This window comes from Vidua macroura, chromosome 3 (genome assembly GCF_024509145.1).
Source record: "Vidua macroura isolate BioBank_ID:100142 chromosome 3, ASM2450914v1, whole genome shotgun sequence".
Classification (NCBI taxonomy): domain Eukaryota; kingdom Metazoa; phylum Chordata; class Aves; order Passeriformes; family Viduidae; genus Vidua; species Vidua macroura.
The window spans coordinates 42719380-42862890 of NC_071573.1; the positions used below are offsets into that span (position 1 = coordinate 42719380).

Here is a 143511-nt window from a genome sequence, read left to right on the forward strand (position 1 = left end):
AGCATATTTAAAAAACATAGTGGTAGTCATTGTTATCCTTGTGGGTAGGACACTGTATTCAAGCACAACATTTTACAGAGACAGCATTTGTAGTAACATACCCAAAATGAAGGTGGCCATGACCCATTAATAACAGCCTGCAATAAATAGTAACTGCAAAGCCTTCCTCTCTGGATAAAAGAGATCCTAGTCTTAGAATACTTCCTTGTAAAAGCACATGTCAGAGGTGTTATTTTTCCATAGCTAATCCAGAATTGCTCAATTGTTTGGACAATGATCTATTTTGGGACATGTATATGAGGGACAGACTTGCCTACAGCTTAAATTCTCCCCTCTCTCAACAGGCTACACTATTCACTAAATTCTTAATTTGTTTTCTGTTTGTCATTCAAATTCAGAAGTAAAATAAGACATTAGGAAAAATCCCCACATTTAACAATACCCAAAATCCTTCTTTACTCACATCTGTCACAGTAGGAAGGACAAATGAGGAAACTGCAGAGAGCAATTTTAATGGAAATATCTCAAAAATGCTTCATGATGTGAGAGATGCTTTGTGGTGCACCTCTCACCCTCATCTTAAAAACTAAGATAATACAAATATTTCTTGGTAGTCCTGTCCTTGAAAATGTCAAGTATCACTGGAAACACTGATAGATGGCTGCAGCTTTAAGAAGGAAGTATGGAAAATTAACATGGCAAAGCAAGTTTTACTATCAGTATTCATAAAATTTTTCACAGAAGTGCAACAATAGTGAAACTTTTAAAAATAGGATGGAGAAAGAAGCAGTTAATGCAATCTATATTCACCAGCACCTGTTTTTACAGAGAACTTTAAGAAGGAAAAGTGTTAATACAGAAAGGCTCTAATAAACAAGACTTATATACAGGTGAACCCACTGGTAAGTGGCACAAAATGGCCAGGCTTAGTGGAAATTCAAACTTCGGTAGCAATTTATTCAGCGTATGCAAGAACAAAGTAATTTACATTAAACTTAGTAAACTTAGTAAACTTACTCAATATTTTTAAAACTTAGTGTCAATATTTTTAAAAATATGAAGCATTTAAAATTAGTTAAGAGAGCAGCAGCCATTTAAAATTCCAGTAACAAGAGATAAAACAATTTTGCTTAAAAGTTATTTATATAAAACAATTTTTATGTTTAAGCAAACATACAATCAGTTTTACTGATTGTAAGGGATCACACTGTTTTAATGCCTAACCCATTAAGTACCTTAGTGCAGCAAGAGAATGTTTCAGGAAGCTCACAAAGAAAACATATGTGCCTGGCACAATTGCTTTAGTACTCAACTGACTGTCTTGCTAACCACAAAGATAGCTGCCTTCCAGAAGAAGTGAAACAAAGACTGGCAGGTAATGTCACTTTAGTCCTAATTTGTCCTGTCTAGCACTTGAAAAAAGTTTAACTGGGAAATCGTGACAGCTTTTATGTCCAGGAACAGTCTTTACCAGTATTCCTAGCAGCATTGCACACAATTTTTACTTACCAGTGTGAGGATATGGAGGTCAGCTACATTTTAAATTCCATTTCAGAACAGGCACACGGAGTTTAACCACAGCTAAGCAAACCCTGAGCAAAAATTACCTTTCAAACAATATTTCCAGTCCTGGTTTATCTTTTTAAGAAGCTTTCTGCTGTTCTATGAAAGACAAAAATCAAGATGTTCATTTATTTTAGATTCCAAAACATCAGTCTCACAGACAGGACAAGTGACTCTTCTCTCCTGCCTCACAGGATTGCTAGGACTTGCAGAGGACTGTGTAAATTCAACTCTGTTTTTTGTAGTTGTAGTGACATCAGTACCCCCCTTTTTGTTGAAATACTTTTCAAAGGCAGTTTTGTCTTCCTTTTTTGGCCATTGCTGCAGTGTATTAACACATTCTAAGTTTTTTTTCTCAGATGCACCCTGAGCTCTTGTAGTCTGCTCCAAACAAATTCGTTTTGGTGACCAGTTAGAAGATGGCATAGCCCTCTTGCCAACTGGTGAGCCTTGGCTTGATGTTTCTTCAGCAACATGAGCCATCCTAGCAGGCAATCCACAATTGTTCTCATCATCTTCTATGTGAGCAGCAGATAGTTTTGGAAACTCACGCTTTAAAGCTAAGCTGCTCTTCTCACTGGCACCATTGGTATGAAGTGGAAAGATGCTGCCATGGGGCAGTTTTTCCAGTTTTATCTCATTTTTAGGGATTGGTGGTGTCCTTACTGCTGAATGATGCAGTGAGCCATGTGCTTCACTGTTTGCAGTGGAGCTGCTGGCGTTTGTGTTTTTCTCTAAAAGTACATCGTCTCCTCCTCCAAGCTGATATCCTGTTCCACTAAAAGGAGTCAGATCTTTGCTATTACCATGCATCTGTGTCTTGCCTGCAAAATCAGATTAAAAAATAAATTAATAATTTTTTCATTAAAAAATCATGGGCTTATTATTTGAGGTGCTTCACACAAAAAAATCTGCTGCTTGAAAATAATGCATCAAACTAAACGTTTTGTAGACAATTCAGTTGAGGAGCAGCCTAGAAGTGCACAAACAAACAGGCCCTGTTCTTTGGCTATGTAACAGTAACATCTAAACCAAGCTTATGTAGTGTTTGGTGTATATTCTTTCAAGAAAAAGTCTGGACAAAAATCAGTTCAGAAAAGAAAAAAAAATCATAAAATACCTTTGTTAGTTGACTTGAAATGTGAAGGTTTTGCTGTCTGAATTTCCTGCTTAGACTTCTCTGAGAATTTCTCTGGCTCTTTCACTTTTGTGAACGTGCCCCCACACGTCCTTTGATGTTCATCCCACCAGAAGTCATGTGCAGAGGGTGCTCTGTTCATTGAGCGCTTCACATATCCAAAGTAAGGTGCTCTGTTTTGGCAGGGGCCATTGCATCGCCACCAGTGCTGGCGGTACAAATTAATCTCATCATAAAAATCGTGATAGATCTACGTTTAAAAAAACAACAAAAAAAAATATCCACAAAAAAACAGTCATTCGGGAATTTACAAATTTTATATCACTAGCTCTAAAATGCTTTTTAAAAAATCTATTTCCATTCAATTCCTTCCACTACTGCTGTGATTTTTTATTAGCAGTTAAAAGAGCTAGATCTGAGTAAAATTTGATCAACATTTAGCTACTGTTAAAACAAAGCTTAAAAAAAAAAGATAGGAAGTGTAGGAATATGTCCTGGTTATCTTGTTGGAACTGCAAAAAGATCATTTTGGAAATCTATCTACAATTTCACCTAGAAGATGTACTGTTTAGAATGGATTTCAAACAATACCAGTATTGTATTCTCCTTTCAGTTATTACCTTAACTGACCTTATTAGACACATTATTTTTAAATATTGACATAAATATCATTACCCTCTATTGACATAAATCTTGACTGCTCTTCACATGGAGCACTTCTGTCCCTGCTACCATTTAAGCCCTTTCTAGTTTACCACAAAAGCTTAAAGAAAAATTCTTACAGAGAACATACCTGAAAATTACATGACTAACAGCTCACCACATCTTCCTCAACCTGTTCCCACCACCATCCCCAACAAATAACTATGGAACTAGCATACACTTGGATGCAAACTTGTACTGGTACCAACTGTGGAGTGTCTAACAAGAATATTACTTAATCTGCACCGGTCAACTAAAACAGCAAATTAGGAATAAAGCTCTATTAAAGAAGGTAAAGAGGATTATTCTTACTGTGACATTGGCTCCAGTCAAGAGATTAATGCGACGCATGTGCTTGCAGAACTCAGGTCCATGAGACTCACGATCTTTGTAGTTATGAGTAACAAAGAGCAGGGCATGGATCATTTCATGCAACAGTGTCTGAAATGATGCAACCATTAGATATTCACTGAAAAGCATTGCACTTTCAGTTTCATTATTAAGCTGCAAGTATTTTACTCTTCTACATTGATTGTGGTTACTATTCTTATCTTTGATTAACCATATACTCAGTCTGGGTCATAAAAACAATACTTTGATCTATCAGACCAAATTACCCCTATTTTCACTTCACTAAAATATGCTGCATATTATCACTCCAATAAGCACCATTCCAAAAAGGAGAAATAATCCTCAAACTTAAATCATATCTTTAAAGACATCATCCCCTACACAACCCCCAAAAAGAGCCTCTTTTGAGCAAGCTGAAACTCTACAGCATTTCTGTTCTTAAGCAAATCTGAATGTTCAGCCAGCTCAAAGCAGCAGCTCTGGCAGAGGCCCGAAAAGCAATAAAATGTCATGTTAAGTCATATCCTATATCCTTATTTTCTGCTGTTGGCTCTTTCAAAACTCCAGTCCATGTTTGGTTTGAATACTAGAGGAAAATTTAGGAGTTAAAAACTTGGGGTGTTTTTTTCTCTATATAAAGTCAATAAAATAAATGAGTGACTTTAGACTTCTACTTGGAGTTGCCCACTTAGAAACATAAAACTAAAGATTACCATGGTACTGCAACACAAGCCACATGAACTTAATAGTAAAGCCACCACTATTTTATGACCTCTAAGTTACTGCATAAAAGAATCCCACTATGAAACCTAAAATGTTTGTATGAAGTGGGGGTGGACACAATACACTTTATGTATTACTTTATGAATCTGTATGCAGATTCATAAGCCATGTTCAAATACCTCCACAAGATCCTTCCTTGGCCGTAACTTTAGAAGTGGCTCACTGAGACGAATGGAACACAACCCACTTCTTTCGTGATATGAACAGATACCCGCAGAGCTGAAAGGAAAAGAAGAAAGAAAATATGAAAATGCATTTGTTTCTGTAGCACATGAAGAAAATAGAGAATTAAGTTAAAATGCCATCCCCTCTAAACACATGCTAGGTCACTCAGAACATGGAATAAAATCACTTTGAGTAGTTACCTGAAAAACTCAGCATCATTAAGCAAAGAAAAAAAAAATCCACAAGTTCCTTAGGGTAGAAAAACCTCTTTTGAAGGCAGAAGAATGTTTCCTTTAGAACTTGTGGTGAACTAAAATACACTGCACGGAGGCTGGAGATTCACAGCAGCAAACACAGACTTAATTGCCAGTTGTTTCAATTTCATTCCCCACCCTTCATCAACTTTTGGCTCATACCGAACCTACATATACCTCCACTTCTGTGCACTAATCCAACAAACACCACTTTTTTTGTCTGTGTTAGTCCTACTGAATTAGCCCTCTATCAGTGCAACATCCAACTATTTCCAAATGTCTAAAGAATACCGCAGCCAACAGAGGATAAGAGGTGGCGGGACTCCAGCCACCAGCAACTGCATCTGCTGCAGAACTGCAGCCTTGCACTTCAAAGATTCCTGGGTTTGTTTAACCTCAGATTTCTTCTACATTCCCCTTCATAGCCCATTCTAAATTTTTCTAATATACTATTATTGGTTCATATTTGCCTTTCTGCTGTGCAGTAAAGACTGAGAACCAGAGCAGCAACACGAGTACGTGAGGTTTCCACACACGTCATCTAAGACCGAGTAATTTCTTCCATCTTAACATCCCTCCGGCTTGCCTCCACCGCCTTGATGGCTGCTAAGGACGACAGATGCAAGGCAAGGGAGACAACGACAGCGACCGACTCATGTCCCGCCGTAGGGGCTCTGCCAGAGATGCGGAACATCCAAGTGCCCGGGAAGAAAAGCCATGGCACCAGCACGGTGCTAGCGAGGAACAGCGAGGAGCAGCATAGAGCGACAAGCGACAGCTCCTCCCCGACACTCACAGCCACACGCTGTGGCTCCATAGGTGCCGGCCCCTCCCGCCGCCCCGACACTGGGCACGCTGCCGGTGCCGGCGGAGGCACGGCGGGCAGCTCCCGAAACACACGGATCGGCCTGCCCGCCGCCTGCCCGGCCCTGGCGACCGCCCCACGCACCCCCGGCCCCCGGGACAGGGCAGCCCCGGGAGCTTGGCTGCGCTCGGCCCCACACCCCGGTGCCGCACCTGGTCATGCGGGGGCTCCAGGACACCGTGACAGCCTCCAGTTTGCCCCAGAAGAGCGTCTGGTTGAAGTGCACGAACAGGCCATGCACGTCGGGGCTGGGGTCCAGGAGCTCCCACGCCTCGTCCACCACCGACAGTGGGCAGAGGGACGAGCGGTACGGAGAGACATCAGGGCGCTTTGCTGCTGGTGCCGCCGCTGCTGCTGCTGCCTTGTCCTGCTCTTCCCATTCCCTCTGCAGCCTGAGGGCCAACAAGAAATCCTCGTCCTCCATCTCCCGAGCGCGGCTCGCGTCGGGCGGCAGAGCCGCAACCGGAAACCGCAGCCGCCGCGGCGCACGCGCAGCACCTACCGCGGGCTGCCGCCGCCGCGTCCTTCCGAGTGCGCGGGCCGGCAGCGTCCCCTCCGCCCCTTCCCTTCCCTTCCCTTCCCTTCCCTTCCCTTCCCTTCCCTTCCCTTCCCTTCCCTTCCCTCCCCTCCGCTCCGCTCCGCCCTGCGCGGCCCTATCGCGTCACCGCAGGCAGTCTCTCCTGCCGCCGAGCCGCAGGGCGCAGGCGCGGCGCCGTGTGGTGTCGCCGGGGCGGGTACCAGGCGGCGGCGGCGGCGGCGGCGGCGGCGCGGACATGGCGCTGTCGCTGGGCGAGAGCGGTGGCGGGAGCCGGCTGCGGCGGCAGCTGGAGTCGGGCGGCTTCGCGGCGGGGGAGTACGTGAAGCAGCTGTCGCAGCAGTCGGACGGGGACCGGGACCTGCAGGAGCATCGGCAGCGCATCCAGGCGCTGAGCGAGGAGACGGCGCAGAGCCTGAAGCGCAATGTCTACCAAAACTACCGGCAGTTCATCGAGACGGCGCGGGAGATCAGCTACCTGGAGAGCGAGATGTACCAGCTCAGCCACATCCTCACCGAGCAGAAGGGCATCATGGAGGCCGTCACCCAGGCCCTGCTCTTCCAGGCCGACCGCGACGACCCCGCGCTGGGCGCCCGCCGCGCCGCCGCCGCCGACCCCTTCCTGCCGCTGTCGGCCAAGGATGCGGCGATCAACGAGGAGGGGCGGCAGCGCACTCTCACCACCCTCCTGGAGAAGGTGGAGGGCTGCCGCGACCTCCTGCCCGAGAGCCCTGGCAAGTACCTGGTCTACAACGGGGACCTGGTGGAGTACGACGCCGACCACATGGCGCAGATCCAGCGGGTGCACGCCTTCCTCATGAACGACTGCCTGCTCGTGGCCACCGCCCTGCCCAACCGCCGCGGCGCCTACCGCTACGACGCCCTGTACCCCCTCGACGGGCTGGCCGTGGTCAATGTCAAGGACAACCCGCCTATGAAGGACATGTTCAAACTGCTCATGTTCCCCGAGAGCCGCATCTTCCAGGCTGAGAACGCCAAGATCAAGAAGGAGTGGCTGGAGGTGCTGGAGGAGACCAAGCGCAACCGTGCCCTCAGCGAGAAGCGGCGCCTGGAGCAGGAGGCCCTGCCCCGGCCCGCCCCCACGCCCCCCGAATCCACCAACCCCTTCGACGAGGATGAGGAGGAGGAGGATGAGCCCCCCGCTGAGGAGGAGGTTGTTGACCTCTCACTTGAGTGGATCCAGGAGCTGCCCGAGGACCTGGACGTCTGCATTGCTCAGCGGGACTTCGAGGGGGCGGTGGACCTCTTGGATAAACTGAACGAGTACCTGGCGGACAAGCCTGTGAGCCAGCCCGTGAAGGAGCTGCGGGCCAAGGTGGATGAGCGCGTCCGGCAGCTCACAGATGTGCTGGTGTTCGAGCTGTCTCCAGACCGCTCTCTGCGAGGAGGGCCGCGGGCCACCCGCCGAGCCGTGTCCCAGCTCATTCGCCTGGGCCAGTCCACCAAGGCCTGCGAGCTGTTCCTGAAGAACCGGGCAGCCGCGGTGCAGACGGCCATCCGGCAGCTGCGCATCGAGGGCGCCACGCTGCTCTACATCCACAAGCTCTGCCATGTCTTCTTCACCAGCCTCCTGGAGACGGCCAGGGAGTTTGAGACGGACTTCACCGGCAACAACGGCTGCTATTCGGCCTTTGTTGTCTGGGCCCGCTCGTCCATGAGGATATTTGTAGATGCCTTCAGTAAGCAAGTATTTGATAGCAAAGAGAGTTTGTCAACTGCGGCAGAGTGTGTCAAGGTAAGAGAGCCCAAAGAAGGGGGGTGGTGGGGCACAGCAGCTGAAACAAAGGCTTCAAAGCTTTAAAGTCGCTTTTCTAGCTCTAGTTTGGTTGTTGACTCTTGTGTGGGTCTCCAGAGAGGTTTCCTGAGTTGAAAGATTAATATTCATTCGAAATTTGTTTGTTTTTTTTTTCAGTTTCACAGCGGAAAGCCTTAAGGTTATAGTACAGGTCAAGGAAAACCCTGCCTTTATCAGGAATGCAAAATGTGTTGATTCTTAATTTGCCTGTAACTAGTAGGAGGTCCTAAAATTTACATAAGCTACACCTGAATTATAAGTACTTCAAGACTTTCTCTTTGTTTTCCAAGGCTGTCCTTAGGTACATTTTCATACTTTTTTTGTAAGACTAACTTTCTCAGGTTATGCTTTCTTTCCACTGTTAATTGGGGGGGGGGGGAAGCTTATGTGTGTGGATTACATAGTGTAATTGTCCAGAGTATTCTTGACAGCCAGGGTGTATCTTTCAGTTATTAATTTCTCATTAATGAGATTCTTAAAGCGTGAGAAATAAGTATGAGTAACCCTTCTCAGTTTTCTGAGATAAATTTGATAAATGTATAAGATGTAAAGGGAGCCTGCACAGTAATAACATCCTTGGCTTTTCTGTGTTATCCCAGGTGGCTAAAGAGCACTGCAAGCAGCTGAGTGAGATTGGACTGGATCTCACCTTCATTATTCACGCCCTCCTGGTAAAGGATATCAAAGGTGCTTTGCAGAGCTACAAGGATATCATCATCGAGGCCACCAAGCACCGCAACTCTGAGGAGATGTGGAGAAAGATGAACCTGATGACTCCAGAGGCACTGGGGAAGCTCAAGGAGGAGATGAGGAGCTGTGGGGTGGGCAATTTTGACCAATACACGGGTGATGACTGCTGGGTCAACCTCAGTTACACTGTAGTAGCTTTCACTAAGCAGACTATGGCCTTCTTGGAGGAAGCGTTAAAGCTTTACTTTCCAGAGCTGCATATGGTTCTCCTGGAGAGTCTCGTGGAAATCATCCTGGTGGCTGTCCAGCATGTCGATTACAGTTTACGGTGTGAACAGGACCCAGAGAAAAAAGCATTCATTAGGCAGAATGCCTCTTTCCTCTATGAAACTGTCCTTCCTGTTGTGGAAAAAAGGTTTGAGGAAGGAGTTGGAAAGCCAGCCAAGCAGCTACAGGATCTGAGAAATGCCTCAAGATTGATGCGTGTAAATCCGGAAAGTACCACCTCTGTGGTGTGAAGTGAACCTAACTGTTCCTCGGAACAAGGTGGCAGCACTTACTGAAGATGTTGTACATTGAGCAGATGAACTGAACAGGGTTTTTTTGAGTCCCTGAAAGATGCAGAACTCTTATCTGCTGCATTCCAGAAGCTGAAGACTTTGAATCAGTGCCTGCAAGCATGCACTGCTTTACTTGGTGGATGGGGTGTAGGGAAGTGAGAAGGTGGAGGTCACATGTCCTTTGACAGCATATCCTGTATGAAGGGCTTGTGTAGTATTTGTGACTTGGGAAATAACTGTAATACACAAATTTTGGCCAATTGTTTGTGAAAGTCTTACATACATATACAGCAGATGGCAGGAAAAGATCAATTCTCATCATGTCACTGTAGCAGGTCTTTTTTTAAGGCAGTGTTCTGGTAGGAGGGGAAGTGCTGAAGCATTCCCAGGGTGTGGTATTTCAGTAAGGCACATCCACCATCCACATGTGACTCAGCACTGCAGATAAATGACATGGATTTGCACAGTGTGATTTTTGTGGTAGCAATGCAGTCTTTTCTTTAACATTGAAATTATCTTCATCCATTTCAGAGGCAGATTGGAATAAAAATATTTTTAATACAGGTTCTGGTGTTTGTGTGAAGGGGCTTCTTCTGTTAAATAAGCTGGCCTGTCAGCCTAAGTTATAGTTGTCTGAAAACAAACCTGCTGTCAACCATTTGTTCACTTCAAGAGAAGTGAGAATAAATTGCTTCCCTTTCTCTTTGTGTTCCTCTTCCATGTTTTCTCATGGATCTAATTGGGGTCACATCCATTTAATGAAGTGTGCACTGTTGCTTGAGGAGCTGTCACAAATGCATTATGAGCTGTTGTCTCCTGGTTGGAACCATAGTGAAGAGGCATAAATGCTCTTGACGCATGCAGGGCACGGAGAGGGACTGAAGGGACTGTTTCATTTGGAAGAAATGGAAAGCTAGTTTTGCTGTACAGAACAGAAACAGCACCTAGTGAAGAGACTCAGAGGCTTTTTGTACGAGATGTGAACTTTGAAATATACACTGTCTCCTGCAAGAACTAGCATAATTTTCTGTAATACAGCAGTAAGCCAGAAAAATACGTTTTTTGCAGAAATCACAAGGATTTGGTTGGCAATTTTAATGTTGATGAGGAAAGTTTATACAAATGCTCTTATGTTTGGATTGAATGTGTTGGCTGTCTCATGCAGTGTATGTCTCTGAAAATAAAATAAGCCAAGTCTTGTGTCAACGGTGGCTTTGGAAAGCTGTCATCTTCAACTTCTAAGCTGTGCAAACTTCTTCTGCTTCTGTGCAAACTTTCTTAATTGTGAGAAAATCATGTTACAGCTAAGGGACCTTGTGATCAGTCCCTCAAAAAGTGTCCTTAATGGGAATAACTAAATATCCTATTCCTGTAACGCTTTCAAATTAAAACTTTGGCAGTTTGTATCATGGTAATGAATGCCTTGTGACTGCCTGAACAAACAAAAGGTATCACTAGTAAAACATTCTGTGTAACTATTATACTGAATCTTCTTAATTTCTCTCTATTTTCATAGTGCTAGTTCAGTGCAGTTTCCACAGTGGCTGGGTTTTGTTCTCTTGCTCTTTGAATGCCTTTTGAGCTGTCAGATTTTGCAAAGCATCCTGTTGTCTCTGCTCACTTGCTTTGCAGTGTTTGGGCCTTTTGCTAGCAATTCACAAAAAAAGTCATACAAAATGTTTTTAAAGGGTAACTTATTGCTCCCAGCTTGCATTGATTGAAAACCAGTGAACTAGCTCTACTTTTATTTTAAGGGACAGGGACAGTGAGTTAGAACTTGTGTAATAAATTCTGTCAAAGAGAGAGAGAGTCCTATTGGTGTTATTTCAGTAGTGAACTGGTTTTGGTATCAGAACCTAGTGAAGTATAGCAAAGTAATATAACCTCTGTCACCTGTTTAAAGTGGGAAACCTAATCTGAGAAATGCGTTCAAGTGAATTATAAATGAGAGCTGTCTGTGGTGATGGGTATTTTGAAGGAGAGGGAGAAGAGATGCCTTTTTTTTCCTGTGAACATGGGTATATTTCTTTTTATTTAACAGCAGAAGAAATCAGAATAAATACAGATGAGCCTTATCTTTAGGTGTGTGTTTGCAAGAGAAGGGTTAGATCTAGAACTCTAGACTGATTATTGTGATGCTTGGGGATTTTATGCAATAAGCTGAATTGCAGTTTCCCCACTCCCAAGCATTAACATGAGAATGAAAAGGAGGAGAGTCCTGTTCATGCTTCTATTGTGAGCTGGTGTAGCACAGCTTACTCTTCTCGGAGGATGATATGTAGAATGTAATTCTGCCACATGCTCTGTTATGCCTCTGTCACTAAGCCCTTCTTCAATCTATTTATGGCTCAATGAGCCTACTGATTTTGTCTCTGCTGTCATCCATGGAGCAGTGGGCTTATGTTGATGTTGGTTTTAAGGCATCAGGGAATCTTTTCATTTGGGTCATCAAACATCATGTTCTTGTGCCTGTCACAATTCAAACAGGTGTGGGTTGTGTAAACTGCTATAAGTGGCATTGATATTTTGTAACTTGTGACTCTAAATAAGTTGTCATAGAAGAAAAACACTAACATAAAGAAAATGGTGTGGAATTAAAGTTATGTTAACTTGGTTAACAGAGAAAAATTGGTGTATGCTGAGTCATAGTTTAATAAATTTCAGTTTTGGAATGGCACTTTCCTTTTCCTGAGCTGTACACTTGTGGCGATAGTGTTGTTCAAGTTGCAATTTGCAGTAACTACTGAATAAACTACAGTTCTGCTAATTTGAGAAAGAACTAATATTGGGGTTTTTGAGACAACTGCAAATAAAATCTGGTTTCCTTTAGCTGCTGTGACAAAATTATATATTTTTTTTATTCAGATAAATTTATGTATTAAAATTTAATGCAATAACTTTTCTGAACAGTGAAGACCATGTATTAAAACTTTTGGACATACAGCACTAGTGGTGTATTTGTTTTGATCATCAGAAAGAGGATGTTGGTTTGAAGTTGGAGTTCCAGTGAAGTCAGAGAGCTTCAGGTCAGTCCCTTGTGAGGGAGAGGTGAGCAGCAGCCAGCTGATGAAAGCCAAGTGATGTCACTTCTGTTACACTTTTACAAAGTCGCTTCAGCGAGGTGACACTGGAAGAAAATGTTTCTGGACATAGAGAGGCTGTACTCTGGTCTGATGGGACTTTGAGTTTGTGTGTGATGGGTTATCAACACCGAGGCAGCGTAATGCTAAAGGGTTTGTTACCTTCCAGATATTTTTGTGTCGAGTGAGTCCATACTTACCTTGGGTGCTGAATGTGTAGTACAGCCTGTCCCCTCACTAGGTGGAGCTTTGTGCATTGAAACCTCAGCAGGCTGCGAGCAGGCACAGGCATGGAAGCTGTGCTGCCCTGCAGTGTGGCTTGGCAGGTTTTGGGTAGCATACTGGGGGAAGAAGATGCTGCAGAGAATGATCCAGATATTATTTTCAGGTCTTTTTCATTCCGTGGTAGTGATTGTGTTCTGCATTTTCTAATTCTTGTAGTGTTTATTTTTTAGTTCTTCGTGTTTTCCTGAGGTGTTTCTGTACTGTTGTCAGGTGTCCTCTAGAGTATCTCACCTTTCTGCTTTTTTTTAAGGTATGTACCAACATGTGACTTGTGTTCTGCCTAAAAAATATTGCTACCCTTCAAGCCCCTGCAAAAGTGTGAAAGTTGCTTGTCCCAGCTGCAGTTTTATGTCTCATGTAAAATGTTCAGATTAGTGACTTCTCAAAGTCAAGTTTGTGTGACCTCTGGTCATTTTATTTCAATATTGGACTGAAATTCCTGTGTAACTTCATGCTCACAGTGCAAATTTGTACTCCAGCATGGTAACAGAGAAGGTCCCCACCACCTGTCAGTATAACTTACACACTCTTTGTATTCCCTTTGCTGCCCAACTGCTTCAATTTAACTGGGTAACCTTTAACTTAAAATTATTAGTAGTTTTACAGACTCTTCAGTGTATTTTCTCTGATGAAAATCAAATCTGGCATGGGGCTTTTCTGTCAAGCAGCTCTGTGATTATAGATGTCTTTTTCCTCACAGCTTCAGGAGCTGTGATACAACTTCAATCCCTGCAAAGTATGAGGGGTAGTGGAGAGAGAAACATCTCAGACTGTGGGAATTTATGTCATTTACCACTTCAAGGGATGTTTACTGGAGTAATAGATCAGAATTTGATTGAGCCACCTTGGACACAGAGTTGTGGGTATTACAAGAGGTAATACACCTCTTGTGTATTTAGGAAACTGCTTATACAGCTTCAGCAGCCTCAACATGCCCTGTAATACAGTTGTCAATTTCAGGGTTACAAGCTGAACTAGATTATCTGCTACAGATGTGCCCAGTTTGACACAGCAGAGATAAAGTACTGGCAAGGGACCTGGCCTCTGCTGACCACTGAGCAGTAGTACCCTTCCTGGGGCTTTACATGGTTGATCGGGGCAGTTTTAAGGCAGTTTTAGATCACCCGTCTGAGGCCCTGTGCTATTTTTTCTCTCTCCCTCCCCATGCAGTAGCCACATTCCTTTTGATAGGCAGAGCATCTCATTTCCCACCTAAGTGGAAGATGCTGTGGGAGGATGGAGAGGAGCTGCTTCCCAAATTTCTTGAAGCGAGCTGCGGTGGTGCAGGACCTGAAGCGGGGGTCCCACAGGAGCGGTGCATTGGGGAGCATCCCCTCGGCGCAGGGAACGCGGGCACCCACTGCAAGACACCATTGATCTGTTCTCACCATCCACTGCAAGAGCAAAGCTGGTACAAAAGCTGAGAGATTGATCTCTTCGTGTCAAGGCAGCAGCTGGACCCTGAGGCATCATCTTAGATTGCACAAAATATAATGTGGCCCTCCAGCTGTTGGGAATCTTGTTCGGATGTGCTAAAAATATCTTGGCCACGTGATTAGTGAATGCAATGCACCAGAAAGGTGGACCAGGAAGAAGAGTGGGTAGTGTTAACTTCAGTGCTGCTTGGCAAAATCTTGGAGATGCTCGGATTGATTATGTTTTCAAGTTATTTAAAAAAATTAATTAAAAGTAGACAGCTCTTCATCCAACTGCACCAAGACACACAATTCTTCCTCTGTCCTCCCAGAAACTGATCCAAACAAAATCAAGAATCTCATGAAGGTAAGGGAGACTTAGTCTAATCCACTGTGATACAAGGCATGTGAATCTAAACACTGCAAACTTCGGCAAAATTAAGATCTGAGCTTCAGACATTCTCCAGACTGACTGGGATGAGGGAAAACTTTGCCTCAGACCCTTCCAGACTTCTGGACTTTGAGTTCTCTGGGCTTTGAGTCATTCCTGCTGTTACTAAAAATCACAATTCACAGACAACAATCTGTGCCAGTCAGACTAATGTGTTTTGCTTTGTTTTGTTTTAATTATAGCTTCACAGCTATACTGCTGCAGTCTGGGGATTCCTCTTATGTTAATTTTCCAAACCCAGTATTTGCTGTAGGAAGGAGCTCAGCTCCTAGCCCCAGCTCTGGCAGGATGGGATTGTCAGGAGAGTACTTGAAGCTCTGCAGAGAATCTTTCCTTCCTCAGGATTCAGTGAATTTTTCTCTCAAAATGCAGATCTCTGATAAGCAGCTTCTGCTCTGCTTTATTTCCCCCTCACAACAATTGGCAGGATTGTTTGTTTTCCCACTCCACAATACAACCTCTCCAGCAGAGGTGCCAGACTCACTTTGTGGAAGGAGGATGTCAAACTGAATGTTGAGTTACAGTCTGTCCTAGCACAATTCAAGCTATATAACTCCCTGCCTGCTCTTACCATTGACAAAGTTGGTGGGAAGAAGGGGGACTGGGAGACTTGCAAAGAAATATCTGTAATCTTTGTCCCTCTGACTTCCACCCAGCAAGGTGCTTAAATAAACACTGAAGATGCCTTCCTGAATTTGGCAAGCCCATTCCTATAGTCAGAGGCAATTAGATCCTAAAGTGCTTTTCACGAGTGGAGGATCAGTAAATTTCTTTTGAAATTTGCAAAAACAATTGGCAAAGAAGGGATGGGAGAGTAGTACCAGAGCAACAGCACCACGTAAGCAAACAAAATGTGTATTCCTAGGAAATCTCAGCTCTAGTGTGACAAATGGTAGTCCCAAACAAAGCCTGCCCCCTCTTAGGTGGGAGCAGTAGGCTCCATAAATCATTAGTGCTGCAACTTTCCAGGAGGCAGCAATAACAGTGTTGGACAGACTAAAATAAAGTCACTTCATCTGACCAGCTGTAATAGGTGACACCACATCAGGGTGGAGGAAATGCCCTCGGGAAAACAACGACACTTAAGGAAGGGTGCACATGGAGGCTGGATCATCTGCTGTTCTGAGACGTGGCTCCACCTGAGCCTGACACAAGTGCTGGCTGGCATTGTCCCAGCCTCCTGACGCACACCACCCTCCCTCATTTTGCCCAACTCCAGAACCTCCCATGGTGAGCATTTTCCTCCTGTTGTCCGCTAGCCTGAAATAAGCCTCCTCCCTCCCGGCAGGATTAACCCCATCTTGTTTGCTTGGTGACAAGAGATGTGTGCAAGACCAGAAGACCCCGAAGGAGCCACCGCCCGCAGCTTCACACCAGATAACCCCTCTCCTGGTGTGCCTCTAATCAGTCACTAGTTTTTGTCTTCCACTGAAGTTTATTACCATTTAAATAGCCTTTCAGCCTGAGATGTCCTGTGGGGTTTCTGCCTCTGCTGCCTCATGCCCTGTGAAATTAATTCCTGTAAGAGCATGTCCTCTCAGGAAAATGGTAAGAGCTCAACTAAGCTGGTTTAGAAACTGTTTTAAATCCCCACATGTCCTTCTATGGCCCTTTAGTTTGGACTGGGGCACTTTCTAAGTACTCAGCATGGGGTAAAATATGCTTAGACTGGAAAGTGTGTATTTCCAACCAAAATTATCACACTGAATTACCACACTGAATCCTGTCTGGGGCAATGTTTTTGAGTACTGTGAGCAAATTCCATATTTAACTCAGTGTGTGTTTTTAGGCCTTGAAGACTTAAGGGCCAGACTGCAAATGCCTTTAATCAGGAAGCAATTAATTGTGCAGATTTCCTCCTTGCAGCCAGTGTAGCACTCAACCAGGTAATACACCCTGTGAGGCAATGGCTCATGCCTGCACACTACTTTTATTACTGTGTATCTCTGCTAATTCGTGTGGTAGGCCAGGTTGCTACAGGGGGTTCAGATAAAAGGTACGGTCAGTTAAGACAATTTAAAGATAGCTTTAAGAAGAAAAAAATGCACATGGTTTGCATTCCCGATGAGCTTTTTAAAAAAATATTGTTACTATTATTATTATTTTTCCTGAAGAAAACTTGCAAGAAGGATTGATAGTTTTGATGGAAGTCAAGGACCTGGTTTTGACTTAAAGGGCTGTTCCAAGTAATTTGTAGTTGAGCACACTCAACTGGAGCTCTTTCCAGAGCACTGTGATGCACACCCAAGACCAACCCCAAGGAGAAAATACCTGGTTTGTATCTCTTGCACTCACCTTCATGCAAAGGATCACAGTCCTGGTTCTCCATCAGAAATGATGCTCAGCTTCACTTGGAGAGAAGAGTATGGGGAGCTGGGGGACATGTTTAGCCCTCACTGACAGTCCCTGGGGCAGGACACACACAATGTCTCACAAAACAGGAGGGTAAGGCTTAGATGACCCTCTGCCCCACATGCAGGCCAGGGCCGTTGCTCCACCTGCTAATCCTGACACAGCCTTATTCACTCTCTCAAACACAAGTCTCACATCCTTCCTGTCCTACATACTGGCATAAAGAACAAATTCCTTCATTTTTCTATTATTATAATTTACTAGCAGAAACCTTCCTCTCTACACAAACAGCTCTTCATGTTTGACTACTATAATTGCATTTTCAAAGTTATAAATAACACGTTAGACTGTGCATGTGTTCATGCAAGTCAGGCTATAAACTGGCAGATGAATGAAATTAACTGTCTCCAGAATTCACATTCCTGTCACTGATTGAATTATTTGATCAACGTAATTGCTCAGAGCAAGAGCTAATTGGAAAATGACATGCATTTACCCTCTCTATAGAGGAAGAGAGGCTTATCAGGTATTTTACTGCAGGCACTTTCATTGCTTCCAATATTCTGGAAGAAACAAGGGTTTTAAATGAACCAGGCCCAAACACACAAGGCTTTTTTTTTTTTTTTAGCCAGATGCTTCCCCATCCTTAAAATAGCTCTAGTACTTTGCAGTGCAAGGGTTTGAACATGCCTATACTGCAGCATACACAGGTATCTTGGCACGCGTGTATGCGAGCTGCAAGCCAAGCCTCCAGGGGTCTGCAGCACAAAATGCGTTCTTGCTTTGTGTATCTGTATTCATGCTGGTGCTGCAGATGTATGTGTTTGGTTCTTTCTGTGACAGACTCCCATCCCTGGGTGCTTATGCAGAGAATATTGGTTGGCTAAGGCTTGGCTGTCAGGAGGAGGAAAGGCAGAGAGTGATGTTTTCTGTGCTGCTGGTGTAGAAAAACTGTAAATTCCCAACTTGCCAGCTCAAACCCTACATCAAGGTTGCAGCTTGAAACACCAATACCTTTCAAATTATTTTTCTGTCCCTCACCTCGCCCAGATATCCTGGTTAAGATTCTGAGTTTGTTATTAAATTTTCTTATTAATTAAAATCTAAGAAAAGGGTGCTAGAGCAGAGAGGGGAGGGATAGAAAGAATCAGGAGGTAGGAGACTCAAATCCTAAACTGATCCCTCTTTCCCTTACTAGCTCTAGCATTGTCTGGAGTTGGAATATTTCATTTGTTTAAATAAGAGACAGGCAAGCACTTTTCCAAGCTGTATGGAAAGGGAGGAAGCTTATCTATCAATGCCAAGAGTTTGCAGCCTATTGTCTCCAGGCCCTGATGGTTATCTGTTGGGGAAAGGGAGCTAAGAAAATTAACCCTGTTGCCAGTCGCCTTAAATTTGCAATAGATGGTCTGCACCTCTGTTGGAAAATATTGGGCTCTGCAAATTAAAAACTGGGTAAAAACCAGTGTGTTTCCGCCTGCTATTCATAAGCAGTTCAAGCATCAAGATTTTGCGTGCTTGGAGAGAAAGCTCCAGAAGTGGTCCATGGAGCACGTGAATGAGAAGCACTGTGCCAGGTGTCACTCCCTGAGATGTAGCAGTGCTGCTAACACTGCACAAGTGGTACGGGACAGCTCTGGGAAACTCACTGTACTGCGTGCCGTGTCCAAGGGGCTGGCACTGCCTACCTTTGATGAGAAGTGAACAAGGTGGGCAATTATTTAGTTCATCCAAGAGGAGATGAAGAAACTAGTGCAGCAAAACCTATTTGTACTTGCAGCAGGACATGCCTGACATTAGAGGTTTTTTAGAGTAGGAAGCAAAAGTATCCAATAAGGAAATAAAAATACCCTCACCATGCAGTGCTTGTGTACGTGTCCCAGTTGTCCCTGGGAGAAGGAGAGTTAGATTCATTAAGTACCTGTAAGAAGAATTTTATTGTGGTTCTTAGGATTGCTGTGTAGTTTGGACAAGAGGGATGTTGAGAGCATCAGGTGCCATTCCTGCTCACAGCTCTGCAACACACACGGCCACAGTAAGCTGCAAACAAGGACGATTCCAAGGTTTGGTGTCCTGTCAGTGACTCCAGCCAGTAGAAAATTGGTCTCAGAGTGCAAAACTGTGATCTCTAAGCTCTGGCTAAGGGAATAAATCAGTAACCTGATGGCGGCACAGGACACCGCACATGGGGCATGCAGGCTCCTGTTGCCAGTTCTAGGCACAAAGGGGAAAAAACTCCACCAAGATGTTGTGGGTATCTCTGTAAATTCACGGCTAAAGCAGGGCACGCGCGTGCAGGGAAGTGGCCACTCCAGGGCGACAAGGCAGCAGGGCCAGCAGAGGGAGCCCGCCGCTGCCGCATCCCGGGATCGCCGTAAGCCGCGCCCAGCCCAGCCCAGCAGCTCCTCATCTCTCCCGCCCCGCACCTTTCCCAGCCCCGCATGCAGCCTCGCAGCCCCGCAGGGCCCCTGCACGCCGCTCTGCAGTCCTTCAGCCCCTCCACTCAGCAGCTCTGCGGCCTTGGATGCCACAGCCCTTCAGCCCAACATTTCCCTGTGCTCAGCACCGAGAAGCCTCATGCTTCCCCAGCTCGGCGTCCCGCCAGTCCCACGACCGAGCACGCCGGAAGACCTGCATCTATTTCTGTAGCCCTGCAAACCCGCGGCCTAGCACCAAGCCCCAAATTTCCAAATGCCCGAATTTCAGCACCCCCACATCCCAGCAGCCCTGCTGTGCCTACCACCAGTGCCCACAGCACATCATCCAGCACAACGCCCAAGCTGTAAAGCAGCCCCAGAGCTGCATACCTCCATGTGCCGGCAGCCCCAGAGCCCGCAGCTCTGCCCCAGCAGCTCAGCATCCCAGCCCAGGATACACAGCAAGCAGAGCCGGCACAGAGCTGCTGCTCCTGGGTGGCTTTATTGTGGCTTCTGCCCTCAGGTGCAGTGACAACTGTGACTGGAGGTGGCTGTAGTTATATATTGGGGTTTTTGCCAGAGGCCCTGCTATGAACTATATTGACAGAGGTGCTATTTCTTTATTTCTTTTTTCAATCTTTTGCTATTTTCTATTCTTGCTGGATAAATATTTCTAATATTATCTTGCCACTGCCTGAGCCTGAGAAGGCAGCTTTACACATGTGTAGATGCAGCCAGCACTACTGATGCACTCCTGGTCCCATCACTCTGCAGGGCTGGAGGCAGGCAGGCAACACGGGAAAAGCAGGCAGCAGCTGCCTCTGCCACTTCTTGTCTCCAATACTACAGCTGGTACTTCACTGTGAGCTTTGCCTCCACCAGGAACAGTCCCTCCACAGGAACAGATTTTTCAGCAGGATTTTAGCCCTGGATATGAACACTGAAAAACCTGTTGCTTTTGTTACACTGAGACATTCATCCTGCCAGCTGTGAATCAACATGATTGTACTTCTGCAATGGAAAAATTCAAGAAATGTACGCAGAAGAATTATTCTCCCCCAGTTTTTGTCTAGTCCTGTCCAGTTTGTGGTCCTGCTGAACCTCATGCCAGTAGCTCTGTACAGGAGGGTGGTAGCATGATCAGTCTGGTGGAGCACTCCTCAACTGGCTGACTTACAGCAAAGCCTTGCTATTATATCCAAAGCCATAGCACAGGTGTGCTGCTCCTCTGTGAACATATTCCAGAGGGACATGTGGGCTGTCTTAGCTGGAATTTCATCCTATTTTTTATTTAGGCACAAAATATCTGGCTACCATTTTTAGCCAAGAGAAGGTGCTTGAAATGGAAAAAGTCACAAATTGGGATGAAAACAAGGCTGTGGAAAATATTTGCAGGCAAACAATAAAAATGTAGTTTGAGTCAATGGTGATATCAAATTTCAGTGCTTTCAAGATTTTTTTATTATTTTATAAAAATAAAGTAAAATTATTTAAATTGTAGATTTAATTATTTAAATTAAAAAGTAAAATTATTTAAATTGTAGAAGACATTTGAATAAAGAAAACATTATTCTAAATGTCAACAATGGAAAAAGTGATACTTTGATAGTCATAATTTTTTCCTTATTACTTTTGTTGGAGGAGATGTATTGGGCATGTTTTCTTTTGGTGGTCTCATAAGAAAAACAACAGTTTTAAGGAAACAGAATTTTTCAATTAGACAACATTTTGCTGAAAACCCCTATCTGGAAGAAAGCTGGAAATAGTTAGTGTGAGAAGTCTAGAGAAATCTTTTTGTTCCAGATGTGTTATTCTGCTTCCCCTGGTATGACAGAGGTACTTAAAGTTAAAAGATGCAGCACCAGTGTAACTAACTACATATTTCCTGACATTTGTGTCTGTCAGCACAGGGATGGTTAGACTGCAATTTATAAACCTGAGCTTAATTCATTCTCATACCACAGGGGGCAATCAAGACCCCAGTGATTCCCAGTGAGAAATCAGGGCCAATGTACAAGAGGCTTTTTCCTAATTTCTGTCTGTGTCATGTTCGGAAGAAAGATATGCATAGCAAACATAGTCCAATCCCAGCCCTTCTCTGCTGAGTCAGAGTCAACTTCTTACGTCTTATGGATCTCCAGTCAGGAAGGCAGGATGGTCTTGTGGCTTAGGATATGGTCTGTGAGTCTGAATAGTTTATTAATGAAAAAAAATTGTTCAATTCATTTATTAGCAGATCATTCTCTGACCAGAAAAATTGCCTTTAGAAAATTTCAACTGCAGGCAGTTTAAAGACAAAAGGGCTAAAAAAAGGAAGTCCAATTGACATTTGATCATTTCTGCATCAACATTATATTTATCCTTAACCAGCTGTTTTGGAAGGAAAAGGACAAGCACCAGGGTATATACTAGACATATCCTGATTTGCATTTTAGGCTTGCCAAACTCCCGTTGATTAAGCTGGTAATGTTGATTAAGGACCTCAAGCTGTGACCCTCAACAATTCAGTCAGATTACTCCTGCTGCTTAGCAAGGCTTGAGTTAAATTGGAAAGCAGGATAGAGTGTCAGTGAGTTTATCAGCTCTGAGCAGTGTGTTTCTAAGCAGACAACCTGCAATACCTCCCTGCTCAGCCCAAGTCTTACAGGGAATACAATAGGTTGTCTGTCTGCTGGTAAGAAATATTAAAGTCCTTCAGGAAAAAAAAACCCAACTAAAAACCAATCCTTCTTTGGACCGATCCTCTGGAAATCAGTCATTCAGTCAGTAGAGTTAATGATCAGTTGGTGGGTGTCGTGGTTTGACATGGAAGTGAATTTTTTTTCCAGGAAGTTGGGTCAAACCAATCAGTGGTCAGGTTTGGATATTGGCACCTGGAGTGACCACTGAAAGTATGGACACGCCTCTGAGAACACAGGGGGTTAAAAGCAAGAACTCCCAGGGGAACTGTCTCTTTGGTTCCGGTCGTCAGAGAGTGCAGACTCTCCCCTGCCCAGCGATGGGCTGGGTGGGGGAGGGGAAGCCACGCGGCCTTGTCCAGGTAGGCCGAGGGGCTGAAGGTCTGGAACCGAGCCAGCTCCTGTGGACGGAAGGGTGGAGAGAAGCAGAGATGCCTTTGTTCCCCCCCCACAGAGGGAAAGTGACAGAGAGCCTGACGGCACCTGGAGATTTGCCGGCAGAGGAGAAGGAGAAAGGGGGGGGGGGGGGATGGTGCCCAGCATGGGAGATGGAACGCTGGACCAAGATATCAGCCATCCAGGGAGTCTGAACTTTTAACCCTTTCCAGGAAATGAGGGCTTTGTAAAATATTACTCCTCCTTGATTTGTAGTGGAAGAGAGACAGTCCGGGACCTGACATGTTAGAAGAAGAAATATTTAGGTGGGAGGAGATGATGAAGTAGCTTTTGGCTGGACTTTTCTTGTTAGCCATGGACTGAACCAAAATCTCCTGCAATAGAGACTGCATTTTAGGGGGATGCAGTGGTGACCCAAGGAGACCTACTTCAGCTTCTAACAGCACAGGAATGGCAAGAACAGAAGAAAGCTGAGGAGGGAATGGTGATGCCCTCTGTCTTCGGGAAGAAGATGATCTCTGTTCTTGGACCCTTGGCCCCAGGGGAAAATGGGGGGGACTGTAGTCCCAAGATGAGAAGCTGAACTGTTGTATCTTTGGGTCTGTGGCAAAGCATCCTTAAAGGAGCCCTATGAGCAGTCTGTCCATGCACGGTGGTGAGAGCACTGTGACGTGGAAAGGAGAGTGTCACACTGGCAGATTTTCTCTGGGCGGTTGCCATGTGTGACAGGGAAACACAGGAGGTGGCAACTGTGTTTCCTGGGGGGTCTGTGGTGCAAGAGAGACTTCTCTCTCCCTTGATAGCTTGAGTATTGATTATCTGAAGGGTGGTAATTTGATCAGGAATCCCGGATGATGTTTCATGGTGGGTGTTTTAGGAATTGGGAGGAGGAGGGGTGTTTTAAAAGGTCTTCATCCTGGATTTAGTTTATGTGTTTTCAGTAGTACTAGTAGTTTAATAAAGTTTTTTTCCCCTTTGTTATTAAGCTTGGGCCTGCTCTGCTCTGTTCCTGATAAAATCTCACAGCATTTATTTAGGGAAGGTGCATTTTCATGGGGGCGCTGGCATTGCGCCAGTGTCAAACCATGACAGTGGGTTAATAGCCAAACCTGAAGTCAAAGATTATTAAAGCTTAAAAAAAAATTAACCACTCAGTGACTGTAGTCAAAGACAGTATTCAGGTTTTTTTTTTATGGTTCCTTCTCTGTCTAGGCTCCCACAGAGGCTGACAAGTGATATTTTAACTTGTCAAGACCACAGCACCATAGCAACAAAACCCTAAGAAGCCCATCAGTTTGCTGCACAGGACCTGTTTTTCATACCAGGCCTTTGATCTTTAAGTGTATTTAGCACTGCCATTTTTTAATGAGTGTGGTGAGGAGGTGAAATAGGTCCCTTGCTTAAGTAGGACAATTTATTATTGTCACTTGGCCTGTGAAGGACAAGCCATGCAGAAGAGCTCCAGTCAGGGGAGAGAGGCCTTGAACGCATTCAGAACATTTACGCTTCAGTTAACAGGGAAGCAAGCTGCATAGGGGTTTGCAGAATCCAGTTCCCACTGCTTTGGGGGAAAAAAAAAATGTTTTTATTTCTTCATCTTCAATTCATGCTTCCTCAATTTACTGACAAAAGAAATTTTAATTATTTACTAACAAAGATAGGGCTTTTTCCTTCTGCTTCATGCTATGGCAATAAGATTGTTGGGTTAATGTTGACTGAATAATCCATGGTGCCATTAGCTGTTGTACAAAGTCAAAAGAATTTACACCAATTTCGAGGGTACCAGCTGAGCCTGTCAATCCAGAAGGGAAGGAAAGAGGAACCACTGCAAACCAAATGGAGATTTTTCCAGTGATACTATAAAAAGATGGTGTGATACAGGTAAGTGATATAACATAGCTAAGAACAACTTCTTCTTTCAAACACAAGACTGAAAGAAACAACTGTCATTTCTTGTTTCTGTGATCTTTCTCTGCTGGAGAGCAATCTAAAATCCAGGACAGACAGCACTTAACAGCACCTAGCATCTGACAGGTCTTGATTATGTCTTCTCGCAGGCAGTGGCGGCAGCACAAGACAGGCAGGGCTTTGCTCAGAACCTAACATCCATGTGTGTCTCACCACAGAGACAAGTGATCCCCTGGGTCAGTGCCTGGCACTGGTCAGCTGGGCACACACAAGGAAGGGACCCAAAAGGGCTCCCATGAGGATATCTGCTCCTGTGGTTTTCAGGCTGCCCTTCAGGGACACACAGGCAATCCACAGGACAAAAGGAGCTGATCAGTGAAGTGAATGGAGAAAAAGTGAATGGAACAGGTGCATCTACTTCCACATACAGAAACAAATGTTACAGTGAGGGTGCAAGAGCACTGAAATATACCCTAGGCTTTGTTTGGTTTTCTTTCTGTTGTCAGTGAAAATCACATGGAACCATAGCATTTGACAGTCTTTGGATTCTTTTACAAAGGTATGGTTGGAAGAGCAATTGTCAGGAAACACCACTGCATCCCAGCTACCTAGAAACAAAATGAGCTGTCCCTAACCTGACAGCCCTGGGTCTTTCACCTTACTGGAGATGCCTCAGTCCTTGGAGGCAACTGCAATATGCAATTGTCCACACCTCTGGAAAGTACGGTCTACCATCTGTATTGATCTTTCCATGCTGCAGTTTGAGCTCTTTACTTGCTTCACATACTGTGGAGAACAGATTATTTCCTTTCCCTGTGCTGTGGCAAAAGTGAAGAGTGTTCAGCTCCCCGTTGTTCAGAAGGCCGTATTGCAGGGACAGCCCACACTTCCCTCACCTCAGTGCTGGCCAGTGAGCCAACAACAACCAGTGTACCCCAGAGCAGCCGAGGAGCAGCACTCTCCACAGCTTTCCTTTTCTGTTGCATTGCTTTTATTCAGCACTGTCTTCCCAACCCTAAACACCTGCTGGATTTGCCTCTAGTTTTGAGTGCATTTCCAGTGCTAATTCCTACCTTTACTTGTATTTCCTTAGAAGCAGCCAAAGCACATTCCTGTATCCTGAGGCCACTTTGCTCCTTTTTTGCCCTTCAGGAGGGCTTCCCTTTCTTTGCAAAAGGCAGCTTTCAAACCCATGGGAACTGCACCACACACACACACACACACGCAACCAGCTCTGCATTAACCAAGACCCAAGACAACCCAAAGCATGGGAACAACAAAAAAAGAGCCCTGTACAGTAGTCAGTACCTGGAGCTAAACAGAGATATTCTACCCCTCATATACTTTTTTGTTAATTGTTGCTCTGGACATTTTTGTTTTATCAGATGGGGAAGGACACTCGAGACCCAGCTAATTTGTGTCTCTTGTCAATGGCTCTTTGTTTTCTTTTAGCTTTTTTTTCCCCTTATTTTTCCCCTGGCCCTATAATCATTTCTTTGTTCTCTTTGGTAAGCTGGCCACTCAGAGCATTACATCCCTGTCTTAAACCTAGCTGCAGCATGTTCATAACAGCTGCAGCAGTAACTGCTGGGGTGGTAGTGACGCGTGGCCACCGAGGCTCCCTCTGGCAGGCACTGCACAAAACATCACACTACCTGCATTGACCAAACCCAGCTTTGCAGTGACCAAAGAGACTGAATTGCAGAGGAAAATGCACCTTTTTCTTACAAAACAAATATAATGCCTTGAACTTTCCCCTCACAGGCACTTTATTGTCCTTTTTCATGGCAAGCTCTCTGTCTGTACAAGTGTAGGCTAGCAGCAAGGTACTAATAAATTAATAAAGAGGAAGCAAGGCACAGGCCCAGGCAGTTGCCTATACAGTTAAATGGTTGGCATTGTCCTTGCAGGAGTTTGTCCCAGACCAAGGAAATACTCCAGGCATGTTTCAGGAGCCGGGGTGGTTCTCAGCAGGTGGCTTGGGCACAGCTCTCCTGCTCTGGGGGACAGGAGCTTGTCTCCCTGGGGATGGCTGGGAATGCCAGTGGGTCTTGGGAGTGGAAAACACTCCCTGGACTGTTTTATTATTCTATGTAGCTGTAGGCTTGGTGTCTCAGCAGTGTGCAGCTTTTAATGGATTGACTCACCCTGGCATCCCTGTGGAGCAGGGAAGTACTGTTAAGCCCCCGGGTCTGAGGGCAGAAGCAGACTCACAGAAACACTAAAAGGGGTACATGACTCCAGAGAAGCCCTCAAGTCCCACAGCCCTCTTGTTTCTCGAACTCCTGCCCCAGCCCCAGGGCTTGAAGCTGGTGAGGGTGGGCCAGCCATGGAGATGTGCCCCTGGTCTGGTGGGGATGCTGAGCTGCCCAGGACCCCATGGAGCAAAACAGGGGCCACCTCCTTTTGAGCTCTGCAGCTGAGATGAAACCAAACCTGGTGAGGCTGGGCAGATTAAAGTGTGCATCAGGCAAGCCTGATTCAGAGAACAGGATCAGGCTTGCACTTAACTTGACCCTGAGGGACTTGGAGAAGCTTAGGCAGGGACATGGCTTCTCTGCCCCATGCGTTTTGACTTACTGAGACATATGAGGCCTCAGGGCCTCTCAGAGGCCACATGTCAAATCCATATGGATAGTTTGTGCAGAGGAAATTGGTGGGGTCAGGAAGAGTAGAAGCTGCTCAGTGCTTTACAGACACATTGCCTGAAGTTCCTCTCCTGAGAAAAACAGAAAGCAGTTCAGCACCATGGATTTTCCATTTTCTCCATTCCAATTTTTCCATTCATTTTCTCCATGCGTATGATAAGAGGGAGTTGCTCAGGCACTCAGCTACTGGGTCATCTGTATCTGTTCCTGAATGATGTCCATCACTATGGTGTCAGGGACTGCAAATACAGAGAATCTGTGTTCATTAATTATGGCATTATAGGAAAATGCACTGTTGTGCCAACAATACTATTTTGAGATTATTTTTATGAGTGATATCTTTACTTTGATACCTGAACAACTGGACCTTTTGACAGAGCACCTTCATGTTTCCAGAGCCAGCTCCCAGGCACTCAGCTAAAGTCCCTGCAGAGCCCTGTGCAGCTGGAGTGGCGATTTGCAGCTCCCCACTGGTGTGCAGTGGGTGGCCCTGCCCTAAGACACCCAGCTGCAGTGAGCCCAGCCCTACCAATAACACAGCAATGAGCTTTGCTCAGGCCAGCGGCCAGCCCGAGGCTCTGCAAGGCAGGGATGGATCCAGGGGCCATATGGATCCAGGTTGTGAGACTTCAGCTGTGTTTATCCCAGCCTGTTTTTTCTCCCAGCTCACCTCCCACTGACACCTGCACACCTGTGTGGAGGGAATATTTGTGCCTTTCCCTGCTCCAGGGCACTGACAGCAGAGTTGCAGTCAGGGCCCATTACCTACTCAGGGTGGGGTTGCAAAACTGAGGGAGGAGGAGGAAAAACCATGGCTTTACCTTAATTGTTATTCTCCTTGCTGAGTCTTCTTCTTTCAGTATTGCCTCTGGTAGGAAAGATTATTTTCTAACATACAATTGCTTAAAAGCAAAAGGAAAACTCAGCAAAATGAAAAGTACCACCACTACAAAAAAAAAAAAAAAATCCACACAAGAAATCTGGGACTCATCCACTCCTCTATTAATTAGTCTTAACAAAAACAATAAAACCAGAAAGCAAAGAAAAGGCCAGTGAAGGTAATTGGGCTAGGCTGCTGTAAAAGTGTAAAAGCAGGAGCTGTGGGAAACAGGGACATGGCTGCAGACAACATCACCTTGTAGAAAACCCAGACCTCTGAGGTCTGCCACTCCCCTGAGTCCTATTTTGTGGCAAATCATAGTAGATGGTGTAATTATCACAGCTGTGCTTTAGACTGGTTTAAGAGGTCATACTTTCCTGACCGCCTTTGGAGCACAACAGCAGTGGCAGGCATATTCCTGCCAGCACAGCTCAGCTAAATCCACCAAAACAAGCAAACAAGCATTCTGGAAGAACTTGCTGGGTGTTTTTGCTGGATGCTTGTTTTCAATGACAAGTTTCCGAGGAAAACAGTAGCAGTTTAAAACCTACATGTTGTTTTTTTTTACATACCAAGAAAGCTTGTGGACTTTTCCCTTCTCCTCTCCAGCAAATACTTTGCTGCCTCTTTTACAATGCCATTTCTATTGACGTAAAGCAAAGATAAGGAATGTTTGCCCATGCTGCCTTGCTCAGTTTTTCATGTGTGGCTTCTGGCTGATTTGCCATGTGCCCCTGCCAAGGTCTCAATCCATTTTCGACCAAAAGAGTCTGGGTTCTTGCTTGGCTTATCATGCCAACACAGCTGGCAACCCATTAATCTCCTGCTCCCAATGTCTTTACTTCAGTGGGAAAGTTCTGGTGCTTTTCAGTGGTTTGTATTTACGGCTAACAGAGGCTGGTGCTCAAAGTCCCTAGGTCACTTCTCCACAACTACCAGAGCTGGGAGAGGTTCAGCATTTTCGTCCTTGCTCTAACTCTCTCTGTTAAAGATATGGAGACCTGTAAAGCAGCAGAAGAAGCAGGTTTGAAGCAAGGATCACATTATCTACCAGTAGTGCCCTGCCCTCATTCACATCTTTAGTCTGAGGACTTCAAGACATCTACAAAGTACATTCTCAAACACTGACAAACTGAGACTCAGTTTGCACTCAACAGAAGTTTTCCTGTAGAGTTTTGGGTTTTGGCATGTGAATTCTGTCTGCTCCCTCCCTACTAAGAAAGGACACTAATCTGCCAAGGTTATCTAGCAAAGGAGTCCTTGGAATTTCATTATGTTCAGAAAACTGTTTAAAACCAGACTGGTGAAAACACTATTTTGTGAAAGTAAAGTAAATTCTGGAAGGGTTTGCCTTGTAGAGCAATGCTGGTAGTACTGTTTCGGCAACTCTTTGTTTCAAAATCCAGCTCCAATGGACTAGACTTGCAATTTCTGAGGCCCAGCCTTGTATGCTAGTGAGGGAGTCCCAGGAAGAGATGGGATGCTTGAAAGGGAAAGAAAACCTTATACTGTGCCTGGCTTCTATGTCTATGTATACCTATTATGGTTGAAAAGTGCTGTCCTAAAGACTTGGGAATTTGAAGTTTTCATTCTGTCCCTGAAAAAATAAATATAATGCCTGTATAACTGCTTTCCAGTATACCAAATCTGCTCACAGTTCTCTCCCAAAGCAGACTGTGGGGTGGAGCATGGTGTGTTGAGAAGTGCCTGCTCCTCCCCAGCTGTGGCTGCCAGCAGCAGGGATGTGGGATGGGCACAGCTGGCTCAGCTAAGCTGGAGACCAGGGAGGCACCTGGGAGCCTCCACATACATCCACCTGAGCCAGGACAGTGCTGTTTTGGATGGCAGGCTTTGCTCCACACCAGGTGAATCCTATTCTTTGGTTTCCTGCCTTTGTATTACCATGCAGCACAGAAAAAGCCATTATTTTCCTCCTCTGCTAAGCTGCCCTGGAGCTGTGGTTGCTTTCCTGTGATCCTGGCCCTCAAAGCCAGGCAGCTATCAGGGAAGAACATCCTGCTCATTTTCAATAAAACTAACACTTGCATTGGCTTGTTCCAAGCCTTTCAATCCCCACCAAGGACATCCTAGCAACCGCTTTTGGAAAAGACCTTTAAATGTGGAAAGGGAAAAAACTTTTCAGCAGTGGCTATGGGGTTCTTCCAAGTTTGATACCACAAGGAAGTGGCTGTCTCCAAAAGAGATAACACTAAGACCAGTTTTTCCTGTTTTTCAGACTTTCAGAGTAACCAGCTAAAAATGCATGGGACAAACTGTCTGCAAAGGCAGATCAGCACAGATGTATTGGCTGGGCCAAGCTTTCAGGAGTGGGAGGGTGCAGAAGCAGGCATGGGAGCATCCCTGTGGAGCAGACAGATCTCTCTGCTCTCCTCACATTCCAGCATTGTTAACAAAAGTGAAGGGCACCATTAGGAAGCTGGTTTGACCCCTCATACAAGGATGTGTATGGCCCAGCGAGAGGTGACCCTGGGGACACCCCACAGTGGTGGGGAGGTGGTGGATTTCCCCTGGGAGTATTGATGTACTGAGCTCTGATCACTCTGGCTGGTGACCATTTCAGACAGATCTGAGTGTATTTTACAAGTACCATATCACTCAGCATTATAAGACTGTTTAGTGTCCTGGTTCTCTATGCCTAGGGAACACATGGACTGATCACTTTCTTGCATTCCCATTCCTCTCACAGTGTTTGCATTTGGGTTTAAGATGTCAAAAAACCTCTCTCCTGCCTCACTGCTTACTCCCTCTGCACTTCCTGCTCTACACCAGCCTGGGTTGTAGCTGCCTCTTCCTGGTCCTCCAGCCAGGTCTGATTACATGATCCTCTGTCACATTCATTTGCAAACAGGGACCTTATTCTTACACACAGCCCTGCACCTGAAATGCAAAGAGATATTCCTGCACTTACTTTATCAATGTAAAAGTGTCAGCATTTTTAGGCCTGGCCACTGAAGACTCCCTGGTCCAGAAACAAGCTCTGAATCTCCTATGGTGTAGCTGGAGTCTCCCTGGCACCTCCCAACTCTTTCTCAGCAGGCCTGGGAGACCAGACCCCTTATATCTGTTGTGCCATAAGGGGGGACATTTTGGGAAAGAAACCCCAGGTCTGGCAAGCTGCTCTGGATCTTGACTCCCCTCTGAAGCAGTCCTGAAACTCTGGCAAGGTGAGGCGTTTGGGTATGGTGTGTGGATGGGGTGCACAGAGTAGGCTGATGAATTTTGGTCCACATGGACTGCTGGGGTTCATCCCCATTCAAGGAGACTTTGGATATTTAATCAGTGTGAAAACAAAACTGATGTCTCACGTAACCCTGTAAAGAAAACTGATGAAGGCTTTTTAGCCTGTCTAAAAAAGAAAATGTCTGCTGTACAGAAAATACCTCTGAGATAGACAACTTCAGGAATACAAGTTACGTCGCTGAAGACGGGGTAGAAGCGTACATGGGAGATGTTGGATTTCAGTCCACTTGGGCATGAAGGCCATGGAGATCTATCTGCCTGTGCGGTTGCATGAAGATGCCCATGAATGCAGGTCACCTCAGTTCCAGCATGGATTGAAGAGAGTAGTCACATCAGGGATGAGAGCAGGGCTGGAGCAGGAACCAGCAGAGGCAGCCAGTAGGGTTTCTTCCCAGGAGTGTCACAACTGTCAGGAAGGCTATGGCAGAAAAGTTACTCACTAGTCTTCTCTAACAGGGAAGGGAATGCATAGGAGAAAGGAGAGTTTTCCCAGCTGCTGGAAAGAACCCCTAAAGAACAGAAGCATGGCAAACTAGATTTTTGACAGCTGTATCAGGAGTCCACCTGGGGAACTAGTGGGGTTGTGCCAGCTAAGAAAAACTAATAAGGGGATTCACCTGTTGGCTGACAAGCAGTCTGGTCAAGAGTACCTGTGCTGCAGACATCACACCCTTTTCCAATGCAGGCAGCTCTGCTCTGGCTCCTCAGAGATGTGTCCAAACTGAGCTGTCTTTTCTCTGCTCAGCTCTCTCCTCCATCACTCCCACCAGTGTGTAGCACATTATCTAAGCATGTTTTCTTCTCCTCCAGCTTAGTTCTTGGACCTCCACCATCTCCAGGTTGTCTCTGTAAACAGGGGTCCTGTGGAAGAAATAGAAGAATAGTTATAAATCCCAGTGAGCAGAAGAGCAGTGAAATGCAATATACTCCAGGGCAGGGGCAGTTCCACCACTCAGATGTTTGGCAAAGCTGGTATCTTTGTTATTTTTCTTACCAAGACATTTATCTGCCACCACCTAGGTCTTATCCAGTGTGTCCCCAGCAGTGCCCAAGTGACCTGCTGGGTCAACTGCTTTATCCCTGCTCTGAGCCAGCAGGGAGAGTCCTGGGAAGAGCTCCCAGCTCTGGTGCACCCAGAGGGTGTGGGGCAGCCCCAAAGCAGTGAGTGGCTTACACAACAAGCTGGCAAATTGGTGACTATCACACAAAATCAGGACATGCAGTGCTTTTTAGCAACTGTGACCCCAGATCAGCTGAAAAGGATTTTGAAAGTGAGATAAAGGGCTCACCTCCCACCGTGGTTCTCCTGCAGAGGGACTGCAGATAGGAGGCTAGGGTTAATTTGTTTTCTGAATGAACTAGGAATTTGGGAGCCTTGAAGCATTGTGCTTTGTTCTGGTTTTGTTTTGGTTTTTTTCCCAGGTTTATCTTAACAATGGGTTTTGTCTGTGAGTTTTTGGTACCCTGTCCTAAATTCAATCAGAACTTAGCTGGCAGGGTGGTGAGAGTTTATTGTGTTAATAATGTGTGCTACTTACTGATACCATTCCCCAGGTAGTGAAAACTACCCTGAAATCCATACATAGGGCATGAAAATGTTACTAAAAAAATCTCTGGCAAATACATATTTTTTAAAACTACAAATCAAATGTATAAGTAGCAGTATTTTGTACTTCTCTAGCCCTTTCTACTCACAGTTCTCATAGAACAGCCTCAAAGGCACTTCTCTAGAGTCAGAGCAGGTCAGAGCAGTCCTTTATAAAAGTTGCCTTTTCTTTCCTGGCTTGCTGTTCTTTCCTTGCTCTCTCCCTCCCTTCCTATTCTTCCCCTTTCTTTTCTCACCAATTCACCTGCCAATGATTGGCTCAGTTGAGTCACTGGGATCCAACTCTGAAAAATGGATGGAGGCATCACAGATGGATATTTTTCCAGATCTTAGGGTCTGTCTTCTTGACAAAGATCACTATCTTGGTGACAGTCCTGCAGAGCAGGCCATACCCTTCCCCTGAATAAGCTGCAGTCCATCACGTCATGTTCAGAGTGTGCTGCCTCACTCCCTCACCTCTCTCCCTCTCAAGCTTTTCAAGTTTCTGCAAAAAAAGAAAAAAAGAAAGCTTTCATTCTCCAAGGCCAGCATCCAGTTCATATTTTTTCTATCACAGGGAAAATGATAAGCCAGTGTATAATAATGACCTACTTCACGTTCTGATAAAATAATTTCCTCTCTCTGTCATTTTTCTTGAAGAATGACATTTGACTAACACGAGCATGTAGGATAGAGCAAAAGCTTTTCTGTGAACCGGCTGATAATGCGTCAGATTCAGCCCTGAGACAGACAACTGCCACCCTGTTGACTTATGGGGTGTTAAGCCTGTTTATCCCTCAGCTTAGAGCTCTAAAAACATTTGGGTTCAAACCTGTAAGATGTGTGCATGTGATAGGATTGAGGCCAAAAGCTCAGAAACAGGGGCTATCTGTTACAGCATCCCTCCATCAATGCCCCCTCAACCCACTGCCACCACGGCTGCCTGGGAGCTGCTCGGACTTGCTGCTGTGGTGCAAACGGGCCCCCCATCTGCAAAACAACCGGTTAGCTCATCCTCTTACACAAAAGACTACTGTATTGAGCAGGGTACATTACAGTATAGGGCAACCATGCAGCTCTGAATCCACTCACATCCCCCTCCCTGAGCACAGAAACAATGCAGACTCTTATAGCTATCCCACTGCAACCTACTTAGCTCAATGCATCAGCTGTACTTGTCTGCTGAAGGTGTTTAAAAATGTTCATGTGGCATTTTTTTGCTTGCAGCATTGCATGAGGAGATTTCTCACATCATCTTTCAATGCTGTTCAAATGGGTTGTCACCCAGTGCATATTGCCCAACCTCTCATCTCCCACCTACAGGAGTTTTCCTTGTGGTTGTGCATCTTTTGTCTTAATGAGTTCTCCTCATGGCATTGATCCAGGACATGAATTTGCCATTTGCCATTGCTGGTAAGGGGTGATGTGGCTTGCACATCCTTGTGCCCTTGGTTGGGCCACATCCTGGTGTGGTATCAGAGACTGCAGTACATCTGCTCACCTTCTCTTTGCCAAAACCAGACAAAATGGACAGAAATTTGTCTGCTGTCATGACTTCATCATGTCAGGACACACTGCCCAAGATGGCCAAAGCCATCCAGCTTACAGTCTTTACTGTATTTACTGTGAGCATACTTACTATATGCTGACATCCAGCATCATATGCCATTCCACAGTACTAACAAGTTACCTGATTTATGGGATGCTGCTGAGAGTAAAATGTAGTTAAAATATAATTATAGTGCTCCTTTTATTTCTTTCCTTGCATAAATGTGGTATGAAACTAGTCTCGTCTATTGACTTTTCTCCAATTTCTTGTTCCCTGAGGTGGAAAGTTCCTCTGGATTTCAGGAGATGGAAAACTACCAGCTGCTGAGCTCTGGCAGAAGGGTAACACAAATCTTGGCTTGGAGATGGATACTCCTCTTGACAGCTCTGCTCCTCAGGCATAACAGGCCTTTCTATCAAAGCTCATGTGTCCAGGAGACAACTTTCTTGGGTGCTGCTCAGAGCCTGAAGAATAAACTCTGAAGGAACTAGACCCTGAAAAGCTGTACCTCTTCCCAATGTGCATGCCTCTCACCAGCAATGCCTTCCCTTGTGCAGAGACAAGAAGGGGAAGCTGGGCATACACTGGGAACCATGCAGAATAAAATGTGACACTGGGCTGCAAATGTGGCTCTGCCCCCTGCACCAGGAATAACAGTATCCAGTCTCCATACTCCATGCAGTTCACCAGAAATGACTGAAGATACTAATTCTTTTAAGCAGATCCTGACTACCTTCAGAGTTTCACTGAAAAGCAACTTGTTTTCAATTCAGAAGGGACACAAGCCTCTGTGCAATAAATCAATTCTCCTTTTGTCTCACTTTAAGGAAAAGGATAACCTATGGCGATTTTTGTTGGTTCCTGACTTTGATCAGGGATGTGATTTGTCACCTGCATCACTCTAATACTGAGCTTATACTGTTGCAATAGCATCACCATTCAAGATATTACCACACCCAGGTAGCTCTGAGCTCCCTCACCATTACAGCACAGCAGCCACACAGTAATCTCAGGCCTTTCAGTAGAATACCTGCTGGGCTGAAGGCACTCAATACTGAATAAACGCTGTGATTTTGCAGCCAGGTGGCTGTGGAGCACGCTTGCTGTATGGCTCTGTTATGGAGGCAGCAAACCCAAGAAGAAGTGTGGCAAGAAGCTGCCATGGTGGTAACCTTTCAAACAGCTGCAGCTGTTTGCAAAGCGAGCCTGCAATGCACACGTAATGTTTTTCCCTTTTCTGACAAGAATAACCCAAATTAGCATTATCCTGGCACAACTCCATCCATACTCTAGGGAATTAGCTGCAGTAGTATTGCTAAAGCAATTCAGCTTTTCTAGGTAGACAGGCTATAATTACACTAAATTAAAATAGAATGCTTTTGTTCTAACTTTGGCTTCTCCACAAGGACTTGTACCAAAATAACTAAAGGTATGAATTAAGCCATTTCAGTTATTTTAGTATAAGCCTGAGTGCAGGCAGGCTCCTGCTCCAGTCCTTCTACCTTGGCAGAGCTCAGCTGTCTGGGTGATCTCTCACAGGCTTCATCACAGAGGGATAAATATATGAAAGCACCCAATGCGAAGCCGGGTTTGGTTGTAGCTGGGTGCCCTGTGATGGTTCTCTCTGGGGTTAATGCCATATGTGACAGCACCATCTTTATTCATTTACAGAAAGGTAATTCTGCAGGACTGTGATGTCCCACAGGAGGGTCAATGGCCCCTCAGGGTCACACTGAGCCTTTATGCTCTGCTGGCTGCTGTGCTCCATCCCTGCCTCCCTGCAGGGAGTGGGAGCTGCTGAGCTGGCATGGGCTCCAGGGAGATGCTTTTTTCCTACACCTTCAGTTGCACATAGAGAGTATCCAACCTGGGGCGTTTGCAAGCTGCTTTCAGCCAGAGAGGACCTTGGCTTTGGCCAAGAAATGTTCAAAATGTCTATGTGCAAAACAGCCATGGCTTCATGGAGAGCCACAGTGACTCTTCCCATGGGAGTGGCCAGGGCACTTAGGAAAAGATCAGCTGTACAGGGTGCTTTTTTCCATGAGACATGAGCCTTTGCAGGGCCTTTGGTGGTTAGACCACACCACTCCAGGGTTTAAAGGATCAGGAAGATGTCAGCTCCAGTGACCATGGGAAATACAGATGGGGCATGATGGGCAGATATAGCACGTGCTGCTTCACATGGGTTTCCACTTCACTGAGGGAAATGGGGAAGCAGCAGTTCAGGACTCACTGGCAACTCGGTGATGCTAAAAATGGTAAACTGAAATCACAACTCTGCCATAGACTCATCAACACTGATTTGGGTAAGTTCAAATATATGGACTTGCTGCCTGTCAAATGAGGCACCGCCAGGTGCTGTGGTCCATATTTGTATGGTGCTTTTAAGGTTCCCGTAGGAAATGCGTTAATAATGTTACCAAATGAGAACAGAACCAGGCTATTCATCAGCCTTTCATTTTCAGTGTTTTATTGCAAAATTTTCCATGGCCTACTTATTTCAAAGGTGCTAAAGATGAGGTGCCCCTTTTTCTACGGCACACGGCCCAGCTTACCCCTCCCCAAGTGTGCAGGTGGGAGCTCACTCAGCGGCTTCCACGGCAAACACGCCGAGAGCACTCGTCGAAACTTGAGGGCTCTCCTGCCCTGCTAAGCGCGACGCGCTCCCCACAGCGAGCCGAGAACTATCCGGCTGACTCGGACGGGCCCTCACAACGGCTCTGCGGTCGGGGGCGGGCCTCGAGCCCCGACGAGCCGGACGGCACCGCCCCCTCCGTCGATCCCAGCCAATGGCGCCGCGCGGCGGGGCCCGCCCCCTCTGCCCGCCCGCGGCCGTCGGTGAGTGCGGGCGGGGCGCTGCGGCGCCGCCTGGCGGCCGCGGCGCGCGGGACCGCGCGGCGCCGGCTCCTCCCCGCGCCGGCGATGTCACGCGGCGTTTCGGGGCCGGCGACCGGGACTCTGACGCGCGGGGCGCGGCGGTAGCAGAGCCGGCGGGAGCCGCCGCCGCGCCGGGAGTCGCCTCCACCGCCCACGCCCGGGAACCGCCAGTGCCGCTGGGGCTGGCTTCGCGGCGGTCGCGCCGCTCCTGCCGGCCCGCCGGGGCCCTGCACCGCTCGCCCGCCGCCGCGCCCCGCCGCCCCCCAGTCGGCGGCCCCGGGCAGCGCGCCGCCCCCCGGGCCGCGGGGATCTGCGTGGCCGCGCGGATGCCGCCGCAGCAGGAGGGCGAGGCGGGATACATCAGCAAGCCGGTGCCGCCGGGCGGCTGCGAGGTGCCGCCGGTGCCCCCGCGCAGGGTGCGCAGCGGGCGGGCGGCGGCGGCGCTGGGAGCGGCGCTGGGCGGCCGCTGCCGGGCGGCGGGGTCCGGGGCCGTGGCCGGAGCCGGGGCCGGAGTGGGGTCCGAGCCGCGGCGCAGCATCAAGTGCGTTCTGGTGGGCGACGGCGCGGTGGGGAAGACCAGCCTAGTGGTGAGCTACACCACGAACGGGTACCCCACCGAGTACATCCCCACCGCCTTCGACAACTTCTCCGGTAAGTGACCGGGGCGGCCGCGGGCACCGGGGCGGCGGGAGGAGGTTCTGCCGTCCTCGGGAGCGACGCGTCCCGCCGGTGCCGTTCCCGCGACCGTGGCTGCGCTGCGCGGTGGGGGTGCGATGTCCAGGTTCGGTGATTTCATTATGTATTTATGGGGAGCAGGACTCTACGAAGCAGCACCGAGCTTCTCAGGCTGCCATCGTAGCCAGCAGCACCGGCTGCTCTCCGGTGTAACGGAGCCAGGCTGGCAGCGGGTGTCATGCCCGGCCGCACGTCCAGAGCTGGGCTTTAATTGGAAACCCTCCGGTGGAGAGCTCAGCGCTGTCGGGGGCATCGGAAGCTCCTAAAGGGCAGGTTTAAATACTCGCCTTGTCTCGCCCTTACAAAGCGAGAAGTCCAGGGGTTTCTCTGCGGTTCAGCGGGGGCTTGTCGTGTCTCGGGCGTGCTGAATGTGTACGAGGAAATAAAGCTAAACCCCTCTAGCAGAAGAATATCCCAGACTGCCGGGCTCGCTCTCTGCGCTGCCTGCGGAGGACTTGTGCCGTCCCTGTCTAACTCATCTCTTATAGTAACATGAATCAGAAAGCCCTGAAGGGTTTACTTGTGTGCGCCCTTGTGTTAGCAACCGACTCCCTTCCAGCTCTGCTAAGTTGTTAAATCTAAAATAATTGAAGAAAAGGCTATTAGAGCTGAGGGATGGTAAATCTTCCTTTTTAAATTTTTTTTTTTAACGGAAAACATGTAAAGTTGAATTCACCGTAGTCCCCCCCCCCCCCCCTTTCTCTCCGAAAGCTGTTGTGTCTGTCGATGGGAAGCCGGTGAGACTTCAGCTCTGTGACACAGCTGGTCAGGTCAGTGGAGCCACTTACTTGATTTAAGTGACAGCGGGAGGGGAGAAGTCGTTGCTGTTGCGCAAAGTAGTCCTGCAAATGACTTCATGGATTTTAAAGTATTCCCAGTGTTTGATCATGTTATTATCTGCTGTCATTTTCACTGCTGCTTAACTCACTGCTTTGTGTGTCTGTTGAAGGGTGGGGGACGTACTGTTTCTCCATATAGGGGCTGGGTACAGGCTGCTGCTCTGCTGGGTACAGGCTGCAGCTCTGTTTAGCCTGCCTAGAAGGGCTGAACATATTGGGGATTCAACGGCCACCTGGTTTTCTCTTCGAGTGGTTGTCGCTGTCTTTATTTTTGCTTAATAACTGCAAGTTTAAGAATTTGGGTGTTTGGCCTATACACACGCAAAGCAACCACAGCTGTAGGTGTCCAGAGATAGAGACTGTGTTTTTCAAGGGACAGAAGCTGGAGGGAGAAAAAAGTACTATTGGGTGTTGTCCATGGAGGCTTCATATTCGCCATTCCCACCCATTTAGAAAGTGCTGCTTCTGCAAAGCTGAGGTTTGCAACCTGAAGAGATGAGGGTGGCTGATGCCTTTCATCTCCTACTTTGCCTGATACATAAAAAAAGCCCATGTCTTACTGCCTCAGATTTTCTGGAAGACCCAGGCTTGTACCACCCTGAGCAGTGTGCAACATTGCTTGGCAGGAGTCGAGGCTGGATAACCAAAAGTAGACAAAAATATTTTGCTGTCTTGCTGCATTTGAAGGCAGTGGGAGTTAGGGTCTTGTGCAGCTTTGTGGATCTAGGTCTATGCCTTCACCAAAACCACGCTGAAAAATCTCAGTGGTTTTAACATACAAACCTATTTAGATGAGTAATAACTGGGTGCCCTACTTAGGAATGGGGTTTTAAGGGCTACGCAGTAGTAGACAGCAGTGTGCCCTACAAATCAGAGCTAAAATCCTACAAACAGCTTTCTGCAGGTAGTGATATAAAGTCAAACAGCAGAACTGTCCCATGATTTTGTATGCTACTGAAGAGTTGGGGTGGTACTGCAACAATCTTGGCTATATGCATGTTCATATGCAGAGCATGACAGGTAAAATTGCCATTGGGTGACAGCCTATGGACATGCAGTGCCTGTGGAAATGCAGCTGCAAGCTGCAGGAGGGATGAACAGGTCCTGTCACCTCTTGCCTTCCCTGCCCTTAATGGTTAAGGTGTTTGCTCTGGTGGCCCAAGTGCGGCTGGAATGAGTAAAGTTACTGCCTTTAAAATGAAGGGGTTCTCTAAACTGACAAAAATTGTCCTGAGTAAAAGATTCCTGGCTGGATACTTTGATAAAACTGCTGCTGGGAGATGGCTGCTGAAATCTGGAGCTAAAAAAAGCACTCCAGGCAGCAGGGAAATTATGTTTCAGCATCACTAGTCCGAAGAGGTGTAGAATCCCTCCATGCCATGTACCTATCATTGAAATGGCAGGAGTTTACTTAGGATATAAAGGGAACTGTTTCATTTTAGTAAAAATCCTTCAGATCTACAGTTTGCTTCCAAACCTATTGAATTGAGCCCTTTTGAGGTTTCAAATGTAGCAAGGAGAGGCAATTACATGGCAGGGTGCCTTTCTGCAAACAGCCCTGTTGTTCAGAGCAGCATCTCTCAGTGAATGTGGAGTTTTTCTTGAGCTGAGTGGTGAGAGCCTGGTTTCTTCTGAGGCTCAATCTGAGAATCAAGAGACCTAATGAATCTTACTGTTTTGACTGGTGTTTTATAAATGTCTGTCTCTCTCAGAGATACTGCTGCAAACAATTCATCTGAGCAGAACAAGATTTCTGAGGCTTCCAGGGGGCTTTAAACTGCATATCCTGGGCTTCCAGAGGCTTTAAAGCAAAATTTCATTTCTCAAAAATTAACATGCAACTTGCAATTCATCAGTAAACTAAGAGATCTATTCAGCTTTATGTTTCTGTGCCTTTTCAATTCCAAGTATTTGATAACATGGTCCACTTTAATTAAATGTCACTGCCACTGAGGCAAATCCTACCAGTTCAGGCTGCTAGTGCTACCCTGGTTTTATCCTGCTGTCAGCATAAAAGCAGCCTGCCTGGAGTAGCCCTTGCTTCTAGCTGCATTATTCCCTGAGGATCAGCACACCTTTGTTACCATGAGGTGTTTGACTTTCTTGTGGCTGCATCCTGAAGCTGAAAAAGGGCCTTGCTTCACTAGAGCTTACACTAAAAGGGAAAAAAAAAAAAAAACAAACCCAGACGGGTATTGCTGGGAGGCCTGGGTATTGCTAGGAGGCCCGAGTGCAGTTTGTTTGATGTGGCATGGGTGGGAGGGAAAGGTAAAGCTCTTACTCTATGCCAATTGCATGTTAAGCCTGAACATTTTAAGTCATTATTGCTCCCATCAGATTTAAATCCCTGCACAATGGTAGGGAAATTATTCCCATATCCTGTAGGATGTTGCTAAGTAGTTACCAGTTTAAAAGCAGACTCCAGGAAAGGTATCCAGAAAGGTACACATGCTGCTGCATATCTGCTTTGCCCTTGCCCAGGTCTGTCAGCAGAACAGCTTTGAGGTACAGGTACTCACCTCAGAGCTGCTCACTGACTCACCCTGGAAGAGGTGGGTCTGGAGAAAGTGCTCTCTTCCTCTTCACTTCGTGCCTCTGTGTGCTGTAACCCGCTTCCCGCAGCTTTGCTTCTTTGCTGAAGTAGGGCAGAGGGCCTGTGTGCAAAGAGCAGAGGAAATATTTAAGCACTTGAAATAACCTGCAGCATTACTTGGAAAATCTCAGGTACACAGGGAAGCCACCACCTTTGTCCTGTGTGCCCGATGGTGGCAAGGTGCCCGCTGGCTGGCAGCCACGAGACCTCAGGCTGGGTACAGGTGGCTTCTGCTTGTGTCACACCTTGCTGAGTGGTCTGGGTGCTCATTTTGGGGTGTCTGTCAAGATGGCAGTGGCAGGTGGTCCTCAGCTTCCCCAAGGCTCAGGACAGGCTAGAGCTGCTTTTTCTGTGGAGTGCTAACACAGTTTTGTTCTGTGCAGGATGAATTTGACAAGCTCAGGCCTCTGTGCTACACCAACACCGACATCTTCTTGCTGTGCTTCAGTGTGGTGAGCCCTTCATCCTTCCAGAATGTGAGTGAGAAGTGGGTTCCTGAAATTCGCTGCCACTGCCCCAAGGCACCCATTATCCTGGTTGGGACACAGTCAGACCTCCGGGAGGATGTCAAAGTCCTCATCGAGCTGGACAAGTGCAAAGAAAAGCCAGTCTCAGAGGAGGCTGCAAAGCTCTGTGCTGAGGAAATAAAAGCCGCGTCCTACATCGAGTGCTCTGCTTTGACTCAGAAAAACCTCAAGGAGGTCTTTGATGCAGCCATCATGGCTGGTATTCAGTACTCAGATACCCAGCAGCAACCAAAGAAATCCAAATGTAGGACTCCAGACAAGGTGAAAAAACTCTCCAAATCCTGGTGGAAAAAATACTGCTGTTTTGTATAGGGGTTGCAAGGACCTGACTGGTGCTCTGAGGAAATCAATAGAGGCTATATTAGCTGAAATCTCAATTTGTGTCGTCTTGAGTGTATAGTGTAGATCTGTATGTATGTGTATATGTTGCTACTGGATAACTCAGTTGCCCTTTCGAGGATTGCAGAAGGATTCTTAGTTAAATAATTGCTGTATATCAGGTCTGGCACCCGGTTTTGTGACCAGAACTTCTCATTAAGGAAAAAAAGCACCATGTGTCTATGAGCATAGAAAGATTTGCCCAAAGGATTCAATTTCTTCTGTTGTAAGGTGTATGTGATGGGGCAGAGCACAACAGAGGCCTTCACTGCCAGGGCTTTGCAGGAGGAACACACAAGCAGCGGTGGAAGTGTAGAGCTCTGTACATGGACGATCAAAGGGAAAAATAACATTGTGCCTCCTAACTGACATTTGTAGCTTTAAAACCCCGCTCCTGCTCTCTTTGTGTCTTCCCAAGCCAGTGCTCTTAATGATCACTTTTAAAGGGCATGTAAGAGGTATAATATATAAGCAAATGCCATGGTTAAAAAGGTCATGGGTATACCTTCAGCTTGTGGTGAGGGAACCTAATCCCTTATGGAGTTGACATCTCATTTGTTACCTCCTGACTTTCAGAAAGTCCTTTTTGTCCTCCTTCCCCTGCCTTTCCCAGGAAGCCGAGTGGAAGCCCAAGAACCAAGCTTTTAACTCGCTACCTCGAGCAGTGGCGATTTCCTCTGTGTTTCTGCAGACATGACGACAGTTCATCTATTTCAGCTCAAAGGAATGTAAATACTGTTGTGTTGGGGTTTTAAATTTTTTTTTCTAAGCGATGTAACAAATACTGTTCAGCACCAAATACTGTGCAGCACCATATGAACCGCATCTGGTTTTAAATCTACAGCCAAGAATTTCAGGATGCCCACTTTACTTTTTAAGGCTGCTAAACAAATAACAAATCAGGCAAACTGAGATTTATAACAAACTGGATTCTAGAAACTGAGGCTGCTGCATCCTCTTCATGATGCTGTTTCCAACAAAGTTAATGTCTCCCTTTTAAGGCAACAGTCACTTGTGGTTGAATCTTGTCCAAGCTCATAGTTGTGAAATTGTCTGAGGCCATCCTCAAAATATAACCAATAATTCTTTTTTTTCCAGATCAGTCCAACAGATTAATTGAAATGTGCCTAAAATGTAGCTGAGGGATCAACATAGAGCTGAGTGTGACCTGTTCTCTGACTGAATCTGGTTCCTACTGAGTTCTAAGCCTAATTGCAGTTCTAGTGTGTTCAAGAGACACGAATGATAATGTGACTCTCTGCAAGGATCAGTATTTAAACCTGTTCTGCAGAGGACATTTAGTTTGTGCTGTCTGTCTGCCTTTTTATGGCCACAATTACTTTTTTTCCCTCCCCTAGATAGTTCAAGATCAAATTATACTTCTTTTTTTTTTCCTTTTGGCCCTAGCCTTGAAGTGACCTTTTCCTTATTCTTAAACTAAACTATAGTGACAGAAGGCCAGAACCTTTTCTCATCAGAAATGAATCAATGTCTGATACAAAGAACGGTGGGGGCTGTTTGAGTTGATAAAGCTGACCACAGTTTACCTCCTGGCCCATTAAGGAAAACGACACTATGTAAATGGATTCTGGGCTATTGGCATAGGCTCCACAGAACAGTATTTTTTCCTTCTCTGCAGAAGAATGAGTGCAGAATGGGTAATGTTCCATCACTGAAAACTTGAAAATGGGATGGAAATCTTTACCTAGGACCTAATTCAATAAAAATATGTTGGATTCTGCACTGGAAGAGCCTGGAAAAACAGTTTCCATAGCACAGAAGCTGGATGCATTTGACTTGGTTTCATCTGGTTAGTAATGGTTTAATATTTACTGGTCCTGAAGTTAACATCTGAGCCTTTATATTTCTTACTCAAATGCTTTGATGGGATTTCAGATATGCAGTCACGCCAACATCTTGGAGAAAAACAAAGGTAGATTTCTCCTAGGTGCTTTGCTTCTCTGTAAAAAGCAGTCTTGGTCGCTCAAAAATGTGGGTTTGAGGAGGAGACAGGCTTGAATCTGAGCAGCTTCCATTTACAAAAATAACAAAATTTCCTCTGCAAGATTATACTGCTTGGTATCATACTGAACTGGAAGCAGTAGGTTATACTTTATAAGCAGCCTGTTTCATATTCTGGAGTAGCATTACTTTTGAATGTAGCCAGCTGTGATTGTTTCTGAAGATGTGATTTATATACAACTTGTTATAGCCCTTTACTAGCTGTGTGTAAACTGAGGTCTAATAACTCTATAGATACTGCTCTACATGGAGCTACACAAGGTCTAGGTTTTAGAAATCTTACTTTTAAAATTACCAGTATTTTATGAGCGTAAATGAGGGGGAGATGCCTCTATGTAGTCTATAATCTGATGTGCCTTATTAAAAAAACTGTCTTCTGTTTTCTAGGTGTAGGCTATATTCCAAAAGAAATATTTCATGTGAGGATGATATAAATGAGGTATTTGGAAATAAATTTTGACCTGTGTATGTGTCTGCCTCTGCTGCCTGCTCGAGGAGGCTGGAGGGCAGTCCCTTGGCCATGCACTGTGCTAATATCCAACAAAATACTGAGATTGTGCTCCCAGCGCCCCAGCAAAAGACCTCTTCCCAGAAAATACAGCCTTTTCCCTGCACTGCCCCAGCTCCAGGGGGCTGGGCTGGGTGGGAAGGGTACAATGGCCAGCTTTCTGTCTCCCTGCCAGCACAGCATCTTGCTGTGGCCCTGTGAAGCATGGACAAGCTCATTGTGCCTGGCCCTGAAAGTGGGGTGAGTGGCAGGGAGCACAGCATAACTGGAGTGTTTTGCCTGCTGCATGTTGTGCCATATGTGTCCTGGGGGAGCCAGAGAGGATTTTTGGAAAAGCAGAGCCTGCTCCCTTTTGACACCATAGGTCTTGCCACTCCTTTCTGGGTCCTGTCCCTCATGCCAGGGCTGAGGCAAGTGAGGTTTGAGGTTGTTTGTGCCCAGAAGTTGGATGGCTGTGGCACAGAAGCCTTCCACTCTTCAGGGCCATTGTGTTAGCCAAGTGGGGAGCAGCATCTAGAGCTCCAGGCATTCCCACGGATCCAGTGTCCTGCTCCAAAACTGCTCCAGAGAGGGAGCTTTGCTCTGGACCAACCAAGGTTTGTAAACTGTCCCCATTGTGTGTGTTTTTCTGGGAGCAGGCATGCTGGGGGTGGCATACCAGGTTGCCCTCCCGTGCCACCTGTCCTTTGGGTTATAAGGCCAAGGCATTTTCAACTATGGGTATGCATACAACCTGCACGAAGTAGAGAAAGGAGATCAATGCACAGTTTCTCTTTCTCATGGTTGATTCCTCAGTGGAGCAAAGCCTTGGCTTCTCCTCTTTGTTAAGTGCCAGGCTGGGTACTGCTGGGAGGCTGGTTCACCTGGTCGTGCTTGCAGCACAGTGGCTGTGCCTGAGAGCCCAGCCTGCCAGCAGGCTCCTTTCTGGTGATATCTGGTGTTGAGTCACCAATGCCCTTGCTGGTGCCTTTAGAGAATCACTTCCATGGGGTTCCTGTGCTGCAGGGAGGGGAGTGAGGATGTGCTGGCTAGAGACCAAGTCACCCCACCTTTGCATGCTGACTTTGCAGGAAAAAGGGCTGTGCTAGCTTAGAGTCCAGAACATGCTGTTGCTAAATCCTGGCACAAAAATCCCTCTGCTACCTGTGGAGCATTGATTTTCTGCTGAAGTGGGCTGCTGTCTTGTGCATCCTGGCATCTAGACAAAGCTAAGGCAGTTCAGAAACTTTGTGCCTGGGTGTGCTGCTGTGATCAAAAGGCTCCCTCAGCTGCCCTTCAGTTATTGGATGGGCGAGCAGCTGAGGCTGATAAAGGCATACTGAAGTAAGCCCACTGTACTTAAGGCTTCCCAGAAATGCTGAAATAGCTGATGGTTTGTGATGGATGGAAGTTCCCAAGAGAGGACTTTGTTTTCTTTCATACAAAATTAAGCTGCTAGGAAAAATACAAATATTTTTTTGTTAATGGAGAAAAAAGTCACTTTTACCATTTCCCCCTCTGTGTTTAGTGGATTGGAGATACTTCTAGGGTATTACTGAAGGTTGACTAGAGCTGAGACACTGATAAATGTGACAGTTTGTCTTTACAAGGTGTCTGTAAGGACAAACTGTCACACCACACTTAATTTGCTTTTGATTTTCTTTCTGGACACCAGTTACTGACCACAAGGAGGGGTGCACTGCTGCAGGAAATGGGTTTTTTGTATGACCATATGACAGCAGGAGCTGATCTAATGTTGTCATATGTATTATGCTTAAACACTGAACCTTGCTGAAGCATGTGAATGCCCCTACAATTGAGCGACCTTTCTGAGCTCTAGTAATTGATGTGCTCAGGGGTTTGTACAGAAGAGATCTCAACTTCTGCCTTTAGTGTACCCTGGCATGCAGCAAGGTGAGGAGAGAGGAAAAACAACTACTTAGGAAAGAGTGAGACATTATAAACCTCAGGAGAACTGGCAAAGGGACTCTGGGGCAATGGGGAGTAATAGACACTACTTTTACCTACTTTAGTCATAAGCAGATTAAAAGCGCAATTAGAGTAATGCATGAGGAAATGAACAGCCCCAGGGAGGGCTGTTAGGTATTAAAATACAGCCCTTTCTTTGAGAAGTCCCAGAGATGGAAGCTGGAAGGAAAAATCACTGTACACAATAGGGAAAAATCACTCAGGATTTGCTTGGTTCTTACATTCTCTCATTAAGTATCTGTGCTGACTAGAGACAGGATGTGGGATGAGGTGGACCTCTGGCATCAATCAGCCTGACTGTCCCAGTCTATTTAATATTTTTGAAAGAGCAGGATGGGTTTCAGGCCAACAACAGGGCCCCAAGATCCACTAAGACCTCCTGAAGCCTTAGCTTCCCACATTGTGGCAGCCAGCATAAAGATATAATGGTTGAGGCTTGTTCATTACCCAGTTAGTGCAGTCCTCTATGTATAACCTGGGGAGCAAGCAGTTGTGTAATCCAATGAATTTTACCATCTGAGGCAGAGTATTCTTCAGCACTGCCAATTTATTTCTCCACAGTTTTAACAGGATGAATAGATCGGTGATGTGTACAAAAAAAGGCATAAAACCTCAGCTTGGAGCAGCTTTTTATTCAGCAAGGGAAATGTGTCTAGAGAAGGAAGCGTGAGGAGCAGCCCTGCTGATCTGCAAGGGACCATACCAATCTGAGGAGCTCTCCTGGCTGAAGGAGACCTGTGTTAGACTCTGATTCAGACTCTAGTGCTGAAGAGTGTCTCCAGGTATCCCTTGTTCCCTAGGTTTGTGCATTTTGGTTGGATCCTGATATTATTTGGAGGCAAAGGAGGAATCATTTCACCCAGGTCAGCAGAGTAGCAGACCTGTAAAACTTTACATAGCCTGAAAAAGACTCAGGCAGGGATCCCTGTTGAGCTTCTGCCACTGCAGGTACACTTATAACGACATTTCATCTCTGTGGCACTTTCCCCCTGGCTTCACTGGGAGGGAGGAATATTGATCCTCTCTCGCTGCTCAGACTTTTGCTGGTCTCTGTGTTCCCCTGGGATGAATCTCCCACATACCTATCTGATGTTTCTCACTCCTCATCCACAACTCATTCAGTTAACTCCAATTTTCTAAAGCCCTTCTCTCTGGGAGGGTAATTTTTGCAGCAGTGGCCAATTTGGGTTAATATAGATGGGATAAATATGACATGGAATAAAGCATGGTCCTTGTCCAGACAGCTGCTACTTTTCCTATCATGATGGAACATCCCTGGCCATGTGTGTGCCCCTGGGCTCTCTGTGGCCACCTGGCCTGTGTGCCTGGTCATAGAATCACTTAGACTGGAAAAGACCTTTAAGATCAAGTCTAACCATTAACCCAGCACTGCCACATCCACCACTAAACCATGTCCCTAAGTGCCACGTCTGCAAGTATTTTACATCACTCCGGGGATTGTGACTTCGCTACTTCCCTGGGCAGCCTGTTCCAGTGATGCCAACCCCTGAGATGCTTGTTAACAGTAGCAGAAAACAAGTTCCAAGTGAAAATCTGACTTTTATATTTGGTGTTTCCATTTTCAAGTTGCTGATGGAGTGAGAACTGCATGCATGGTGTCCTGCCATTTGTCCTGGCAGGCACTTGGTCTTCTGTGATTCAGCAGGGATAATAGCACCATAAAACAGCTGTACCATTTTCCTCTGCCACACTACACTTCCTAGTCTTACAGTAGAGGAACAAGATTTATCTGAGGGCAGTGATTGGACCATAGCCCCTCTCCATCACCCTTTCTTTCCACAGCCGCCCCTCCCCTGCATTCCCCTAGGCAGTTTTCTTTTTTATTTTTAAATCAAAATGTCATGTTGCCCAAATCCTGGTGCTCAGCATTTTTCTGCTGCCTGTGTCCCATTCTTCCATCTTTTGAGCTATGTCATGGCCTTTCCACAATTTAATTACAAGCTCAGCAGGTTAAGACTTCCCTGTTCCTCAGGGCTGAGAAAAACTTCTCCTTTTATTTTCTGCTCATTTTTACATAATCTTCTACAACCCACCTGGGTGAATCTGGGGATTTGCCTGGCAGCATGTTGTAGAGCAAAGACTGAAGAAAATTGGGTTGTGATAGTGAGGGGTAAAGTCCCTAAGTCTCTCCTGCTGCTCACTGTTGTGCTGGTGATAAGGCTGCTCCGAATGCAGGGGCAGCTATTGACTTCTTAGGGTGAGGGCGCCTGTATCTGCTGGGCTACAGGCAGAGCCCTGGCCATTTTCAAAGGGCTTTGAAGTACCCTCTGACAATCTCCTCTGGTAGATAAGAGACTGCAGGGAGAGGAAGGCATTCCTGGAAACAGCTTTAACAGCTCATATGTTTATCTAGGCTGGGTAACTCAGGAGCCCAAAACCTGGGCTGCAGACACCTCAGAAGATATGCAGGGATTTAAGCAGAAAATGCAAAGTGATGCCAAACCTCAGCGTTCCAAAGTTTAAATCAATCAATTTTTCTAGCATCTGACTCAAGCCTGCAATTGAATTAAGTATTCATGGGTACACATTTCCCTCATCTTTTCAGTATCTGCATGGAGCTGTTACTCATGGATTTGCCTTCTCCCTCACAGATGTGGCTGTTGCTGCTCATGTGGTTGCCCAGGACAGCCAGCCCCAGAGGTCCCACACCTCTGGGTGCAGAGAAGTATTATGTAAAAATGTATTTGCTTTTATTTGTTTTAAACAGAGCTCCCGTTCATTCCATCACCTCATCTCTAGCTCCAGCATTGTAGGAGGTGGTGAAGAGCAGTTTATAAGTAAACAGGTGGCCAGATCACCAGGAAAATCTCACAGTGACTTGAAAGACTGCTTTCTCTGTTTTGTAAACCACCACTGTGTTTGCTTTTTTCCTCCTCAGCTGAAGAGTCACAGTTTCTATATAATGTCCCCTCATAGAAGAGTTTCTCCATCCTCTCAATCATTTTGTCTGCTGTCTCTTTGGGTCTACCCTAGCCCCACCATCCAAATCCTGAAGGGCAGAGAGCAGAGCTGCAGGCAAAGTCTATAATCCCATGTTTCGTTCTTCAGCACTCTTCCTGGTACTTCCCAATATTTTACTGGTGGTGTTTCAACAAGTTTTGGTGTTGAACCTTATCCAAAATTTTCTGGAAATCAAGCCATCCTCTCCCTGAGACCCCCCCTTATCCCCAAAAATGCCTTTATCCCATAGAATAGGAGCAGCTTTTCAGAAGCATTTCCCTTCAGAGAAGACAGACTGGCACTTTCCCAACAGACCATATTGTCCATGTGGTCCATTATGTTACTCTTTATTGTAGTATCTACCCTCTGTGTGAACATATGGGAAATAGTCTGTTGTGAGAGTGCTACCAGCAAGGAGAAATTGCCCAGGGGTGCTTCTGATCCAGAATTTTAATGTATCTGTGATCTTGACAAATATGAAAGTCAAATGACTGCTTTCTGCATCATCCCCTCCATCAAGAGGACACAGATATTGAAAATTTCGTACTGCACCACAGTACTATGAGGCTCCAGTACCCTTGGCCAAGATTTTCAGGTATGACAAAAGTCTTTGCCACTTTGATGGGTAGCTCACCAGGGATTGTTCAATAGTTTCACTGATCACTGATCACTGACCCTGTGGAAATCAAGTCTCTTTATCATTATTTCAAGTCTGATTGCATTAATCTCCAGTTGCATTTTGCCTCTAAGAGGCCACAATTTTTTTGTGGTGCCTGAGGTGGGAGGCAGAGCAGCAGTGCAAAATAATGTTCTCCTGCTGAAGTTCTTTAAGAAAGCGGTCTTCATGTCCTTCTTCAAAGTATAAATTAAAGTTGTTTTGACTCATTGGACAAATATTTTGTGCAGGATGTGTCATTTGACCAGTTAAAATGGATGTTCATTACATTTTGTAAAAGTTACATTGAAAATGTTCCCATCATCAATTTGGCACTTGTGCAAATACGACATTTGTGTTGGGAAGCCAGAGAGCAGATTTGGCCTAGTAATTTCAAAAAATTCCCAATTTTCTGGGAGATTGTGATCTCAGATTTTCAGCAATACACAACTGCTGTTGCTTGACTTCAGGCAATGGGGACAGTTGATATACTGTTGCTCTAGGCCAGGAAACAATGGAGAATGATATTATAGCTGCTGCCTTTAGCAGGAAAATGCAAAAGAAGCAAGTTGGATTCTAACCTGATTTTTAAAGAGGTCTTCCCCTTTTTGCACTGGGAGCTTAGTGTCAGGACACAGACAGCAGCCTAGGAATGTTATCAGGCATTTTACCTTTGTGAATCTAGAGAAGCAACTGTTACATTCAACACTTTTGGGAGCAAAACCATCAAAATACTGATGAGAAATAACAGACAGGAGGCAGTTGGCAAGTCTGATGATCGAAGGATGCCTTGATAAGCACCGTTATTGTTAGGGATCCTAGGCCAGGATTTCTGCTCTAGGCCAGATTTTTGGAGTTCTTCATCTGAAGGGTCAGCTATAGCAGTCACTAAACCCCTTTAAAGTGCCACAAATCCATCCTATTTGAAACCAGGTGGTTCTGACTGGAGGCCGCATTTGCTGGTAAAGTTATGTGGCGTGAGCCAGGAATGGCTGACCAGAAAGCAGCCCCAGATCCTCATTGATCTACTACAGTTCAAAGTGAATCCACCCAGCAGCTTTCTTTTGGGTCCTTTGTGTCACTTTTCTGTACAGCTGGGGTCTTTACATTCATGAGGCTTGAAATGTTGACCTATGCTTTGGATGTACCACAGAGGAGAGAGTGGTGGAAGAAATGGAAGTGGCACTGAGCATGGTCTGGGCTGCAACCAAGCAGTGCCCTGGGACTGCTGGGGCTCTTCACAGTCCTGACATTTCTGTAATGAACAGGATAAAAAGGTGTTTGAGGCTAGGAAGTGCTAGATCCTAGGGTCCTGGTTTAATACTAGCCTCATTTGCTCTGTAGTCCAACCTATTGGTGTCAGAGGTGTGTTTCCACTGTAGAACAGCAGTTGCTGCACAGGTTCCTATTCATTTTTCCCTAACATTCTGTATTTCTCATGCAGGCACTTCTGTTTCTGATGATTAGGAATAAAGGTGACAAAAATATAACACATTCTGGTGTTTACAAACATCTTTGTCTCCCTAGGTTGACCAGAATGGAGATACTCGGGACATATTATCCATAATGGAAAGGCTTGGCATTGCTCCTTTCCCCCCCATTTCTCTTTTCCTATTCTGGATGGTGGTTTCATTCCCAAAAGCAATAATCCAGACTGATAATTTCTCTGGATGCTGCAACTAGGCTGGAACTTCTGTTTCAAAGACTGTTCCATTGCCTCCCGCAGGTCTCCATAGCTGAAACAGTCGCCTCTCAAAAGTGAACACTTGAGTGGGAAAATGTATGATAAATGGAATGGCTCATTTAGAAAAGGAGATAATCTCCTTTGTTTGCACTACCACATGTTAACGGGTGAAGCATCTGCGAGGTTTGCTCAATAAAGCTGGTGCTGAATTTGTCTCCATTGTGTTGCATCCCGGAGTTTGGGTTTAGATTAGGGTTTTTAATTTATGTTAAAGTAAGTCAAGTTCTGTAATCCCGCGTTTCCCCCGCGTTGTTCCCGCCCGCGGTTTCTGGCCCCCTGCTGCCGGATCTTACCCCTATGCCGCTCCTGTAACCACCCTGCCGTCCGGCCCCGGGACGGCAGTGCTGGCTGCCCCGAGCCACACGGTCCCGCTCAGCCCGTGGCTCGGCGCCCGCCCCTGCGGGGTTCTCTGGTTGGTCACGGTTGCTGGCGTCACCGCCACGGCAGCCGCCCCTATTGGGCGGCAGGCCGTGGATCCTCTCGCCCCGCCCCTCCATAAAGCCCTATCCCGCCGGCAGTTAGGCGCCATTTTCTCCCATGCGAGTGCCGGGAGCGGTCGCGTCTTTCCATCGAACCGCGCCACATGACCAATAAACCGTTCCTGCCAAGCACGGAGTAAATGGACAAATTCCTTCCTCTTTGCCGGGTCCCTAGCGCACAGTAACAGCGGTTGGCCAGCCCACGCACCCGAGACACGGAGCCCTGTCCGGGAACCCGCGGCAGCAAACCCCGGTAGCACGTGGAAGCTACGCCACAGCCGGGCTCCCAAGAGCCGCGTGCAGCCGGGGAGAGCAAAAACCCACGCCGCACATTGCCTAGAAAATCCTCTTTAATCTTGTGAAATGCTATCTCTGTAATAAGATGTATATCATGACCTGCATCATTTTGCTTTTCCCCCTCTTTTGTCTTGATCCGATGTGGTGCCAATTTGCAAATATTTATCAGGATTAAAGCTGCAATACACAGCTTTAATCACAGGGAAAATATTATTATTGTGTGAGGGGGAGAAGTATCATGTAATGTAAAGAGAAAAAGAAGAGACAGAATTCATTGAATAAATATGCTTCCAGATACTTTTTACTCAACACTTAAAGTCTTTTGGTTTTACTTCTCCTGCAGCAAGCTTTGCACCCAGGCAATTCATGCCTCCACCTTTTTATAACTGTTAATAAAAATTAGATGTTGTTTGGTCCTTTTGGGCTGCATTTTGACACAAATAAAGACCTGATTTATCTCTGATCCATTTGGCTGTGCTTAGAGGTGGGATTTCTAAGCTCTTTCTGGATAGCTTAGAAAGGCCTTAGCTTTGTGTGCTTTTCTGAGCAGGCAGATGAGGCTGCTTATGTGAAGAGGAGAGTTTAGGTGAAACGAAGAGGGAGAGAGATGGGATTTTCCCTTTGTAGTTTGGTGCTTTGGCCTGCCGACTCAGGTCCCAGATCTGCTCCTGGTTACGCACTGTGTAACTCTAAAATAACTTGATTTACAACAGTCCGCTCTGGATTTAACTTAGTGTAATTGATGGCAGAGTCTGGTCCTTATTATTCATTCTGCACCCAGACAGTTTAAAGGGTCAGGGAAAATATCTGAGGAACAGAACTGCCTTTGATCTTTGGTTTAATATTTCTGCTATGTTTTACATATACAAGGAGCTATCATGGTCTTTTGATAAGAATTGTTCAGCAAGGAGAGATGTGAAGTAGACCTGTGGTTGTGAGGAAGCTCTGGAGTGACTGAAGTGTAAGTAGAAATAGGTGAAAGAAGAAGATGGATTTCTCCTGCTGTTATTCCCACTAATAAGGCTATGTACAGGTAAAGGAAAGAAAAAAGGTTAGTGAGTACACAACCTCTTTTTTAGATATTTTCATTTGAAATTGTTGGTCTGCAGTGACACAGAAAATGACATTGTGAACATCAAAACTGTCACTGTAATACATAGTGGGGTGGTTGCACCCAAGAATTCACATTTGCCAGCATATACCTACACCTGCAATATACAGTCATTATTCTAAGTACAGTGGAGGGGGGGAAAAAAAGACATTTCAGTTTACTGTTTGCACATGCTAACTTTTGTGACATCGGTGGTAATATTTAATTTCCTCACTGTCCCAGAATGTAACAGGAAGTGTCAAGAAGGTTACAGAAAGGTGATACACATATCTGCAACATCTGTTCCAGATATTCACCAGGGCCCAGCTAATAAGTTGTATTTGAAGCTATCTGAGCATAACTAGCTTTTCTTCTTTGCTTTGCAACTCACCTGTAGCAAAACAATGGGTGGAGACTCAAGAGGTGTTTTTCAACACCTCATGAGAAGCTATGCAGCATGGCTTCCCCGAGGTGCCAGCAGCTCAAGTTTTCCTTTGGATCCTCTTCAAATCAAGTTATCAGCCAAGCAGACCAACCAGTGGTCAGAGGGTCAAGATTAACCCTTAGGGACTGTTTTAACAGGCTTCAAGATATTCCCATTATCCAGCAAGCCTCCAGGCCAGGAAGACTGTGGTGGCCACTATGTGTTTTGAGGCATCAAAGAGGAATGAAAACCTCTGTTAGGATTTCATTCTTCAACTCTGTTACACTTGTGTGCAGATTTTGCAAATAACTTTGTAATGGTCCAAGGTCTCAGCTCTTGACCAGCAAGGTGGGAGCAAACATGAGGTGGGAAGGAAAACAGCACATAAGCACAGAGCCTGCTATAGGGAGAGAAAGCCTTAGGCAGTGAAAGGGGTGGGCTTGGGCTTCAGAAGTGTTTTACTTTTAAATCCCTATCCCTGGTTAGAGAAAACTCATTACCACTTTATGTTGAGATATCTGTGAGGGACCTGCCTGCAAAATTATAGTGTCTAGGAAAAACAATGACATGAGCATACATTTTCAGCTAATTCCTTATATTGATCAGAAAAGGAGGCTGTCTTTAAAAGCTCTTCCACTCTTTCAGCTGAATACATACCAGGAATGAAGAGCTCTTCAGTTGTGTATTGACATTTTTATCCGTATAAAGCACTGCTGCTCCATAAAAAAATCCATGTATCTGGTGTGTGTGTGCAAATTTTATCTGCTTCTTTTGCATATTATTTCCATGACTTATTGATATTTGGAAATTTGGCTATTTTTGGCTTCACACAGGGAATGAATTATACTTTTGCCATTCTGACTTGCAAAATTCTTGCCAGATAATTTTCGTGTAAGATTATGGGACTAAGCAAACCTATGAAAAGCCAAACACTGCTTACCACCTCCCCCCCCCCCATAATGAGGGACAGGCAATCAGAGGACAATTAATGTCCTCAAGAAGGTTTATGCATTTTGGCTTGCATCCAAGCACAAACATGATAATGGCTGGAAAAAAAACACATTTGTCCACAGCCTGTGCCAACTTGTAGCTTGAAGTCCATGAATTGTTCCATATGTGACAAACTGATAGGACAACCCCACAGACAGACCCATGGGTCTCTGCTCAGGGAGTGCTGGGTGAGCAGCAGCAGTCCCTCTGGGTGAGTGAGATGCCTGCAGCCCTGCTTGTCCTGCAAAAAGACCCCCATCCTGCTCCATCCTATTCAGGAGAGGCTATCAGCAACATGTCCCAAGCCCAAAATTGCCTGGATCCCTGGGTTACAGCTGCACAGAGGACACCTACGAGTTCTAAGCTCCCTGCTCCAGGTGCTGCCCCAGCTACACCCAGGCCCTGCAGCACTAAGTGGTCCAGGAATCCCCAGGGTGTGCTGCACACACCCTGCCCACACAGGCCAGGAGAAAAGGAGGGCATTGCCTCACCTGAAAATACCTGAAATACCTGTAGACCACAGGTGCTCCCTCACTACAGGCTTACCCAGCACCCCCAAGGACCTTCCTTCCCTATACTCCAGCTTTTCCTCTCTGCCTCCTCACTCCTGGTCCTGCCTAACCTTGGCAGGGCAAGGGTTCACCCTGTCCTTCCCTCCCAGGGAATGCATGTTCTCTCTTGGACTGTGCAAGGGTTTGGGTTTGGATTGAAACTTTGCCTTGTGGGGCCATTCCTACAGTTTTGGAGTGGGTTTTCCTTTCCAAGAATATGCTCTCCAGTACAAGCACAGTGAAGAAACTTCCTCTTGTAACTAGTCCTTGAGTTTTAGAAAAAAAATACAGCTTTTCTTTGAAAAAGGCTGGTTTCATTTGATAAGTTTTTAGTTTTAAACACAAAGGCCAATGTGGGTTTTATGTCAGCTCTAAGAAACCTTCATTTACCCTTTAAAGAGCTTTCATTTACCTTCTAAAAACCTGCCCTGTAGTTGAACCTGGAGGGCTGAGCAGGATTCCTCTCTCAGAATTCCAAAAAACATTCTTCCATGTTTCTCACAGGGATTTTGAAAACCACCTGAAGAAGGATCACAGGCTCCAATAAATGCATTTATATAGAATACCATGGCCTGACACTCTGCCCACAACACAGACGTGGCCTGTAATACCAAAGTTTCCATTTCCCTTTGTGTAATCTCAATGTCTGCCTGCTTGGGGCACACCAGTTTCCTGGCTAGCAATACCACGTGGCCAGACCATGAGCTCAGAGATTTTACGGCAATTTTTTCTTTGCAGATAAGTGTCTGTGTGACCATCCATTCCCTCCATCACCTGCACAGCATTCACAGTCCTTGCAGAGCCAAGCATGCAAACATCAAGCAGACATCCCCAGGCATTATTTATTCACCCAGCCTGAACACACATGAGTGAGCACGCACACACGAGTCACAAGTGAGTGACCTGTAGGAAAGTCTCTCCCAGGCCTCAGGGACAGAAGTGCCTGTCAGTGATTTAAAGCTGCTGTCGGCAGAAAACAAGGGGACGATGGCTCCATTGCTCTGCACACAGCAGGGAGCAAGGGAGCAGATATCAGGCTCAAGCAGGCCTCGCATTGTGTCAGCAATAACCACAGGGTCACAGGAGGATTCTGTTATTAAAGAAAATAAATTTGGGTAAATTGGGCAGTTATCCTCCAGCGAGCTGTTTGAGACTGATTGATTGGCCCACAACTGGTACCAGGAACATGAGGGCTCTCTGACCAACTGCTGCTTTTACAGCCCTACTTCTCCTTCTCCCTCATCTCCACTTTGTTTTCTTTAATAGATGAGCAGAATAAAATGCAGGTGAACTCTGTGAACTGCAAACAATGGGAGCTCAAAGCTTCTTGAATTGAGACATTCAGGGGCAGCACAGTATGTACTTTGTGCTGGGGCAGGGCTTTGGTGCCTCTGGAGGAAAGTAAGCTACTCCTTTGGAGCACGCACAGCATCAAAGAGAATAAAATGATTGCGTTTGAGAAAAGGGAAGGAAAAAGGAAAGGAAAAAGGAAAAAGGAAAGGAAAAAAGGAAAGGAAAACAAAGGAAAGGAAAAAGGAAAGGGAAAAAAGGAGAAAGAGAAAAAAGGAGAGAGGAAAGAGGGGAGGGGAGGGGAGGGGAAGGGAAGGGAAGGGAAAGGGAAAGGGAAAGGGAAAGGGAAAGGGAAAGGGAAAGGGAAAGGGAAAGGGAAAGGGAAAGGGAAAGGGAAAGGGAAAGGGAAAGGGAAAGGGAAAGGGAAAGGGAAAGGGAAAGGGAAAGGGAAAGGGAAAGGGAAAGGGAAAGGGAAAGGGAAAGGGAAAGGGAAAGGGAAAGGGAAAGGGAAAGGGAAAGGAAAGGAAAGGAAAGGAAAGGAAAGGAAAGGAAAGGAAAGGAAAGGAAAGGAAAGGAAAGGAAAGGAAAGGAAAGGAAAGGAAAGGAAAGTGTGAGCTCTGGCCCATGATCATGGAAGGGAAATCAGACCCTCCAGACTCTGCTCAGTGACTGCAGCATGGCACAGCTTGGAAGGAGATAGCAGCTGAGGATTTGAGAGGAGGCAGGCATGAGAGTGCTGAGAAGAGAATTAGTATGTGAATGCACAAAAAGGAAAAATCAGGATGATAGGGGAGGTTTCTTCAAGAATTTTTGTAGAGAAAGGGATGTGATTAAGAGGACAAAAGAGAGGAAGACCTCTAGAGGAAGTAAGCACATATTTTCTAGGCCTTTCAGTGTAAACAAGAGCAAAAAACATGCCAGTGTTAAACTGGGTAACTGGGAACTGATGGGTTTCTGGATATAGACCACAGTCTAATATACCTTAAAAAGAAACTCAGTAGTGTATGTAAATGGGGAGGTAGACTATATTGCCCGTGAAATAACTTGGAGAGTCTGGAAAGACCAAGAGATGTAGCAGCAAAGTACTGCATCAGGAAAAAAAACCAAGTAAAATGAAGGATAGTACTTATAAATTTGTGTCCTATCTGACTGAGAGAGCAAGACGGATGCAAAACAATCAAGGACAAATGCAGGTGGGAGAGATGAGATTAAAGGCACTTTTGTCATACAGGATGCCTCCTCCTGCTCAGTGTGAACCTGGCCTGGGGCATAAGGGTGAACATTTAACAGGATAGAGCCTGTATTAATAGCAGGGACTGTTTGGACTCCAGTGTCCAGGTACAAAGCACAGCAATCCCGTGTGAAGAGCAGCCTACATGCCACCTGCTGAGGACTGAGAAGAGCATCCCTATGACAAAACACCAAGGAGGAAAAGGAAATATCCATTGTTTTCTTGACACAGGAATGGTATGTTTATGGAACTGGACATTGCCTAGAGTCTGTAGAAACTTGGGGAAAAGCATTATCACTTCCATCTCATCTGGACAAGGGGAGAATTTGTCGCTGGGAAGGGTCTGCCCTCCCCGGGCATAGGGCTGCAGAGGGAATTGATTCCCACAGCACTGGCCCCTTAACATCAGCAGTACCAAGGCAAAGTGTATGATCTTTGAATTGGTAAAAACCTATTTTATCATTGCATTCCCCAAAATGTATTTCAGGGAAAGACTTAGGTATTTCCTGCTGCCTTGAGTATCACGACAAGATGGGCCATTTTGTTGATGTGCAGGGAGTATTTCTTCATGCTGGACAATGGGCTGCTCTCCAGACAACAGGGAGGCTGCCTGGGTTGTGCTCAGCAAGCAACATTTGTCATCTTCCATGGGAATGGTGGTATGGTGAACAAACAGTGTCCAGCAGAAATATGATAGTGAGGTGGAAGAAAAAATGTCCCCAGTGACACAGCAGATGTGATAGACAGCTGTCACTGCAAAGTCACACTGTTTATGACTTGAGTGAAAGACAAAAATGGAAAGCAAGAGAACAACGATTCATTTTAGGCAAACAAGATGGAACTAATACTGGTAAAATCTAGTAGTGCTCATCACCTAGGAAAAAGTTAATTCCTGTACGAGGTTCTCCCAGCACGGAAGCTGGGAAGACTGACATCTCCCTCAGGCAATGATCAGCCATTGAGATTTTTTCCCGATGATATAACAGTTGTAACATGACATCTTGCACACCTTTCCTGGTTGGGGTGGTTATCTACAGAACAGAAATGATACCCCTACACATTGCTCTGGCAGTTGCATGATGCCATGAAACTCAGATGATTTTTTTTTCCTTATAATAAAGTCAAATTATCTTTTTAATAAAATAAATATTTTTTTATTAATCATTTGTTGTGTAGCACTGTGGGCCTCATTCTTGCATTTCAGCTATTCCAGCATGGACCAATTATATCAACATTTAGTATATAAACGAGGGGGTGCAATGGAGGGAAATTAATCCAGTACTCCAAAAGTAGTGACCCTCATTGCATTGGTAACAGGACGGCGAATCCTTTCCCTGGTGTTCAGCAGACATGCTGGAAAGGCATTTGTCTCCTACAGGCTCCTGCACCTATATGTATATACTTGCCTGCCTGTGTAAATGTCTAAAGTAAGGTGGAGCAGCTCAAAAAGCACCAGGCAATGAAATCCTCCAACACAAGTCAGGGGCTGGGCTGCTTTTCCAGAATAAATTTATAGTTTGTGGAGGGAAGCAATCATGTTGTGATTGCTGTGGGCTATTTTAGGTATCTACCACAGGAGAAGATGAATTGTTTCCTGTAAATGCCTGTTTATCTCTTTTAACTGAACCCAGGGTGTCTGGCTCACGTGTAGATGTCACTCGTGTAAAGATATTTCAGACAATTCTGCTGCAAAGTCTGGAAAGAGACCACAGGCAAATTTCCCAAGAGAACTCAAGCCCCATTTAACAAGAGCTAAATGAACAGGTTCTTAGATCCCCAGGAAACAACTGAAAACATGGCTCCTACTGCTCCTGAAATGCTTCTTCTATGTTAACTACATCGTCATGGAAGTCTTTGTTCCATCTTCCCTTCAGAAATGAAGTGCTGGTAGCTGAGCTTGAAGGGCAGTTCTGGCAGCACAAGCACTTCAGAGGGTGTTGGCTGTAGCACAGCCCCAGCCTGTCTGTGGGGCATCTACTCTGGAGCTTCACTGGCTTTTTCAAACAGAATCACAGAATATGCTGAGTTGAAAAAGACCCACAGGAGAATCAAGTCCAGTTTCCAGCCCTACACAGAACTGTAGCAGTCAGAGGCCCTGCAAGGCCTCCATGACGGTCGCTAGCCTAAGATAAGAAATGCAGATTGGTCATGATGAGTGGAACAGAGCTGCCCGTCTTCCGCACATCACACCCCTGTTATCTCTCTATAAGGCTATAGGTCGTATTCTCCTCGACCTCAGCCATAGGACAAATCCTGATCCCTCAACAGCCTATATAAACCCATACCATTGCCCAGTTCAGACGGAAGAGCTGTCACTGGAACCCTTTGCAGAAGCTGCCAATAAAGACATCTCCGCAGAACTCCACACAGCCTTCACCTCTCTCCTTCCCTGCGTCTGCTGAGGCACTTTGCGAGCACAGAGCTGAAATCACTAAGGGCTGAAATCACTAAGAGCTGAAATCACTCCACAAGTGCTCGCTAAAGTAGGCAGTGGCTCGGAGCTAGCCCAGGGGCCCAGACAGGTTGCGCCTCATCAGCACAGTGCTATCCGGAACACCTACGGCGGCAGCTGCCCTGAGGGCCAGACAGACCCTCGGGGACCACCAAGCCAAAATACATGGCAGCCCGAACAGGAGAACGGACATCCTGGTACTCCTGAGAGCAGCATTCCTTGTGGATCGTTACTGCCTCGGCCCGCCACGACCCTCTGAGTGTAACTTCTCCATTACAGAAGAAGCTATCTAGAAGAGGCGTCCAATGAACCTGAACATCACCATCTGGGATGAAAGTCTTCAGGAGTTGGACAGAGCAGATTACCCACCCAGCAGTTTCTGACCCAGTTTCGGCTGAAAAAAGTGTAAGTTTAAAACAGCCTTTCTGTGTGCATTAATCTTGGGTCCGCTTTTTGGTTCTTTTTCTTTTTTTTTCTCTTTTTTACTGCTGGCAGGGGGGCAAGGGAACTTACAGCAATGGGATCAAGCTCTAGTAAATTAAAACGGTTCCAGAATGAGAGATATATATATATTTACAAATCCTAGAAATCCTAAATGCTAACAACTTTTCTTTCTCTAAAGGCAATCTTTCAAAAACTAACTTGAAAAACTTTATAACATGGATCCTTTCTCAGTTTCCAGATGCTAACATAAGCATGATTAATTCAGACTCCTTTTGGGATTCATTAGGGACAAAAATATATATTTTCCAAACCAAAGAAGACTTTTCTGTTACTAAATTTCTGCCTCTTTTTCTCTACATTGCAAAAGCGGTGGAAAAAGCTAACACAAGCAGCTTAACAGCAGCTGAGGAAATTCCAAACTTATCTCCTATAGCAGATCCTCCAAATGCTAATCTCTCAGATAACAGTCCTCTCTCTGTCGGCTCCCTCCTTCCTGGTATGGGGAACAGGGGAACCGCACCGCCCCCACCTACCCTTCCTGCACCCGCGGGGTCCACGGAGCCTGCCCATCCCTCCACTTCCCCCCATCCCTCCGCCCCCATTCCAGACGTGGCAAGCCAGAACTCAGCTCCTTCAGTTACACAATGCACAGCACAGTGCTGGCACTGCACCCCCGCCTCACGCTCGGGTACAATCGCGTTGGTTTCAATCGGGTCTGCCCCGCCCTGCCCCAACCCTGCCCTGCAGCCTGCCGCGCAGCCCGCCGCGTCCCCTACTCTCCCCCCAGCCGCCGCAACTCTCACCACCCTCATTACCACCCCTACCTGCCTGTCTGCCGTGGTGCCAGCAGCAGCAGCACCCTCCAACCCTCCAACCCCACCGCCTCCTCTCCCCACCTTCTCCCCTGCCTGCATTCCGAAACGATGCATCCACCTACCCACCTTCAATGCCCACCTAACGACAACCCCCCACACTCTGTCTAGTCTCCCACACCCCTGCAAAAGGTCACTCCAACACACCCAAAAAAGCATAGAGCACCTCCTGACCACACCTCAGGTGTGGTCACCACATATCAGAGGACAGTGAGTCTGAATCTGACACAGACGAAATAGATCCATGGGCTTTAATTAAATGGAAGCGACTCAGGCAGGAAATTGGGAACTAGCTCAGAGAATTACTGCCTTCCCAGTAAATTATATAAAGGGGAAAGGAGGGGGGGCTACTACTAGAACAACGTGGGAACCTAACACAAATAAAGAATTGATACAACTACGAAATATAGCCAAAGAACATGGTAGAAGTTCATATATTTTCAGAAACTTCCTTGAAGCACTTTTTTTCGGTGCATATTCTGGTCCCTCATGACCTTAAAAACATTGCCAACTGCCTTCTTTCCCCGGCAGAATATATGCTATGGGAAAGACAGTGGAAAAGGCAATTAAAAACATTATCAGACACCTATGCTCAAGATGCAAATAAGCCAGATTTTACAGTCCAACAGCTGGCCAGAGAAGGGGATTTACAGAAACCCTCTGACCAAGCTAACACCTTACCTATACCTAAGGCAGCACTACAAGATTTGGCTATTGCAGCAAAAACCTCATTGCTTCTTACCCCAGATGACTCTATTCCTACCCAACACTTCTCTAGTGTTCACCTCTCTCCTTCCCTGCGTCTGCTGAGGCACTTTGCAAGCACAGAGCTGAAATCACTAAGGGCTGAAATCACTAAGAGCTGAAATCACTCCACAAGTGCTCGCTAAAGTAGGCAGTGGCTCGGAGCTAGCCCAGGGGCCCAGACAGGTTGCGCCTCATCAGCACAGTGATCCGGAACACCTACGGCGGCAGCTGCCCTGAGGGCCAGACAGACCCTCGGGGACCACCAAGGTCATCTATTCAAGGAATAGATGAAAGTTTTATCAAGTTTGTAGACAGAATTAAAGATACTCTGGAAAAACAGATAGAGAGCACAGAAGCAAGAAAAGAACTGTTGTGCAAGCTTGCTTTGTCAAATGCAAATGAACAATGTAAAACAATTCTGAGCGCCTTACCCTTGGATACAGAACCCACTATAGAGCAAATGGTGGAAAGCTGCACATGTCATCTGTCCACTGAAAACACAGTGGCCCAAGCAGTCTCTAAGGGAATTGCAGAAGGAGTTTCTGCTTTGTATGCAGTAGTAACTTCCAAAGACCAGGACTGCTGCTATTACTGTGGGGAATTTGGACATTTTATGAAGGACTGTCCAGACAAGTCACCTACCCAAAACCCTTGTAACACCTACCAAAGACCCCAGAACCAGCAGCGATACCAACAGCGTTCGGGAAACTTCCAGCGGAGCGTGGCCAGGCCCCGTGCAAAGACAACAAATCAAAAGCCACCCAGATTCAGTCATGCATCATCCCAGCAGATTCCAGGACACATAGAGAGGATCCAACCCACAGAGAGATACTGATGGGAACACGGTGCCAGTTGGTAACTGCTTTATCCATTGACTTTAATAATAAGGATGTCTATCATGTTCCCACAGGCAAGCATGGGCCAAAATGTGATCCTTTTAACATCTTAATTATAGGGGACACTCTCCATGGCCCAGAGGAAATCTTTGTCATTCCAGAGGTACAAACAGTGCACCCGGGACAAGAAATCTCTGTTCAGCTGTGTTGCACGGACTTACCATTTTTTCTTTCAAAGGGAACTTCTATTGCACAAGCCTTTCTACTCCCAAAGAATCACAGGGAACAGCTTCCTCTCAATTCGACAGTAATGTGGGCACAAGTTGTGGGATCAAGTAAGCCTACCATCGAGTGCAGTCTATCCTACAGAGGAGAAAAGTTCCACCTGCCAGGGATGCTGGACACTGGTGCGGACGTGACCATCATCGCTCGCTCGGAATGGCCAGCACACTGGGGACTATAACCAGTAGCAGGAATGATTTCAGGGATTGGTGGAGCCACAGTGTCCATGTGAAGCAAGCACAACACCCTCGTCAAAGGGCTGGAAGGCAAGCTGGCAACCATCCGCCCATTCGTGGTAAGAGCCCCCATCACCCTTTGGGGAAGGGATGTTCTATCCCAGTGGGGGGCCTCCCTACGTATTCCCAGTCAGGATTTCTGACTGGGGCCACTGAGGACCGTGCACTACCAGATACACCTCGACTCACCTGGAAATGCCAAGACCCAATCTGGACTGACCAGTGGCCCCTCTCTAAAGTAAAACTGCGTGCACTACAAACCCTTGTGGAAGAACAGCTCACCAAAGGTCACATCGTCGAGACCACCAGCCCTTGGAATTCTCCAGTCTTTGTACTGCAAAAACCTGGGACGGACAGGTGGAGGCTCCTCCATGACCTTTGCAAAATTAATGCAGTACTCAAGGATATGGGTGCCCTCCAGCCTAGACTGCCTTCACCATCGATGCTGCCCCGAGACTGGACACTTACCATCATAGACATTAAGGACTGCTTCTTCAGCATTCCGCTGCACCCCCAGGATGCTCCACGGTTCGCTTTTTCTGTCCCCTCTCTTAACAGAGAGGCTCCACTCAAAAGATACCATTGGTTGTATCTCCCCCAAGGACTAAAAGTCTCACCCACCATATGCCAGGGGTAGGTCGCTCACATCCTGTTCGGAACCTATTTCCAGATGCAATCATCTACCACTATATGGATGATATCCTGGTCTGTGCATCAGAAAAAACTTACTTAGAAAAAGCAGTTAAAGGGACAATCGAAACCATAGAAAAATCAGGGTTCGAGATCTGTGAGGACAAAATACAATACACCAACCCATGGACTTATCTTGGATTCCTGATCCGAGAAAGGACAACCGCACCCCAGCAGCTTGCTATCCGAGACAACCCAAAAACCTTGACTTACACAGTCTGTGCGGATCCATCAACTGGGTACGCCCCTTGCTAGGAATTACAACAGAGGACCTCGCTTCCCTGTTCAAACTTCTTTGTGGCAACGAAGACCTAGACTTTCCACGCACACTCACAACAGAAGCCCGAGACACCATCGCCAAGGTCCAAGAAGCCCTGTCTTCACGCCAAGCCCATCGCTTCGAGCCCAAGCTGCCTTTCCAGTTCGTCATCCTCGGAAAAGCACCTCGGTTCTATGGACTGATCTTCCAATGGGATCTTCAACTCCGAGACCCTTTATTGGTACTGGAATGGATCTTTACAAATAACCAACCTTCAAAGACAATTACCACCTTCCAGGAAATAATGGGACATTTAATAAAAAAGGCCAGAACTCACCTCTGCTCCCTTTCTGGGTGTGAGTTCACATGCATATATTTGCCACTAACCACTGGGGATCTGGAACATTTGCTCCAGACCAATGAAAACCTCCAATTTGCCCTAGACAGCTATACAGGCCAAATTTCCATTCATATCCCAAAACACAAACTTTTTAATGCAGTCTTTAATCTGACCCCAAAATTAGTCCAAAGTAAAACGCCTCTCAAAGCTCTAACAATCTTTACAGATGGCTCAGGGTCATCCCATAAATCTGTAATGACTTGGAAGGACCCTAAGACTCAAAATTGGGAGTCTGATATCCAAATAGTGGAGGGATCTCCACAGATTGCAGAATTAGCAGCTGTTGTCAGAGCCTTTGAGAAATTCAAAGACGAACCCTTTAATCTGGTCACAGATTCTGCATATGTTGCAGGCATAGCTATGAGAGCAGAACACACTCTTCTCAAAGAGGTTTCCAATCCAAAGTTACATCAATTGATTTCGGCATTAACACATTTAATTTCTCACAGAAAGAAACCTTACCATATAATGCATGTGAGGTCGCACACTGATCTCCCAGGTTTCATCACAGAAGGGAATAGGAAAGCGGACACATTGGCCATGGCAATAGAAACTGCTAACGTTCCTGACATCTTTGCCCAGGCAAAGTCGTCACACACATTCTACCATCAAAATGTACCTGCCCTTATTAGAATGTTCAAACTTTCAAAAGATCAAGCAAAAGCTATTGTCACCACATGCCCGAACTGTCAAAATTACCAGATACCCTTGATGGGGACAGGAGTCAACCCCTGAGGACTGAACAGCTGCCAGCTGTGGCAGACAGACGTCACTCACTTCACACCTTTTGGAAGGTCAAAATACATGCATGTATCGGTCGACATGTTTTCGGGAGCATTATTTGCATCAGCTCATCCAGGAGAAAACACACAGCACACCATAAAGCACTTCCTCCTTGCATTTGCCACCCTGGGAGTACCGAAACAAATCAAAACAGACAATGGACCTGCCTATACTTCTCGAAAATTAAGAGAGTTCTTCAGTGCATGGGGAATAGAACACAAGAGAGGTATACCAGCAAATCCCACAGGACAATCAATCGTGGAAAGGACACATCAAACCCTCAAAAGAGTCCTCAATCAGCAGCGAAGAGAGACAAAAATCATATCTCCAGTTGAGAGACTTTGTAAGGCTCTCTACATCATCAATTTCCTAAATGGTACAACATCAGAGCCTGACCCGCCAATACTTCGCCACTTTGCAAATACCACCGAAGCAAAGCTCACTGAGAAACCACCAGTGCTAGTGAAGGACCTGGAAACACATCACATTTCTGGGCCTTTCCAGTTGATTACTTGGGGTAGAGGGTATGCATGTGTTCTACTACCATCAGGTCCAAGATGGTACCCAGGAAAAAACATAAAACCATACCTAGCCACTGCAAACACTACTCCCACAAACAGTGACAAGAATTCTCCGGAGTCAAATACAAGACCTCCTCAAAATCAGACAAGCTCTGCCTGGAGACAAAGACATCACCGAATGTCCACATACAGAAGAAAAGACCATTCTATTACGCGACAGCAGGCAAAACAGAAAGTGGAAAAACATTCTGCTGTAGCAGTTAAGCCATAAGCTAGAAACAGCCTGAACACAAATTGCTCTCTGAATGATATGTTATTAAGTTTGTTTACCCTAAAAAAACCCTATTGCTTTCCCTTCCTAACTTGTTAATTCTTACCAAAAACCTCTAACCATACACCCATTCCCCCATCCTTAGCTTATAGAAGAAAAAGAAAAAAAAAAAAAGAAAAAAAAAAAAAAGGGGGAGGGAAGGAAAGGATGAAAGGAACAAGGGAGAAAACCCTCTCCTACCACCATAAAGATAACAAATGTTGCTTATATTCCCTATCAGAAGCCCCATCCTTATCCAAAGATGAAAATTATCTCCATCGGTGCTGTCCTCACCACTGCCTGGATGTTCTTCAACACACCGTATGCCTACGGCTGAATTAGCCCACAGCCTAGCCACAATGTTTGGGTAACCTTAGCGAAAACATTAAAACAGGATAACATGTGCTTATCCATGGGAAGTATTGATAACCCACTTTCCACATGTTTAGTAGGGATTCCATTCGTAGCAGACTATTGGCCCGCCTACAATTCAGAGCTACTCTGCACCACAGGTAAGAGACCCAACAGGGTAGATACTTGGGACGAGTGGAGAAAAATGTTGCCCAATGCTCAAGAGGAACCCCAAGAATTGTACCTGTTGGGGTCCTCCAAGGCAACATACTGCATCAAATTTTACTTTAGACGTCCAAAGAGCAATTGGCCAGAAATTGACAAGACAAAAAACACATACAGAAAGGACGTATCACCCATTAACAAAGCCTATAACTATCCAGATTGGTGCAATTACACCGCTCGGGTGATCTCTGTATCCTCTCTCCACCCCAAAGTATTACCCAAGGGAACGTTTTTCATCTGTGGTGATAGAGTATGGGCTGGGATTCCCTCCCGCCTTTAGGGAGGTCCCTGTAGCCTTGGAAAACTTTCCACCCTCACTCCAAATATTACCTTGTTACATAATTGGAAAAAAGAAAGCAAATTAAAATGCCACAAAAGAGCCTACACAGAATTTGATGAAAATTGCAATCCAAAATTATACAATTGGAATAAAACAAAAAAGATTGCAGTCTCCCTATTCCTACCCTGGGTAGCTGCAGCTAAAGCTCTTGGGGAAATAAATCACTTAGGGTGCTGGCTCAGCAAGCAAGCCAATGCTACCTCTGCCACCCTAAGCGATCTTTTAAAAGAAGAAGAAACCACAAGACATGCATCACTTCAAAATCGAGCAGCGATTGATCTCCTACTGCTAGCCCACGGACATGGCTGCGAAGACTTTGAAGGGATGTGTTGTTTCAACCTCTCTTCACGCTCGGAATCCATCCACGCAAACATCCAGAAACCGAAGGAACTTGTGAAGGACTTAAAAGTAGAAAACAAACCAGACTGGGTCAATGACCTTTTCGGTCAATAGGGATTAACGGGATGGGTTGCATCTTTGGTTAAGGGAATTTTGTGGCTTTTCATTGTAATTGTCATTGTGTTAACTATGTTCTCATGCCTTGTCCACTGTTTCAAAAGAACTATAGGACATGCATTTTTACAAAAATCAGAAAGTGGAGTTGTAGCAGTCAGAGGCCCTGCAAGGCCTCCATGGCGGTCGCTAGCCTAAGATAAGAAATGCAGATTGGTCATGATGAGTGGAACAGAGCTGCCCGTCTTCCGCACATCACACCCCTGTTATCTCTCTATAAGGCTATAGGTCGTATTCTCCTCGACCTCAGCCATAGGACAAATCCTGATCCCTCAACAGCCTATATAAACCCATACCATTGCCCAGTTCAGACGGAAGAGCTGTCACTGGAACCCTTTGCAGAAGCTGCCAATAAAGACATCTCCGCAGAACTCCACACAGCCTTCACCTCTCTCCTTCCCTGCGTCTGCTGAGGCACTTTGCAAGCACAGAGCTGAAATCACTAAGAGCTGAAATCACTCCACAAGTGCTCGCTAAAGTAGGCAGTGGCTCGGAGCTAGCCCAGGGGCCCAGACAGGTTGCGCCTCATCAGCACAGTGCTATCCGGAACACCTACGGCGGCAGCTGCCCTGAGGGCCAGACGGACCCCCGGGGACCACCAAGCCAAAATACAGAACAACCCCCAGGAGTCACACCATGTGCCAGAGATCACTGTCCAAATGCTTCTTGAACTCTGTCAGGCTTGGTGCTGTGACCACTTCCCTGGAGAGCCTGTTCCAGTGCCCAACCCCACACTGGGCATCCAAAGACAGAAAGACCAGAACACTAAGGCAGTTAAATGCTAAGTATTTGCCAAAGTTTCTGAAAGAGGACCTAGTGAAAAAAGTACAGGTTAGCAAGGTGCAGTACCTGGCTTGGGGCGGTTGCTTTTGGAGTAGGTGTGCAGCTCTGACTGCTACAGAAAGGAGCCAGGTGGAGTAGAAAAACTCCAACAGAACATAACCAGAGTTCTGCAGGGAATGCAGGAAAGGCAGGAAGTTTAACAATCCTGGAGTTGTCCTCTCAGAGGAGATAAGGAGATGAGTCTGTTATAATAAAGAGTGCTTTGCTTTTCTCTTGTACTTTCCAGCTAAGGGCATGAGATGTTCACATCCTCATGTCACTGTGGGGTTGCTACTTGTTTCCACCTTTTACAGAGGGAAGCAAAGAGAAGGACTGTTGTAAGTGTGCCCACACAAAGCCAGGCAATGGCAACACTGGGAAGAGGGCTATAGCTTCCAAGCCCTCATCCTCTACTTCATTGGCATGTGGTGCCACATATACTGAAAGACTGAGGCTCTCAGACAACCTGTACAACATCATGCGCAGCAAGATAGATACTACTTGAGGAACAGAAAAGGGTCAGAAAATTGAAAGAAATACTTTATAACTTTGCTTGCCTAGGGCAGCAGGAAGTTTGCTGAGGTGATCAGCGATTACGAAGACAAATGGGGTGTGCACCAGGATTTGTGGTCACAATCTGAAAGTGTCCTTTTGAACAAGGATCCCTGTTCAATTTCAAGTAAGATAGGGCAAGGGCCACCCACAGTACTGTTCAGACTAGACAGAATCATCTTAAGTCTTGCAATGATCCATTGACTTTGACTTTTTTTACTTCCTCAGTGAATGTCATCTTATGACACCTGAGTGTGCGTCAGTTTCCATTCTAGGGTGGAGAGATCAGTACTCCCTGCCTGGGAAAGTGAAGGGAGGAAAAATGTCTCTGACATAGTTACCTTTTTAGTTTCTGATACTGAGGTAGAAAATGCCTGGAGTACAAAGCCTAGTAGTTGTTGCTGGTACAGAGATGAATAGAGCCCTTCAAGAAGTTATGAAGGGCATCTCTGGGCCAGGATCACAGAATAATTCTAGTTGGGACACCTGTGGACTCTTTAGACCAAGCTCTGCTCAAAGCCAGGCCAGCTTTGAGGTCAGGCCAGGTTGCTCAGTGCTTGATGCAGCTGGGGCTTGAAAGCCCCAGGGATGGAGGCAGCACAGTCTCTGCTTGTCTGAGTTGACTGGTGGGTGAACATGGAGGCAAGAGAGACAGACCTGCCAGATGTGGTTCCATTTCAGGAAGACATTAATGAGACATAAGGTTGAAGTATTTCCTGTAGTCAAAATTCCATGCCTGCTTCCAAGCCTGCTTGTCCCCAGTTTTGCTGCAAGGCCCATGGTGCAGTGTGGTGTGGCACTAGTGTGACTGTCTTGGTGCAGAGCAGTGGCTGGAATATATTCCCAGTAGATGAGGCAGGCTATCCTGACCTCACACTATTAGACCTTGGTTTTATTAGCCTACTATTAAAGTCTGGGAGTGTTAAATGTATTAAATCAAAAGTGAGGCTGGTATTTCTACTGCACAAATCAGCAGGGTGACATGCAGACCTGTTTTTAGAAAGAGAGTAGGTAAATATTTAGAGAACATATATCCCTGACTTCTGAGAGAAAATAAATTATATGTAGTGGTATATGATGAAAGCAATGAAATCAGATATTCCTTTTGGCTTCTTCTCTACTTAGACCTTTTTTTTCCTCTTCCTAAATGAAAGCCAAAAATATTAAGGATTTATTCTTCAGGAGACTGACATTCTCTTCCTAAAGCCCTGAAGGCTTAAAAAAGTTCAAACCCAGACATTTGTCAAATGAAACATTATGTTCCGTTTCAAACTCAGCTTAAGCGCTGTCTGTGTTTTCCCATTACTGAAGCTTCCCTAAATCCCATTTGCACATCAGAGCTGCCTATTGCCTTACAGATTATTATGGTTACTTACAGTGGTCTCTGACAACACTCCTACTTTAACAGTTGCAAAAGGGATACTTTCAGACAGGATTGAGGGAAGGAAAAAGAAGACTAGGAGCAGCATCACATTTTGGGCACATCTTCTCTATCTTTGGCAGAGACCAACACCTTCATTTGGGGCCAAAAGTAAGCCTGAAGACCATCATCCACAGGAGCTGTCCCAGAGTGCCAGCCTCCCACTGCCCAACCCCTGCCAGTTCCTGCCTTCTCCACTATGATTTCTCATCTCTCCCTAACTGTGACCTAAAATTGTCACTAGGTACAGATTTGATCCTATGAGCTGTGACCAAAGAATCTCAGGCTTTTGAAGTGTCAGTCTCCAGGAAGACAGAAATCTTTGCAGTTTGCTGCCTGCTCTCCATAGAAAGTCGGGATGAGGCCACCTTGCATGCTCCCAGTATGTCCCAGAGCCAGCAGAACAAGCAATCTCCAATCACAGCTTGGATTGATTCTGTAATAGTGCAGCATGGTTTTGGGCATGTGCAGCTCCACATGTGATGCTTTCAGTGATGGGAAAAGAGAGCAACTCTTCCCATCACTCAAAGTAGCTTAGCAGGGATATGGGGAGGACCACCCTGTCCCTGTTGGTGATGATGAGGAGCACAACAAATGTTCTGGCTTTCTGAGCAACATGGGGCCAGGAGCACTTGCAGTTGCAGACAGCCTGCCAGGGTGGGGTTTTTCACTGCCCTGATATTCTCCTGTCATATTCAAATTGTCACTGTTCAGCCCCATTCCCAACTGGGGATGGAATAGACCTCAACCAGACTTTTAACAGTCTTCAGGGTTTTGAGGTAGGAAGGTACAAAGGAGGAAAGGCTTCAAACTTCTCTTTTTGGCTCAGACAGCTTTTTTTTCCATTTTGTCTTTGCACCTGAAAGGCACTGGTCTGACCTCTTTGCAGTATACACATCCACATCCACCTAGTTATTCCCTGTGGCAAACCCACCATCATGTGCACACAGGCTTTCCTAAAGCTCTCCTTCTTTGTGAAGTCAAAGCAATGATCTTTTCAAAGTCTTTCAAGGTCCTCATTGAACAGCAAGGCAATTATAGCCAAATACTTGTATATATACTTGCCAATGTACTTCAAAATTTCCACACAGTGGATCTCAATTACAATTGTCTTTCTTGGATGTGAGTTGCAATAATAACCACAGAAAATATGTGCATCTTGGATCAGTCCTTGGTTAAGGTGGGAGTAGAGAGCGGAGGCATCATGTTCTTCATGAGCTGTAATACCTCTAGACTCACACTGAGAATGAAAGCAGAGTTTGGGCTAAGGGTCCAAATTTCGGCTAAGCCATTCTGACCTACTGTTCCTCCTGGCTGAGCATATAAGTAGTAGCATTTAGGATCATACTTCTTGTCTAGCTTTGTCTCTCCACTGGATAGATGCTTGAAGGAGGACCAGGAGACTGTCAGAGGGACCAGGGCAGGAAATGGTTTCATGAGCTGAAGAGAAATTGGAGAAGGTTAAAAATTAGCTGTGTGAATTCTCTGCTGATATCAGTTGGCCTAACATAATGAAGCTGCATTAATTTACTCTAGGAAGCCATCTGACACTACTCTTTGTGTAGGACTGTGTTGACAGAGTAGCAGCCTCTCTGGGAGAGACAAGGAAGGTGTCTGTGTCCTATTCAGCACTGACCCTTTGCTGTGGACTTTGCATGCACATTTATTCCTGCACAGCCTCCACAGCAAGAGACAGAGAGTTTTGCATATGTGAAAAATAATGAGTCTGGATGCAGAAAAGCCTTTGGAAGCCCTAAATTTCACCAAGCTTTCTGTAAGTCTCCCCTAAATATGGACCAGTGTTCCTCAGTAACTTGTTCTGTAGATTTACAGTGTTTACTGAAGAGTTTGTATGAAGCCTGACCAGCTGAAATAGAGTCTGAGAATATCCCCAGCTCGCAGTGCTGTCATCAAACATTAACAGTGAGCAGCTGGGCCTTCCATGGGCTGCACAGACTTGTGCTCCTGTCACTGCTAGTGGAAGCAAGCTTCATAAGGAGAGGGAAGAAAACACACCCTGGTATGCACAGCCCAAACCATGAGTCAGAGGAACAGAGGAGCAATGGGTTTACAGTGGGACTGCCTATCTTTGCCTTTGAGGATGAAGTGGGAGGCATGTGTCCCTAAGATTAGAGGCTGGGTTAAGCAGGGATGGAGCTGTCTCAGGCAGCCATTCATATTGCTTTGGGGTTCACATCACTTTCCATCCAGCTCAGCACTGCAGCATGGTTAGGCAGAGAGGACATTTCACAGAGGCTCAGGTTCAACATCAGACAACAGAAAGAAAAATTAAAAAGAGAGGTTTCATTGATGATGTTTGAGATGGGAACTTTGTGGTGTCCCTGTGCTGTGCTAGCTACTCCAAGCAGATTTGGGATGGTGCAGATGACTTCCCATGGCAGGGCCAACGCAGGAGCTGGCCACTGCTAGCCTGGGCACCTTCCAGGCTACAATTCACAGCTGGTAACATTGATTTTTCCCTGTAGACCTCATTGCTCTGCTGCAGACAGGTAATGGCATTTGCTTCTACTCATACAGGACCGAGTGTCTCTCCTGATGCCAGTCTAGATACAATTCAGCAGACAGCTGTGCTAACTCCCTGCAAATCCTTCAGAAGACAGTTAGTGGGGAAAGGAGATGAAGATAGGGAAAAGCTTAGGGGCTGAGAACTTGAGCGTCCCAAGCTGGACTTACCATCCTGTGCGTTGTTCTGTGGTGAATGCCCATGAGCATCCATTTGCTGTTAGGGCAAGTAGCTCAGCCAGCTAAGGAGCCTCCCATCACCTATGCCATGATCTAACCCATGAGCACAGCAGCTACTGCAGGTAGCCATGGAACTATGCCCATGGGTTTCACCTTCCCTTGGCTGCATGACCATACCTCTGGGCTTGCCTTTGAAGGTCCCTTTGCAATCCTCTCAGGGATGGAAATATGGGGCAGTGACCCTGCAGACCACCACACTAACCTGTCCAGAGCCCTGACCAAATCCTCCTGCTGGCTTCTGCTTTGCAGCTCTGCACAAGCGTGGGTTATACAGACTGGGGCTGAGGGCTGGTGGCTGCAGTTCGTGTGGTTTCACCCATGTTGGTTATTGTGGGGACCTTGCCCCAAGGCTCAAAAAGACACACAACCCAGCCAGTGAGGCCACTTGCAGTTAGGTAACCAGTCTAAGTATCTCCTGATGATTGCAGGTTTAATGCCTCTCTTAAATGAGGTAGAGCTTGTTGATCCTGTATAGACTGCCTGGTGACTGATTTTCTATGGCTCAGTCAAAGAAAATAAACTCCTGGGTCTGGATTAGTAGATTGATTTAATCTGGACTCTTCTCTCAAAGCGAGAACTGTTAGATACTGGCATCACATCCTTAATCACGCACAATTTGCCTTGTGTACATGCAGGAGTCACTTGCATGGTAGTACCACTCAACTCCACCAAATCAAAATGAGTAGGGCTCAGGATGAGTGAGCTTTGTATCAATCCCAGCCCCTGTCTACACAGGAACTTGACTCTGCTTCCAAAAGAAGGCAGAATCCACTCTTTCTTGGAGTGCATTTTCAGAATGTGATGCCACAGCTGCATACATGGACAGATGATTTCAGCAGAAGTTAATGAGAGACATGAAACTAAGAACTGCCAACCCCACAACTCAGAACACTAAGGTTTTGAAAATGTATCCCTTAACATTTTATTTTCCTTTTTTCCTCTCTTTTTTTTTTTTTAAGTTACTAGAGGTTTCTTGGAAAGGTGACACATTTTTTATAGACTAGTATGTGCTTCATGGATAGCAAAGGTGGTGTTTTTCCAGCCTAGACTCAATTCATGTTAGAGCACAGGGGAAGACAATACAGAGGAAGTCTTTAAAATACAGGACAAGAGCATATGAGTTGATGAAATAATAATTGGAAGCTCTATACATCAGAGTATTTAAGCATCTGACTGTTTCTGACCAGAAAGAGTTCCACTCACTTCACTGGGATTAATCACAAGACTACAAAGGAATACTTTAAAGTATCCTGCAGAATCATGGCCTGAGCAAACAAAGCTCATTAATTTGATTTTTTTTCTTACATGTATGTGTTTCAGGACCCACACTTTACTTGCTGGAGACTCTTGCAAGAGGTTGTTTCGCTGGGAAACCTGGAGTACATTTTTAAATCCTGTGTGAGGAGTCATGGAAAACAGAATTTAAATGCCCGTCCTTGAGCAGCTGTGCCAGGAGATCTTGTGCCAGCAGGGGAAGAGTCCCAGTGTCAAGTGATTTATTTGTTTGAACAACATAGCTTGGATTTCATGAATTTGAAATCCAATATTTAATGAAATAAATATCCAAACTGAGTTCTGTTTTAGATACCTGATACATAGTAGATGCTTAGATAATTAGTAAATCTGAAGAAATCCCTGTATTATCCCAGCTATTCCACCCATGGGGAAAAAGAACTTAAATGCTTCCCTATCCTGAGAGCAGCTCACTCAATCACAGTAATTATAATACTTCAGTTTTCCAAATGTATCTTCCATTTCAAAGCACTTTTCAAATGCTAATTAGTTCTGACCATAACCTTGCCAGACAGGGAAATATTATCCCATACTAAACAGGTGAGGAAGACAAAGACCTAAAGAAGTTTCTTGCCCCAAATCCCACAGGACTCATTGGTGGACAGAGCTGGGGAGCTCTTTTTCCCTTTTTATTTTTTCAGTGTCTGGACTTGTGCTTTAGCTGTTTGCCTAATTTGTGTCTAGACACTGCTTCCTTGTCAGAACAGGGCCACTGTGGGGGCTGCCTCCCTGCCTCTGAGCGAGGGTGAGCAGTGGGAGGTGCGCACCTCCACAGCACCAGGCCACGCTGAGGTCACCTGTGGGTGGAGAAAGGAGACAGTGGCTGACAGGGCTTCACTCTTTGCTCAAGACCACATAGACTGGTGGGAGATGGCACAGGGGGATGCTGTCCAGAGGAGTGCAGACCCACTTTTGGCCCCTCCATCATGGCACATAATTTTCCCTTAAGCACTCTTGCCCCCCTTGGCCCAGGGTGTCAGGGCAGCAGCTCCAGGGTTGGCTCCTCTCCCCTAGAAGGAGGTGAGAAGCAACTGGGCACTCACTCTTTGGGTCTCCAAGCCCCAGTGGGAAGGGAGCTGTAGCCTGGATGGGCACAGCTGGCAGGACTGCAGCAGGTCAGGCTGACAGCAAAGGCTGGATGATCTCTAAGCCTCCCTGAAGGGCACCACTTGGAGAACAGAGCATTAATTACTTGCCAGGACACAGTAAAAAGGTCAAAAAACTAACCCTCTACAGTAGAAAGGAAAGGTTTTAACCTCAAACTGGGTGCTGGGTGCTGGAAACGGTTCACAACCCCTTTTTTCCTCATCCTCCTCCTTGCAGCATGGCCTTGCACATAAGAAGGGAGGGGATATATGTTAAGACTATTCACTTTAACAATGTGTGAGCCAGGAGTTTTAGAACTTGTCTGTGGTGACAAGGACATGCTGATCTATCCCAGTGAATATACAGCTCTATCCTATGCAAATAAAATCCAGATTGTCCTTCTAGTGTTGTCCAAACCTGTTCCTTGAAGGAGAAAAATTGTATCAGCAGCACCACATGGTTTCCTGTGTAGCTACATTAACTCTAGGAAGAGCATAGGTTAGGGAGATAAAAGGTTTTTCATTTGCTTCCATAACTGATGTAGCTGCACCAAACTATTTTAAATTACAGTGTTAGTACTGCTCTACTGCAGCAAATTTTGCATTTTCCCATTATATGTTATATTTTCCCATTTCTCTGCCCAGCAGGTTGTAAGCCAGTTCAGCTTACATGTTATAATGAAAGTTGTCAGAAGACCTTGGTGACACTTAAATCCCCACAGATGAGGTCCCCCAACCCTGAGGCTTGTGCTGGCCCTCAGCACACTTGGAGCTTGCCCAGGGGAAGGGCTCCAGGAGGATGCTCCTGTCCCTGTTTCACGGATAAGCAAACCAAAATCCAGGAAGATTAAGGAGTCCTATTCTCTGCAGCCACCACCGGTGTGATGGTTACTCTGCTGTGATTAAAAGCACAGGTGGACTGAGCTATTGGGGATTATGCCGGGGGAAGGAGCCCTCTCTCCATCACATTATGACAAGGAGAGCTATGCCAGGGGATGAGCTGTTAGAAGCAGACCTCTGCCTCCTTACAACCCTAGGTCACTGGACCCAAATACTCACACAGTTCATTGTACAGCTCCAGGGAAGTGAGGCTCCTTTTTTTTTTGAAAAAAAAAGAGCATGTGTGTGACAGAAACATATTTTTTATATTCTCATAATTCATGCTTTACATAACTAAATAAATGTTAGTGAGCTTGTTGGAGAGGGTGGAGATGACAGTCTGTGCTCATTGTAGAGAGAGAAAGAAAATTTGCTGGATCCACCCATAAAATTAGAATCTTCCTGATTTTTTTCCCCCTTGGTATTTACAGAAGGTTTGTTCTCACTAGAAAACTCCAGAACTATCTGGCAGGTGTGTCTTAAAATGTTTATGACCATACTCACGACTGCACATCTGTGAAACATCGTCTGTGCTGGAGCCTGAGGGATAGCTGCAAGCATCTTTCCTGGCCATTCCTCTACAGTCCTCTCAGCAGATTTTGGCACCTCTAGTTTTTATGTGAAAAAGCAGATGGGAGAGAGAGCACTTCTGAGAGGGCCTAACACCTTCTTAGCCCAAAGATATTTTAAGCATAAATCTGCTAGAAGACCTCAGGAGGTTTCAGGCTCCAAATTCTCCCAAGCAACTGACTCAGCTCTGGTGTCCCATGCTGTGCAAATGCAGAAATGGTCATGAAGGAGGTCCAGAGGCAGTGGAACCACTCCAGCCACAGCGAAGTCACACCAAATAGCACCAGTGTGAAAATGTAGTGAGCAGAGTGGGAAGAGCCAGATCCTCTATGCCAGAAAAAGTACCAAGTTGTCTTGAACTGATAACAAATTTTTCAGTACAAAAGTGTCCAGATGAGCCTCTGAGGCTAGCCTGAATGAAAGTCAGGAAAAGTAATCACAGGATAACCCCAGGGTTTTGGAGCTGGATGTCTGCCTCTGCCATTGCAGAGCTTTGTTTCAGTGCAGGCAGGAGCAGAGTGACCCCGGTGCAGGAAAGCAGCGTGCCAAGAAGTCATCATGGCATAGCAAGGACCTGCCACCCACACCTCAGGACAGGCTGTACCTGTGCTCCTGATTTGTTCCCACTGGGCAGTGAAGGTTCTTTGACTTAGACCACATTGAGAAGAAAATTATTTGTTGAGGGAGGAAAGACACCAGGAGCTGTTGCTTAAATGAAGCAGGGGCTATGGTTTCACCACTGATTGGAGAGCAGTTTTGTACAAGGCGTTATCAAACCCAGCACACTGCTCACCTCTCCTTCCCTATTAATAATTACAGTCACAGTGTTGCTGGTGTCAAGTTGCTATAGAAGCACCGAGTAAGTGTCTTTGCAAGCTGTTTAATAAAGAGAAAAAGATCTTTCCCGAGATTTCCCAAGCTTTTTCTTTGCACAATCAGCTGCAGAGCAGTCCGACTCCTCGCTGCCTCCCTGCTCCCTGACCCAGCAGCCCCCTCAGCTCAGCACCCTGGTCCACTCCAGATAACATGCCCCAAGTGCAGTGCCAGGAAATCTGTTTTCCATAAAAAAGTCCCTGCTGACTGCTATTTAACCCAAGTGCCTCTTCAAGTAGAGGAGGTGAGGTGCTGCCTGGCTAGTGCCAATCTGTTGCCCTTCAGGGCTGGCACCATTTACCGATGTGCCCCTATGTGTTCTCCCCCTGTGAATCTCCTGTACAATGTGGGGCTTATGCCTCACCATACTGATGTCACTTCACGGACCAAATGCTTAAACTGGCAAAGCATTAACCCTTAATTTCAAGGGGAGGTTGTTTTTAAGCTTCATGTATCTCCCCAGTCCACTACACAGTGCTCTCTCCTGTCTTCAGGTTTCAGCCTGCTCCTGACTGAGTTGCAAACAGCAATAACCCAGAATGACTGGTGTTTCCTATTCCCATCTCTGGCCATAATTAATGGCTGCTAAAGGAAGATCAGGACTGCCTTTTATATACATTTACCCACCTAGCATTCCCTCAAGCTTCGTGTTATTCCACTGGAGCCTCACTGATTTATTAGACCTCAGGCAGACCTGTTGTCATAACAGGCTGAGAAATATTTTCTCTAAAGGTTCAGGATTAGCATAGGGGTTCAGACCTTACTCAGGGAAGGGATTACAGTGTAGGTAAGTGGACCTCTGGTATATATATCTAATGAGCCCAAAGAGCAGGGGCTGAGGAGATGACAGAAGACACTGCACAGAGCCCAGGCCATAGGGTCACTGATGCCTGAGCTTCAAGCTGCTCTCTGGGTATGCAGCATTACATGTCATGGCACGGGCATGGGCAGTGCTACCACCCTCACAGGCTCAGCTCTCTCTCCCTTGACTTTTTTTATCATCTACCGAAGACAAAAACCATTATTCTGCCCATTCAGGAGGCAGAAGATGAGGTGTAAGATTTCACAGAGGCATTTTCTGCCCTGTAGAAGGGCACATTCCTTTGCCCCTGAAATCACTGGACACATCCATGCCATGAATTATTCCAGTCAAGCCTGTTACATCCTCCAAGGAGCAAGATGCCATCCAGGTCGGGTGGTTCATGGTTTGCTGTCTTGGGTACTTACTGCAAAATGTTTTCCCAAGGCCAGCACTCTGTGCTGAGTTACATAATATCCTAGTGTAATGCCTTTAAATCATTAATCTGTCATACTTCTGGACTAGCACCAGAAAAACCAATGAAGGCCAGGCTGAGTTCAGATCAAACCAGAGGACATTGTGGTTACATTTATGGTTTTTCAGAGGATCTCTCACCTGTAACCACAAATCTGCCTTTATTTGGCTTCAGCATGATCCAAAATTACCTCAGAGGTCAACAGAGCACATCTTGCAGATTAGTGAAAACTACTGACTAACCTAACATAATGCATTATGACTATTACTGTTCTGGGAAATAAGGGTGGCTGTAGTCTGTTGTGTTGTAATAAAATCTAGCATTAATTTTTCCCTTTTGCAAAACTACCCAGAAAAAAGGCCAGAAAAAAGATAAGGCATGGGAGTGTTCTGCCCTCTTCATCTTGCTAAATGCCACAGCTCTTGCTGCAAAGAATTCATTGTAGGCAGCTCTCTAAATCTGCTTTACAAAGGGGAATTAATGAAATTTCCCAGCCCCTCCACAAGGTAAGTCAGAGGGGCTGAAGTCCAGAGAGGAACCACAACTCAGGTCGTTGGTGGTCAAGCCCTCTGAGGGAGGACGGTGGCACTCCCTGGGATTCCTGGTGATGCGGCCCCAGAGCTCAGTTCCTGCCCACTGCCAGGCTGGCGCTGGCTGTTTACTCCAGCTGCTCACTCCAGCTGCTCCTGTTCAAAGTCCCCCAGAACCAGTGGTAAAAGCACCACTGACTTTCCCGCGATCGAGATTAAGTCACCTTTGCCCTACTTGTGTACTTGTAAAACGGGAGTAATAATATTTCCCTGCTGCCCTGTGGCTGGTGAGGATCTGTCATTGTTCCTGTGGCTGAGAAGGGTGCACAAAAGGGAAAGGAGAATAAATATTTACCCGGAATCTGATATAGGTAAATCCATCTGTAGATTGTCCACTCCTCCAACAAACTTCCCTTCCTACGGGAAACTCTAGCCTCTATTTGGTTAAATCATTTACGTACATTAACTAACAATTAGGGAGGGAAGAGGGGAAAACCAGCCAAGAAAGTCTTCCACAAAGGAGCTGCCCTCATTTTGGCTTGTTTGATTTAGGATAGGATGAGGACTGTCACGACTGTTACAGACTGTCACGACCTGGACAGTCTGTAAAATCAAGTCTGGGTGGGAGATTTAAGACAAAGGGCCAGACACGGTGTTGGTTCAAACTATTGTAGTTTCTCTGGAGTTGCTGGAGCATTGAGAGTTATATTTGGAAGTTCTGGTCCCGTGGATGCTGAAAGAGAAGGAGAGGATTGTGGCAGCCCCACACTCTTGGCAGAGTTCTGGCTCTGTCAGAAGAGTTGTGAGCTTTGCTCTTGGTCATTTAATTCATGCAGCTCAGCCTTGTGATGGTCCCTGGAGCCCAGCTGCTATTGAGAGCTTTCAGCTTTTCACATGAGATCTATCAGATGTGACAAGGCACACATGGGTCATATGCTGCTCTCTAAGTAAGCCACATTTAAGTGCAGCATCACCATAAAACCAGAAAAAACCCCAACCCCATCCTTTTCACCCCAGTGCAAACTGCCCCCCATTACATTTTTTTAATGGACTCTTTTCCATCAGTATTCCCTGCTGAAAGCTGCACTAGAGGCCCGTCCAGTAAACCTCTGCACATCCTGGGGCTCTCTCCATACAAGGATTAAGGAGCTGGTGAGCTGGCATGCTCTCCTAGTACAGATTGGCCAGAAGAGGCTAAAGCCCAGAAGGCATGTCGCTGTTTTCATGATCATTTGGTCTGAGAAAACAGATATCTGTGAGCTGGAGCTTTGGTTGCTGATTCTGACTGAAGCTCATCAAAGCTAGAGAGATGGAGTGCAGAAAGTGGAATAAACTAGATTGGCTTTGTGCCGAAGCCAAGAAATATAGATCAAACAAATGCAAATTCAGGGAGAAACATTGTACACCTATAAATCTTTGTATAAAAACATCTATTTTTTTTCCTTAAAAAACAGTGAGAAAAACAGAGTACTGCCATCCCAAAGTCCTTTCCACTCTGAGCAACACTGCCTAGCACTTTGCAGGCTTCCCCATGTAGCTCTGCTAATTCCTTCCTTGGAGGATGCATCTCAACTGTTATTTCAAACTACCTTCTCCAAGCAGAGAAACCCAATACTTTAGAAATAGGGCACTGAAGCAGAACATCCAGGCCCCCCCCCCCCAGCTCATTCCCAGCATTGCTGGATCTACCCCTTTCTCACATGTTGGAGTCAATTCATTGTCACATTTTCTGTCACAGCAGCCCTGGGACAATCTCCTGGGGTTTGTGACAGGACTGTGAGGTCACCAGGTACATGTTGTCCTCTACAAGCCAGATGGGGATGGCTAGAGAGACCGGCAGCCTGGCTGGAGTCTGCTTAGTTGTGTAGAAATCCTTTGACGTGGCAAACGGCCATAACAGGTCAGAGCAGACTCAAATCCCAGCAGGTGTTTGAACTTAAATGTCCAGATGTTCAAATATTAGCCTACTTCATCACCTGTCCATCAAACATTAACTCATTCCACCAAGAGTACACTTACCCAGTCCCTCAGCTCACTGCTTCCCGTACTGATGTTTTTTCTTGAGACAAATGCAAACCACTGAGTCCTGAATGCTACTGCTGTTCCAGAAGGAGATAAGCTCCAGCCCAATTAAGGAAGAACATTAAGTACCATCATTAAGTACCAGAGATTCACAGCTGGGGATTTATATCTGCATAGGGACTGAGGTCAGGATAAAGAAAAATAGTTTCAGTGCATCTGTGAATCAATTTGTACATTAAATCTGCCTTCATCTTGATAATGAAAGCTGGACTGCCAATGCCATGTGTTTAAAACAATGTAAGTCACACTCCTAAACAATCACAAGACCAGCTTGAAAATCACACAGCAAGGTGTCCTTTCAGTTGCGTTTCTGGTCCTGGAGGTACCAGGAATGTGTGATTTCCATGCTTCTTATTTTTTAGGGTGAGTTAGATCTTGCTGCTGTTTCTACAAGTGAGGAGAGACTTGGATAACCCACTCCCTGGGAAAAACAGAACTTGGAGGAAAATGGGCTACAACTTATGATAAGAGCTGGCAGCACTGCACTGGCAATACAATCTGTCCTGTGTTTGCCTTCACACATTAGCTGAAATCTTCTGAGAGTCAGAAAGTCTCAAAGGATCTTGGGCCATCCAGCTTTCTAGGGCTGCTCTGTCTTGTCCCAGCACTGCCCACCTCTGCTGGGAGAAGCAGGCATGGAAGAACAGGAGAGCAACAGTCAATGGGACTCACTGGAGGTGGCTTGCAGGTAAATAGCAGATTAAAAAAAACAGGTAAAAAGCACTCTCTCTCTCTCTGTGCCTGAAAGGTGATATAAGTAGCAAGTTTTCCCTAATTCTTCTTAGGTGCTTATGTAGCTATGGTTCCATTGCTTTAGAGAGGTGGGAAACAGTGGGGTTGTAGGAGGCAGCCTCACACTTGTTCTAATGTTGAGTCTTTGCTCAGCAGTGAATAAGGTTGTTTCTGCCTGTATTATCAAGATATTCACAAAATGTTATTTTTAACCTCTACACATGGTGTGATCCAAACTCATTAATGATTAACTGAGGGAGTGTATTCCTGGTCCTGCTTCTCAGCTGTGTTAGGAAGCTTAATTGAGGTGCTTTGAAATTCCAAAGTGCCATGTATTGTAACTATTACCTATATAGGAGACAGGTGATGACCATACAGTAATCTGATGAAAGCATGGAGATTTCGCTTGCTATTTCCTCAGTCACAGACATTCTCAAAGAACAGAGATTGCAGTGTGAGATTGCACCATAAATGTGTAAAGCTGCGCTGGTGGTCACACTTTCATCATCTCAATGAAGGAATGTGTTTTGGCCCTTTTTTCACTGTGACAGGATTTAGCATCCAGAGCTTCCATTTTTCAGGGGTTTAAACTCTGCCAGCAATGTTGTCATGCTCTGATATTTGAAATGGTTTTACATAAGGACTGCTCACGACTGCCTGAGCTGTGGTGATCGAGGCAAAGTCACCTGGCTGCCAGCCAGGGAGAACAGGCTCCTTTCTCAGGCAAATTGCTCAGTGGTATTTTTAGCTACAAATGCACTGTCTGATGCAGTTAATATTCAACTTACAGGGCTGCAGGACACATCCCTGCAGCTTCTGTTAGGAAATGTGACAGACATGTGTAGAGCACTTGCCAAGTGTGAGCACCCTGCTCGGGTGGCTGGCTGGGAGCCGAAGAAGAGCCGAGCATTGCCAGGAATGCTGGTTTCAGTTCTGGGAGCAGAGAGCCAGGCCAGGCGAGCTGGCAGCACTTCTTCCCATGCTGGAGCTAGTTATGTGCATTACAGGACAAGTCATTTGTTCCTTTGCTAGTAATAACATAATCATGACAATTAGGTCAGCTGCTGTTAATTGCAGAACCAACCTTTCCAACCCCAAACCAAACACTGAAGGGGGTTGGGCTCCTGACAGAGCTGAGCTGCTCCAGCCTTTCCTTGCAGGCAAAGGTGGCTGTGATGTACAGTTCATATCCTTCCCACTGGGTTATCCAGGCTAACACTCTGACCTCAGCTAGAGTGAGGGCAGTATGGGCTCTCCACCCAGCAATGTGGTCACTGGCTGTGTCACCACGGAGGTACCCACTCGATGAGGGAGTGGAAAGATGGTTACCTGCCTTGGGATGTACCATGTTATCTGCAGCTCACATCAGGGAAAGATGCAAAATCATTTGCTCCACCCCTCTCATACCAAAACCAGCACTTCTGTAGGGGCATGCTGTGATCTCAGCGAGTCAGTCAATGACAGTGACTTTCCCTGAAACAGGTTTTCCAGAGGAGTATCTCCAAACTGATAATCACCTTTTCTCATGCACATGGCAATGGGCTGGAGCTGCAGTCAGGTGGGAGTTTAGAGAACCTCAGGAGTCCTTCCTATGGGGCTCTGATGAGAAGGGGACACCTTTCTAAAGAAGCATTTATGGGTAACAGTTATTTCTTGCACTCAGCATTTGGGCAGAATGCAGTCTCCCTACCAGCAGGAATGAACTCATTGCAGGAGGTGACAAAATGCACAAACATGACTTTAAATACATTTCACGTAGATCAAGTACTGGTATTTCTTGCACCTTTAACACAGCAGGCATCTGGAAAGCAGATGCTGATGCACCAGGTGATAAGAGGCCCACACTTGAATTACTCCTCATGGTATTTCTGGTACATTATAGCATTAGATTTCAGATCTAACAGCTTGGGAAAGACTATCACAATGATATAGTCAGTCCATTTCTGTAAAACAGGATTTTCACTTTTTTACTCCACCAGCTTGTGGCTGAATTTTAGGGATGATTTAGATCTACTGATCTGAATTTTACAGGTGGCAGCTTTACAGCATCCTTCAGTGGATGCTTTCAGCAATCATTTATCTGGCCGATAAAAGCTTGCACCTCACTTCTTGTTCATACTTTGCTATTTCACCCTACAACTTCTGGCTTGCAAAGTGCTCCGTAATATGCTGGGGGACTAAAAGTGACAGGGAAGATCCAAATGCTCTTCTCTGACTGATCCAGCAGCCCCTGGGAGACACAACAGCTGCAGCTGGCCCAGGGATGGAGCTGGGATGCAGCCCTGCAGAGAGCTGCCATGCTGGCTGTGGTGTGTTCTGCAGTAGTGCTCTGCTGTGAACTGTTTCCCACTCCTTATCATGGCTTCTTTTGGTGTGGGTCAGCACCAGTAAGTCTTCTGCAGTAAAACAAAGTTGATTTAGTTGGACCAACCTTGTAAAGATTTCCACAATCCTCAGCAAATATTTTAGAGGTGAGGTGGCAGATTCCTTCTTACTCCTGTGCACATACCTATATATATGAATATATATATTTATATGAGATGTAGTCTTTCTGCCACTCCTTTAAAAGATTTAAAAATCTTTTCCCCAGGGTGTGTGTGGAATCTGTCACATTTCCAACATGTTTCAAATCTGCATTTCCTATTGATCTTATCTACACTTCTGTGCTACAGCAGTCTCTGTTTCACATTGTAGCCCCGGGCTTCCATCCTCATTAGAAATCCTTTCCCAGGAGACTGGAGATGCACCAGCTGATCACAGATCACAGCAGTAACAGCCAGTGACTAAACTCTCTGAACCCTCAAAATAAAAGCAAGAAACAATACGTGAAAAAAAGGTGCCTCCCAAGCAGGTTCCCTAAACCCCTGGTCCTGTTGGCAGCCACGACAGTCACCTGCCCTCTCAAGCACTTTGCAGGCATTTCCTACTGAAGGAAACAGCATGTGCTTATCACTGAAAAGAGCAGCTGAAACTTTAATCCTTTTTTGTGAGCATTAGGGAGTGTTCCCTCCTCTCTTAGCTCAAACAATGGAGTTATTCCACTTCTTTATTTCTCACAGTCCCTGTGGGCAAACCCCGCTGTCCCAGCAGCACAGCCCTCACAGCCCCCTAAACCCCAAAGCCCATGGGGCAGTGAGCATGCAAAGGGCCCGAGCTCATGAGAGCAGGCTGGTTTCTGAAGTTGCAGCAGCAAAAGATGGTTTTAATAATTTAAGAGCTCTGACCTGGCTCTTTTAGCTTATCTTTGCCCCAGAGCTGCTTGTCCTGCACTGCCTAAAAATTGCTGCTTTTCTTTGACATGGCACCTTCTGAAAATATCATGGAAAACAGTTCCTGGACTGCATCAGACTACTTCTCCTTTTAGTTGGGCTAAGCCTCATGTGTAAGGCTTTCCCAGCTACAAATCTTACTGGAGCTCCTTAGCAGGGCATTAAAACCCATGCTGAAATAAAAGTGGTATCCTTCATTCATTCTTCCTGTGGTTACAATAAGCTCTTGAGCCCTGCCTTGTACTGTGACTAACACAACAGGACCCTGGCTGAAAACTGGGGATCTGCTGAGTCCAACAAAAATAATATATAAAAATTTCACTTCATATCAGGAACAAGAAAACACCAAACTCATATCCTTTGTAATACACAACACATGTGAAAATCAGCTACAAGAGCAGAAAAAAGCTTTCCTGAATTGTGCTTTTCAAGTTGGAGTTGCTGCCTACCCCTCTTCTCACAGCAGGCAGGGGAACCTCAAAGGAGCAGGTGTTTCTCACAGATGAGACAAGCCCCTGGTCAGTGCTTGTCATCTGCCTGAAACTTTGTACTAATCTTCAGTGGGGTCTCTACTCAGCTGTGCAAACATGGTGGCTTTTGAGGATTAGGTTCAAATTCACAGGAAGTTTTGTGGTTGTGTTTTAAAAAGGAAGATGAATCCAAAAAAAAGCAATAGCATGGATTACTTTCCATTTAGAAAAATAGATTGCAAGTTTTCCCCCAGTCTAGGGCTGGACTGACCTCAAAGTTATACATCACCAGCAGCTTCCATTCATAGATTTCATGGCTCTTTATTAGAAGGAACATGGTAAAACATTGCAGCTTCTATGGGTTAGAGATGGCTTAAAAGATTTCTTAAGGTTGTAGAGAAAGTACCGGGCACAACCAGGTTCTGAACTGACTCCTGGCTTTAGGAGGTCTGCTTATGAGGAAAGCTGTCTGTCTCCCTGTACTCATGAAAAGAGAGTGGGAAGAGCTGGCAAGAAGCTTGTTAGAGAAACTGTTTTATATTTTCTAGTGAAAAGTATCTAGTTAGCCCCACAAGGGATGTAGAAGAAGCAAATGCAAGCATAAGCTGTATAAAAAGGAGAGGAGGAATCAAACCTGGTATCAGGGATGAGTTTTGAGCAAAGATTCAGGTTGCTCTCTTGTTTACCCCCTTCCACTGAACTCCAGTCACTCTGAATGCATTGGCTTGAATCCCCATGGAGCATGGAAGATTTTCACACTGGCTGTTTCTCCTTGCAGGCCAGTGGGGGCTGTGACTGCCACCACAGGGAGTAAGTGGCTGGAAGACTAACGATGCAGCATGCTGATACCTCCATTTTTAACTACACCCAGTTAAGCAATAAATGATTCTGGTGGGAGTGGGGAGCACACAGATTATTTTGCAAATCAGGTAACTGTGCTACCAGAGGGCTCCGGCACTGCCAGAAATAGCACTGGTGGGATATTAGTGCAAATGTCACCTTTCTCCTCTGTTAGTTATTGCCTCCCATCTCACCCATCATGCAGCCTCCCTGAGGTCAGAGCCATGATGTCTCATAGACTTGGGAGTGTAAATGGATTTTAAAGAGGATTTTTAACCAAGCTTCCATCACCTTCCACTAACATTCTAACACATCCAGAGCTGGTGCCCTGAGAGCCTGCTGCACTGGCAAAGTTACCTGAAGAGTTCAGCTTGAGCCAAGCTACAAATTGGTTCAGGGGCATGCTCCAGGCTAGAAGAAGCACACCGTGATCCCTTAGGTGGGAAAGGTATCACTCCACTCAATGCACTTGGGTAGATCTGTCCCTCAACTGCCAGATCCAAAACCTCAGAACTCAGTTCAGTGGGGTTTCTACAAAGTCCCCATCCCTGTCCCTGGTGCAAAACTAAACTGAACTGAATCCATCCAGGTTCTGCAAAAGGAATGTAACCATCCATGGTCAGTCATGCTAAGACCTGACCTCTCTAGACAAGGCTGATAGAAAAGATGAATGCAAGCAAACCCAGCCACATAAAATGTGCAAAGGACCCTACTAACAAGGAGATCTGGATCATTCAGTGATTTCTTTGAACATTCACAGAACAAGTCCAAGATGCCTGATGAAACTTGATCAAATTGTATGGGCTTCTTTAAATTTGTCTTCGAGTTTTTGAGGGTTTACTCAAACATGTGATTTGGGAGACAGTGAATGTGGTCTGAAACAGCCAGGAGGGCCACAGGTTTCAGCCAACCAAAGGTCCCACTGCTCAATGTCTCTGGGGATAAACGATCTTCACCACCATAAATAAATCTTACTAGTTTAGCCTCTGATCCTGCTTTGCTTTGCACCAGGGTAACTGCAAAACTGCATAACCCACCTCAGAATAAAATAACAAAGCAGAGAGAGACATTCTTTTTCCTGCTACAGTCAGCAAAGCAGAATTCAATATTTTCTTCCTTTGCCTAAATTGGAGAGAAAGGGATATTTTTCTTTTCAGATTGCAAATTGAATTGATTCTTGCTTGCTCCTTTGGGAGAGGTGACTTTTTAAAATACCAGAAGACTGGTACAGATGGGCAAATCCCTTTGCCCATCTAGGCCATGATCCCTTTGTCTCTAGGCCATGATACATAGTTAAGAAATGTCCAGGAATGTCCTTGCAATCTCCAATTCACTGTGATTGCACTGGGATTTTGAGATAGAAAAAATAGCAAGAGATAAATACCCAGATTTTAGAGGTTCCTTGCTGCTCTGATAAATTATTTACCAAAGAGCAGCAAAGCAGTTTCAGGGCTTCCTTTACTGTCTCCTGCCCAGCAGGCAGGAGTGCAGTCCTCAGGCCTCAGGCACTCTGTGGCATAAAACAAGGGGTTTGTTTTGAGGGCTGTGTTTAAACATAACTTATGCTGGGAAGGTTCTATCAAGGAGGCTCCTGTCCATGTCCCACTGCATCTTCTGTTCCAGGTGTCCATGGTGAGAACACAACAGGCACAGCCTGGTGGTGCAACACCCAGTGGGGGACACATCCTTGTGGTGGCTGGGGGTCAGGCTTTGCCCCCTCCCATGCCTCCTGGCTCTGTCCTTCCTGCTCCACTCTGCATCTTCCCAGCCCGTGGCTGATCACTGCCATCACACCACTGCCAGCAGCTGGGGCTTTGCCCAGTAAGGAGCTGAGAGCTACCTGACCTTTGCATATTAAGCTTTATGCTCCCATGTGCCTCTTGTCTCTGGCCAGCCACAGAAAAACAGGGGGCTGGAAGTTGCATCCTGCACTGCTTTAGGACTCACTTGATGAAATGCAGAAAGCTGGCTGGGGATGCAGCACTTCTGCAGAGCAAGAGTTTCCCCATGGCACTGGTCACCCAGAGAAGCAGGGAATTCAAGATCCATCTTATAACACAACACATGTTAATGGTTTAATGGCTTAATGGCTTAATTGCCACCTCATTTAGACTGTAACAGAGCCCAAGCTGCAAAGGGTACTTTTTGGTCACATGGAAAGGCAGGCTGAGGCTGTAAAAAAATTATTCTATTTACACAGTGTATATTAAACATTATTATTTATTTATTAATATGCTTATTTTAGTGCCTTGATTCTCCAGAGGTACCATTTTACATCCCAAATAAGTCAGTGTCCAGCACAAGCACAAAATCAGATTTATTTAAGTTGGCCACACAGCAAATGTTTCTCCCTTCCTCAGGGACAGGTAAAAATTCTCACCAGGCTGATATCCTAGAAAGCTCTCAACCAAGGAGGGGCAGAGAGATAATGTAGTGAATAGCTAGATGCTGTCTTTCTTATTGCAAGTTTATTTGTTGAATTTTTCCAAGTTACACTATTCATAATCCTGTGATGGCCTGATCACTCTTTGTTTTTTGAAACAGTACTATAAAAGGAAAAAAACCCAGAAAATTCTGGTGACCAGGGAGAGGACCTTAGAGAATGGCATGATGGTGTATCAGGAGAGGTTTAGGTTGGATATCAGAGAAAGGTTCTTCTCTCAGAGAGTATTTGGGCACTTGAAAAGACTCCCCAGGGAAGTAGTCACAGCACCAGTCTGACAGAGTTCAAAAAGCATTTGGGCAATACTCTCAGGCATTTAGTTTGTCTCTTGAGGATGATGCTGTGCAGAGCCAGGGGTTGGACTCAGTAATCCTTATGCATCTCTTACAACTCAGGACATTCTATGATTCTGTAATACAAATCCCCATTAACAAAACAGAAGAACCTCTTGATAATGTTTTTAGTAGCACTTTTGCATCCCCAGTAGTGAAATACCATAAAGCATCGCAAATGCTTTTCACATACGTATTTTTTAAATCTTCTCTTGATTTTCCCATCTCTCGGTCTGGCCAGTGTCACTGCCAGGCATTTTCATATTTGTTTGGTGTCCCATTATCCCGTGGATGTTACTGTGTCCCTGGTGGTATCAACCTACGCCCAATACAGCCACCAACCCTGATGTCTTGACTGCACCTCTGGTTTGGCAAGGGTAATTCCTTGTTTTCCCTCACTCTGCTGGTGAGATGGTGGGGCCAAATGAGATCATAACTCCTACACCCTCCACTGTCTGTGAGCAGCTTTTCCACCATCCCTGGCTGCCACACTGCTGGCTGGCTCAGTGACCTGAGTGGAAAATCTTGGTCTTCCAGCAACAGACCCAACTGTACCCAACCAGATGAGCCGGTCTGAGGTAGAGCCCACTGGGCCAGACTTTCCCCAGTTGGAGACACAGGCTGGCTTGAAGACATGGGTACAGCCTCCACTGCTTGCCAGTCCTCCAAGACACAAACTGGGTTTAGTGAAGGGCAGGGCTTTGTGAGGTTTCCAGCTTTTCACTCAGTTCTTGTTGGTATTTACCATCTGGGCCCAGTGACATACAGTACTGTGTTTATTAATTTGCTTCAGCATCTCCTCTTTCAACACCTCAGGTTATTCTGGTACATTATTTTTTTATTAGCTGAGTGCAGTAAGCATCTCCAGCCTCCTCTCTGGAAAAGACCAGCATTTAAAGGGATCAAATACCTATTCTGCTGTAAGATTTCTGTTTTATTGAATTGCTCTGCTTCCTAATGACCCAGTGGGTAAATTTATTTTCTCACGTATTCCAAGGAATAGGTACATTTGCTCCTCCAATTAGCCGTTCTAATCCACTTTTTATATTCAAATCACAGTCAGTTGTTTGGGGTTTTTTACAGAATTAAGAAAAAACAAATTCTTTTCTAAAAAGTCTAATTATATTTTTTTTAATTTAAGAAACCGAACTTCTTTGCATCCTGCAGGAGCTTGATACTAAAATAAAAACTGCCTTAAGCAGTATACTCCTTGTACTTCCCTGAACAATAAACCTTCCTTGCCTAGAGACTCTTCTATCCAGTACCTGCCTTCCCCAAGGACTCCCTGTCCAAGACTGAGCACCAAGATGTTTCCTATTACCATCCCAGTAGCAGTTGCATCTGGACAGTTTTCCTTATCTCCTGTTAATAGGCCCATCAATGTCTCGCCACATGACTCAGAGATAACACTCTCCAGGAGCCAGTTCTGTTTAACAGGTGATTAAGAACACACCTCATGACTCAGAATAACATCAGCCCATTGTCAGATGCTCTGACAGGGGGAGAAGCTAGGCATTCCCACCTGGATAAATCCAGGGATTTCTAGCCAGAAAGGCAGCCTTTCCACAGGTTTCCGAGAAGACACAGCAACCACATCTGCCACTCCAGGAGGACTGCAGCCACTCCAATTTGGACTGCTACCAGCATGCTGGCCAAAGGGGTGTCAGGTTGTATTCTGACTTTGTCAGTGGTTTTCCTTTTGTATCATTGCATGCATTTTTGTCTTTTTTTTCCCTTTTCCCAATAAATTGTATTTCTGACTTGGAGTCTCTCACTGGTTTTGCTTTCAAACCAGAACATATTTTTGGTGCCCAATGTGGGGCAAGAAGGTACTGAGAGAAGTCAGAATTACAATTTTGTATTGTAGAGGGACCTATTCATTATGATGCTTAACATGCTTTTTTGGGTCTTATACCTAGCTCTCTATATTTTCCCAAACGTGGGGAATTATCTGGCAGTTGTAATGCTCATGTGTAAACCAGGGTATGGTATGAGAATTGCTTTATTGATCTATTATGTCTATTGCATTATAACCTCCAAGGCAATGAACGTGATTTGGAATATGTACTCAATTCTGTTTGCTTGTCCTAATCTAGGCTGCTACATCCGGGGCCTCGGCAACCACACCCAGCCCCTGGGGGGACGGGTAAAGATTGATTTTTTCCAACTTTTCAGGCTTGACACAGCAGTTTTTGAAAATGTTAAGTTCCCTCTGGATGCCAAGGACAGCATAATGTTGTTGTTAGTTCTGCTTTGTCTTCTCTGCACAGTCTGCAACATGCTTAGAAACAAAACACTACATAGTGTGATGCAGCAAAACATACATAATATGGTGCAGCAAAACATACATAGTGTGATGCAGTGTCTTCTTGAGGAAGAAGAAACAAGGAGCAAAGCAGCAGTGTCCGTGTCCGTACAAAATGCCACAACAGCATCCATGTCAACGCAGACTGTCACAGAGGAGGAAGGAAGCAAAAGCAAAACAACAGTGTCCGTGTCTACGCAGACTGTCACGGAGGAGGAAACCAAAAGCAAAGCAAGAGTGTCTATGTCTACACAGACCGACACAGAGGAGGAAGGAACCGAAAGCGCCATCAGCATCTCCACACAAACCATCACCAAACCAGAGCAGCCTGAACCAATAGTAGTTGCCCCCGTTCAGAAGAAAAAATCAAGGAGCAAATCAGTCCGCATAGTGACTGATGAGAACGCTGCAGGACCTTCGCACCCAGCAGAAGAGACAGAACCAGAGATCATCACTCGCTCTCTATCCCTGGGTGAGCTGCGTGACCTGCAGAGGGAATTCACCTGCCAGACAAACGAGTCCATCCTGACCTGGCTGCTCTGCATCTGGGATGCTGCAGCCAATGACACCATTCTGGATGGAAGTGAGGCCAGGCAACTGGGATCACTGTCCCAGGATGTGGTCATTGACCAGGAGATCGGGAGAATCCAAGAAACTCTCAGCCTGTGGCGGCGACTACTTGCAAGTGTGAGGGACAGATACCTTTGTAAAGAAGACCTCCAGGTGCACCAAGGAAAATGGAACACCATGGAACAAGGTATCCGATGCCTGAGGGAATTGGCTGTGTTGGAGATAATTTTCTCAGAAGACGAGAGATTTCCTAAGAGTCCAGACTGTGTCCAGTACACATCGTAAATATGGTTGAGATTTGCACGGCTTGGACCAGAGATGTACTCCCGTTACCTGGCAACACTGCAGTGGAGGGAAGGCGAGGACAGGCGTCTTAGCCAATAAATTAAGAATTTACAAGGATACTGTCACCGCCCCATTTCGTACCCATGTCTCGTCTGTGGAAACAAGGTTGGCTGAGCAAGTCCAGGACTTGATTGAAGAGAGTCATCAGAAACTAAAAAAGGAACTTAAGGAAGAAGTCTACCATATTTCACCAGAACCAACAAGAGTCTCTGCCATTAGGAGCCGGCGTTCCCAAGCCAAGGAGAAAGGATACACTCCACGAGGAAACCTCTGTTTTTTTCTTCAGGAGCATGGAGAAGACATGAGGAAGTGGGATGGAAAACCCACCTCTTCCTTAGCAGCCCAAGTACGTGAACTAAAAAGAACACCTAACACAAAAAGCTCATCTAGAGTCAATGCTGCTCCAGTCTCTCACACACAGAATTCCAGACAATATAGGAATGATGATATAACTGATCCTCTTGAAGGAACCTCAAGAACCTATTTACAGGAAGAGAGCAATGTGTACCATGACCAGGAATAGAGGGGCCCTGCCTCTAGCCAGGTAGAGGACAGGGACAATCAGATCTATTGGACTGTATGGATTTGATGGCCTGGCACGTCTGAACCACAAAAATATACAGCTTTGGTTGACACCGGTGCCCAATGTACCCTGATGCCATCAAGATATGTAGGAGCAGAATCCATTTCTATTTCTGGGGTAACAGGAGGATGCCAGCAGCTTACTGTATTGGAGGCTGAAGTGAGTTTAACTGGGAATGGGTGGCAGAAACACCCCATCGTGACTGGCCCAGAGGCCCCATGCATCCTTGGCATAGACTATCTCAGAAATGGATATTTCAAAGACTCAAAAGGACATCGCTAGGCTTTCGGAATAGCTGCTGTAGAGGCAGAAGACATCAGAAAGCTGAATACTTCACCCAGTCTCTCAGACAACCCCTCTGCTGTGGGACTGCTGAAAGTTAAGAACAACATGTACCAATTGCCACAGCAACAGTACACCGTCAGCAATATTGTACCAGCAGAGACTCTGTGATCCCCATCCATGAGATGATTTGTAAACTCGAGAGCCAAGGGGTGGTCAGCAAGGCCCATTCACCTTTCAACAGCCCTATATGGCCAGTGTGCAAGTCCAGTGGGGAATGGAGACTGACGGTGGATGACCGTGGCCTGAATGAGGTCACACCACCACTGAGCACTGCCGTGCCAGACATGTTGGAGCTTCAGTACGAGCTGGAGTCCAAGGCAGCAAAGTGGTATGCGACCATCGATATTGCGAACGCCTTCTTCTCCATTCCTTTGGCAGCAGAATGCAGACCTGTTTGCCTTCACCTGGAAGGGAGTGCAGTACACTTGGAACCGACTACTCCAGGGGTGGAAGCACAGTCCCACCATCTGCCATGGACTGATCCAGGCTGCACTGGAAAAGAATGAGGCTCCCGAACATCTACAGTATATTGATGACATCATTGTGTGGGGGAGCACAGCAGGGGAAGTCTTCGAAAAAGGAGAAAAAATTATCCAGATTCTGCTGAAAGCTGGTTTTGCCATTAAGCAAAGCAAGGTTAAGGGACCTGCTCAAGAAATTCAGTTTCTAGGAGTCAAGTGGCAAGATGGACGTCGTCAGATCCTGACAGAAGTAACTGACAAGATCACCGCTATGTCTCCACCCACCAACAAGAAAGAGACACAAGCTTTCCTAGTTGCCATAGGCTTTTGGAGGATGCACATTCCTGAGTATAGCCAGATTGTGAGCCCTCTCTACCTTGTCACCCACAAGAAGAATGATTTCCACTGGGGCCCTGAGCAGCAACAAACTTTCACCCAGATCAAGGAGGAAATCGCTCATGCGGTAGCCCTTGGCCCAGTTAGGACAGGACCAGAGGTAAAGAATGTGCTCTACTCTGCAGACGGGAACCATGGTCTGTCCTGGAGCCTTTGGCAGAAGGTGCCTGGGGAGACTTGGGGTCGACCACTAAGATTCTGGAAATTATAACAAACTGGCCTGAGGGGGAGACTTTTGGATTGTCTTCTGAAGAAGAGGAGCAAGTGCCACGTGCCGAGGAGGCCCCACCGTATAATGAGCTACTGGAAACTGAAAGACAATATGCCCTTTTTACGGATGATTCCTGCGGAATCATAGGCACTAGTCAGAAATGGAAAGCTGCAGTGTAGAACCCCACACGACAAGTGGTACAAGCTACTGAGGGACAGGGTGGATCGAGTCAGCTTGCAGAGCTTAAAGCTGTCCAGCTGGCTTTGGATATTGCTGAGCGAGAGAAGTGGCCGAGGCTCTATCTCTACACCGACTCATGGATGGTAGCTAATGCTCTGTGGGGATGGCTGAGCCGCTGGAAAAAGGCCAACTGGCAGCGCAGAGGGAAACACATCTGGGCCGCCGAGATCTGGCAGGACATTGCCACCCGAGTAGAGAAGCTGACCGTGAAGATTCGACACGTGGATGCACACATACCCAAGAGTCAGGCTACTGAAGAGCATCACAACAACGAATAGGTAGACCGAGCTGCCAAGGTGAAAATATCACAAGTAGACCTAGATTGGCAGCATAAGGGAGAATTATTCCTAGCTCATTGGGCCCATGATGCTTCTGGTCATCGGGGAGAGACGCAACATACCGATGGGCCCATAACCGAGGGGTAGACCTTACTATGGACAACATCTCACGACTGCGAGACCTGTGCTGCAATCAAACAGGCCAAGCGGATGAAGCCTCTGTGGTACGGTGGGCGATGGCTAAAATACATGTATGGGGAAGCCTGGCAACTTGACTATATCATGCTTCCCCAAACCCGCCAAGGCAAGCAGTATGTACTGACCATGGTGGAAGCAACCACAGGATGGTTGGAAACCTACCCTGTGCCTCATGCCACTGCCCGGAACACCATCTTAGGCCTAGAAAAGCAGGTCTTGTGGAGACACAGCACCCCTGAGAGAACTGAGTCAGACAATGGGACCCATTTCAAGAACAGCCTTATAAACACCTGGGCCAGAGAACATGGCATTGAGTGGATATATCATATCCCCTGTCATGCACCAGCTGCCGGGAAAGTTGAACGATGCAATAGACTGCTTAAGACCACCCTGAAGGCACTTGGTGGGGGAAACTTCAGGAATTAAGAATTGAACTTGGCAAAAGCTATCTGGATGGTCAACACCTGAGGGTCCATCAATCAAGTTGGTCCTGCCCAATCTGAACCCTTGCACACAGTGGAAGGAGATAAAGTCCCTGTGGTACATATGAAAGGTATTTTAGGAAAGACTGTTTGGATTAACCCCACTCCAGGCAAAGACAAACCCATCCGTGGGATTGTTTTTGCTCAAGGACCCGGTTATGCTTGGTGGGTAATGCAGAAGGATGGGGAAACCCATTGTGTACCACAAGGAAACTTACTCTTAAGTGAGAACTATGTGTAAAGTTTCATCATGATGCAGATGGAAATAGGAAAAGGGGTGGATAATGTCCAAGACTGAGCACCAAGATGTTTCCTATTACCATCCCAATAGCAGTTGCATCTGGACAGTTTTCCTTATCTCCTGTTAATAGGCCCACCAATGTCTCGCCACATGACTCAGAGATAACACTCTCCAGGAGCCAGTTCTGTTTAACAGGTGATTAAGAACACACCTCATGACTCAGAATAACATCAGCCCATTGTCAGATGCTCTGCCCAGGGGGAGAAGCTAGGCATTCCCACCTGGATAAATCCAGGGATTTCTAGCCAGAAAGGCAGCCTTTCCACAGGTTTCCGAGAAGACACAGCAACCACATCTGCCACTCCAGGAAGACTGCAGCCACTCCAATTTGGACTGCTACCAGCACGCTGGCCAAAGGGGTGTCAGGTTGTATTCTGACTTTGTCAGTGGTTTTCCTTTTGTATCATTGCATGCATTTTTGTCTTTTTTTTTCCCCTTTTCCCAATAAATTGTATTTCTGACTTGGAGCCTCTCACTGGTTTTGCTTTCAAACCAGAACACCCCCAAAACGGTGACTACTCTCCTGGCTGCCCAGGCAGGGTCCCAGGCCAGCCTGTATGATACCAGTGCAAAGTTTGACGGTCATTTCCAGCAAACTGCTTCATACATATGTATGTGTGTATATATACATATATGTGTGTGTCTCTATGTGTACCTATATATTTATGCATGTTAAATCCAATCAGCACACAAACTGGTTAATTATTTGTGTGGAGTGACTCTAAAAGAACCAGAGGTCAAACCAAAGCCAGCTGTCAACCCTCAGTCAATTCCAAATTAATAATACAGCATGAGCTGGCCCTCTAAAGGTTTTTTAACGTGTTTATATCTTGGCTTGATAAACACAGTTGAGAGAGACAAGATAGAAGAGGCAGAAAACTTAGCAGGGTTACTTTTCCTTAAAAAACAACTTGTGAAAACATCTGTGCAGCTCACAACTCCCCAGATGTTCTCTTTAACAGAGCACTTAAATTGTTTATAGTTTGCCTAACACTGGAATCATGGCAGATTATTTTTGTTGCAGGGTCTTTGCAACATTTTGTAGGTGGTCTTGTAAAAGAGAGCAGATATTTAACCCCACCACCACCTCCTTCTCCTTTGCCCTTGTTTACACAGCAGAGCCTGGTACCAGTTCCCTCCAATAGTGTGTGCATGGGGGGCCTGGGGGGCTTGGCTATTGCTCTGCTTTTGCACCAGAGTCACTCTGTTGGCTCTGCTGTGGAGGCTGGAGGCTGACAACAGTGAAAATGTGAGATGAGACGATTCAGGCTTTTCGATTCAGCCTGGGATTCCCAAAAGCTGGCCTCAAAATGTTATTTGCTGCCTTTGACTTGTTCACACCAGCAGCAAAGGGGTGCTATCTCAAACCTGCATGACTTGTCCCTCTGAAGTCTGTGTGATGTCCTGTGTAAAAAAAGGTGCCCACACATAAAGGATCTGGTGATTAGAGTCTATATATGCAGTGAACCTCAGTGGATTTTCTACTTGCATGGGCTGGAGAACCATGTATATGTATATTTTACTGTGTACAGATGCAGCTTTCAATTAGGAGTGTTTTTCTTAATGGTTATTTTGCCATATTTTCAGGAGATGTATGAAGCACCTGTGATCTCATCAGGTCCAAAGCTCCTTAGGGTATGAAGGGTTTTACCTCCCCCCCAAAAAAATCCCACATCACAATTCCATGTCATACGGCACAGTTGCAGCTCCACATGCTTTCAGATGGGCCTGTGTCTTCTGCTCCTAGCCAAATTTCTCTGCTTCAGCAAGTTTGGGCTGATTCATGATTAGATCAGTTTGTGGATGGCACATTCTCAAAGGAAAACCCAAGATCTGGAGGAAATGGTTTGAGCTGCTTTTTGCACTCAGCTTGTAGCTGTGACTGGAGCTGATGCTCTTTGCATCCTGCCCTAGAGGGCTATTTCTAGCAGCAGGAATACATTTATGAAAAGCTGTTAGAGCGTGGCCCAAAGGGATGGGCAAAGCAAGGCTGGATATATCTCCTGGGGATGGCTTGCACAGCAGGAGCCGGGAGCTGGGTACATCGCCCCCAGAAAGGTCAAACAGGATTTACCATAGATGCCTTATTGACATTGCTGTCTTAGAAAATATTTTTGAACATGTCTATATGATTGACAGATATAGTTAGGTCACAAAGGCTGAGGACTTAGAAAATTTTATATTACCTTAATTAATTTGTTTTCTGTTTGTTTTTTTTTTACAATTTCAAATGCATTAATCCTTACTGTATTGGGTGGATTTAAATGAAAGGTATACTGGGTGAATTTAAATGAAAGATGCTGTAGAAATACTCTTTGTTTCCCAGTAATGATATTTGCAAGCTGTGCTGACAATATTCCATACTTCTGACAAAACACAGACAGTTATAAAAAGCCATTTCTCTGGAGTCCTCTGTGGTTAAGTGCCTGAATGCTGGAGTAGAAGCTGACAATAGCATGTGGCTGGGATACAACTTAGCATATCATCTAATGTACTCCTAATTCATGCTTTAAATTCACAGTGCACACTGAAGAGTGTGCACTCAGCTTTTTACACTGGTGTGCCCAATGTTAGACAAGTCTACTTACTCTCTTTATGGCATGCTTTTTCAGACCAGTTTGCTCAAATTTGTTGGTGTTTTGTTCTTCCTTTTTTCCTTTTATAGCCTCTCCATTTGGTTTTCCCATGTGTGGGGAAAACATTGACTTTCAGCACGAGCAGCCGCTCTGCGGGGAACGGTGTGGAACATGCCATAATGGTGCAGGCGAAATATCTGCGAATCTCTGACGCTGCAGTTCTGCTTCGCGGGCCCTGGGTGCATTTCCCACGTGTGCTAAGGAGAAATGAATATGACATAAGGACTTTCCAGGAGCCTTGATGTATGAGAAACAGAATGAATTTGCTAGAGGAGACTGTAAAAGAATCAGACCGCTACATTGTGCTAAAACAACTTCCCTAATGGAACTGTGTTGCCCATATTTGCTCCCTTTCCTGTTGAATTGCAGTTTCTATTTTCCATTGCTGTCGTGCAGCACTGAAAATAAATCTCATGGCGAACAGAGATGGCTCATCTTACAGCTTGTAGAAAGGTTAATTAAATGTGTGTGGTGCTTGCACTTGTTCACAGCAGCCTGAACCCGGGGATGACAGATTGCTGGGGGTGTGTGAGCAACTTCCTCCCTCAGCCTCAGACAACCCACATCTCGCAGAGCCATGCAGGGCACTGTGTTTGGAGAATGTGTCCACTTGCCAACAGCCCCACTTCTACAGGTAAAGTTATTCACATACACAGGGGCTTTCTGCAAAAAGGAGTTCAGCACCTGTGTGTTTCAGACAACATTTTTGTGGCATTTTCCCAACCATTCAGAAGGCTCATTGGTCTGCTTACAAGTGCCTCTTTTTCTTTTGGACTTGTCACAAAGACCTTTTGCTTGCAATGATCCTGCTGTTGTGCAGTGGTAATGATGTGGATAAGCACTCGAGTGGAGGCTGATGCACACTTTGAGCAAAATCTCTCTTCTTGGTTTTGCCCACATAGCAAGGCACAGCTCTGTGTTCAGAACCACTGGTAACATCAACACCCAGACATTCCCAGGGACTGACAATGCTAAGGATGACCTAATGTTCAATGCACTTCACAGGGACTGCTGAGACTCAGTTCAGCTGATGGCTCTGTAGAAAATCCAGTAATTTCTTAGCTAAAAAGTACAGTCATAACCTTTAACTATGAGAATAGAAAATACAGGAGCATAAAACGTCATTGCTGCTGCTTAGGATTGTAGTCCAGTGCCTGAAGTGCCTTGCTGAGCCTCCTGCATTTGTGGCTTCCTTGCCCCTTCATTTTTGCTCTGCTTAGCCCTGAAAAGCAGAATGTGGGAATGTATTGGAATCATTAAGGAGATTTAGGAGTAAAATCCTAGTCAAGTCTGTGAGAAAAACTCTGTGAAGTGGCACCAGCCAAAGACCCCATTCCCATATATACATGTGAGCAACCTCACCCACAGGAATAATCACCCTGGAACCTGCTAGGATTGAGGACAGATTGCTGTGTCAGCATCATCATCAGTATGAAACTTGGTGCATGGCTTTTCTCAGTCTATCTCCCACAGCGAGCTGAAATGCTGTCGCAGGGTCTTTGATCAGGATACACTTCAGTGGGATTTGAATGTTGCATGGGCCTTGTTCTGGAGAGAGAGGAATTTTACCCTTCCATAAATATGCTGTGCCATGGCAGGTCCTGCTTTTTGGGGCTGGCTGGAGCTTGGGAAAAACTATCCATCCACATCATTTCTAATGTGGGGATGTGGGGTTTGCTCATGCCTGGCTTGCTGGTGCCTGTGGGCTGTTCTGCTCATACACCCTCCAATAATTTCCAGAGAGGCAGCAAATCAAAAAGCATTTCATGCATTTCCTGAGCCCCCACCCAGGGCTGTTGCCTTCACTGGTCCAGCCTCAATGGGCAAGGAGAAATGGTGCCAGGAGTGAGGATGGCTGTAGGGCCCGTGAATACCTGCTGTGCATGATGAGGCTGAGACCACAGACTGTTTTAGCAGAGTTCATCATGTGATGATTTCCAGTCCCCTGTGATGTCACTGTGAGAGGCACCAAGTCACTGCTCTCCTGGGCACTGCTCTGGCCTGTGCAGCATGAGCTACTGTGCAGCTGGCATGAACTTTCCTTTCCCCTGGAAAAGAGTCTGAGCCATGTATCAAGGATGCTGACAGTCCAGGGCTGTAGATCTGCCAGCACACAGTCTGTATTTTCTGGAGTGGGGATACAGAGTGTGTTTACCTTGACTTAATGATGAGCACATTTAGAGGTTTCCATCACAGAAGACCAAGGAGACTGATAAAACCAAGGTCTGGTTCCTCCTGGACTGTAATACAAATGTTTCCTTTAGCATTCTCTTTTACTGGCTCCATTCATGGTGGTCTCTGAGAAGCCCATCAGAGGCCTCTGTGCTCGTTGTGTTTGGAGCATGGTTTCTACACACAATTGCCTGCAGCTTGCAAAAACAGATTTGCCAAACCACACATAGTAAATCAAAACACAATTTCCAAGTGCTAGAACGAGCAAAAGCTATGTCTTATTACAATGCACTCTTTCCAGGACAATTTCTCAGCCTTGCTATTTCAGGAATATATAATGAGAGGCATGAAAACAGGTGGGTAGTAGAGAAACAAGATGGCATAGATAGGCTTCTTGTTGCCTTTGCCTGGTTACTCTCAAGAGCAATAATTTCATAACTGTCAGAGTTCCAGTCTTTGGGAGCCGCTTCGTATTCCCATGTTCTAAGAACTCCCACAAGCAGCAAAGCAAGTTCAGTTACAATTCTCCATCATCCTTCAGAAATAAACTTCCTTCAGAAACAGCTGTCTTCTTTCTAGATACAAACAATCCTCCAAAAATGTCAAAGATAAGGCCGTACATAATTTTAGCAAAATAATAATAATACTGTTTTTCTACCTCCCAGATATCCATAGGTTCTTTTTTTATATAATAACAAAGCTTCTCATATTCTGCAAATTGGTTTGGCACCATCCTGCTGTTTTTAACATCAGATTGCATTGTGTCTATGTCAGAACATACTCACTGAAAAGATCTGAAAGCAAAAAAACTGCAGGTGTGATTAAAATAAGCACAAACCTAAAAGCTGGGCCTGTTTAATGAAGGTCCTAGCACAAGTGCCTGCTTCTTACTTCCAGTTCTCTTTTTCAACTGGCTTCTGAAACTAACTTTAGTTTCTGCTTCAATCAGAGATTTCAACAAGATGCTTCTTGGCAGCTTTTGCCTGTCACTGCCTGTAACCCTCTGTAGGGTTAATGTTTTCAACACTGGATCCAAATGTATAACATCCTGCAGGATTAATTCTTAAAGCTTTATTGTATGGGGTCTTTCTGACAGTTCTACAGCCAGACTTTTTGCTTGCATCTCACAGTAGTCCCTTTCCAGGGATAAGGCTTTTAGAAATCCATGTGACATGTTCAGTTATGATCCACCAAGCACAGCTTTGGCAGGTCATTTGTAGAGGAATGCATGTGAACCAGAAGGTGCCCTGAACTACTTCTGAAAGTGCACCTACTTGGTTACCAACTTTCATTAAATAAATGTTAATGGGGTGAAATTGGCTCTCCTCTCCCCCTGTTGTTAGAGACAAGGTTTGTAATTCAGACCTGAACATTTGTTTCATGGGCGACCCACAGTCAAACCCACGTCACTGCCTGTCATGAGCATCCCTTCAGCTTGGATCCTTGGGAATCATCATCACTTGAATTTTGCAACTTGCATTTCCCAGTCCCAAATCCTGCTGCAATATCACCCTTCTTTCTTTTCGGAGGCCCACACACATATCAAAGTTAAGTACACATGCAGGGGAGGAATATTCCTCCCTTATTTTCCACAGTGGTTTTCAGAGATTCTCACACTCCTGGTGGGAATGAAGCATACTGAAGCGATATGCGGAATAAATAAATAGACTCCATAACCTGGGGTAGTTATGAAGTGGGTATGTATGTCAGCACCCTGCACAAGTGAGATAGCTCTCCAAAACTTGTGCTCCGAGCCTCAGTCTGACCCACACCTTTATTCCCAAAGATGTTCCATATGCAATACATTGCACAACTTTTTCATGCATATTCAACCCCTGGTCCCGACTGTCTTCGCCTCTCATGCTAAATAAGTCCACGCCCTTCTGGGCACGCGTGGTTTGCTGTGGTGGTCGTACGGGGGTCTCTCGGTGGTTCTGAGGCTGAAGATTGTGGTCTTCCTCATGATTGAACTTTTGAACTTTTCCTCTCTGTGCCGTGCGCTTTTGGTCCTTTGGTGCTTATCTGAGTACGTCTGTCAGTCTTGATAGGCTTGGAGACAGAGGAGCTTCTTTATCTGGGTTTTTTGCCTCTTCTGGTATTGTTCTTTATGCAAGAAGCTTCAGAAATTTGCATTTTCCTATGCCCTTTGTACCAGGCAGAGGTTTCTTAAGTAAAAGGTTAAAATTCAATACATACCTCTACAAGCTAAATTATAAATGCTTAATTCATTTTGTTAACTTAACTCCAAAAATCTCTGTTTCAATACAACTAAGTCCCTTTATCCTTTAGCTAAAGTTTAATTAATTATTGTGTCATCCATGCTAATTACATGTCAAATACCTCATGACCATTATTTTTCTGCAATCCTTAAAACATTTATTATTCTTGAAGATGACAAATCATAGAATAGAATCATGAAATGTCTTGGGTTGGAAGGGCCCTAGAAGATCATCTAGTTCTAACCCTTCTGCCACAGGCAGGGACACCTTCCACAAGACCAGGCTGCTCAATGCCCCATCCAACCTGACCTTGTACACTGCCAAGAATGGGGCATCCACAGCTTCCCTGAGCAACCTATGCCAGTGCCTCACCACCCTCACAGTAGAGAGTTTTTTCTGTGTATCTGACCTAAATTTCCGCTCTTTTCAGTTTGAACTCATTACTCCTTATCTTATTATACTGTTCCTGATGAAATCTCCTGCTGCGGCTATGCTAATGTAGTTAGCACTTGCAAATGGGTCCATAAAAAGAGGCAAGTTCCCATTCACTGAAGTGAGAGACAGAAGGATGCTCCTGTACCTGCACCCTCCTACACAGCACACCTTCAGGCATATTCCTCTGCAGGGCTTTGGTGTGACTGATTGCAAATGGCAGAGGAGATGGGGGTTACCTTCTGCAGGTGGAGTGAGTATTGGAGCATTTCCATCTGAAAGTGCCCTCCTTTGTTCAGAATTTGCAGCTAAGTCGGGGAAGGGGGAGAAGAAAAGTTTTGAAAGATGTGACAAGCACTAAAGATAGTATGGGCTGTGATCTCTGCCTCAGACAAGAGTTAGCATGCAAATAAAGCAAGGAGACAGAAAGATTTAACAGCACAGCAGAGCTGTCAGGAACTGGTCCCTCAATCTGTCCCCCGCCTTTCCTAGCTGAGGGAAGCTGAGAGGGGATTTCCAGATCCCTTCAAATAGCCCTGCTGGGAAATCTCTGTCTCTCTCAGGCTTATTGTGATTTCTTTCCCTTTCTCTCTTGAAGCCTTTTCCCCATCACAGGAGTTTCCAACATCTTCCATTTAAAATAATGAACAATAATGAGGTCCCTGGTGAACTTCTTAGAATGACTGTAATTTCTGTCTTTTCCAAGGGAAATTCTGCCTTGGGCTGGGTGATCTGCCCCCCGCCCCCGCCCCCCACCCCCGGGATGATGAAACCCTCCTTGTATCTTTGAAACCATTGACCAAGGAAGAGATGAATCTAAATTCCTTTAATAGCCTGTGAGCTGGGCATACTGCACGGAGGGGGGCGGGGGTGTAATGCAAGCCAGGAAATACTCCCTCTGCCCCAAAAAACTATATCTTTCTTTGTTTTTATTATTTTCAAAAAGCCAAAAAGCCACGATTTCCAGAACTGGATACGAGGACACCCAGTTTTAAAGAACACCCTTTTCAAAGGACATAAGAACACCCAGTTTTGTCAGAATAGACTGAAACAATAAAGTCAGGAGGGTCAGCCTCTCCACTTTTCCCCTTCACCCTCCAAAAAGAGACAAGGCAGGAGGCTGGGGAAGAGCTCCACATTTGGGGTTTATGGAGCTCTCACATCCCAGACAAAACCAGTGCAGACACCTGGCCGGGAACGTCCTCACCAGCATGGGATGCTCAAGCCCTAGCCCCACAGGGTTTCTAATCATGCACTGCTCCCCCTGAGGTTCTGGTACTACTGCTGCCCCAAGGGCAACATGTGGGTCAGAAGGGGAGGAGGAGAAATGGGGGTATTGGTTGTGCACTCCTTTTTCAGATTTTTCTTTCGGGTGTCAGAGGGTCAGTTTTCCTCTGCCTGCTCTAGGTCTAATCCAGAATTATGTAGTGGCTACCGACATGGTCCATGCACCCCAAAGTTCCAGGGCAGCTCCCACAGTCCTTGGCCCCTGTGGCAGGCTTCCTCTCCATGGCCAATTGCTAGCATCTGTCAGGACAACCATTTTAGCCACATGCAAAATCCAGGGTGGAGATCTTTAGGCTTTCCATAAGAAACCATTTTCTTTCAGGATGGGATTATACACTTCCTCGAGCTATGAGAAAGAACAGGCAGATCTCACAGGGCCAGGCAGCCCTACAGTCACCAGGGCAAGGGGAAACTACCCTCTTATTTATTACATGGGATGGGAGTCTGTTTCCACTCCCTCCTCACATTCACCCACAAGATTCCCAGGCAGCAGAAGCAGGAGGTTTGCCCACTTCCGCCAATGCTCTGCAAACCTCTGCCCCCAGATATTAAACCAGAAAGTCCCAGTATGACATTTGCTTTTTGCAGCAGTGCTACAGAGCTGGTATCTAGAGGCAGTGACAAAACTTTCCCTGCTGGGTTGTTCCGTAGCCCTTCACCGGTGCCTCCTGAGGCCTTTAATCACAGAAACACAGAGTTATTGCTGCCTCTGGAGGCAGGGGCAAGCAGGCACAGAGGGATGGGCAGCTGCCTACTGTTAAAAATAGGTTAGAAACGGTTGTAAAATAGTTGATACTTGTTGAGCATGTACTGTAGTTTGGTTATGGTAAAAGGGGTTTAAAGGGGTAGCTGTCAGAAATACCGTACTCTATAATACACCTAGGTAAAGTGCACCACTCCCAAGCAAAACGAGCCAGCCTGGACAGAACTGTAATGGGCCAATCAAGCACCTTAAACCTTCATGCAAACGCAGGATCCAAAAAGAAACCAATCCAAAGGGACAAAAAAACAGGATAAAAAAGGGGACATCCGATCCAGTGAATCTGTGCTGCTCCACCTGGAACATCGCTGCTCAGAAGACCCAGCGCCGGCGCTGCAGCATCCTCGACAGGAACACTCCTGCTCAGCCCGTGGGCTTGCTTTAAGCCTTTTTTTGTAGTATAATAAATGCTGAAATCACTTTTAGTACCGTGAGTGTGGTGCCGTTTTTAACACCTACAGTGAAGGCAGGAACAGGATTCCTTTGCCCTGGCCCTCAGTCTGGAGTGGGTTCCCTGTCCCTTCCCACTCACCTCCATCAAGCCATCACACTGGGACACCTCCTGTTACTTTCCCAGTTATTGTTTTCCTTGCTCCAAAGGTTTGCAGAGCTCCATGGACAGCAGAGTGTTGTGAAAGGGAAAGATACTTCACTTCACTGGAGTTCAGGACTTTAGCATTTCCATTTGTTCCAGGTAGGAAGGACAGGTAAAAAAAAAATCCATGAAAGATGTCAAAAAACATTTTCGTTTGACTGAAGCATTTTGTGACAATTTTTGCCTTTTTAGTTAATGACATTTTGCAGTAGAGTAAAAAGCAGTCACATTAAAAGGCTTTTCCTGAGAAATCAAAACATTTAACTCTGTGACAATATTGAAACCTTCCACTTCCCTGCTTTCAAATCTTCCTCATTGCTCCCATTTTCCACAAAATACAGTTGACATGTCTGGCTCTCACTGCGTACTCAAAATCAAATAGTAAGATTTAAAGGCTCGTGTGATGTGATGGACTGGATAGCTCATCTGGGTTAAAAAAAAAAAATAAATATGCTCATCCTGACTCCTTCTGTCTCCTAAAGACTTCCCACCTTTTTGGTTGCTAGTGCGTCCTAACTGCCTCTGTATTTGTGTCTGTATCCATGTATGTACTCATATCCATAACTCTGTACTCCATATGCCCATTGCTTTCTGAACTGCATCATGTCACAAACACTCCCAAGTGACCCATTCTGGCAGAGCAGCACTGGGCTGTACCCTCAGTTTCCCTGGTTCTTCTCAGAGCAGAGGACATCTCCTCCACCCCCTGCACCTCAACTATGAGATGAACCTGCGCAATACCTATGCAAGAGTCTGCCACGAGCAGAAATACAGCTGAACTCCAAGGCAGGCAAGAATTGGGTCTGGACTTTATGGCTTGTCAGTTAGTCCTTAGCTTCTCACCAGAAAGCAAAAAATACTGCTAATTAGAGCAAGTTAGCATATTTTGAGATTTCAGCCTGGACTTTATGTAACTGTAAATGCAGAATTCAAAACCACAAATCAAGTATGAGGAGTTGGGTTTGGATGCTAGGCTACTGCTGCTGGGTTTAAAGGGTCACTTCTCTTCCTGCTGCCCAATATATGTGATCTACAAAACAGTGGGTTAGAAGTGATTTCTTTGATCATCAGTAGATTACCTCTGGGATGGGTGTGCCCCCTCCTGAAGAGCCCAGAACTGTGCTTTCCATCGTGCCTCCTGGTTGGTTTCTGCTGAAAAGCCAACATGCGCCAGGAGCAGCAGTGCAGCCTGCCAGCAGCCTGGCTCAGTCAGTGCCCCCAGGCACCGTGCTGGATGCAATTCCAGCAGCAGAAGCTGAGAAGCCCAGATTGCAGCTGCTTCATTGTCCAGTGCAGGTACTGTGGCCCGACAATGAGCTGCTCTGTGGTAAGGCTGCTTTTCCTCAGGCCTAACCAGGAGGCTCCACATCAGGACATAAAATACCTGAACTAATGCTAAACAGAAGGTAAGTTTGTAAAAAATAAGTGGAGAATTATCTAATTTATCTATGGCTGATAACTAATCTACATATGTGATTCTCTCCTCCCCTAAGCAGGTTGTGGCACCGGATAAAAGGGATGTGGGTAACATGTTGGTGCCAGCCACATCATTAAGGAACTTTTAAAATGAAAAATGGTCAGATCAGACTTTGAAAGGTAAATCTCTTCCTCCTGCTCTTCGTAGGATTTATGATGTTAGCAGCCATTGGCTCCTTTGTAAAATTCACTATAAAATTTTGTTGTGTAGAAACCCTGAAGGCTGTCTGTGCACAGTTTGTACCAGGCCTCCTGCACTCCGAAGTGTTGTGGACTTGTCAGTAATTTTTAGAGGACTTCTTTGCAAAGAGCTGTGGGACGTCTGGTCCAGGAAGATGTTCTGGGCTATCCTAAGCACAGAAATATTGAAAGGCTTCAAAAACTGTGGGAAAGAGAGTCTTGCTAGGCTTTAATCTTCCCTCAACATGTGGCTGACATGTTCACCATTGCACAGGACTTTCCTTCTGAAAGGATTACTTTATCAGAGAGCTCTTTTCCTCATTAAATTAAAAAATCAAACCAAACTAACCAAGACCATAGTTTATTTTATTTCATGCTATGGGTTTATTTTAAATGTATTAGATTTCCTTCTTTAAAAAAATACAATAACTGATAACAAGTGCATATGGATCTTTTCAGTTTAATGCTTTGTTTACACTGAACACTAGTTTGCTGCAAAGAGTGTGTTTTAAATTACTCTGCTTTTTTTGTTTTTTAAACCAAATATTAACCTCTCTGTGCATGTGTGAGAAAGAGAAGGAGGAAGGGAGATGAGAGCGAGCTGGATGATGAAGACCATGTTGTGTGCTGCGTTATTGGGGGACGCCTCCTCCTCTCCTGCTCTTGTGTCATTCCCACTGCTCTTCTCCACCACCCTCAACATATGAGTCTGAATGTGTAGCAATGTAATATAAGGTTTGTGACACAAAACACAAAGGGAGACAACAAAGAACCTCCTTTTTTTGTCCAGCCCAGAGGGGCTAGTGGGGTATAAGTGGCCCTCAGTGCCATTGCCCAGCTGTGCAAGAGCACTGCTTCAAGGCCCCATCTCTGCTGGTGACCTGAAGGATGGTGGTGTCACCAGGCAGAGGGAGGCATGTGGGCTGCAGCACGTACAGCTAGGGAAGCTCCTTGTGGTCCCTTGCTGTAGTCCAGGAATATGGCAGCTGTGCTAAGGGCCTTTCTGCCTGTGGGGGAGCTCAATACAAAAGACCACCAGGACAAATTAAAACCACCTCTGCAGCCCCATGCCCTCAGGCTGGCATTGCCATGAGTGCCATTGCCCCTTGTCCAGCAGAGCCCCATGGCTTATGTCCCCACCAGCCACATGGTGCCAGGGTTTGGATCAGCAGTGAGAGGAACAAATGTCTTTGCAGTGATGAAGCATCATGCATGTGGACATGGTGCTCCACATAGGCTACTATTTGTCACCAATTTGCCTCTCCTGCTGTGCATGTGTTCACAACTGCAAAGGGAACAGGTAAAATGGTGTTTTCACCCTCAGGGCAGCAGGAGGGTAAAGAGAGGCAGTGCAAATGTCACTCCAGGAAGAGTTTACAAAAATTCCCAGACCCTGTTGAACTGAGTCTCCATCAGGAGGCAAATCCAAATTTCTCCTACAGTTACAGAAGTGTACGTGCTTGGTTAGGACCTTTTTGGAGCCAAAGCCTGCCTGCAGCAGCCTGTCACTTTGAGGAAGAGCTATTCCTGGGCTTCCCTTAAGCTCATGACAGTAATACAAAGCCCTGAAATGGTTTTACAGATTGCATTCGAAGTTTTTTGGCTCAAGTTGATTCGACTTCAAAAGCAGGCAAATCCACAGAATTTTTAAATCTCCTCAGTCTGTTTCTAAACACAGACCCGACATGTTACAGGGTGCTTCCTGTCTGCTGGACACATATCCCCACTATTAAGTGAGCACTAATATCACAAATTGAATCCCCTGGAATATCTCCAGACTGCCTAGAGAACATGACCCAGACATTAATTAAATCCTTTAAAACCAGAAACAAGGCTTCTTGCAAGCACAAATCATGTGGTTTTTAGTCCCTTCCAAAATGAATCTCAGCTCTAGCTTGAAGCTGGCCTCACACATCCTTCCCAGTCCACAGCCTACATTTCTCTGGTTGTCACTGCCTCACCACTTGGCTGTAAATTCATCCTTATAAAAGTGTATGTTGTCCATCTGTGGAAACTCTCAGAAGCTAAATGACTTCTGAAGGGGAGGACAGGAGCAGAGCCTGCATATATAGGTCTGGGCAGATCTTGACATGAAATAGCCTCTTTTTTTTTCCCTGATGCTGCACATAGACCCTGTATTAGTCCCTTTCTTCTTCTGTTTGTCATGTTTGTGTCAATCTAATTTAGCATCACTACATTCTCTATTATTGTCGCAACACCCAGTCCCAACTACAGCTCCATTGTGCCAAGCACAACCTTGGAAGGTTGTCTCTGCCCCAGGGAGCCTCGTTATTCAAATGTGAGACAAGACACAGCAGAGGCCCTGGCCAGGTGGACATGAGCAAACACTGGCTTGTGTTCTCTGCATGCCAGACATAACATTTTCTATCCCATGGTCTGGTAGTGATGTTCTGTTTAAACTTTCCACAGTAGTGGGCGAAAATAGACTACATTTCTAATTTTTAGCAACAGAAAACACAGGGCAGTGTGCTAGAAGGGACAGACAGAGCACAGTATTTTGTGTTCTCTTTTTCCACCAAGTTTGTAAGGCCAATGCTGAGGTGCCCTCATCCACTGTCCCAGCACTGCTACTGAGACAGTGCCTGTGTGCTTTCTGATGCTCATGTCCTGCAAAGGGGGCAGAGGCAAGAGAAGAAATAAAGGCTCTGAAGAGGAAGGAAACTGAGTTATGTCTTTGCTGGGGCACTGAGCAGAGCTATGGGAAACAATGGGTCTGCAGGTCCCTGTATTTGGCATCAGTGTGTGGTTTAGTTTCCTCTATAGGGTGAGCAGGTTTCCTCTGGTGAGTGGAGGGCCAGGGTTTTCACTGCTCTCCCTGTGGAATGACCATGACCAGCAGTGTCGCCTTCTGATGAGAAGGCGGGCGACCTGGTTTCAAGACACAGCACGGCAACCCGGCCTCGCCCGGATCACTCGGGCCACAGACATGCACAGACACCAATGTGGTGGATGGTCAAATGGCGTTTATTATCTTATCTCATGGGGTTAAATAGTCAAGGGGGCTTCACTACGTCAGAAGGGGATGGTGGGTCTGGCTGGGGTTAGTAAGGAGTGGAAAACTACTGAGTTAAGGAGAGGCTGCATGCTTCGGGGGTGATTGATTAACTATAGCAGGAAGAAGGGGGGGAAGGGTCTTGCTTTCCATCACATCCCGAGATCTTCCGTTCGCCTGTCCCTATCTACCACACAGCAGGCAAGTGCTCCAAATGAAAAATAATCTCTCCAAGACTTCAGAGCAAGCCAAACCTTGCAATTCCTTAAAGTGTCCCCATACCACTTCATATTCTGACAGACCCTGTATCACAACAGGGCCATTAAGAACATGGTGATGTGCTGTGGCTGGCCAGGGACAAGTGTCCCCCTGCTCAGCCAGGGTGTTTCAGGGAAGCTTTGCTCCCTCCGTTGCTCAAGCAGAGAGTTTCAGGGAAGCTCCCCTCCCTCTACAGGGTGAAACCTCTGGAGTTCTCAGCATCCAGTGGCTTCTGGGATGCTGCCTCTGGCCAGTTTTTTGGCAACATGGGTGCTTTTTTGAACACTTAGCCACTATTTTTGGACCTGTGTTGGGAAGCGATGAAATTTTTTTCTAATAATTTCTTGTGGAGGCAAGTCATAAGAGAAGGTATTTGTAGCGGTCCAGGGGATAATTGCAGTTGTCTGCCTCACAGTCTCTTTCATCCTTTCCATTCCATTCTTCCTAGCACAGTTATCTGATGTCTATTAGTGCTCAGTTTATCAGCCTTTCACCTGGGGAAAGGCTTTTTTCACTGGCAGGACTTTTTTCCATTGCTTCATAGTTAATTTTCATAACCTGGAAGAAAAATGGCAGCTTTTAAAACTCCACTGTCCTGTCAAAATGGCTGGCCAGTGAGTTGAAAAGCTATTGGCAGTAGATAGTGGCAGATGAACTCACAAAGCCTGATCCTATAAACCTTGTTTACTTAGGGAAACAGGCTAAAACCGGTTGTAGCCTGGAGATCATAGTATTTCTACTCAGGACCAGCCTTTCACCTAACACTCAAAGTAACATTTCCTACTCCATCTGTAGCAATTAGGAGGCAAGATGTGTTCAAGCAGTTTTCAGGGCAGTTTCAAAGCTGCTGAAGTGGACCCCACACCGATAAACACATCTCTCACCACCCTGCAGCCTGCCATGCAAGCCATGACAGACGTTTGCAGGGCTCTGCTGGGTGGATCTGACTAGAAGGGCAGGCACATTTTCTGGGGAGATGGAAAATAAATGGGCTGGGTGATCTGGAAGAGGGGAGGCTTCCTTTATTAGGGAGAGTGGCTACAGGTGCAGAGGTGACATGTGCTTTTGACTTAAGAGCCAGTGTACATTATTATTTATTATTAAATGTCCATCTGTCAAATTAAAATGCTTTCTTTTGAAGTTGCACATCACAGAAGAATAAGAGTGAAGCCACAGACATCTCTGTACAATATTTTTTTGTCCATCATTCTCTGAAGCCTATTGAAGCAGAAAACACATTTGCATTACAAAGGATGCAGTGTCTTTGTGTCTCAGTGCAGTGTCTCAAACCTGAGCAACCTTCCTTTCTAATGATGGTCAAGTAAAAAAAACTGTTCCAAACTAATCTGTGGTGTGACTCCTGTTAGTTCAAAGAAGTTACAGGAAGAATAAAGGTTCCCCACTAATCTCTTTTTCCAGGCAGTGCTCTTCCCTTTCAGTGCAGCCTGTTGCACCAAGCCAGCTACAGAGGAGACATCAGCAAATAGTCCCCAAGGACGTGGTTCTTTTTGTTCCCCTCATGGTGCACATCAGGCTTGACAAGATTCATCTGAATTAACACAGTGTAAAATCTGTGGTGAAAGAAGGGCAAAACCATGGAGCTTCTACTCATCAAGTCCACCTCCAGTATAGTGATTTGGAGGCTCGAGCATGTTCATCTGCTGTCCCAATATTCAAAAACCAAAGAAACATGACAACTTCAGCACAGCTGTTTCTAAAGAAAAACTTTTCAAGGGATCAGTTGTTTTCCAAACCTTTATGTGACCCCTCCAAAGGCCTGGATTTGTAACATGGGTTTGTTTTTCTTGCCTTCACACTCATTCTCTAAGGCCATGTAGCAAGGGCCCTGCCCCGCTTGCTCTTTTTCTGCTGATGGGATCTTGCCTCTTTCCCATTAAGAAGTCTCTTTCGTCCCTGGCTCCTGCAGCACAGACCTTGGTGAAAAGTCCTCCCTGCAAGGGGAGGACAAAGATAAAAGGGTCTGCATGCCACCAAGGGAGTGAGCAATTTAAGTGCTCCTTGCCAGAAAAGAGCTGTTGCAGATGGCTGCTGACTGTGGACCCGGTTTCTGACAGCAGCAGCTGACACACAGTGCTCCCATTCAGCTGCTGACAGGTTCTCAGTGCTCACAGGACCCTTGGCTTAATTCAGTATGTAATGGATAAATCACATAAAGGCTTTGCTCCCTGCACTCATCCCAGTTGGGAAGTGCAGCACTGGGGGAGCCTCAGCAGCCTTTGCCTTGTTTTCAACCCCAGGATTTGAAGGAGAGTATTTCACTGGCCATAGTTTGTGACTGTCTTTCTGTGAAGCAGAGTCTCTTTCCCACTGGTTTTATCAGGTTTCCTTGTTCTCACTTGCATCCTGTGCACATTGCTGGGTGGTCCCTGATGCCTGCAGCTCCTGCTTTTGTGCAATGCAGACCCCTCCCTTGCTGTGGTGTCAGTGCTGCTGATCCTCAGTGGTACCTGAGCATCACTGCCAGCACTATACAGCATGGTGGGCAGCAGGAATAGTCTCTCTCTGCCACTTCACCCCACAAAGTCCTGGAGGCTGGGGACCTAATTTGGATTTAATTAGGTGTCATTTCTTTTTGGGAGATAAGGGGTGGAAAGGCAGGTCAGACAATGAAAGTGAGGTATTATGGTTTAGGCAGGCATCGAACGTGACTCACAGTGAGAGGATAGTTTTGAGGCAGACAGAATAGAAAACATCACAGTGATTGCTACATGATGCTTCTTGCTTTTTCCAAAATTTTCTAAGCCAATTCCATCAGGAATTCACTAAGAAAATCCCATTGTATTTCTATTCCTACATTGCACTTTGACCTCAGCAAGGAAAATCATAACCACACTGTACACTGCAGGCAAAGCACTGGCAGGCTGGGTACAGAAGGGACATGTATGAGCTCCAGCTTAAGCTGTATGACCTTGTGAGTATTGGCCAAGCCAGCACGTTCTGCCCCCCAAACAGGGCTTGTGTAGTGTATGTGATGCTGTGTGAGCTTGGTGCAAGTAAGTGACATCCCTGTGCTCTCTGTCTCCCCCGGGAAAGAAGCTTTTGCAGCATGGGATTCAACCTGCAGCTGATGAAGCTGCTCAAAGCAGTGCCAATGAGACCAGGTTGCCTAGGGTAGTGTCCAGTCTAATTTCAAATATTTCTGAAAATGAAGATTGCTCATCCACCCTGGAAGCCCACTTCTGTGCTTAGCCACAAGCATAGGGAAGTTGTTTATCCTAATATTCAGTGACTCACAGAATAATTCAGATCATGATGACTAACATTATCTTATAACAGGGGGACATCTTTTCTTTCCTTGATGTACACGACCTTGTGCTTGTGGCAATTTTGGCTTAACAGTTGTGAGAGCATAAGGGGGAAAGTGGGGCTCCCAGTATGTGATAAAAGGCTGTCAGTCAAAGATGGTTCCAAATAAAAACCACGCTCCAAAAGCTCTTAAAGTGCCTAGTAGCTCAAACTTGGCTGAAGAATTTTGAAATCTCATCAATGAGCAAGGTTTAGTTTATGGCTTTAGATAGAAATCAAATAAATGTGTAGAATTCTGTCTAAAAAACATTTGGGATTAATGGCTTGTAGAATTTAAAAATAGCTGTATAATTTAAATTAATCTGGGAGCCCTTTGGTGGTCCTGCATCGTGAAAGCTGCCAGGAACAACTACAGTAGCAGGACATATTAATGTATTTTTCATAGAGGATTTTGCAGAATCCAGTTCTGCCTATAAGGTCTCTTGCTACCAGTTAGTTGAGCAGGAGCAAATAGCCCCCTAAGGAAAGGTATGTGCCCACTCATGGGGTTCGTCTCTGTTTGGATTTTGTTGCTCTGCTGCTGTCACCTCAAGTCCTGCCATTTGGTGGCTGTGGGGAGCCCTGGTAATTAGAAGGGGCATCTGAAACAGCTGTAGCTCAACCCCCTGCCTGGGGCAGCCCACAGCACCATCAGGAGAGATGTGCAACTCCCTGGCCAGTGTTATCAGTGAGGGGTATGAGCTGTGGTGGTAAAGGGAGAGGGCTGCCTGCCTTGGAGAGGCAGAGGAGGAACAGGGCTGAGCCCTGTGATCAGGCCCAGTCCAGGACCCCAGCACCCTGTGGCACTGCAGCAGTGCCCAGTGAGGTGGGACTCAGTCAAGTGACTCCTGGCTGTGCATGAGAGATGACAGCTCCACATCAGACACCCCAGCCCAGTGGGTCCTGGGTGAGAGCCTGGTTCAGGCTTTGCAACCACCATCTTCTCCTGTATGACTGTGATTGTGATTTCGATTGATCCTCTCACCATTCAACCAGGAGCCAAAGAAGGAACTATGGCTGGTTCTCAGAGCCAAGGGCAAGCCCATACCAGAAACTGCTCTCCTTTTTTTGTAAGGTAAAGATTTCTGTATTCTCCTGCTCAGTGAAAAAGCCTGCAGGTCTGGAAATTAATTTCCTACAATCTCTGCCAATCATGCCAAACCCTCAGCATTTCAGCAGTTAAATCAGATCCTACCCCACCCTTCCCTGCCCAAGAAAGCATGAAGTCAGGAAGTGCTGCTGTAAGGCCCTCTCCACCAGCATATCCAGAGCAACTTCCCCAATGCTGCTGCAGGTCTTTTTTTTTTCTGCTGAGCCTTATTACCTTGTCTTATTACCAAGACACTGCTTAGTGGCATAGGTTCCCCTGGCTCTCTGTGCAGCAGTGTTGCACAATTCATGTGTAAATGTCAAGTTTTAGCAGATCCTAGCCTTGGCTCTGGCCCTCATGCCACAAAAAAAAGCATGAGTAGGCTGCTGTGGGCCATTAGGGAGGGAACAATAGCTGCTGCATATGGGATAGGTCGATGGGCTGCCATATGCTGGCTCCCTCAGCGCTTTGCTGCTTAATCCCCACTTTCAATACCATTATCAGTGCTGGATGCTCACTGCCTCTGCAGAAAGGCAGTTTATACTCTGCCTTTTCATGTATTCTTGGTTCTAAGTTTAAGAGTGCTTCTGCTTTGTTGTACCCTTATTAAGATGGAGAACAGATTAACAGGGAAAAGTTAGCTTTCTGGCAGCCCCATGAATGAGTCCACAGCCAGCCTGGGAAAAGCATGAAATTAATCTTTTAGCAAAAGGCTTCAGTCATGAAGTTCAGTTTGTGGCATTCACCCTGTGAAGCAGCGGGGCTGTTGGGCAGGAGTACAGAAAGGGCTTTGTTCAAGCTTCCTTGCCTTGATTTATATCATGAAGGGGTTCTTGCACCGCGTAATATTTCATCTGTGCATGAGGTTGTGGTACCGATGGAGCATGAAACTCCCCAGTGATCAAAAATGAGGTCTCCACTCAGCAGCTCCTCACTCTGCATCCTCCTTGGGATCTCATTCTGCATCCACGCCCAGCAGCACACCGTGTCTGGCATCCCCCAGCTGGCAAAGTAGGAAGGGGGTGGTTGCATGGACCCTGATGGCTCCTCATGCTTCATTCAGTGTGACACCGGTGAACATATGTCTTTCTGATTATAAATGAGCAGTGAGGCAAACAGCTCTCCTTCGGACAGCAGGTTGTGCTTGCTGCAGGATTTCAGGACTCCTATGAAAAGGCACTGTCAGGGGCACGTTTGATCTCAGGGGGGCATCCTGATCCCAAACCACTCAGCATGGGGATGTCCTTAACAGGTTGGCCTGCCTGGCAACAGCTGCACAGGACAATGGACTTGCCATGGCAGCAGAGAGGGAACATGGCTGGAGGAGGGCTGGGAGCCCACAGGTTAGCACTGTTCAGGTGGGAGGCCATACTGGACTCCAGCTGCTGTGGGGGTATTTGCTGCTCCAGCACAACATCTGCATTGGCAGGATTGGAGGGTTTCTTCAGCATCACAGATGGCACAGCAGAGCAATGGTAGGCCGCTGGATTTCCCCTGCTGATTGATCCCAGAATGTCCCTGCAGCCATCCCTGCTGCTCTTCCCACCACTGTCCCCTGCAGCAAGGCAAGGGAGGTTCCTCCTCCTGCCCCTCCTGACAACTCTCATTCCTCTCCACAGCATAATGCTTCCCCTCAAGCTCTCCCAGGACCTCTCTGGCAACCCTTCCATCTTCTCCAGTGCAAGGTGCTACAGACCTGCATTGCTCTAGCTCTCCTCAGCTGCTTTCCTACAGACAGCTGTGCTGTGGATGTCTTGGGGATAGTGTTCTTGTCCCTGGTTTTGGATCCAGAGTTGAACAGAGATGGTGCTGCTTGTTCATCTTCTTGCCTGCTGTACAGAATGGCAGACAGGGACAGGGATGTTATGCAATCAAACTACCCAAGCCTTTAGCTCTGAAGACAATTTTGGGAATACAGCTGAGGTTACAGGTTCATATATCCCCACTAAAGATGCTATGTTGGTGGGCCTGAAAAATCCTTTGTCAGGTTAGATTGCTCCTCAAGGAGGTGTAACAAAAAGGCAGAAAAACTGGCAGCCCTTTTCTGGAAGCAAGGCTGCAAGCAAGAGGTCTGTGGTAGATTAATTGGCAGGTGAGAGCTGGGAATCTGATGAGCTGCTGCCTAAAATTACAGCCTCCTGCTCTGATGATGGGACAGCTGAACAACAGCCTGGGTGTCTTAAATTGTCAAATAGATTTTATACCAGAGAACAAGGCTCCACTAGAACCCTGGATGGATATTTCTTTCCAGACCAGAGCACACCACCCATGCAGCTACAGATCCTCCCAAACTTAACAGTGAGGGTGTGCAGCCAGATACTGCAGTTGTCGGAACCCAAAGCACTCAGATTTGACCAGGAAGAGAGAAAGATTTGAACTGCAGGTTTAAAATGGGGATTGAGCTTAAATTTGGCTTTAGTCCACCTCTAATCCTTAATAATCCTTAACATCTCCTTTTTCTCTCTTAACGTATGAATGATTTCACTGGTTAATGGAGCAATGAACCCGGGAACAGGAAGTCCCAGTGTTACATATGTACATGCCTAACATCATGCTGTGCTTGACAATAAAATTACATAAGCAAAGCTGAAATGGCTTGTGGTACATCAGATTCCCTGGGACGATTTGACTGGTCTGATTTTTCATTCTCTTTTGTTCCAAATTATGTTGGACTACAAAAAATTTAACCACAGAAAATCTCATTAAAGATCACTGTCATTCTGTTGGTTTGTTGTCTGTAACACTGCAGCTGTTGCCTGTGACTGTGAGCTGAAAATGTTCCCCATCATACAGGACTTGCACACTGCATTTGAGATGTCAGGAAACAGTGCAACACCCACAAGGCCATCATTCCAGGAAGCACAGGGCTCCTGTCACTTACCTGTGGCTGTGGGACAGTCATGTTTCTAAAACACTTCCATTTGATGTCTTCATAATGACCAGCAGACCTCATATGGCCCTCAAGAGAGATACTCTTAGCTAGCTCTTTCCCAGCAGGACATTTTGTCTGCCACTGTGAGCTAAGGCACAGGAAAGGCAGCTCCATAACCAAGCTCTAGAGGAAATGGGGATGCTCTAACACTGCTAGGATGAGTTCCTGCATTCCTGGGCAAAACTCCCCCAGGGGCCTGGGGATTGTGCCAGGGTTCAAGTGAGCACAAGGCTTTTAGCCCAGGCTGCACTCTGTGCTGCAGAGTACAGCAGTGCTGCAAGGATTGTTGGGGAGGGAAATTTCTTCTTATTTGTCAGAATTTTCCATAACTTCTGAGGAACACATCTCATGTGCTTGGCTGAGGCCCAGGAAAAAAAAAAGAGTTTAATAAAATCCATTTTCTGCATTTTTTTTTTTCATTGAAAATAAGCACCTGTGTGCTCCAGTGATGAGGTCTGGCAGAGATGCCATGGGGAGAGGAAGATTACCACTTGTCAGCAAAGGACCTATTACTGTTTAAGTGCCAAGTGGTGAGGGTGGAAGCATGTTGCTGTATGAGCCTTCCTATCAGTTTCTTAAGCTTGAATGATAAAAATCTCAGGTCTACTGAGGAATCAATACAGAGATTTTCTTAGCACTCAGGACAATGTCATATATATTCTCATGCTTATCTTCTGTGAATGAAAACTGTCATTAAAGGACTTTGGAATGTGGCTATAGTCTGCAGCAGTCACAGCACTGGCCTTTTAAATATTTACTTGAAACCTTACATGCTTGTTATTCTGATCCTTATTATATACTAAAATAAAAAAATTACCCAGGTGGGTATGTGATTGAAAAGTCACTGTGAAGTGATATAAGAGAAGACTGAAATGCTTATTGTATTCTCTCAGGTGGAAAAGACAAGCTCAGAGATGTTGGATGACTGATTAGGACTAGTCTGTCCCCTGTAAGCTTAATGCATCTGGCACAGTCACTGGCAAAACTCATCTGGTGGGTGTTTGCCCATTGGCTAGAGAAGTATTTTGACTGAATTTGTTAAATTTTAGCCTCAAATAATGTGAGACAAAAGGAAAAAGGATGCTTTCAGACATGAAAATTACATCTGTACTAAAATAGCCAGAGGTTTTTGTTTCATAATCAGAAATCTTATTTTATTAGTAAATGAAGACTGTCAATTATCTCCCTCTTTTTCTAGCTCCCAGATAAATACTTCTATTCATATATCTTCTTCTTATTTTCCTAATTGTTTGTTTTCTTAATTTTTATTGCTTTCCTTTCTTTTTTCCTTTTCAGTTTATTAAATTTACAAATAAACTTAATATAAAGAACACTTACATGATGCTATTGTTAGCACCATTAGGAAAAACCTCCAAACCATATGAAAGGTGTGTGCTGCAAGCAATCAGAATGATCATTCTTCAACAAAAACTGTCTTCCTCTTTTGTGTTTGTAGAACACACCTGGCTGTCTACATTCACAGGTCAGACTATGGCTTTACTTGGTTCTGCTGCCAGGATTGGTGAGGCTGGAGCCAGGTTCCTGCTCTTTCTCTTGCCTAGAGAAGAGAGTTTGTTGTTATGGGGCCAGCCTGGAAGAGCAGGACTCTGAAGCCTGCAAAACTAGCAAAGTGCCTTTGTAACAGATTAAGGAGAGCTTGTATTTTTCTTGACAACTTTCAAGGAAAAATTCTTCTTTGTTGTTTTGATTTGAATCAGAAACTGCAAGTGACAAGTAAGAAAGTCACTACTGATATGACCCACTTTCAAAGGGAAATTTCCATCAGAATCCCTGGAAATGAAGACAAGTAAGTCTCACAGAGCATTACAGACCTGAGAGCATGGGTAAAATGATGACAAATTCAGTTAATATTATTCTTCATCTTTTAGTCTGCTATGACAGAAAATACCTTCATGAGCTGAGTGAAATGTCTCCAAATAAAAGTGGAATAAAAGTAAATGGAAATATCCCCTATTCATGAAGAATTTCACAGAAACCATTACCTTAAAAAAAAAAAGAGAAGAAGAAAGTTTTACTACCTATAACATTACTTCAGATGTTTGTTAGGGTTTTTTTTTTTTTTTTCAAATAGGAAATAGTACTAATCAAAGGACAACCAGAAAGCAGTATTGAACCAGTGTATTTTAAATTAAATGATAGGTGAATCTTCATTAATTTTGCAGGTGGAACAAAGAATCAACTCCCCAGTTACATTTCTGAGTGACTGGAGAGACAAAATCAACCATCAGTAATAATCTCCAGGTTTAGGCACTTTACTTCATGCCTTATTTGCACAAGATGGCTGCAGCCACATTACTCCATGCTGTTCTGTTAGCTGGAAAATCAGGAGGCATTATTTGCAGGTTTTCTCATGCTCCAGGCTGGAGGGTGGCTTTGCATGCCCATGGCAGGGTGCCAGCTTGTTGTCAGTGAAGCCTATTAGATCATTATCCAGCATCATAGCATACCACAGAGCCATGCAGTGCTCCTAAAGTGATAAAATTCTGGTTCCCTGGTGAGTTTCAGAGAAATGTTTATAGTGGCACTTGTTAAAGTTAAATGTCTATTAATGGTGTTACTAAAATCCCTCTATTTTGTGGAAAGCACACAGCATTCAGTCATTTAAACTCTTTCTGAGAAGAAAGGTGGATTGTGGGAAAAGCCTGAATATTTGTAGTTATTGATTTATTTATTTCAAAATAAAATGCTTTGTAGTTACATTTTTTCCCAGAAGAAGTGGGCACAGGAAAACCCACATGGATTAATTTTTAATATGTGTTTTACATTCTTTTAAAAGTCCAGGTTTGGGAAAGCATTTCCATGCTCTGTAAATGAATGGATTTATTTATACAAAATCACAATGAATAAATGACTGGGAAAACAAGTCTTACTCAGATTTTGTTTGAGTGGAGGAGGGATTAAAAAAGGTGTTGCAACACCCTGCCAGAGCCCATTGCACAGGAGGGGTTAAATGCAGATAGAGCATTGTTTCTGTCTTACCACTCACATATTTACTATTATTGGTATCTTTTAATGTGCAAGTTACATGGAAACCAACTGCAGTTTGTCACTGAAACTGTTGGGCAAGAATGTCACTGTTCTTATTTGATTGATTCAAGATGGAGGCTGAACTCTTCTTCAGAGACCTATAAGAAGTTGCTGTAAGAAGCTATTGCAAGGCTGATAGAAATTTCTGCCTCATATCCCACCTTAAACTGATGCAGAGGTTCCCTGGTGTGCACAGACCTGCAGATCTGCACTGAAGCCCCAACATAGCAGAAGCTCACAGTCTGGCTGCAGTCAGGTATCCTTTGCCCAAGGTCCTGCCAATCCATCTCAATTTGCAAAGTGCCCTTGGACAGGATGGTGGTGCCAGGTCAGGCAGGCACCCCACCCAGATCCTTTCCCTGTCATTCCCATGGGCCTTCTAACAGTAACATCAGGATCTTTTCCAGCTGCTGCCCCATCTCTATTTCTGTGTTACTAGATGGAAGCAGGGGAGAGAGGAGCCTTGCTCTGCAGAAACACCCAGTTGTCACAGGCTGCCTCTTCACCAAGGTGTCTCAGGTTTAGCTGGGTGTGTATTCAATTACCATCTGTTAAAGGTGGGGCAGTTATCCTCTGTTAATCGGGTAGTTTACTTTATCTCTTCCACAACCAATCCTCCCTCGGGAGAGAGATCTTCATTTAGTGGGACATTGAGTGTCACTGCTGTGATTGATAAAATTACATCATTCCATAGTGAGATGCTCCACCCAGAGGGAGGAGCCAAGCATTCTGTCCAGGATATAATCTGAGATTTGGAACACCAGAGTGAGCCTTTTCCCACTGGATTTCCAGAGGAAGACCAGGCCCATCTACACCACCACTGGACCTTCAGAGGAAAGCGACACCCTTTTACAGGATCACTGCTTCAACAGAACTACATCTGTCACTCCAGGAGGACTGCAGCCACCATTCCATCAGCCTGCTACCAACACCCTGACCAGCAGGGTGTCAGGTTGTATTCTGACTCTGTCAGTGGTTTTTTTTGTTGTTGTTGTTTGTTTGTTTGTACTATTGCATTTGTATTTTAATTTTCCTAGTAAAGAACCGTTATTCCCATATCTTTGCCTGAGAACCTTTTAGTTTCAACATCATAATAACTCAGAGAGAGGGGGTTTACATTTTTCCATTTCACAGGAGGCTTCTGCCTTCCTTAGCAGACACCTGTCTTTTCAAACCAAGACACAAGGTCACACACCTCAGTGGGGATTCCCTCCCAAGGAGCACGTGCGTGCAGCAGCACAGGGTCTCTGCTGCCCCTTGTTTGCTGTTGCTGTGCTTGCCTGTTTGAGGGCAGCTCAGTGGAATTTCTGCACTCACAAAGTGCTCTGGGTGCAGATCTAATCTGTGGCCAGCTCAGCCCTTTTGGACTCTTCCACCAGTCTGGAAGGACCAGCAGGACTGACTGAACGCAGATGTGGCCTCTCTTTAGTGCCTGTGTGATGGCTCAGTTTTACTTTGGTGGCCACTGGGCTTCTGCTCAAGCCTAAATCTTCCTTGGTTCTCCCCAGGCAGGTGCAGCCCTTGCTGGATCCTGCAAGAGAGCTGACTTCCACTGGAGTCAGCCAGCATTGGACCTGGCCCCTAGGAAGGATCCTTGCTGCTCCAGCCCACCTTCAAGGTCATGCTATTACTGCTGAGTCATGAACACTTGCAAACCCAGGCTGCTGGCAGAGAGAAAAGCAGAACATAAGTCTGAGCAGTGTGAGCTGTGAGACAGCAGCTTCAGCTATACAAATAACCATTTGCAAAATGAGCCCCTGAAGCTCAGAAGAAACAGAGACCAAACAGATTATTATTATTATTATCCTTATTACCTCACCCTCTGTCTGCAAGGACTGCCATGTTTTATTCATGGAAAACACAGATGATTATGTTTCTGGTCTTCTCCCTGTGCATACCTCTTCACCTGCTTTTCTGAGCAGTTCTCTCTTGCGAGGATCTGGCATGCTGGCCTGGTTTGCCAGTGTGGGAGCTGCTTCCCTTCTTCCCTCTTGCAGATTTTTTCAGCCAGCTTCTCTGCATTGCTGTGTCCCATCCTGTGAGGAAAGCAGCCAGGCAATTTGGGATTGCCAAATAGGGGGTGTCTTTTATTGTCACGACCTGCTGAGAGGGAGCATCAGGCCTCAGAGGTGGGGGTGGCAATGGGCTTTTGTCCTGGGCATCAGATCTGGATTTGCCCATCACAAGCCCAAATCTGGAGAAACTCTACTGCTATCTGAAAGGCCCTGCAGGAATAATGCTCCAGGCAAGCTGGTAGCCCTTCAGAACCAACCAAATATCTTGCACCAAATGCTGGACCAGACATTAAACCCAACAAAGACATCATTTACCCTTGGGACTGTGAGATCCTAAAGTATTTGGCTTCAGTCAAGGATGATCACTGTTGTTCCTCATAACAGGGAGTGCCAGGGTACACAATTTGCTGAGGTCCCTCCTATAGGCTGGATCTATGACCTGCTGGACTCCAGGAATCTTCTCCTACCCTCCAATAAGCTTTACAGCTGACCCTCTGTGTTGCACTCTGCTAATTCAACAGTAACTGAGTTTAATCCAGCTGAAGATCCATGGAAAGCAAATTTCAAAACCCAAGGTGGCATCCCAGTATGAAAGCAGTCTGAGTATCTCAGAAGAGGAAGAATCTGTGCCAGGTGTGACTCTGCTGTCACCTGGGGACAGTGAATCATGAACAGCACCACCCTTTGAGCTCTGAGCAGCTACATTCAAGATACATAAGACCAAAATTCAAGCCCTGTGAGCAGGGCAGGGGGGAGGTTTGCAGCAGTAATGGAAAGTAGCAGCAGTAAGAGCCCATGGGAGCAATAGAGCATGGGATTTTGGAGCATCAGTCTTGGCCTCTCTGGAGCCATGGCAAACAGAGTGAAGGGTCCATAATCACAGCTTGTAGATACGACACAGAGCAGGGCCCTGCTCTTGCCTGAAGGAGAGGAGTCACCATAGCATGGCTTGTCCATTGTGATGGACTCAGTGTGCTATTCACCAGTTATTTCTTTCCTACTGGAAACAAATTGGATATGTACCACTTTTGTCATCTTTGAAATGTTAAGTGGTTTATGTCCAGCAGAGCTGAGCTCTTAACTTTAGGGTGTTCCACTTAGCTTGCTGCCCAGCCTGACAAATCCCCAGAGAAGATATTTAAAGGCTGTCTGAAAGAAAACAGCTTTAATGATAAATAAGTACACCCACTTCATGAGGAAATGGCACTGCTCTTGGAAAGATTACATCTACAAGGAGTTCAGCAGCTGGATTATTTCCAGGGATGACCTCTTCAGGATTCTACCAATTGCTGATGGTTTAAAAACACTTGAGGTATTAAATATTTTCTTTTAGTTTCTCTCCTCCCACTTCAAGGATGTGGTGAATATGATGTAGAAGAAAACAACCCCAAAGGCTGGAAGGAAAGGAAGAAAAGGCAACAAGAAAGAGAGTGCATAAAAGGCAATTTTTAAAATTTAAAAGCAAGACTTTTTCATGTAGTCAAAATCATCTTCAGGAAAATCCCAAGCAGCTGGAAGGCAGCACCCGAAAATGCAGAATCTGCAAGCAGCAGGGGGAGTGTCTCACTCTGAGTCTCCAGAACCATTTTTTCTGTAAGCCTGTGTCTCCACCAGGCTGGTTGACTGAAGTGGGAGAAGACCTTCAACTGAACACAAGGCTTTCTAGCCCTGGTGCCAGGGAGGCTCTCAAAGAAAAATGGACTTTGCTGGTTACAGCTGATGTGATCTGTGACTTTTCCCATCAATTCCCTCCCAAATGTTTAAGGAAGGAGTCATTTATTTTCAGTGTTGCTACCAGCCACAGAAAGGGATGTTCAGGGCAAACATCCTCAGCTGCAGGAGCCAACAGTGAAGCACTCAAACTGACAGTCTGTTTTTCATCATTGCTGGGTATATCACTTTTAGAACACACATACCAGAGCCAAATTTTCCCCAAGTTTTTAAATAAAGTCAGATTTCACATTGTTACTTACATCACTTTAAGAGCTTCAGCAGAGAGGTGGAGTAGAAGAACCAGACCCACCACAGTAATGTAGAACCCTAGTCACCCAGATTTTGAATCTGTGCCGTCGGGTGTGAATGCCTGAATCACTTCTGCAAATGGAATGACAAGCCTCAGGTACTGCACTTCTGCACCCTTTTACCTGGAAGGAGGAGAGCTGGAGCAATACAGCTGTCCACACTGCACTTGAAAGCCCAGTCACTTTCAAATTAAAGCAGAGGTAATGTCTCATTGGCCTCAGAGAGGCGTTTTGTACACCCATTCCAGCTATGTGCCAGCTCCTGCAAGTGTATACAAATATCCTGGAGGACATTTTTGTTTCATGCTCAGACTTTTTTAGATAACAGCTGCTCCTTTTTATTATTTATAGAGACAAGCTCTATTCTCAAGTGTTGTGGATTGGTTTCACCTCTTACAAGCTTGCCAAATGCTTTCCATTCCAGGAGCCTGATTTGAGGAATTTATCAATGTTTCCAACACTTCATCTTGCGAGTTGAAAGTTTACATTCCTGGGGATTGCCCCAGACTGAATTTTTGGTGAAACAGGTTAGCCATATCTGAGAAGGCTGAAGACTCGTGGCTATATTGACAAAATCTAATGGCATTACTTCTACAAGTCCAAGTGCTCTTCTGGTTTGAAGAAAGGACTTAAAAACACTCAAAAAATGAGGAAGAAAAGCAGTGACTGCATGCAAAAATTTGGACAGTGATGTGTTTAACATCTCCAAGGTGCTGAGCAGGAAGAACTCCATTATCCAGGGCAGCACTCAGTCACTCCGAACCATGACCTCGCTTCTCTGCTAGATCCCCTCCTGCCTCCATCCTTGCTCGACATGTTCAGTAACTTGGATTAAAAAACACTGGCTAAGGAGTTGTGAAGGGTAAAAAAGGCTCCAAGAGAGTGTCACGCAAGCATTGCTGTTTGCCCAAGTTGGAAGAATGTTTTGTTTGGAGCAAAGTCAGCATAAGTCCTTCTTTCCTAGTCTTCACTCTCATCCTCACTCCTGTACCACCCCTCCAGGCTTTGCACAGAAGTGATCTGGGCTAGAAAAAACCATTAGCTCCTGCTGAGATGTTTTTCATCTACCAGCTCCTTCACCCCACTAGTCATCCAGCATTATGTTCCCACTGCTGCAGGGTACATGTGAGGGACAAAGGTAGATACCTCCAACACGTTCAGCCAGCCCTGTGTTCTCCTCATGAGAGCAGCAGGGAGTTACTGAGGACACCCAGAAAACATGCCCCTGGGTTCTGCCACTTGCAGCAAACAGACTGCACAGAAACCACAGCAGCTGCTGAGGGAAGGATTTGCATTAAAGTACAGAGGCAATTGAAATTCTATTGTTTCCTAACTTTTGAGTATTTGGCCCTTCAACTTTAATATTTTGTCTGGGTATAATTATAGTTTGGATGGTAATTCTGTGAGAGTCCCACTTTGACCACTGTTTAGACATTTTAAAAGACAGTTCAAAGAGGTTACAGGACAAACAGAGAATACAGACAGAAAACACAAGGCATGGGCTGTACAAGGCAGACCACTAGTTACATCTCCTAGTGGCTGTGCACCCAGGGCTAGGACTGATGACCCTGATGAGTTCAAGCTGTCTTGCTCTGAGCAGGGGCTCAGACAGACTCCGTGGGAAGCCTGTTGGACTTTTGTGGCAGGAAGTTTTTTCCTGTGTGTTTGGGGCTATCTCAGCACCTTGACTGGCTCCATGCAACCCAAGGGACTCAAGGAAGTTTCTCAGAAACCCAGACATCCCTCCACCCTTAGCCTCATAAAGAAGCCACCTGTGCACAGTGCTGACTTCCGCACTTAGTAGAGGAGCTGTGTCAGCCTTAGAGAAGTGAGGCCATGAGAGTGGGCAAAGCTCACAGATGGGTCCCTGCCTGGCTTTGTCATGACCAGCATCTACAGGACACAAAGGCAGCATTTTTTCATAAAGCAAACCCCACCAGTGGCTCTTTCCACATTGGGTTTGCTGTTTTTCTCCCCATTGCTGCAGAGCTGCGAGGAAACCTGAAAGTGGTGCCCCTGTTGTTGTTGGCTTCACACAGCTAAGGGTGCTCTCCCTGGCTTGTTCACACAGGTTTCTTCTGCTCTGGTTTTCTTGTGGAAAGGAAAATACAAAAGAGTGTATTTGAATGCTTGTTTTGAGAACAAATACAAAGAGTTACGCAGGCTTTGCAAGCAGAGCTGACAGAACAGGTAGGTCCTGAGATGAAACCCTCTGAGCCACAGCAGCATTCACTGTAGGAGGCTTTTGTTTGGCCCAGAAACAAACTCAGCACATCTCTGTTTCACACATTGCTCAGCTGAGGACAGAGGCCTCAACATGAAGCAGACTGAGAGCCCAGGCTGCCACCCACTGCAGCAGCTGTATTATTAATAAAGGCAATGTAAGAGAAGACTGCACCTCCAGCTCACGGACCTCAGTGTGGAACCCTTGGCATCAACAAAGCAAGGGTGGTGCTGGCTGCTGAGGACCCATCTTGCTGTGGCCTGAGGGTCACCATGGATGCCTCCATCCATGCAGTGCGTGCAGCGCTGATCCACTTGCACCAGCTGTCCTTCCACTCTGCTGCCTCCTTTCCCTGCCCACACACTGCTATTGCCATTAGAGAGAGAGCTGTTGTCTCAGGTGGATGTAAAGTCACAAGGCACTCATGTGAACCCACAATCATTTTAGATTGATTGGAGATGGTCCTTGGGGGCAGGGGGTTTGCAAGCAACACTGTCTGCTAAGCACTCCTCTCTAGCTCAGCAGTGTGTGTTATACAGGCATGCACACATACAAGAGACAGCTTTATTGATGGAAGCAGTCATGTTCAGGACATGCATCCATTGCTTCCTTCTTATTCCTAGCTGCCTTCTGTGTTTTTGTGTTTTGGGTTTTTTTGGGTTGTTTTTTTTTCCCCTGGGCAACAGCTAACAACTCATCTGAATAATATAGCCTATCCCAATGACTGCATGGCTGTGTCAAAAGGTTCCTCTATCATTGATGCGAACTTTGCATTTACAGCATCTTCCTTGGAGAGGAACATGGGGTTTTACAGCACAGGAATCAGAAGAATACAAAAACTGATGCAGTTTCAGGTTGGATTCACCCAGCTCAGCATGCCATTTCTACCAATGGGCAGCAGCAGGTACCTAGAAAAATAAAAGCAAAGACAAATGAAGAAGAAACCTCCCCTTGGCCTGACTATTTGGTTTCAGGCTTGAATACATTGAATCTCAGAAAGTCTGGGCTGAGTCCCTGCTCTTGGGGACCATCTGATCTATGTAAAGCAGAGCCTAGGTTGAGCTATCCAGGGCCCTGTCAAATCCAGTCATTAATATTTCCAGAAAAGGAGAGTCCAATTCTTCATGCTTCCCTAGCTGGCCCAACCTTCCAGCCTGCCCAGGGCTCTCTGTATACTGATTCTTCCTTTTGACCATCTGTCCTATCCTCTTTAACCACTGCTGATGAGGCAGTCTTTCACAACTTCAGCTGGTATGTTTTGCTGAGCCTGTTTAAGCATCTGCCTTTGCAGTTTTGTTTGACAGTGAGTTCCATGGTTTAAACTAAATGTTGGGCAAAAGAAGTACCGCATTTAGTTAAAATCCTGGTACCCAATCTTTTCATCAGGGAACAATTTAAGAACTGTGTACTAGGTTTGAACAACAGTTCTAATGCCAGCACATAATCCAGTATAAAGATTTACCAATTTACTCTTATAGCCCAGAGACTGAATGTCTCCATATCTCAATCTGCTATCTTAGTGGACTTGAGGTCTGCAATACCTCTGTAGTTTCATTCTTGATGCTCATATTCAATCCATTTGAGACTGCATATGCTTGCTGCCAGCATTCTTGTCTACAAGTTGAAATAAAGCAAGACAAAGAAAGAAAGATTAGGAGGGATGAGGAAAGGGGCCTATGCAGTCCAAACACAGAATGTCCTTTTAGGCATGAAAAACGTCCTCATCTCCACAAGCTCTTCAATGCAGGATGGAGAAAGAGCAGATCTCATTGGTTTTATAAGGAAGTAAATGGCAGCTGGGATCCTATTTCTAGCAGTTCCTCCCTGTTATCTGGTGGGGTTTGTTTCTTGTTTTAATCGTGCTTTTCCAGAGGTTGCTTAGTGATAGGAGAATAATAATGGTACATGAGTAAAAACAAATTCACAAAATTCAAAAAGAATTCACAAAAAACCTATTGAATTACCAGTTCTTAGATGATTTTGCCAACACAGCAGCACTTGCTCACTATTTCTTTCATCTGCTTTTCCTTCTCATCCTCAAGGAAATCATCAGATGGCTTATTGAAGACCTCAGCCCTAACAGCTGAGGTGACCCCTTGTGTCCTTCTTCCTCTTCCCAGCACAGAAGAAAAGGCATTTCCACAGGAGCACCATGGGTAAGATCCCTCTCCCACCATTCAACATGATTCAAATGCTTTCTGCAGGCAAGAGCAGGCCTGGAGATTAGTGTCTGTGAAGGTGAGCACAGGTGAGTGCGGTATCTTTTCTTCAAACCATCTCCAGCTTAGCTGGCCATCTCTGTCTCACTGTGTGACAATGAACCTCCATCCTGGAGCATGGTGACCTTTATTCATTCAGCCCTGAGCTAAGGCTGCAGCCTGTACTTTCTCATGAGCCCTGCCAGAAGGCTAAACAAAGATGTAGAAGGCAAACACTAAGCCTGTCTTTTCTGGGTTGCAGGCTAGTTTTGATCCCCATTGATGATGAACATGAAAAGGAGGGGTTGATTTTGCAAGGAAGGGGAACCTGGTCATAAAAGCACAGCTGAGTGCTTTGTGTGGGATGAAAATCTAAAAATGAGAAAGAGATTGGGATGTATAAATCCTACTGATTTCAGAGGGGACAGATGTCTAGCTCTTTTAATTTTTAAACCAAATTTCCTCCTTTGGAGGATACGAACGGTATTTGGCATTCTCCTCCAAGCAGCAGAAAATTCAGTCAACGTATGAAGTACACAGAGGATAAACTCCTTCTTAACTTTTCTTTTTTCTAGACAAGGGTTTTGTCTTACTACAGACAGCAGTATCTTTATCCCATGTGGCCCTTTCTGCCTCACCCATGGCCAGCAACTCTGCTGTGGGAAGCTTTGCAAGCATCACTGCACTTCTCCCTCAGACTCATAGTAGTCAGCCTCTCACTGGGCTTCAGACAGATGCTTCAGAAGAAAGTGTGACCACGAAATCCCACATTATAACCCACATATGTCTGTGTGCTGCCTAACATTAGCTTTAAGCATCCAAGCCGGTCTCTGTTCATATAGAATCACTAAAAATTATGTTTTTGCAGGTATCAGCTCCATGGTGTTATAGCAGCAGCAGACCCATACACAGTATAAAAGCTCTGGAGAAAATCGTTGGTCCTATTCGCTTAGAATCCTTCCCTGAGTTTCTAAGCACAGAAAATTGGCATGGATCAACACAGATGTTTGCTTCCTCCTGTTTATTCTCAACATGGCACAGGCACTCCAAATGCTAAATTCCAAAGTCCCTTCAGTTTTACCCAGAGTCACCAAAGCAAACAGCAGCAAAGGTGAACACAAGAGGCATAGCATTTCCACTGGACAAGAGCGTGATGCCATCTAGGGAGATGTCATCATGCATATCACAGGGTATGGAGCTTCACATAGCTGCCTCAGCACTGAACCCAATAAACAGGGTGTGATCACCCGGCTCAGTGCAATAGTCAGGATTCCCATGCTTTTCATCCCTCCATCCTCCTACTCTCCAGCATAATAGGACTCCATTACCACCACCCCACAGATGGACCCCAGATGAGCAAGCACAACAGTATAATTGTGAGGGGCAGTGATGACATTTCAGCGTGCATATTACATCCCTGCCAATGAGGAAGGGAAAAGTTAAAATAGCCATGTGGGGTGGGGAAGGAAAGTCACATCAGAGGAGCAGGGTCTTACCACAGAAAGAAATTATATGGCCAAGAAAAGAGTGGAGGCTCCACTGCTTGAGCTTTCTGAGAGGAAATTAGACGGGACATATAGACAAATACATCTGAAGGGCTCCTTCCTGATTGCAAAGCAGCAAGAGTAGATGGGTCTTTTAGTTCAGAGGTTGTTTATTAAGAGTTTTACTGCTACTGTAGTTAAGCAGGTGAACATCTGTCATCCACCTGACCCACTATAAAACTGCAGCTGTCAGGACCAGGAGGCACTGTGCTGTGATCAAGGGACAAAGTTTGCTTATTTGTAAAGCCTTTAGACTTTCATTTGCATCTCTCCATCCTGTTAACAAGCAGCTGAGCATCTGTTAAGAACAGACTCACCCCAACTAAAGAGCATGTGAGTGCTTGCCAGAACAACTGGCATTGATTCTTGGACATATATGGGATAAATTATACTTTTTGTTATTATTAAGTAGCTGCACTGAGTTCTTACTTAGGGGCGTGGATATGACACAGCTTTTGGTAGGTTTGTATGGAGTCTTGATGACAAGGGAAGTATGAAGAGCTGGACTCTGCTGTCTAACTGTGGGCAAAGCACATTTCTTCATTGCACTTCAGCTTTTTCACCCCTTAAATGGCAATAACAATGCTCCTCTTTTTTTGTAAAGAGCTCTGAGCACCACAGGGGAAAAGCAACCCATTATTATAACTAAAGAACACTAATACAGAGTAGCACTGCATATTTTGTCTCTCCTGTTCTGGAGTTAATAATTAGACATCAGTTGGGAGCTTCTCTACAGGATACAGGATTTCTCTTGAAGGTGTAAACAATTAAGAAACCAAGACATGATGTTGGTTACAACAGTGTGAGCCAGAGGAAGCATTCAAGGCTGTTCCCCCCTTTAGCAGGAAGTAATAGGTGATAATAAAAGGGGTAGTGCGATCCTATCTAGTGATACTCATGGTGAAGCATGGCTCCACCACCCTGCTATTAGCATTTAATATTTGTTGCAATGGTGCCAAAAAGTGTTGACCTAGGCAGGGCCTGCTGTGCTGGGCACTGCACAAATGTGTAGCAAATGGTTATTGTTTCCCCAAAGAGCATCCTGTAGCAAAGAAGTGATGCACTGGTGAAAGGAAAAAAAAGCAAAAAAAAAGCAGAACTGGGGAAGAGGATACAAGGAGCAGGGTGTTGCAGTTCCTAGTATACCCTGAAAAGAAACAGGGCATGGAAGACAGAGCATCCTGGACTGTTGAGAGGGAGACCAGGGATGTCACATCATCATTGGATAAAGGTTGGTGGCAGCTTCTGAGCTGTAACAATTTAGTGCTGAGTGCTGGATCACTGAGGCCTGAAGCACACAATGGAAAATAAAATTCCCTCATGTTATATGTAACAGGTATAATTCGCACCATTTTTTTTGCATGATATATATATAATATTAAATAGTTGTTAGAATGTACCCTTTGGCATTAGAAGCCCCCCTTCTCAGGCAAAACCAGGTGTGTGTTGAAACCCGATTTACAAGCAAAAAGATGTGGCTCGCCAGGAGATGGGCCTTATCTGAGGCGATATGGAGACACCCAGACGCTGATCATCACGTGAACGACCCGAGATGGACATCAGGAACATCCCCCCCCCCCCCAGGCTGAGACATGTGAATACTGTGTTCCCGTAAATTTCATCAAGAGTTTCAATGACACCGGACTTCGAATTGTTCTGCCTTGTCGCCGAGAAGGAAATCTCATCAACTTATGGAACTTTGAATGAAACAAAGGACTGAATGCTGAAATCCTGGCTTCAGGCAAAATTTTCCCTATAAAAATCGCTTGTACCAGGATGGTGGTATGGGAGCATAGAGTGAAACCTCTGCCGAGGCTGATCTCTGTGTCTTGCACTCAGCGCCGATCCCGGGCTCGGCACTGTCTTTTTCCTAGTGGCTGGCTAAGTTAGATCTCTATTGCTAAAATAAATTCTTTTTATTTTTTTTAATTTGGCTGGATCATTTTTCATTTATAACAATCTTGGTGACCCCGACGTGATCCAGTTTGGGGTATCCAGGGGGTTCCCTATCCTCGATCCGGGTGGCGCCTCGCTGAGTTCAGCGGCCGGACGGGAAGGAGGAATCCCACGGAACCAACCAGATTACGAAAAGCCGTAAAAGCCACGATAAGAAAAGAAAAGGTGGGCCCTGAGCTCTTGGAATTCGGAGCCTAAGTCTCCGAGGCTGCAGCAGAAATTTTTTTCACTCATAAAATCAACGTGCATGAAGAATCCACGCGGGAAAAGGAGCCATAAGTATCGCGTGGTTGAGTGAGGCATGAGTGGGTGTGTGTGTGAGACGTGACCTCGTCACGGGGCGAGAGCGGACCCCAATAAACCACAGTTTCACTATCCCACAAGGGAAGTGGTCGGCTACAGGGGAAGCGAAAGAACTCGGGTACACTCACAACACGCATACGACCTGAAACTCGGGGGAGTTACGGGGATCCACTCATGGACAGGTCGGGGGAGGGAAGGTACATTCTCGTGGGTTCAAGAAATTGGTAAACCTCACCAACTTCTAGACTTGGGGAGTCCAGGGAAACAGGTAAAAGAGAGCTCACTCTTCTTCCAACTGAAAACCCACAGAGCAGTTCACTGTGCGGCTACTAAGTTGGCAAGGCTCGGTCGGGGACAGACCGGTTTAAACATTTGGTAAGACTCAGTCCGGGACAGGACTGGAGTATACATTTAGCACGCGAGTAACTGACTTCTTGGAATGGCTTGCGGACACCGACTCGGAAACACGGTAAGGAAAAACTTTAAACATGGGACAAAGGAACAGTAAAGTCCAGGGGAGAACTCAAGAGAAGAGTTCTAAATCCGAAAAAAGTAAGAACTTAAAATCAGGGAAAAATAAATCGGGAGGAGGGAAAAAGGATGGGTTGCCCGAAATTCTGAGGGAAAGTCCCCTGGGCTGGATGTTAGAACACTGGGAAGACTGCTCCTTGAGGCGGAGGAAGTCCAAAGAAAAAATGATACACTACTGTGTAGAGGTATGGGGAAACAGGGAAATTGGAAAATTCCTATACTGGCCCATTTTTGGTACCTTTGAAAGTAAGTTTTGCCAAGCACTCTCTGAACACTTATACGAAGAAGGGGAGTGGGATGATGAGGAGCTGGGGTATGCCAGGCTGTGGGAATATGCTAGCGTGTGGCTGTTCCCTATTAAGACCTCCGGCAGCAAGGTAAGTTCAGGTAAAACTTGGGAACCCCTGGAAAACCTACCACCCCCATACCAAGTTCCTCCATCACAAGCACAGGTCCCGGCCACCCCACCAACAGCACCTTCAGCTCACTCTGCATCGCCACCTAATGCCCAAATACTGGCTGCAGACGCACCGGGACCTTCTCAACCCCCCCTCCCCACACAACACGGGGACACACACACAGAGCCGCTTCACGCTGGGGAAAACTCATCTCCTCCTGCCAGTAGAACTCGGCGTAAGGCAAGGAGAGAAAATACGGAGGATAGTGATGATGAAAGGGACAGACCTAATCTATACCCTTTAAGGGAAGTCCCAACCACCTCCGGAGTCATCAGATTTGTACATGTTCCCATCAATACAGGGGATGTAAGGGCTTTTAAAAAGGAGATGGGGAAACTAATGGATGACCCGTTGGGGGTGGCGGAGAGGTTGGATGAATTCTTGGGAAATAGTATATACTCATACGATGATATCTCAGCCATATTAAGATCCTTGTTTAATGCAGTGGAACGAGATACGATAAGGCAGGCTGCCATCAAGGATTGGGAATTCAGAAACCCCCAGGGAGGGAACGGGGCAGAGAAGTGGCCAGAACAAAGACCATCATGGAACGCTCAGGCAGAGAAGGATCGGGCCAAAATGATCGGACTAAGAAACATGGTAATACAAGGTATCCGGGGAGCAGTCCCCAAAGGACAAAATATTAGTAAAGCACTAGGGGAGTGTCAAGGGAAGGACAAAACTCCCACAGAATGGTTGGAAAGGCTCAGGAAGAGCCTTCAAATGTACTCAGGTACTGATCCCGAATTCCCTGTAGGGGGAATCCTTTTAAAAACGCAATTTGTTGCAAAATCATGGGAGGACATTCGGAGAAAATTTGAGAAAATAGATAATTGGCAAGAGAAAAGCCTACAAGAATTGTTAAAAGAAGCGCAAAAGGTATATATGAGGAGGGATGAGGAGAAACAAAAGATACAAGCCAAGGTGTTGGTAAGCAGCAGTCAGGGAAGCAAACAAACAAGAGCAAGTCCAAACAATGGGAAAGCCGGCACAGGCTCGAAAGCCCCAGGGAAAGCCGGGACCTACACAAAGGAAGGACAAACAGGTAAGTGCCCCTGAATGCTTTTACTGTAAGAAAAGAGGACACCTCAAGAGGGACTGTAAAAAAAGGATGAAAGATGAAATGATTTTTCAGGAGGATTAGAGATGTCAGGGGCTCTATGATTTGGGGTCGTGAACATCTGGAGAGCCCTTGATAAAATTAAAGGTTGGACCCCAAAAGCAGGAGTTGATTTTTTTGGTTGATTCAGGAGCAGAAAGAACCACAGTCCGGCAACTACCTCCCAGGTGCACGAAAGGTAAGGATTCTATGACTGTAACTGGGGCAAAAGGGGAACCCTTTCAAGTCCCTGTCTTGAGGGATGTAGAAATAGAATCTGAGAATAAAATCTGTGTGGGGGACATCTTATTAGTAGAAGAAACAGAATACAATTTACTGGGAAGAGACCTGATTGTAATGCTAGGAATAAGCATAATTACGAAGGACTCAAGACTCATGGTAAATTTATATAAGCTGACCACCGAGGATGAGGAAAAGATTGATCCCAGGGTTTGGCACACTCCGGGGGAAGCTGGAAAATTAAACATGGAACCAATCCACATCAAAATTGAGAGACCATAAGATCCCATAAGGATCAAACAATATCCCATCCCTTTAGAGGTAAGAAAGGGATTGAAACCAATAATTGAGGATTTAATAAAGAGAGGCACATTAGAGTCTTGCATGTCAAGACATAATGCACCTATCCTGGCAGTTCAGAAACCAGATGGTAGTTACCGATTGGTACAAGATTTAAGAGCAGTAAATCTAAGAACAAAAACCTTATTTCCCATGGTCTCTAATCCATATACTTTATTGAATAATATCTCCCCGGAAGATATATGGTATAGTGTGATCGACTTGAAAGACGCTTTCTGGACTTGCCCCCTAGCCGAGGGGAGCCGGGATTTCTTTGCCTTCCAATGGGAGGACCTGGACACACAAAGAAAACAGCAATTGAGGTGGACTTCCCTCCCTCAAGGGTTTGTGGATTCACCTAATCTTTTTGGTCAAGCCCTTGAAAGACTGCTTAGTGAATTTGTGCCAATTCCTGGGACCAAATTGTTACAGTATGTAGATGATTTATTGGTAGCTGGTTCTAATGAAGAGGATGTACGAATGGAAACTATAGCTTTATTGAATTTCCTGGGAAAACGGGGGTTGAAGGTATCAAAGTCCAAATTACAATTCACGGAGCCCGAAGTGAAATACTTAGGGCACTGGTTAACAAAAAGGAAAAAGAAATTAGATCCAGAGCGGGTGTCCGGAATAATTGCACTGCCTCCTCCAAAAACAAAAAGGGAGGTTAGGCAGTTGCTGGGACTTTTGGGTTATTGTAGGTAATGGATTGAAGGATACAGTGAAAAGGTAAGGTTTCTCTATGACAAACTTTCCACGGATAGGCTCAAATGGACCGAACAAGATGAAGAAGGCTTCAGGGAATTAAAGGAGACCCTTATGGCAGCCCCTGTGTTGAGTCTTCCTGATATAAAAAGGCCCTTTCAGCTTTTTGTAGATGTTAGCAATCATACTGCCCATGGAGTTCTAACTCGGGACTGGGCAGGGGCCAAGAAACCAGTCGGATACCTATCCAAGCTCCTGGATCCTGTCAGCAGGGGGTGGCCCACTTGCTTACAAGCAATTGTGGCCGTGGCAATATTGGTAGAAGAAGCCAAAAAGGTAACATTCGTGACTTCATTGACCATCTACTCCCCCCCACAATGTAAGGAGCATTTTACAGCAAAAAGCTGACAAGTGGCTGACAGACGCTAGGCTTCTGAAATACGAAGCCATTTTAATTCATTCCCACGACTTGGAGCTAAAAACTACCCTGGCACAAAACCTGGCCCAATTCCTATTTGGGGATGCTCCAGGTGGCCTGTCTCATGATTGTGTTGAGATGGTGGAGCTACAAACCAAAATAAGACCGGATTAAGAGGAAGAAGAGCTCGAGGAAGGGGAAAAATGGTTTGTGGATGGTTCTGCAAGGGTAATAGAAGGCAAAAGAAAGTCGGGATATGTGGCCATTGATGGGCAAACAGGAAAAGTGATAGAGTCCGGACCCCTGAATGCAGGATGGTCGGCTCAAGCCTGTGAGCTATATGCCGTATACAGGGCATTGCTGGGACTTGAAGAGAAAAAGGGGACGATTTTCACTGATTCCAAATACGTATTTGGGGTAGTACATACCTTTGGGAAAATTTGGGAAGAAAGGGGACTGCTAAATACCCAGGGAAAGGGGCTAATTCATGAAGAAATAATTAAACAAATATGAAAAGCTATCAGAGGGCCAAAGGCAGTTGCTGTAGTCCATGTAAAAGGACACCAAGCCGGGATGCACTTCAGAACTCGGGGGAACAACTTAGCTGACAAAGAGGCAAAAAGTGCAGCTTTGTTAAAGGTAAGTATCCCGGAGGTTGAAAGGGAGGAAACCCAGGAACCGTCCCCCCAACCCTCCAAAAAAGGAGATAGAGGATTATCAGAAGATTGGGGGGTGTCTGGAAGGAAGTAAGTGGAAGTTGCCACATGGGAGGGAATTATTATCGAAAGAATACACTAGGAAGATTCTAAGGAGATTACACCAACAAACACACTGGGGGGCCCAAGCACTAGCCGAGCAATTCCTGAGATTCTTTGGCTGTAAAGGGATATATGAACTGGCTAAGCAAGAGGTACAGGGGTGCATAATCTGCAAAAACATAAATAGGGCAAACTCCCGGAAACTAACACTGGGGAGTCGCCCAGCAGCTTACCGACCTTTTGAAAGAATCCAGGTAGATTTCACTGATCTACCTAAGGTCGGGAGATACAGATTTTTACTAGTCATAGTAGACGAACTAACCCACTGGGTGGAGGCTTTTCCAAGCTCCAGGGCTACAGCCCAGACAGTATCAAAGTTCTTATTGGAGGAAATACCTCAATACGGTTTAGCAAGCTACATTGATTCGGACCAAGGAACACGTTTTACTTCAAAAATTATTAAGCAATTGGCAGATACCTTAGGTATCAGATGGGATTATCACACCCCGTGGCACCCTCAGAGTTCTGGGCAAGTGGAAAGGATGAATCAAACATTAAAGGCCCAACTAGCCAAACTAATGTTAGAAACAAAAATGTCATGGATAAAATGTCTCCCATTGGCCTTATTAAACATAAGAACTATGCCTCATTCCGAAACAGGGCTTTCACCTTTTGAAATGTTATATGGGATGCCTTATACTCATGGTATGCCTGTAGGGCATCCGAAATTAGAGGATGGGCAAATACAACCATACCTGATAACATTAAATAAGAATCTCGAGGAATTGCGAAAGCAGGGTGTAATCATGCAGCACAGCCCCCTTGGCTTCTCGATACATAAGAAACAGCCTGGGGACAGGGTTCTCATAAAAACATGGAAGGAAGTTCCACTATCCTCTCATTGGGAGGGACCCTATATCGTCCTTTTAACTACAGACACTGCTATTCGCACCGCAGAGAAGGGGTGGACACACGCATCAAGGGTGAAGAAAATTGACCTTCAGGACTGAGCCCCGGAGTGGAAAGTCACCTCCTCCCCTGGAGATTTGAAGAGAACTTTGCGCCGGCCTAGTAAATGACCGAGAGTAACTTGGTCAGATGTTCTGTACCAGATTGTAACTGTTAGCCCTTTGCATATTTCATTTGCGAATACTGTTATAAGAAGTGGGTTGTTCACTGTCAGAGAGGAATAAGACCTAGTGGGCTGTGTGCAAAGTGCTTTAAACAAGAACAAAACCTGACTAGCCATTTTCTGGTACTGGCCACCAGGCTGAGACTGACTCAATTGGATTCAATAATTTGGTTTCGTCTATATCAGAACGGATTGAGGGGGAAATTACAAACAAAAGCTAAAATCATTACTGTTGAGTGCCACAGGTTGAACAAGGTACCCTGCAGTGCAGATCCTGTTGAATTACGCTGGTGAGGCACCTTTAAGCGAAGGTATGCAGCTCGGGCTTGGTACGAAACCACTGACGAAGATTCCTGCTGCCAAGAAGATGGTCTACCCCGCCACTGGAAGCACCCCAGTGGGTGCAGGGAACGGCAGAGGAATCCTAGCAGTGGGAGTAATCCTGATGAGCCTGAGTCTAGCCACATGCCTCAGTAACCTTCCTAACCCTGAAACAGGGGAATCCGGTGGCAGGTACCCAGGAGGTCCAGTGCCCCTGACCCCATGGAACTGCAGTAAGGGTAAGCCTAATAAACCTTGTTCTAAAATTAACACTCAACAGGGGGCATATAAATTCAAGGAAAAATTAAAATACCTCAAAAATGGACAGTCAGCACATAAATTGCACCGAAGGAGCCCAGGGGAAATTTCCATCCCAGCCTGTAGCAAATGTAATCGTACTGTATGGATTGGTGGGAAGCAAGAGTCAGTTTTTGTTGCTTACTTTCAAGGTAATTCACTGTGTTATAACCCCGATGAACTAGGTATGTGTGTGATGGGGGGAAAAACCTACTGGGTGGGAAATAACCTGAAGTATGAAAATAGGATACCTCTAAAAACTGAGCCAATTATCCTGGACCTTTTAGAGGACCAGGACAACAGGGTTTGTTTACAGTATGACAAGATATTCTGCTTCACAAAGGACAAAGAGGGAATGGACCCAGAAAATAGGATGAAACAGGTAATGCAAGAGATAAAAAGACAGGAGGCTGAAATGAGAAAAAAGAGGGTGGAACAGGAAAGATTGAAAACTCTAAGTGAGCAATATGACCAATTGGAACAACAATACACAAAATGGGGATTACCTGCTTCAGATCAGAATCTATTTGTGGATCTGATGCAGGAAATTGCCACGGAACTAGGGTTGTCAAATTGCTGGATCTGTGGGGGGCTAAAATCTGCTGAGAAATGGCCTTGGAAGGGCGAGGGTTTGACTCCTGAACAACTACTGAAGTGGAAGGCTGACTGGACCCCCAAAATAATTCAAAGACCAGAGGGGTGGGTGTTGGATAAACGGGTAATTGGAACTTTCTGTCTCAGCAGAGAAGGTAGAGAATACTCAGAAGTTGTAGGCTACACTCCATGCATATCCACTTTAACCATTAACTCTACCAGCAAAATTAAGACCTAGCAGCCTGAAAACCCTACTGGGTATTGGAGCCAGGAGAAAAAGGATAAGTGGGAATGGAGTGATAAAATCGGGCTTTGCTGGAACAAAAGCCCTGGAGCCAACCCATACCAGTCAATCAGCGAGTTAAGTAAGTACTGGGATGAACCGGAGAACATAAGGAATAGATGGAAAGCACCAAATGGGTTGTACTGGATCTATGGGAAAAAGGCCTACAGCGAGTTACCTCAACGCTGGAAGGGATCCTGCATGGTAGGACTAATCAGACCTGTTTTCTTCACTTTACGCAGGTCAGAAAGCAACTCACTGGGGGCCCCCTTGTATGAATCTCTACATCGGGAGAGGAGAAGCTTAAAGGAAAAATTCCCTCTCATTGGTGGGGGACAAACTTGGGGGGAAGACGAATGGCCCGCTGAAAGAATTATTGAATACTATGGTCCAGCAACGTGGGTGCAGGATGGGTCATGGGGATATAGGGCACCATCTATTCGCTTAATAAGACTGCAGGCTGTGGTAGAGATCGTATCCAATCACACCTCAGATGCCCTCGAATGTTATCCAAGCAACATTCTCAGATGAGGGCCTTTGTATACCAAAACAGGATAGCCCTCGATTACTTACTAGCCGAGGAAGGGGGTGTCTGTGGGAAATTTAACGAATTTCAGTGTTATGTGGAGATAGACAATTACAGGGAGACTATTAGAGACCTGGCCACAGAGATTAAACGAGTAGCCCATGTCCCGGTACAAAAGTGGAACTCCCTGCTCCAGTCATCGTGGTGGGACCATTTGTTCGACAGGGCCTGGTGGAAAAAGGTAATTTTCTTCATTTCATGCTCGGTGGCAGGGGTCATATTCCTACCCTGTCTCATCCCCTGTTTCATAAGGTTCATACTATCAGTAGTACAGGGGATGCAGATGGCAGCATTACCCACAGATCCAGAATCCGCTCTAGGGAAAACGAACCAGGTATCAAAACTGATGACACTAGAAGAGGAGACACCACATAGCAGGGCAGCTGAAGCCCTA

General features: G+C 45.7%; 3 protein-coding genes and 1 long non-coding RNA gene across 5 annotated transcripts; 2 read left to right on the top strand and 2 right to left on the bottom strand.

The window, feature by feature from the left end:
- Positions 1 to 496: 496 nt before the first annotated feature.
- On the bottom strand, positions 497 to 6338 carry SPRTN (SprT-like N-terminal domain). The gene is made up of 5 exons (XM_053972993.1): positions 5974 to 6338; positions 4657 to 4756; positions 3716 to 3844; positions 2684 to 2951; positions 497 to 2387 (listed from the first exon to the last, which is right to left on the bottom strand). The coding sequence occupies exons 1-5, from the start codon at positions 6243 to 6245 to the stop codon at positions 1663 to 1665; spliced, it is 1494 nt and encodes a 497-aa protein (XP_053828968.1). The 5' UTR covers positions 6246 to 6338; the 3' UTR covers positions 497 to 1662.
- An 80-nt stretch (positions 6339 to 6418) lies between these two features.
- On the top strand, positions 6419 to 10628 carry EXOC8 (exocyst complex component 8). The gene is made up of 2 exons (XM_053972992.1): positions 6419 to 8112; positions 8772 to 10628. Exons 1-2 carry the CDS (start codon positions 6595 to 6597, stop codon positions 9378 to 9380), a joined length of 2127 nt encoding a protein of 708 aa, XP_053828967.1. The 5' UTR covers positions 6419 to 6594; the 3' UTR covers positions 9381 to 10628.
- Positions 10629 to 26140: 15512 nt separating this feature from the next.
- On the bottom strand, positions 26141 to 37035 carry LOC128805803 (uncharacterized). 2 transcript variants are annotated; one of them, XR_008436578.1, is made up of 5 exons: positions 36883 to 37035; positions 33044 to 33283; positions 31811 to 32054; positions 31334 to 31611; positions 26141 to 27291 (listed from the first exon to the last, which is right to left on the bottom strand). It is a non-coding gene; the product is annotated as an uncharacterized LOC128805803 (long non-coding RNA). The 2 variants fall into 2 exon arrangements; XR_008436579.1 differs by lacking the exon at positions 31334 to 31611.
- A 377-nt stretch (positions 37036 to 37412) lies between these two features.
- RHOU (ras homolog family member U) lies at positions 37413 to 44764 on the top strand. Its single transcript, XM_053974299.1, has 3 exons — positions 37413 to 37855; positions 38651 to 38709; positions 41755 to 44764. Exons 1-3 carry the CDS (start codon positions 37531 to 37533, stop codon positions 42208 to 42210), a joined length of 840 nt encoding a protein of 279 aa, XP_053830274.1. The 5' UTR covers positions 37413 to 37530; the 3' UTR covers positions 42211 to 44764.
- The last annotated feature ends 98747 nt before the right edge of the window (positions 44765 to 143511 follow it).

What these genes read in the sequence shown, in the direction of transcription:
- SPRTN (XM_053972993.1), bottom strand. Translation starts at nt 6,245, where the DNA reads ATGGAGGACGAGGATTTCTTGTTGGCCCTCAGGCTGCAGAGGGAATGG. An exon ending in TGGAGCCCCCGCATGACCAG is followed by an intron (nt 4,757 to 5,973) that starts GTGCGGCACCGG and finishes TTTTCCTTTCAG; the next exon opens with CTCTGCGGGTATCTGTTCAT. An exon ending in TTTCAAGTCAACTAACAAAG is followed by an intron (nt 2,388 to 2,683) that starts GTATTTTATGAT and finishes CTGATTTTGCAG; the next exon opens with GCAAGACACAGATGCATGGT.
- EXOC8 (XM_053972992.1), top strand. Translation starts at nt 6,595, where the DNA reads ATGGCGCTGTCGCTGGGCGAGAGCGGTGGCGGGAGCCGGCTGCGGCGG. An exon ending in CTGCGGCAGAGTGTGTCAAG is followed by an intron (nt 8,113 to 8,771) that starts GTAAGAGAGCCC and finishes GTGTTATCCCAG; the next exon opens with GTGGCTAAAGAGCACTGCAA.
- RHOU (XM_053974299.1), top strand. Translation starts at nt 37,531, where the DNA reads ATGCCGCCGCAGCAGGAGGGCGAGGCGGGATACATCAGCAAGCCGGTG. An exon ending in CGCCTTCGACAACTTCTCCG is followed by an intron (nt 37,856 to 38,650) that starts GTAAGTGACCGG and finishes TCTCTCCGAAAG; the next exon opens with CTGTTGTGTCTGTCGATGGG. An exon ending in TCTGTGACACAGCTGGTCAG is followed by an intron (nt 38,710 to 41,754) that starts GTCAGTGGAGCC and finishes TGTTCTGTGCAG; the next exon opens with GATGAATTTGACAAGCTCAG.